General features: G+C 40.7%; 4 protein-coding genes across 4 annotated transcripts; 3 read left to right on the top strand and 1 right to left on the bottom strand.

Annotated features, from left to right (window-relative positions):
• Positions 1-8,318: 8,318 nt before the first annotated feature.
• On the top strand, positions 8,319-25,949 carry LOC139459796 (uncharacterized). Its single transcript, XM_071241466.1, has 6 exons — positions 8,319-8,405; positions 16,278-16,551; positions 17,718-17,859; positions 19,373-19,764; positions 20,967-21,108; positions 23,002-25,949. The coding sequence occupies exons 2-6, from the start codon at positions 16,292-16,294 to the stop codon at positions 23,038-23,040; spliced, it is 975 nt and encodes a 324-aa protein (XP_071097567.1). The 5' UTR covers positions 8,319-8,405; positions 16,278-16,291; the 3' UTR covers positions 23,041-25,949.
• An 8,939-nt stretch (positions 25,950-34,888) lies between these two features.
• Positions 34,889-51,170, top strand: LOC139459106 (uncharacterized). Its single transcript, XM_071240552.1, has 17 exons — positions 34,889-34,997; positions 38,067-38,401; positions 39,041-39,192; positions 39,821-40,073; positions 40,795-40,900; positions 41,748-41,844; positions 41,978-42,073; positions 42,539-42,589; positions 44,051-44,135; positions 44,921-44,980; positions 45,225-45,401; positions 47,599-47,737; positions 48,613-48,724; positions 49,456-49,528; positions 49,727-49,873; positions 50,019-50,158; positions 50,431-51,170. The coding sequence occupies exons 1-17, from the start codon at positions 34,889-34,891 to the stop codon at positions 50,660-50,662; spliced, it is 2,364 nt and encodes a 787-aa protein (XP_071096653.1). The 3' UTR covers positions 50,663-51,170.
• A 6,107-nt stretch (positions 51,171-57,277) lies between these two features.
• LOC139459791 (uncharacterized) lies at positions 57,278-62,317 on the bottom strand. Its single transcript, XM_071241464.1, has 3 exons — positions 62,232-62,317; positions 59,933-60,043; positions 57,278-58,674 (listed from the first exon to the last, which is right to left on the bottom strand). The coding sequence occupies exons 1-3, from the start codon at positions 62,311-62,313 to the stop codon at positions 57,446-57,448; spliced, it is 1,422 nt and encodes a 473-aa protein (XP_071097565.1). The 5' UTR covers positions 62,314-62,317; the 3' UTR covers positions 57,278-57,445.
• A 15,703-nt stretch (positions 62,318-78,020) lies between these two features.
• LOC139459105 (uncharacterized) lies at positions 78,021-100,465 on the top strand. Its single transcript, XM_071240551.1, has 17 exons — positions 78,021-78,099; positions 79,209-79,543; positions 84,681-84,832; positions 85,527-85,779; positions 86,925-87,030; positions 88,401-88,497; positions 88,914-89,009; positions 89,526-89,576; positions 91,650-91,734; positions 92,281-92,340; positions 92,977-93,153; positions 96,665-96,803; positions 96,968-97,079; positions 98,335-98,407; positions 98,959-99,105; positions 99,401-99,540; positions 100,234-100,465. Exons 1-17 carry the CDS (start codon positions 78,021-78,023, stop codon positions 100,463-100,465), a joined length of 2,334 nt encoding a protein of 777 aa, XP_071096652.1.
• Positions 100,466-102,430: the final 1,965 nt, after the last annotated feature.

Genomic DNA, 102,430 nt, shown 5'->3' with positions numbered 1-102,430 from the left:
CTCAACAGCTTCCTGTGTTTGGTTGTATCCTGGGTACCCGTGAGAATATTGTTTGTATGCCCTTTGACAGGATATCTTTCCCGTTATGTTCTGGGTTCCCAGAAGATGTTTATGGTTTACCCCAAGACAGGATATCTTTCTGGTTGTATACTGGGTACCCGGAAGAATGTTTATGTTATACCCCCAGACAGGGTATCTTTCTGGTTATATTCTGGGTACCCGGAAGAATGTTTATGTTATACCCCCAGACAGGGTATCTCTCTGGTTATATTCTGGGTACCCGGAAGAATGTTTATGTTATACCCCCAGACAGGGTATCTTTCTGGTTATATTCTGGGTACCCGGAAGAATGTTTATGGTATACCCCCAGACAGGGTATCTTTCTGGTTATATTCTGGGTACCTGGAAGAATGTTTATGTTATACCCCCAGACAGGATATCTTTCTGGTTGTATATTGGGTACCCGGAAGAATGTTTATGTTATACCCCCAGACAGGATATCTTTCTGGTTGTATATTGGGTACCCGGAAGAATGTGTATGTTATACCCCCAGACAGGATATCTTTCTGGTTGTATATTGGGTACCCGGAAGAATGTTTATGGTATACCCCAAGACAGGGTATCTTTCCCGTTATGTTCTGGGTTCCCGGAAGAATGTTTATGGTATACCCCAAGACAGGATATCTTTCTGGTTATATTCTGGGTACCCGGAAGAATGTTTATGTTATACCCCCAGACAGGGTATCTTTCTGGTTGTATATTGGGTACCCGGAAGAATGTTTATGTTATACCCCAAGACAGGGTATCTTTCTGGTTATATTCTGGGTACCCGGAAGAATGTTTATGTTATACCCCCAGACAGGGTATCTTTCTGGTTGTATATTGGGTACCCGGAAGAATGTTTTTAATATACCTTCAGCCAACATATCTACCCTATTTTAGTCTACTTGGTTATGTTCTGGGTACCTGGAAGAATGTTTTTCTTATACCCTTAGACAAGATACTTTACCCTGTTCACATCTATATGGTTATATTCAAGGTAACTTGAGAATTTTGATCTTATACCTTTGGACGGGGTACTTCCTTCCACTCTGTCGTGAACAACCCGGTTGTATTATGGGTACCTCGAGGGATATCTGTTAATTTATTGTTAACACATGCTGCCATGGTTAGGTTCTTTTACTGTCGTTACCATAGCGGGTTGTATAATGGGTACCCGGCGGGATGTGGTTATAATATATTCGATCGAGTCAATCTTGTTAACTATTGCCGAAATTCTATTACAATAGCAATCAGTTTTAATGGCCACTGCATCTCCTTTGATAATTTTTGATGATCTAGTCCATGTTTTTTATTACTTTATGTATTTGCATTTTATTATTGCCTTTTATCTTTGTGTGTACCCACTGGGTACTACCCAGTATATCCTTATCGACCAAAAGCCAGTCAGCATAATACATGGTGCCTCCCATTGTTAATATGGCAATATGAAGTTTTTCTGATGCTTTTTTAACAGGAAACTCACAAGTGTTGCAGTAGGTTCTCAAAAGTCCCTCTCTTTCATCTTCAGACTAATGTTTGCCAAAGCACAGGCAGAGAACTCTATTATTAATAGTGTCATGTATATTGGGAATTTTATATTTTGGGTTTGTAGTGCATAATTTATGAGGGGAATATTTTTTGTCTGTTGTGATTTCAGTCAAGCCCAAATGAAACAGAAGCAAAAATAGCTAGAAGTGGTGAATTATGTAAAAGATTTGCCATTTTTGATACGTGAGAACTGACAGAAACCAAGTCTCTAACCCTGATACAATGGATGAAATCTCCACAAACATAGACTGCCCTATCTATATTACAGCTGAAGTTGGCCTGATGCTTTTAACAGAAGGGGTTTGATATTTTCTGACGGGTTTATTATGTAAGAAAATGACACTTTTGTACTGATAGGAGGTTTCACAGGGGATGGGCAGTTATTTAAATGCTGAGTAATTTAATGGAAGAGATTATTTAGAATTCAGTGATCATGAATGTCATTTTACTCTTGTAAAAAACAAAATGGACAATCATTTTGGGTAGAGTTGATCACCCAAAAAGGTCATATTTTTTTACTACATTCATGCATTACAACCCTTATCACAAATAGTCAGTCCTATTGGGAAGATGACAAAGTTTTCTGTTCTTTAATTCATAACATATGACAATTAGCAAATTTCAAGTTTCAAATTGAGGTATGTAAATTATGGTTTCCCATCATTTAATTGATCGTTTCTTTAATCTTATAAATTCAAAGATAATTGTCGTTTTTTACATTTTTGGATTTATTAGAATTAAAGTTTTTGAAAATCCTTACACTGCAGCATAATAAGTACAATGAGTGGTGAAGTTGTAACAGTGGCTGCTGCTAGCGTGGTCGACTGCTCCCATCTGTATTTCCTACTTTGGTTAGTCAGTATATAAACAGTTTAAAGTGTTGACGGTTTCACTTAGACGAAGTATTTATGATTGTTTCAATGAATTTGTTGTTTTGTCAAAACACTTCTGTGAAATAAATCTGAGATTGAAAACATATCTGGTCACGTTTTTTATTTAGATGAGAGGAAATGTTTGGTCCTAGTATATACATTGTTAGTTCTATTTCCCATCTTCCACAATCTACAATAACTACAGATCTGGGCTGGAATATTGTGCTCAAGTTTCCCAACTCATTAAAGCCCCAAACAAGATTCTGTTTCTCTTGTGTAATGACCTGTGTAATGACAGGTCAAGATGTCATACCGACACAATCTGATGTCACACCATCGACACAATCTAATGTCACACCATCGACACAATCTGATGTCACACCATTGACACAATCTGATGTCATATACCATCGACACAATCTGATGTCATATACCATCGACACAATATGATGTCATACCACTGTACACAATCTACAATGTCATACCACTGTACACAATCTATGATGTCATACCATTGACACAATCTACGATGTCCCACCACTCACAAAATCTACGATGTCATACCACTGTACACAATGTACGATGTTCAACCACTGTACACAATCTACATTGTCATACCACTGTACACAATCTATGATGTCATACCACTCACAAAATCTACGATGTCATACCACTGTACACAATGTACGATGTTCAACCACTGTACACAATCTACAATGTCATACCACTGTACACAATCTACAATGTCATACCACTGTACACAATCTATGATGTCATACCATTGACACAATCTACGATGTCCCACCACTCACAAAATCTACGATGTCATACCACTGTACACAATCTATGATGTCATACCACTCACAAAATCTACGATGTCATACCACTGTACACAATGTACGATGTTCAACCACTGTACACAATCTACAATGTCATACCACTGTACACAATCTACAATGTCATACCACTGTACACAATCTATGATGTCATACCATTGACACAATCTACGATGTCCCACCACTCACAAAATCTACGATGTCATACCACTGTACACAATCTATGATGTCATACCACTCACACAATCTACAATGTCATACCACTGTACACAATGTATGATGTCCCACCACTGTACACAATCTACAATGTCATACCACTGTACACAATCTATGATGTCATACCACTCACACAATCTACAATGTCATACCACTGTACACAATGTATGATGTCCCACCACTGTACACAATCTACAATGTCATACCACTGTACACAATCTATGATGTCAAACCACTGTACTCAATCTACAATGTCATACCACTGACACAATCTACGATGTCCCACCACTCACAAAATCTACAATGTCATACCACTGTACACAATCTACGATGTCATACCACTGTACACAATCTACGATGTTCAACCTCTCACACAATCTATGATGTCATACCACTCACACAAGCTACAATGTCATACCACTCACACAATGTATGATGTCCCACCACTGTACACAATCTACAATGTCATATCACTGTACACAATCTATGATGTCATACCACTCACACAATCTATGATGTCCCATCACTGTACACAATCTACGATGTCATTCCACTCACACAATCTATGATGTCAAATGATTCGCACAATCTACGATGTCATACCACTGACACAATCTATGATGTCAAACCACTGGCACAATCTATGATGTCATACCACTCACAAATCTACGATGTCATACCACTCACACAATCTACGATGTAATACCACTCACACAATCTACAATGTCAAACCACTCACACAATCTACGATGTCATACCACTAACACACTCTACGATGTCATACCACTGTACACAATATACGATGTCATACCACTCACACAATCTTCGATGTCATACCACTGTACACAATATACGATGTCATACCACTCACACAATATACGATGTCATACCACTGTACACAATATACGATGTTCAACCTCTCACACAATCTATGATGTCATACCACTCACACAATATACGATATCATACCACTCACACAATATACAATGTCATACCCCTCACACAATATACGATGTCATACCACTCACAATATACGATGTCATACCACTCACACAGTCTACGATGTCATACCACTCACACAATCTATTATGTCATACCACTGTACACAATCTATGATGTCATACCACTGTACACAATCTATGATGTCATACCACTCATAAAATCTATGATTTCAAACTACTCACACCATATACAATGTCAAACCACGACACAATCTACCATGACATACCTATCTCATAATCTACAATGTAAGCCATTGACACAATCTAAGAAGACACAACACTGACACAATCAACGATGTCAGACCACGATGCAATCTTTGATGTCAAAACACGACACAATCTACGATGTCACACCACTGACACAATCTACGATGTCACACCGCTGACATAATCAACAATGACATACCAGTCTCATAATCTACAATGTCATTCCAATATGGGGGCACGGGTGGCCCAGTCGTCTAAGGCACCGCGATTCGCTGTGCAGAGTTGCGTCCCTTGGGCACGCCAGAAACCTATGATCGAATCCCGGTTCTCCCCGATTATGTTTCTAGGTTTGTCAGCAACATACCCGTGCTCGTGGGTTTCACCGAAGTGGTAAACGTCTGAGACCTACATCACTTCGGGATTTCCTCCCACATAAAGCTGACACGCCGTGATATAACTGGAATACTGTTAAAAGCGGCGTTAAACCCAACTCACTCACTCACTCATTCCAATAACACAATCTACGATGTCTCATATACTCTCATGATCTACAATGTCTTGCCACTTGACAAACTGTATGATGTTGCACCAATGACACATCTACACCAGTGCCACAGACACAGTATATACCATGCTAGACCACTGATACAATGCCAGATGTCTTACCACTGGCACAGTACAAGATCTAATGCCTCTCACACAACATAAGATGTTTCAGTTTGTTTATTGTTACCACGCCACACGGCAATATGTCCGCTAAATGACGGCTGTCTGTAAATAATCGAATTAGACAAACCAATGGTTGATATTATGATCAACGTCCCACGCCGTCGATGTACCATGACATGGTTGTTGGTAATGGTTTGTTTGTTTGTTTGTTTGTTGTTTAACGCCGCACTCATCAATATTCCAGCTATATGACGGCGGTCTGTAAATAATCCAGTCTGGACCAGACAATCCAGTGATTGACATCATGAGCATCGATCCACACAATTGGCATGACATGTTTCAACCAAGTCATCGAGCCTGACCACCCGATCCCTTTAATCGCCTCTTACGTCAAGTAAGGGCGCCTTTTTCTAACCTATTCTTACGGATCTTCACGGTGACATGGACTCATTCACGACATGGAATCAACAACGTCACCCAGCCTGACCCCCTGCATGGTCCATGTCGCCTTGTACAACCAGTAGAGGCTGTATATGGGAAGGGGCCCTTTTAAGGTCGTACCGCGACGAGCGTCGTACTTTAGTGTTTAAGTATGGCACTTATGATCGTCTCAGCGCTAAGATCGCTTTGTATACACTGAAGTACACAGTCTAAGATGACAAACACCTGATACTATTATGTTATTAAATGGCTGTTTTCATATTGGCCTTGTTACATTTAATGACATGTTTTATTAATCAACTATCTTTATTTAAACAATCTTTCAAAATATGGAGTAAACACAACAAACAATCTCATAAAATCAACACTGTTTACTCCATCAACATGTTCACAGGTTAAAAGCTTTCTAACATTAACTATAAACAGTTTTAACAATATGCAAAATCACAACAATTAAATCTTCTGATGCAGGCCGATTTGGGCGTATTATAGTTAGTTGATTAATAAACTATCGTACAAAATGTCGTACAACGATAGAGTTGAATATTTCATACCACTTTGGAATTTGATCAACCTTTACCATTTCCCAAAAGTGATATGGCGTTGCTTTTGTCCTTTTCTTACTTCGTTTATGACCGGAAAGTTCTCAAATGTAGAGATTATCATTTGAGAACAGTAGGTCGTTATAGGAAGGCAAGAATAATTGATATAAACAGAACACGACCTCGTGACTTTATTGTTTCTTTACGTCACTTAAAAAATTACTTCGTGTTTCAATGTTTTGGTCACTGACTAAAACAGGGGCCAACATGTCACGTTTGCTGGCTCATGGTGTCAATCACTGGATTGTCTGGTCCAGACTCGATTATTTACATGTCCAGATGACCAGGGTCAAAGTTCAACAACACTTAGGGGTCAAATCGTCTAGGGCGTCACAATTCGCTGGGCAGAGTTGCGTCTCTTGGGCACGCGACCCGTAAAGATCCGGGGTAGAATAGGACTTCAGCAACCCATGCTTGCCGTAAATGGCGACTAGGCTTGTTGTAAGAGGCGACTAATGGGATTGGGTGGTCAGGTTGATTTTCTATCTTTTCCAACTTAGGCAGGTTCTCAATTAAATCTTTATTTAAATAATATATATATATATATATATATATATATATATATATATATATATATATATATATATATATATATATATGTATATGTATATATATATATATATATATATATATAGAGAGAGAGAGAGAGAGAGAGAGAGAGATAGATAGATAGATAGATAGATAGATAGATAGATAGATAGATAGATAGATAGATAGCTTCAGACACTTGAATATAGTACGCAAGAAAAGTGTGGACAATACAATGCAAGTCATATGTAAAATAATGAAATGAAATGGTTGCTCCCTGTGACGTGTATGAAATCGGGGCGGTGGGGTAGCCCAGTGGTTAAGGCGTAAACTTGCTTGTCACGCCGAAGACCCGGGTTCGAGTCCCCACATGGGTACAATGTGTGAAGCCCATTTCTGGAATCCCAAGCTGTGATATTACGGGAATATTGCAAAAAAAGGGCGAACAACCAGACTCACTCACTGTATGAAATCAATGACCAAACTTGTCAGGAAGGTGTACCAAATGTGTGTTCTTGGATAGAGAGCGGATTTCTATATATCAAATTTAGTGCAAATTTATGCATTATTTTCATGAACTGCAGTACACCATCTATGCTTTAATGCCTTCCCACTGAATAGGTATGCTTTGATCATGGAAAGTAAACTTTCAATAAGGATTCATATTCGGAAACGAACGTCTTTTGTTGTTTTTGGCATGGGAACGTATAATTTTCTGGATTAAAAACAAACAAACCATACAATAACATAGTATTTTAGTTCATAAATAGGAATTATTTTTTTTCAAACATTGTGTTATTTGGTATAAATACGTTATATTGTATATTGCATTTATACATTTTATTGTATAATTGCATAAGGTCAGTTAATTATCATAAGGTAACGCTTTGTTTATTTTTGTTCTTTGTAAAAAATGTGAAAGTTATTTTAATAATAATAAAAAGTATTTTTTAACTGTGTCAACGGAAGACTCGTCTTTCAAGAGGGGTTACAAATCAGGTTGATATTTGAAGCATGCACGGTATGCGGGATGAACTACGGACATGACTGTGGTCAAAGGGAGACAACTCATGTTACAGTAGGCGTTCATAACAAACAAACCATATTCTTAATGATATTCATCGACCCCCTTACGTTGTAAGATAGATTATATTTACATATTTTATGGAGCAAACAAAATAATGTAAAACACGTTTATAAACAGACAAGAGAAATCAACAACAACGTTTCATTGACATGATAACGAACGGGCAACTGTCACATGTACTCTGGCACAGCGTTCACATTTGCGTGATAAATGATACGGTTACAAGATCAGACACAAGTCGCAGTACGGAGTTGTGATAACCCGGCAATCATTTACTTCCGGTTACATTGGGGCGTGGTGATTCACTCCAACGCAGTTCAACGTAGAAAGCAACCACGGACTCCAATCTGCCGAAGGTAAGTAAATTAACTTGAAGTCCCTGGCATATGACTTAAAACACGTCTAGTTTTCCTCACTGGTTGTCATAGAAGCGAAAGTGAAGTGTCTGGGGACGATTTTATTTTAAAATTACGACCGTTTTTTCTTGTTTGGCTTCTGACGATTTGATCTGAGTAGGGATGGCAGGTGTTCCGCTTGAGCTCATCAGTTTGTGTCATATACGGTCAATTATTGTGTCTAGACGCGAGGGGAACAATTCACTGACACGAGTGAACTCCCCACACAGCTCCATCTACATATTATCAGCTCGTTGCGGTTATTAGTCGCGGTCCTCACTGACGACAGTTCGTGAACAGGAACAAGAATATCTATTTCCACAGTCGACGTTGTTGTAAGTCAACGAAGTAGGCCTTGTTGAAATAGACAGTGTGCTGTGAGTATTGTGGATATTATCTTGCTCAAGTTGCTGACAATGAATTATCACGAAAACAGTGTATGATGCAGTATTGTTTTATATTCACCAATCTCAACAGTATTCGACACACTGTATACATGTTTATCTTACAGATATTCCACATTAAAACGTTTGTAACTATGTTGAAATGTCAGTTTGTCAGTATGCTATAAACAGTTTAACTCATTAACTATTACCTATACATATCACAAAATAACATTGAAACCTGTAAGATACATTCAAACATGTTGAACATTGAAACAACATTGTTACATATAAGTCCCAGGGATGGACTGTTCAAGCAGATATGGTATATATAAATGATATTTTCAGGATAGAGTGATAAGTATAAATAAAATGAGGCTGAACACTCATCATTCATGTTTACTCTGTGATACAAATGTTTAAGACATTATAGAAATCACAAAACACAACTGATGTGTTTACTGTGTTTACAGGGATATTTGCTTCTAATATTTGGATTGCTGTTGATCATGTTTCTCTTGGGGATTTTATTTAGACAATCAGGCTCTTGGTAATCTTTCATGCTTGCTCCAACATTTTTCACAGGAATATGTTAAATTTGTAATGCCTGAAATACATAAAGGATTTTGTTCATTTGCTGTCAGGGGAATGGCAATATATCCCAAATTTTGTGTCAAATCGTCAAAAATATTTAGTATAATGCTTCAAATCATGCACAGTATTTTGATGTCATTCAAACTCAAATTCTTGGAAGTCAGATGCTACCAGAGATGGCAGGCTTCAAGGATTATACTCAGACCCCATTTCAACATACGCAGTGTCTCAGAACACTCAAAACAGTTTTACGGGTCCGAGAAATCACAAACAGATAGACCGAGGTAATTTCCTTACATAGTCACATGGATGTAAATTTATAAACCTCATTCCAGAGCTCTTTGACTGATGATACAGGAATGTGTGTCTAATCTGTGAGATGTTATCAGCTGTTGTATACACTATATCCCTGTGTCTGTCACATATCCTCCCGACTGGGAGCCTTGGAAAACATGGAGGCAAGGCTCGGATTGGAGTACTAGACTGGTGTACGTTGCACATTAATACACACAAATGCATGGCTCGGAGGAAGAAATAAGATCCTGCATCAGTGAACTACATCAACATTCGTATTTCAGATGAATAAAAATAAGTTTGGGTTTGTCTGTTTGTTTGTTGTTTAACATGTTTAACGCCACACTCATCAATATTACAGCTATATCACGGCAATCTTAAATAATGGAGACTGGACCAGGCAATCCAGTGATTGACATCATGAATATCAATCCATGCAATTGGGATATGATGACATGCATCAACCAAGTCCCCCCTGTAATACCTCTAAAAATAAGAACTTTAAAAAATCCCAATTTTGAACAAAATAACATTTTTTCCCAGCATGCTTTGTTTGAAATCCCATTGTACATCATACTTTAAACATAATATGACATCCTGAACAAAATGAACTCCCAAACTTCACTCCATGTCTCAACTCAACTCCCATCTTTAACTGTCTGGGCCGAGATGTTAGCGTGGTATAGCAACTCTTCCTCCTCCAGCCGAGATTAACACAGTCTAACATCCAGCACCACGAATACCTTCAACAAAGAAAAAATATATTCTTGTTTTAACATGTTTAAGAGAGCAGCCATTTGATTTGACATTGAATACACACCATTTGCAAGGACAGTCACATTATTTTGCTTCCTACAACGCAAGGCATTTCTTTTTTGTAAAACAGGGTCTTGATTATTTGTTGAGAAACATCTGAAATGGTCAAAATATCAATGATTGCTACTTAATGTGGTGGAACTGAAGTCTATATTTGACATATGCTATGACATTTTTAAAAAATGTTAGTTTTTTGTAATATTTGGCAAAATGGCCTTAAAAATCAAATGGAGTTCTGGGTTTCTGAACTAATCAAACACAACAATATCTTTGTTAGGTTTCGAATCTCATTCGATGTGTTTAAATTTAATTTAAAATGGACAATGAGTCAGTCTGGTGTTGAGCGAAACATGTCAGTCCTGGAGTTTCCTTGAGTGGCTTTCATCAATATACTTCACTCATACGTCCGGGGTGACGAAACATTTGCTTCACATATTGACCAGCTTCAGATCAGCTCACATTACAGGACATTAATTGTTATTTATCCAAAATGCCTTGCAGATTATTTTTCTATGTAGGAGAATGTCTTATCAGAATTGGGGCGGTTGGGTAGCCTAGTGGTTAAAGCATTCGCTCGTCACGCCGAAGACCTGGTTCGATTCCTGACATGGGTACAATGTGTGAAGCCCATTTCTTGTGTCCCCCGCCGTGATATTGCAGGAATATTGCTAAAAGCGGCGTAAAACCATACTCACTCACTCACTCACTCTTATCAGAATTTGGCAAAATCTGAAATGTCCTATTCTTTGTCTCCAGCATGATGACTCCCACTTCCCAGTAGCTTCAGGGTGATGTGACCTAGCTTGAACTGCTGGGCTGCCCCATGCCTCCATCAAAGAGAAAATATAAACATTGTAGATCACAATGTAGCCTTGCTCCAAGGCTGTTCTGAATGATATGTCCATGGATGTGTAGTAATTCTATGCTTATAACAGGCAAGTCTAGATAAAAGGGCAGTACAACTGTCATTTATGGGGCCAACCTGTTCTTATTATTTATATAACCTAGGATCTATGATTTAAACTACTAATTATTGCCTTAGAGACTTGTGCAAGCCTAAGCCCACTATTAACATAGAACATAGCAGCCAATGTGGTAGCATCTGTGTCTTGTCATCAACCACTGCGGTAGGACAGCTTTCTCTTCCGTCACCAGCTGGATGTCTCACAAACTAGGACATGTCACAGCTATTCTGTCACAAATTGCAATCCTCTCCGTTATTACACATTTTACAATTCTGGTTCATGAATAACCTGCTTGCATTAAACATATTAAACAAGCACTTTTGTTAACTTGTACAAGAGGTCATAAACACACTGAAATCAAGGTCAAGGTCAGCATTGAGATTTTTGTAGCACATGTTATATCATTGGGAGTTTCTGTGGCATGGTTACTTCTGGTTCTACCTGCATGAACTTTGTTATTGTACTTATTGTCTTCCTGGGGCGGTCGGGTAGCCTAGTGGTTAAAGCGTTCGCTTGTCACGCCGAAGACTCGGGTTCGATTCCCGACATGGGTACAATGTGTGAGGCCCATTTCTGGTGTCCCCAGCCGTGATAATGCTGTAATATTGCTAAAAGCGGCGTAAAGCCATACTCACACACTCTTAAGGTTTCGAAGTCTGGAAGTGTCGTTTTTACACTGGAAGTACATGGTACATGTGGTATGTGAAGCAGAGGGAGTTTTGAGGAAATGACAGTGAAGGGGCTGTTTCTGTTTCAGTTTCTAATTGATTAAAAGGAAAGTAGTTCTGTGCACCTCTCAACAACATGCCAGCTATATTACCGGGTGATGATGGGTAGAATTGGTCTTCTGCAACCCACACTTGCTGTAAAAGGCGACTATGCTTGTTCGTAAGAGGTGACTAACCGGATCATGTGATCAGGCTCGCTGACTTGGTTGATGTATGTCATCGTATCCCAATTATGAGGATCGATGGTCATGATATTAATCACTGGATTGTCTGGTCCAGACTGGATTATTACAGACTGTCATCATATGGCTGGAATATTGCTGAGTGCGATGTTAAACAACAAACCAACCAACCATGACCATGATTACAGTGGTCTGTACATATTAAAGTCTGGGCAGGGTGAGTCAGCAGTTGAGAACACGAACAGGGTCTCAGATGGGTTCATGTTCCAGGACATTGTCATCCTAAAATGTCCTTAAAATGTTCGGTAGCGATTTAGAAGAATGTCCTATCAATATTTTAAATAAAATCATTAAAAATGCCTAAAATGACATCAGTATTTAGCTTAAGGAAAAGAATATATGGATGTCAACTTCTTCATTATGAGGAACACAACGTTTCGGAGTATATGCTTACTCATCAGCTTGTTTTGCATTAGTATTGATACAAGCTGTTGTGGTCAGTGCCAGGTCACAGTGTAACGATGAGAGAGTGAGTGAGTATGGTTTATGCCGCATTTAGAAATATTCCAGCAATACCACGGCATAGAAACCAGACATTGGGCCAATGTGGGTTATCGAACCTGTTTTTTTACATGACAAGCGAACGCTTTAGCCACTAGGCTACCTCACCGCCCACACACTAGAAATAACCACAACCTCATGTGAGCCTCTACTAGAAGTAAATGGTGGGGACAACTCCAACAAACAAGATCACTACGTCCACATCCTCTAAATAGGCTTCACAAAAATAAATAAATAAATAAATAAATAAATAAATAAATAAATAAATAAATATTTCATCATTGTATTCCTTTTATCTTAAGTTGAAATTTCATTCCCGCATTGAACAGAGGATTTCCGTAAATGTCTTAATGCTTCTTCTCCCATGCTCTGGAAGCGGTGACTTGATAACCTTAGCCCAGATTGGTATCTGCAGATAGGCTAGAAGAAATAGAACTCCATCTATCTTGGAAACAGGAAGCTCTTTAGCACACAACTCCTTTCCTAGCAGATGTGCTTGGCAACTCTTTCACTGTGTGGAATGTGTAACATGTTTAAGATTCTCTGTGATAAGCCTTCACATGATTTCAAACCCTGCCTGAAATGAAAGATAATGACCTATCAAGTTATGTAAAGTAAGGCCAAAAAAGTTTATGTTCTAGTTTTACGGACAATTCAATTTTCAATTTTGTCAATAAAAACAACATTCAGATGCTGTATTTGAATGATAAAATGAGCTTTTAAAAATTCTATATGGAGAAACTTGATCTCAAGTAACCATGTATAACATTATCTTAATATTTGTTTTGGAGCAGTGGGGTAGCCTAGTGGTTAAAGCGTTTGTTTGTCACACCGAAGGCCTGGGGTCGATTCCCCACATGGCTGCAATGTGTGAAGCCCATTTCTGGTGTCCCCCACCATGATATTGCTGGAATATTGCTAAGCGGTGTAAAACCATACTCACTCATTCACTAATATTTGTTTTTGCTTCTTTTCTCTTGACAAGAGTTATAATGGTCTAAAGTAAAAGAATATTGATAAAAAATAATCTGCATGTTTGATAGTAGAGCTGAGTATCACCTGGCATCTTGCGATACAATTCATATCATGATACGGACTGAGAATACTACTGGTATCACGGTACACCACATCAAATAGTAAGAAATGATGGAGGGATGGTTATTTAATCTAACAGTTAGTCAGCGTGTCCTCTGGTACCACGTCCTCATGTTCTGCCATGCTTACAGGTGGCGCTGTGCTACTTCTGCCATTATGGGAGGTAATGGACGTAAAGTTCCTGTTCTATTTATAGCATGTTGCGATCTCACAACCCGACTTTCAAATGTCGTGTACCTAAGTATTAATGATATTGTAGGTATCTATGAATCGTTACAGCCCTATTTGATAAGTTTCCAGCTGTTGTCATGGTTACTGAATAATTTTTTTTCTAAAAATATCTACCGATAAACATGTTAAATGACAAAGTATTTGTTCAATCAACGCAGTATGGTATTTTTTCTTCCTCTTGCGAAATGTAGGGTTGCTTTGTCGGTAAAACTAGAAGAAAAATTGTTGTCTGGCCTAATGAAAAATACCACATTGTGAAAAAACCTAATGAAGGAGTTTAAACTTGTCTTAATGTCAACAACATCGGCAAGATTAGTGGGTGGCAGATGTACACTTGACAGCCAGGCAAACAGCCCTGGGTATGTGATGAGCCTTACAAAGCAGTGCTGTGGTTGTTGTCAATCCTTGATCTGAATTAATCAGGCCACTCACTTCACAACCTTCCCCAGTACGTGAAATGTCCCACTGGTGTGTCATAAAACCAGCCTTGTTCCTTGGGCTTTGGTACAGATATAAAGTAAACATCATCACCTTTCTTCGGTGAGGTCGTCACTATAATAAATGGCTGAGATACTGCTGATGTGACGTTCACTCACTCACTCACTCACTCACTCACTCACTCTCACTCACTCTCGCCTCTCGCTCACTCACTCACTCACTCACTCACTCACTCACTCACTCACTCTCTCACTCACTCACTCACTCACTCACTCACTCACTCACTCACTCACTCTCTCTCTCTCTCTCTCTCTCACTCACTCACTCACTCACTCACTCACTCACTCACTCACAGTTCTGTGAGGAAGGAGACCTGAAATTAAATTAATGGATTAACTATTTGGAAAATGCAAACTAATCCTATTTCTATAGCATACCGGGTTGTACCCATGTATCAATGTAGTCCAGCAAATACAATTTTATGCTTTTTACCCACTTAAACTCTAGTTTCATGTAAATAAAAAAATGCCCAAATAGTATTGATTGAAATTTATTGAATTAATGAGATGGTAAGACAAAACACTCCTACTTGGCTTGTCAAGTTTGTAGAACCACCAGGAGGCAGGGACCTGGCTTGTTAGTAATTAGTTAGAGGGGAACACCAGAAATGGGCTTCTTACATTGTATGAATGTCTATCTTTGGTGTGGGGGCGGTCGGGTAGCCTAGTGGTTAAAGCGTTCGCTCGTCACGCAGAAGACCCGGGTTCGATTCCCGACATGGGTACAATGTGTGAAGCCCATTTCTGGTGTCCCCCCGCCGTGATATTGCTGGAATATTGCTAAAAGCGGCGTAAAACCATACTCACTCACTCACTATCTTTGGTGTTACGAGTGAATGCATTAAACCACTCAGCTACCCTGTCACCCCTGATTGGTTAACAAAACCCAGTAGACTATGTATGCCAAATGTGAACAATGACGTGTGATTAAATACTCAAGGGCTCAAACAATTGTCTTAAGCCCAGAATAATTATGTATACTACTCCACTTTTGATTGGGATATGACTGCCTCCGTGGTCAAGTGGAAGAGCGTCGGCCAGGAGATAGGAATGTCTGTTGTTCGATCCCAGGCCACGCTATACCAAAAGACGTTAAAAGATGGTACTTGTTGTTACCCTGTCTGGCGCTTGACATTAATGGGTTATAGCAAGGACTGGTGGGCTCTGAGTCAGTATACTGTGTCTGAGTGGGGTATTCATGTTAAACTGTGGTATGGTATCTCAGTGTGCTAGCCCTAAAAATCTACACCAGTCTGGACTGGTACAAGCAGCCACACACACATGCATGCACGTGGCTATATAAGTGCAATAATCTTGGATGTGACGTTAAACCCCATTTTACCTCACCTCATAGGGATATTTATATCTTTAAAAAAATATAAATATCATGTCACATAACTGATTATCCCTATGAAAGTTGAGCAATATATTATAGAATTCAAAGCTTACATTACCCGGTATTCATAAACAAATGTTCTTTATTTTAGACTAACCTCGTAAGATGAGCACAAAAGCTGAGTTTGCAGATGGCGCCACATTTGTGGAAGCCATGAAGTCAGTTCGGAGTGATGATACAGGCGACTTGTTCCTTGTGGTTGGACACATAGAGGGGGACCCAAACCGTCTGGAGCTTGTGACAGTGGGTCAGGAGACGTCACGGGTAGTGGACTTCCTCGAAGATGATCGGGTGATGTACGCCCTGGCGAGGTACAAGACCAAGTTTGATATGTCCACCACAGTCAAGTTCGTCTACTTCCGGTGGTGAGTATAGAACCCAACGTCATTATCATGATTATAACACACTCCATTGTTTCTTTTTTGGTTTTGTTTTGTTTTGTTTGTTGTTTAATACCACACACAGCACTATTCGAGCTATATGATGGCGGTCTGTAAATAATTGAAACTGGACCAGACAATCCAGTGAATGACATACTGGGCATTGTTCCAAGCAATTTGGAAACAATGACATGCATCAACGAAGTCAGCGAGTCTGACCACCCAATCCCGTAAGTCGCCTCTTACGACAAGCAAAGTTACTTTTTACGGCAAGCATGTGTTGCTGAAGACCTATTCTACCCTGGATCTTCACAGGTGCATATCTCGAGGACTGTTTCCCATCCGCTGTGTGGTTGCTCAAAGCTCACATATTACCCTAGTGAATAAATCAGCGTGCACTCAACAATCATTCTCAGCTCCCAGCTCCCGTGTGATGCGCTAGAATGTTAACAGCCACATTGCCATCTCATCCTACCCGGTACTCATCCACTGCCAGAACAGGGGTGAACAGAGGCACATTTCGAACCAAGTCACTTGCCCAAGGAGATTCCACATGTGTTACATGTGCTTAAGTGTAACCATCCTAACACATTCTAGCCTTTTGTGTGGCCACGTGAGATTCTTATTATAGTGTTACAACTGATGCATGGAATCTACAAAGGAATGACCCAGTTGTGATTCCAGGAAAGAATGGGTACACACTCCCCGCATGGATTCTGGGTTAGAATAGGTTCCCAGAAACCTTTGCTGGTCATTGGAGGCTATAGTGGATTGGGTGGTCAGACTCGGTGACTTTGTTGTTAGCATGTCCTCGAACCATAATGTCATGCTCACAATATTAATCACTGTATTGTCTGGTCAAGACTTGATTATTCCCATGAAGATCCGGGGTAGAATAGGTCTTCAGCAATCCATGCTTGTTGTAAAAAGCGACCATGCTTATCGTAAGAGGCGACTAACGGGATCAGGTGGTCAGGCTTGCTGACTTGGTTGATGCATTTCATATCCAATTGCATGGATCGATGCTCATGATGTCAATCACTGGATTTTCTAGTCCAGACTTGATTATCTAAATATTTCTGAAAGCTGTGTGAAACAAAATACACTCACTCAGTTGGTACGATAGTTACAACAAACTATATACATTGTAGGATAGGCGAGCAGGTGCCTGTGACGAAGAAGGGTCGGTTTGGTGTGGTGCATGGCAGCGTGGTGGAGTGGTTCAACCCATACCACTTGATGGTGGAGACCAGCAGCCGAGAGGACACCGAGGACAGCAAGATCCTGCAGCAGGTACACCTCAGTCTGTGGACACTAGGTCACAGGGCACATTCACCAACCTCAGTCTGTGTACACTAGGTCACAGGGCACATTCAACCACCTCAGTCTGTGGACACTAGGTCTTGGGGCATATTCATCCACTTCAGTCTGCAGACACTAGATTTTGGGGCACATTCAACCACATCAGTCTGCAGACACTAGATACTGGGGCACATTGAACCACCTCAGTCTGCAGACACTAGGTCTTGGGGGACATTCACCAACCTCAGTCTGTAGACACTAGGTCTTGGGGGACATTGAACCACCTCAGTCTGCAGACACTAGGTCTTGGGGCACATTCAACCACCTCAGTCTGCAGACACTAGGTCTTGGGGCACATTCAACCACCTCAGTCTGCAGACACTAGGTCTTGGGGCACATTGAACCACCTCAGTCTGCAGACACTAGGTCTTGGGGGACATTCAACCACCTCAGTCTGCAGACACTAGGTCTTGGGGCACATTGAACCACCTCAGTCTGTAGACACTAGGTCTTGGGGGACATTCACCAACCTCAGCCTGCAGACACTAGGTCTTGGGGGACATTCAACCACCTCAGTCTGCAGACACTAGGTCTTGGGGCACATTGAACCACCTCAGTCTGCAGACACTAGGTCTTGGGGCACATTGAACCACCTCAGTCTGCAGACACTAGGTCTTTGGGCACATTGAACCACCTCAGTCTGTAGACACTAGGTCTTGGGGCACATTGAATCACCTCAGTCTGCAGACACTAGGTCTTGGGGCACATTGAACCACCTCAGTCTGTGGACACTAGGTCTTGGGGCACATTGAACCACCTCAGTCTGCAGACACTAGGTCTGGAGTACATTGAACCACCTCAGTCTGTGGACACTAGGTCTTGGGGCCCATTGAACCACCTGTCTGCAGACACTAGGTCTGGAGTACATTGAACAACCTCAGTCTGCAGACACTAGGTCTAGGGGCACATTGAAGCACCTAAGTCTTCAAACACTAGGTCTTGGGGCATATTCAACCACCTCAGTCTGCAGACACTAGGTCATGGGTCACATTCAAGCACCTCCGTTTGTGTACACTAGGTCTTGGGTCACATTCAACCACCTCAGTCTGCAGACATTAGGTTTCGGGGCACATTTCACCTCCTTGATCTGCGGACCACTAGGTCTTGGGTCACATTCAACCAGCTCAGTCTGTGGTCACTAGGTCATCAGGCACAATCAATCACTACAGTCTGCGTACACTAGGCCTTTGGGGACATTGAAGCACCTCAGTCTGCAGACACTAGGTCTTGGGGCACATTCAACCGCCTCAGTCTGTGTACACTGTAAGATGTTAAAGTGCCAGTGGCAGACAAATTGACAATGTAAAACTAAGTATTGATTTTCTCTCTATTGGTCCTATTATTATTGAAAATATACCTTTATAGAAAATATTTTAATATTGATTATGGTAACCTAAGTTTGGAAATGTTTATTTCAAAATTGTGTATTTTCTTTATATCCTAGCTTGAAGAGACATCAGGAACCAAGTCCAAGGTCATTGAGAGCACGGAGGGCAGACAGGAGCGAGGCTTCACTGCCTCCCAGCTCCCAAAGCGAGGCCCCACCAACAAGTTCGGGGTGAAGGATGTACCAAAGGAAGGGTATGCTGTGCAGGTGTCAGACTCTGTGTTTGAGGACATTGCCGAGGTTCGCAACGATGAGCTGCCAACGAGGTGGATAGTGGTTCAGTACAGAGACTCTAACCCCAAGGGACCGATAGACAGCTGTGAGAAGGGGGATGGGGGTGTTGATGAACTCAAGGCGTGTCTAGAGCCAGATAAAGCCATGTACTCACTATTCAGGGTTTCCGATGTCGTGGATGATATTGTCACAGTCAAGTTTGTGTTTATCACATGGTAAGTTTGAAAATGAAAAAAAAATAGTTATAGCAACATCAAATATTTTTCATGGTATTTATGTGTAGATACGAATGTTCATAAACATACTTTGATATTTACAGACTGCCATGACATAGCTGGTACTCTGATGACTGGTGAATTAATCTACGGCATGGTATCTCAGTGAGCTAGCACTATAAATCGGCATCAGTCTGGACTAGTACAAGCAGCCACACAAACACACACACGTACATGTGCATGCACGTCGCTATATAAGTGCAATAATTTTGGACGCGACGTTAAACCCCATTTCACCTCACCATACATGTCACATAACGCATAAGTTCACAACAGTAAGATAATAATACATTTTCAAACTTATCCTATCTCACACTATTGATTTCTTCCTCCTTATTTCGATCCTGGTGTGGAAATGTCCTAGAACAAAGTTTCTCTTTGGATACGATGTTTGCATTGAGAGCATCTGTTTGACAACTAGCACTGTCCATGACAATCGCAGCAGTTTGAGTGAGGGTCTGCTGTCGAAAATGTATGCTTACTTTTTCTTCAAAATGGATGTTTCTCCATATTAAACTGTCTGAAATGTTGCAGTTGTGCAAGGAAGATTGCCCCTCCTCCAAAACAAAATATAATTCTCATAAACTTAAAACACGTCCCCACACCGTGGCAGTGAGAAAGAGAAGATGTATGTCAGGTGATCAGCTCGCTTCGAGTGGTATTGCAAGGTGCATGTTCCATTGTTCAGGTGGTGACCATGGTGATGTTTGGATGTGTTCAGGTGAAATGTTTTTTGAAGCTGGAAACTTTGTTCTAGGATGTTTCCACACCAGGATTGAAAGAAGAAGAAAAAAATGCATTGTGGGAGATATTCACTGCAGTAGAGTTCATGTGTACTTGATGCCTGCATTTGATCAGTTAATATTGATCTGTGAAAACATACAACTACGCAATCTGCAACGGCTACATAGGTTAATTATGCACATTGTCATTATACAAAATTTTCATGCATATTTCTGAGCAAGCAGCTTAAATTAATGGGGTTAAAGTGATTTATTGTGCACATTTTAGGCAATTAGATAGCTTATCTGGAGCTTTGTGTGATATATCTCTTTCTCAAACAATGTTCACTCACTCTCTCACTGTCATTAGTTAAGCATCTATAGATGTGGGTGTCAAATTGATGACCTGTCTGACTTCAGGGTGGGCACCAAGGTCAAGCCAATGGCAAAAGCGAAGATTTCCACCCATAAGGGCAGCATGGAGAAGGTGTTCGGACAGGCACATGTCACCTTGTTTGCCACCGACTTGTCCGACATCACAGAGAAGGTGATCATGGATAAGGTGAGTTGTGTCAGCCTGGCAGGCAGGGGTAGAAATAATGCAGGAAAACTAGCCCTCAAATGGCTATTACCTTATATCATGTAATAGGTAGAGTTGCGTCCCTTGGCACGCCAGAAACCTATGATTGTGGGTCCGAATCCCGGTCCGCCGATTATGTTTCTAGGTTTGTCAGCACCATACCCGTGCTTGTGGGTTTCACCAAGTGGTAAACGTCTGAGACCTGCATCACTTCGGGCTTTCCTCCCACATTAAGCCGACACGCCGTGATATAACTGGAATACTGTTAAAAGCGGTGTTCAACCCAACTCACTCACTCACTCATGTAATAAGTGCCCTCCGATTAACACCCAACATGTTATGGTAACTATATTATTAGTTTCTATAATGAAGTTAACAGAGGTTTGCTTTCTGTTTGTGTCGCAAAGTGGGGGGGCATCGGTGGCCCTGTGGTCTAATTATACCCTGTTCACTTGCACCTCTTGAATCTCACGGCCAAAGTCTTCGGTTGTCCTGCCAAACACATGGCATGTTGTTTGTGTCACTACCATTTCTGTGTGTCCAGGTCATCCTATTGCTGGATTACTGCTAAAGTCAATATAAGACCATACTCACTCACTCATCTGGCTTACCTGTGAATGAGTGAGTTACTTTTAACGCTGCTTGGAACAGTATTCCTGTTATATCACAGCATGTCAGCTTGATGTGGGTTGCTTGTCGTAAAAGGCGACTAACGGGATCGGGTGGTCAGACTCGCTGACTTGGTTGTTGCATGTCATCGATCCCAATTTGCATGGGTCGATGCTCATGATATTAATCACTAGATTGTCTGGTCCAGATTTGATTATTTACAGACTGCGAATATCGAATGAGAAAAACGTTTCAAAATATTTTTATCTACATTTTATTTGGATGCATGAGAATTTCTCAACCTTGCGTGTGAGCGTGACATAGGTGATAAATGCATGAGACTCACGTGAGATGCGTGAAAGTTGGGAGGTATGCATCTAAGGGATACAAAACCACACAGCAAATTGTGGCGTCTATATACCCTGTTTACATGCATAACATTTACTCACGGACCGCCTCAGTGGTCTAGTGGTAGAGCGTCCGCCACGAGAGCGGAATGTCCTGGGTTCGATCCCCGGCTGCGTCATACCCAAAGACGTTAAAAGATGGTACTTGTTGTTACCCTGTCTGGTGCTTGGCATTAAGGGGCTAAAACAAGGACTGGTCGGCTCGGAGTCACTATACTGTGTCTGAGTGGGGCATTCATGTTAAACTGCGGCATGGTATCTCAGTTGGCTAGCACTATAAATCGGCATCAGTCCAGATTAGTACAAGCAGGCATGCATGTGTGTACACACACCTACACGTGCATGCACGTTGCTATATAAGTGCAATAATCTTGGATGCGACGTTAAACCCAATTTCACCTCACCTCACCTCTGAAGCAAGTTCAGTATTACCAAATGTCATTCCTTTGTTGAGGTGACTTCCACTTCATTGACAACAGGACAAATAAACAAGAACAGGCTTTAATGTTTATTTTTACATTTTTGCATTGAATGAAATATCAAAATACCCCTGAACTTAAGAAAATATAGACTTTGAACAAAATTACTTTCTCTAAGTCTGCTGCACTAGTTTGGAATCCAAGATGAATCTCTGAGATTTAAAACATGTGATTGTTTATTTCCATATAGGCCAAAGGCCAAAATACAAAATGATGACAAAAATACATTATGGATGTTTGTAGCATCCACAGATTGTTACCCCACCCCTGTCCCCAACCCACCCAGACCCATGACCATCGGTGATTAAGTAAATAACATGCACCTGATAAACAAGGATGTTATAGATGATGTCATCGATTACGTATTTATTTGTTTGCAGGTGACGTCGGCGTCGGGAACTCGATCCCATGTGAAGTAGAAGACCCATCAGTATCACCACATCATTGCTGCCTCTGGGTTGGAACAGGTCTTCAGCAACCCTTGCTTGCCCTAAAAGGCGACTATGCTTGTCGTAAGAGGCGACTAAAGAGGTTCCACAGTACACGGATGGAAATTCAGCTGATGGAAGTCAAACTGAATGTTATTGATATTCACACTCACATTTACAGAACCAATTTTGTTTTCATTTGATTTTCTACAAAACTTGATATTATGGTTTATTATTATTGAGCCTGTAATATTACATTGAGCAGAATCATTCTTCCACTAATGTCACATTCATTACAGTTCGATGAGGACATGAAACATTTTATGAATAACATCTTCTAAGCAGTTTTGTGTCATAATCGTATTTATGTTCTTCCAGGGGTGGTTGGGTAGCCTAGTGGTTAAAGCATTTGCTCATCATGCCGAAGACCTGGGTTCGATTCTCGACATAGGTACAATGTGTGAAGCCCTTTTCTGATGTCCCCCGCCATGATATTGCTGGAATATTGCTAAAAGCGGCCTAAAACCACACTCACTCCTCATGTTCTTCCAAGGGACTGGTCATTTATTGGGAGTGAAGGGGAGAGAGAAGTTTTCTTAGAACTCTACCATATGATGCCGCCCCCTCATTTTATGTAACATTATCTCATGCTCACCCCATATAGTGCTGATACATTTTAACAACCCCCGTCTTTTGCAGTGTCATTTTTCATGACTCTCCTCACCACCACCCTAATCTCACCAAGGGGGGCACGGGTGGCCCAGTCATCTTAGGCGCTGCGATTCTCTGTGCAGAGTTGCGTCCCTTGGGCACGCCAGAAACCTATGATTGTGAGTTCGAATCCAGGTTCACCCTGATTATGTTTCTAGGTTTGTCAGCACCATACCCATGCCCATGGGTTTCACCGAAGTGGTAAGTGTCTGAGACCTGCATCACTTCGGGCTTTCCTCCAACATTAAGCTGACACGCCGTGATACAACTGTAATACTGTTAAAAGCGGCGTTAAACCCAACTCACTAATCTCACCAGCACCCTCCTTATATAAAATGACCAGCCCCCAAATTCTAAATGCCTATCAAAGACTTGATCACAGTTTGAATTCTATTTTTCTGAAAGATTTTATCTTACAAACTTCATATACGCAGCGAGACATGAACTCGAGGCCTGTTGGAAGGGAGGGCTAGATATAGATGGCTCGTTGGCCCATCCCCTTCATTTTAACATGTGTCATGTGTTACTGTGAAGAAAACTTGATGAATGATGTACAGTATTTGTTGATGGACATTAAGATTTAATCTTTATCTATGTCTCAGAAAAATGTTATTTTTGATGAAGACAGCTTATGATTTATTGTGAAGAAAATTTGAAAAATAACGTACATTCTATATTTAGGAACATTGAAATGTATGTTGTTTTGTGTGTTAGAAAAATTATATTTCTTCTGATGAGTATTTCTAGTTCTAGTTTCAAAACTTGAAACTCTATACATTTATTGCAGCTACTTATGTCTTGCTTCATTGTCTTACCTTTGAAAAAGAATCTCTGCTTGTTCCTCATTGTTACCATATTATAAGCACTTATGGATAATGTGCACCCATTTCCCGTCTCCCATCCCCCAATATTCAATTATTTAGGGCCGTGTATTTCGTTAACCGGTTTACATAAAAAGTAAATCTTTTTTTTCAATATCTGATTTTATTGTGTCTTGGATGAGTCGGCACTTGATGACCAAAGTATCCATACGAAAATCCATAAACATGCTGCCCTAACCCATCCCTTCTTTCTTCCTATCAGTACATGCAACTGTTAAAGATCACCCAATTTTTTCACACGACTAAAGTTGATCTCTGTCATGGTCATGGTCAAAACAGATTAACTACAGTCATGTGAAAATAATTGGGTGATCTATACTAGGGCTGGGACGAGTCCAAATTTACTAACCAGGTACCCGCCACGCTATTACCCGACCCTACCCAGGTACCCACTACAGGACTCAAGAGTTTGGTACCTTTGGAAATAGTTTGAGCATAGCCCTAGTAAAATGTATTTAAATATATGTATAAAACGATCTGGTCATTCATACACTGACGTTGACTGAAGTGTTATTTTTATTCAAACCTATAAAGGTCAGAAGCAATGGTGCTTAGTCAGAAAGAAATGCAAACATTTGTGACTTGTACTGTAACCATAGAGTTCTAGATATTTTTAATCATTAAACAATATATCACATGACTAACCACGGGTCTTGGTAGTCCTGTGGGTTCCTGGGTCCTACTCAGTATCCATTGACCCGAGTACCCGAGATACCCGTCCCAGCCCTAATCTTTAACTTCTTTTGAGTGGTATATATAGGATAAGTTTGGAACTTTGACTTTTGATAACCCTTGTTGGAGACAATGCTTTAATGACTCCCGGTATGTCATGTGATTGCACTGTGTATATTGAGATGCAGCGCACCATGTTTTACACTGTGTTATTACCGGTAAATATCTCCGTATGAACACTTCTAGGATAGATCTGCTCGGTTTCACGATTTCTGTGTAATTTGGACTTTTATTTAATTTTACATTTTTGTTGTGATGTTTTCTTATAATTTGCTTCTCTTGGATCAAGATTGTTTGAATATTAATCAGAATTTGTCATTTTTGATATAATGTATGTTGTATACGTTTCTGCTTGCATACACTGCCTTCTCTGTTACGCGATGAACGCATGATCAAATTGGCTGTTGCAAACACAACACTCAAGTGTACAAACGGCTCTATTGGAACAAATTTCAGAAAACCAGTGTTTGGTTGTAAGTTTATTATAGCAGAATAATGACAATATATTGACAAAATACACACAATTTATTGTCAACACTTCTTTGATTTACTATTATGAAGATGTTTCAGTATAGATCCTTATATTGTTGTTATTTCGTCATTCATCAATTTCGAAGAAACGCCTGTCAAACAATTGACAATATTTGCTAAATAATTTCCTCTATGGTGAAAGTGTCTCTCCATGAGAGAAAAACAATGTCACGGTACATATATATACATTATCGAACTATACATTTATGTTTCCAAGGAATATTTTGACGTCTTTTATATACATATAATTCATTCGAAATGTTTTTCTGAAAAGACAAAAATACTGCTCGTTCCTCACATTTGTCACAAAATAATGCAGTTGTAAATACTTTGTTGTGGCCTAACTGATGCATTGGCCATGGTCCATGAAGTTTGTTTCATTTCATCGTATTAAGCATATTTGATTATTTTCTGGAAAGTGATTGGAAAATTTGTTCCATTCCAAAGCTTTTCTAATTTACCATACTATTGTTCCATTGTCTCGAGGATTATAAGCAAACAGTTCAGCTTGTTTGTGAGACTTGTAAAACATATCCAATCCTAATTCTACATCCTATTCTTTCATAATAGTAAGAGGGCACAGGTGGCCCAGTTAGGTGACACAAGTCACTGTGCAGACTTGTGTCCCTTGGCCACACCAGAAACCTATTATTGTGAGTTTGAATCTCAGTTTCTAGGTTTGTCAGCACCATATCTGTGCTCATAGGTTTCACCAGATTGGGGGGGGCGTTGGGGTAGCCTAGTGGTTAAACGTTTGCTCGTCACACCGAAGATCGTGTTCGATTTCCCACATGGGTACAATGTGTGGAGCCCATTTCAGGTGTCCCCTGCGGTGATATTGCTGGAATATTGCTAAAAGTGGCGTAAACCCATACTCACTCACTCACTCACTTACCAGAGTTGTAAATGTCCGAGACATGCATCATTTCTAGGCTTTCTTCTCATTGCCCATGCAGTGATAATACTGGAATACTGTTCAAAGTGGCTTTAAATCTAGCTCAATAACTCACAAGTTTTTATGAATCTAGGAAACTTTTTTGAATGAAAAATATGCAGTTGTATTCAATCAAATATGAAGTCGTTTGTTGTTTAAACAGTCAGCCTTTGATATCACGTTTAGTCTGTTGTATGATGTGTCAATGTATTTTTGTCAATGTTGATTTATATTTTGTCCTTTTGTACAAAATCTTGTTGATGGTGGACCAGTATATACAAACTATATTTTTCTTATTTCATAATCTTATGAATATCATGCTTTTGCATAATTTGCTATGACGTTATAAGCAGTTGCTTATTGAAAACTATATCTAAATGTATCCATTCTGCCTGTATTTTGGTTTCGTTTGTATATACTAGTCAAAATAAGTTAAAGCTCACTTGATTCTCTCATGTTACTATAGTTAGTCTGTCATGACATTAACTATACTAATATGAAGGAATTGTGTGTCCTTGAACTTTATGTACACACGCATGTGCTATACAAGAGAGTGCATCTTCCCGAGGCAAGAGTGTCCTATAACCTTTTTATCAAAGTCTTGTTTCCACCCTTGCCACATCAAGCTAACTTTCCCGTGCTAAATATGATTGGACTATTGCACATATCGGTAGTCCAGTCAGAGAACGTTTCTCAAAATCAACATCTATGACAGGTACACCTTCGTATGAAAGTGATTTACCGCTGCCTGTCTTTGTTGACACGAATATGTCTTGTTCAACTTTTAACCCCCAACAATTGCCTATGTTTTTGTGTCAGGGATGAAATCGCGAAAGATTTCGTTATCTGATAGATGAGGTCGTCACCGATGGTAGTCACCATTTTTGTGAAGCTATACAAGATAAGAACAGTGATCTGATTGGATATCGCGTTTTCATTACAAGTGGCTCAACTCATGATCTATGCAAGGTGACGCCAGGGTCGAGTCAAGAAAAGTGGGTTGATGCGGCAATTATAGACACTAGGCTTTGATATAGGCTGGTGGAAATGCTTGCCTCCAGAAGATGCAGAGGAAGCAGCCCCAGTAGTTTAGTCATGTAAAATAAGTCTGAATCAAAATAACACATTGGTTCTGATCAAACTTGGGGCGGTCGGGTAGCCTAGTGGTTAAAGCGTTCGCTCGTCATGCCGAAGACCCAGGTTCAATTCCCGCCATGGGTACAATGTGTGAAGCCCATTTCTGGCGTCCCCCGCCATGATATTGCTGGAATATTGCTAAAAGCGGCATAAAACTATACTCACTCACTCGATCAAACTTAATTTGTAGAGTAGTAGAGTTATCAGTGTTTTGTTTATATATACTATAAGGAACCACATTTTTCATATGATTATATAGTTAATCCATCACAGACTAACTATTTACATTAATAAATTGGTATTCGTTAACTACTTTTGCGTGGTATATTTCTCCTTGTGTTGTCACTGATTGTGAGCAATACTGAAAACAGTATGCACCTGAAATAGTCGCTCTGTAATCAAACCACATGTTTTTAATGGCAAATAGAGGATGCAGAGTTGGGATTTACATGGGTAACCATGGTAACATGTACTTTGTTAATATTTTACCCCCTCTCACAAAATGGAAAGCATTATATATTTTTTTTGTGTTCAGAGGTAGGATCAAAACATTCATTTTATTGCTAAAAGATCCTTAATCTGCCCTCCTTTGTTAATGACAATGGTTATGATAGTTTTAAACTAAAACATGAGACAAAAACATATTTGACCTACTTTGTTCAAAATTGTACTGAGTGTTTATTGATATATCCTAGCATGCTATTTCAGCTATGTGCTTGATGTTATCAACTGATCACTGCCTGCCACAATGAATGCATATATGTATACTCGTTTATGTGTGGAATGAAATATCTACAGCACTACTACAGCCATTTAACCGATGCAAGCATGTTCACCAGCCTGTTTCAAGCCTAGATATGTGCTATTTTTTAGTCCAATCTTATCTAACACAGGAAAGTGGCTTGGTGTGTCAAGGGTGGAAACAAGACTTAAATAAATAGACTAGTGGACACTTGGCGCCGGAAGATGTATTACAGCAATAATGACTATTTTCATCACGTTCTGCATATAAATTGATAAATATTTCCTTCGAATGTCACTTACGGAAATGAATGAATTGGTAACTGGTGAAATATTTCCAAGTATTTTCCTTTTTCAAGTAGTGGAAGTAAATTGAAGACTCAAATGTCAAGTGCTTGTGTTGGGGACTTGTCTCAAGAGGTTAGAGAGAGTTATGTCCCCTTATGAATTATTAGGATTGTCCCCAGGAGACATTGCACGTCATTAATTATCCAAGTTAATTGTTCCCTTTTAAATGAATCCGCAGTTATTCTACCATGGAAAAGTAATTGAAATAATGTGAAGTTTCTTTGTTAGTCTGTGAAATAGTTTTGTGGAAACACATGTGTTGATATCAAGATATACGGAATATAGTATTGATATGTATCTGTTGTTATGTGATATTTTCAGAAGGTGCAGAATGACATCACTGTGAACTTTTTATATTGGATTTTATATGCTATTCTGGTAAAACAATAAAGATTGGTAAAGATTGATGTAAGTTTGTTGATTCTTATGTCTTTTCTCAAACTAGTTCCATTTACCAGGGGTGGTCGGGTAGCCTTGTGGTTAGAGCGTTCGCTCGTCCATCCATAGACCCAGATTCGATTCCCGACATGGGTACAAGGTGTGAAGCCCAGTTCTGGTGTCCCCCACCGTGATATTGCGGGAATATTGCTAAAAGTGACCTAAAACCATACTCGCTCACTCACTCACTCACTTTAACATATTGTTACAGTTTAGCCCGCTACAGCCAGGATGCAGAGTTGTGTCCCTTAGTTGTGATAGGATTTGCTGATGGTGGGTTCCAAGGCAGGATTCATCCTGCTGATTCTTGGTTGGTCTGCACCATATCTAGTCACATGCTTCACCAAAGTGGTAAAGGTCTACGATCCCTGCCGTTCTTCAAACAGTCAGTTGAAAGGCTGTGGTGTATACTTACACACAAACAGAAACGCATAGGTGATATCAATATGCATATTTGTAAGACATCAGTGCTTAAACGACAAGTGAGGCTTGACTATGGTGTCATTTGGTAAAACAATTATTTTGTAGTAAATAACATAACAGCATTGACTGAATACATGAACCAAACGTAACAATACAGAACACTGATGCCACTTGAGAACCACAGGATGCATAAATAGGCCAATGAAAGTGTGGATGCTGGCTTACAAAAGATGCTGCTCGTGTCATGCCACTACTATTTGAAGCACAACTGAACAACATCCTCAGAACGATCGGAAGCAGGAGAATCGCAGTCGGCTATGGCTGGATAATTCAATGCGTCCCAGAGCACCATCTCTAGAATTTGGGACCGGTAACAAAAATAGTACATCAAGTGACCTTCCTCTAGACGCGTCGTATCAAAAGAGTGAGTGAGTATGGTTTTACGCCGCTTTTAGCAATATTCCAGCAATATCACGGCGGGGGACACCAGAAATGGGCTTCACACATTGTATCGAAAGACGTTGCCGGTTGCCGGTCCGTGTAATGTATCGTGCTGACCTCGTGTTACGGCCGCTTCATGCGCGTAGGTCAGGTGCATCTGCATCCTGTACATCAATGTCAGGACTGCAAAGGATATTTGACCAGACAGTGCAGAATTCGAACCGCCTTCCTGGGGACGGTCTCGGAGCATGACGGCTTAGAGGTTGATTTGACGACCGCCACGGTTAAAGTTTGAAAATCAAGTGTAAAGCAACGCTATTGTGATGACATCCTACAACCCTTGAAGATCGGGTTTGAATAGGTCTTAAGCAACCGACTAACGGGATCGGCTGGTCAGGCTCGCTGACTTGGTTGATGCATGTCATCGTATCCCAATTGTGTGGATCGATGCTCAGGATGTCAGTCACTTGATAGTCTGGTCTAGATGATTTACAGACCGCCCTCATACACCTGAAATATTTCTGGGTGCTGCGTTAAATAACAAAAACAACAAAAACAACAACAACAATAAAAACAACAACAACAAAAACAACGCTTTTCAGCACCGCAAGGCTAGACCGCATACGGCACCTGTTACACCGTCATCCTGCAACAGGTTGCACTACAGAGTTGAAATATTACCGATCTCAGTATTTAACAAATTTATTCATTTGCTATTACCTTTGTTTTCTCTCGGACGCACTGCATGCCTGCAGGTGTCATTTGGTTGTTTCCTGAAAATTCGGGTGGTGGTGCCCAACCTTTGCTACTTGCGGTGCGCGTGCATCTTACCTCCGATGCGCACGTAAAATCTTTCTATATAAGACGGACTTCAGCCCCGGACTTCAGTGAAGTCTCAGCACTGTTTCACTATAATTACCGGTAGTTGCGTTGTTCTTGCTCTGGTCATTTTTGTCATAAGTGAAAAACCAGAGTCTGTTATGATTACTTTCGTGTCCTGTCAATGTCCTACCTTGTCACAGCTTACTTGACATAGCGATCGAACCCATGGGCACCCCGACCGAGTAAGGTGGGGCCAGCAATTCGTCCATCTCCCAGACCCTTGAGAATAAAATTGAAAAAGGAGTCCAACTCAAGTCTAGAATGATTTGGCAAGTCTAGATTGCCTCAGCTCCAGGAAAATTAAGTGTTGTTCTGGGCTCCATTTGAATTTTATTTTGTTTATTTTGTTGATATATATGTTTAAAGAGAGAAGTTTATTTCTGGGACTAAATGTCCGTCTACCCAGCAACCTATGCGACTAAATGGTTCGGTCGTCAGGCTAGGTGACTTTGTTGATTTACATCACATCCAAATTGCGTGGATCAATGCTCATGATGTCAAGCACTGGATTGTCTGGTCCAGGGTCCAGTGTTTACAAATCGACACCATATAGCTGGAATATTGCAGAGTGTGGCGTTTAACAACAAACAAACAAACAGACAAACAAACCTCAATGAGAAAAGGTAAAAGAGTGTCTGGTTAGTGAAAAAGTGCAAATCTCTAAAACTAATTGGCTCCACATGACCTACAAGAGTGCACATTAACATTCTCCACTTCATGTTGCGTTCGGCCATATGTTTCACTTATAGATGGGGGTAAGGCAACATTAAAAAAGATGCCAGAAGTAAGTATCAACGCATTAATAACTCCTTACTTACAGCAGACGGAACATTCCGAGGAAATTGAAATTTTTTACGAAGTGAGCACTTCCTGGTTATTAATTTGCGTTAATAGACAGCCGCTAAGAGGCGTGTCCCGCGTGAACTACCGGAAATCACAAATGCCGCGATACGATGAATGCCGCGGTACCACAGGGTCCGAGTATACGGCTTTTCCATTGGACGGGAGGCCGGTCACATGGCCACGAAACTGAAGTTTATTGAAAATTGACGTCAATAGTTGATGGATGTATGAAAATACAAATAGGCGTGCACACTGTGAATCAGCGGTAGAGTGAGTGAGTATTGTTTTACGCCGCTTTTAGGAATATTCCAATGTACAATGATTAAAATGTACTAAACACAGAAACGTGTCAAATATTTTCACAAAGGGAACATCATAACACCTTGGGTGTTCTACAGCTGTAAACATAAACATTGGCCCTTACTCTGTGAAGTTTCATACTCAAAAGAACTCTAATGAAACTTAAAGTCAATTCGCAATTAAAAATTGCCCCCCGGTTGGTGAAGGAAGAACTTTCAAATAAATCCGCAAAATCATGGTCCAAAGTTGATTCGATACCGCTAAAGGTTCTTAATGACGTCAGTGAGCAAATGGGAATTTCCTATTAATTGTTTGTTTGTTGTTTAACGCCAAACTCAGTAATGTTCCAGCTATATGACGGCGGTGAACAAAGCCAGGGAGTTACTTATAATGTCTATGGATTCTCTATTAACAATGGTCTTAACAGATTAATCTTACCTGATAACTGACATACATACAATGCACCCGTGTAACACGTGGCCGTATCACTATCGTGGCACGGATGCGGCATGGATATAAACCGTGCAATAACTCCCGATACCCTATCAAGGGGTGGAGCCTCCGGTACCCTGGGATCTCCTCACTTTGCCACCACCTATTGTTCCCAGTATGACAATCAGTCACGCATGCTAATTGGTTAAACAATAGAAGGCACCAGGGGTCATCTCAAAATTTTGATATATGATATGCACAAAAATTTCATCATTTTATGAGGCTGACGTCCACCTGCTCGGAGTTGGCTGATGATCATTTCAGTATTGGATTGTTCTTTCTGGATGATATTGATGAACTTGAACAAGTTGGGGCGGGAATGTCCAGTTTTATTCATTTTGGCATGCCAGCCCTCAACGTGGTTAGTTGTTCTGGCACCGTCGTTTATCCTTAATCAGTAATTAATCAACGAATAAGAATATTCGCTCACCAATATTGCCAGTGAACACTTTTGACATTAATTGAGGGGGTGAACTCAGTTCAGTATTTGGTGACTTTGATATGGCCCCTATGCTTGTATAAACATTGCTACTGTTAATCCCTGGTGGCCCGGTGGCAAAGTGAGGATAACCCTCAGAGGTTAGTGTTACCTCAAAACACGTGCAGGTTAAATGCATGTGCATAGCACCGTGAAGACCCGTGAAGATCCGGGTTGGAACAGGTCTTCAGCAACCCATGCTTGTCGTAAGAGGCGACTATGTTGTCGTGTGAGGCGATTAACGGGATCGGGTGGTCAGGCTCGCTGACTTGGTTGATGCATGCCATCGTATCCCATTTGCGTGGATCGATGCTCATGATGTCAATCACTGGATTTTCTGGTCCAGACTCGATTATTTACAGACCGCGACATACAGGTGGAATATTGCGGTGTGCGGCGTTAAACAAACAAACAAACAAAGATCATAACATTACATAAACCATACATCAAGTTAAAATGTCAATGTCAATAAGTTTTTACTGTATACGTGAACATTTAATACTCCTATCCACATTCTATCTTCCCCGGCCGCGTCTTACCCAAAGAGGTTTAGGAGATAAAACAAGGACTGGTCGTCTCGGAGTCAGTATACTGTCTTTGAGTAGGGTATCCATGTTAAACTGCAGCATGGTTTCTGGGCGGGCACGCACGCACGCTCGCTCGCTTCTCTCTCCCCCCCCCCCCCCCCCCCCCCCCACACACACACACACGTCGCTAAATGAGTGCAATAATCTTGAACGCGGCGTTACACCCCATTTCACCTCACCACCTCTTTCATCTCCCCCGATTATGTTTCTAGGTTTGGTGAACCATACGATAAGAGTTCACCAAAGTTGTCAATGTTTAACACCTGCATCACTTCAGGCTTTCCTCCCACAGCAAGCTGAAACTTCGTGATTTAACTAAAATACTGTTGAAAGCGGTGTTAATCCTAAATCACTCACGCATTCAAAAGACAGTATCAAATAATCCCTGCATGTGATCCATTTAGGAAATAAAGCTGTGTTTTAAAATTTGAGGTAGTTTACTGTAGATTAGATACCTCTTATTTTATTCGGGACCGAGCGAACTGGCGAGAGGTTTCAAATGTTAAAATAAGAGGGATCAGTATTTTGACCAATCAGAATCAAGCATTCTTCAGAGTCTTGGTAGAATAGTAATTGCTTCCCTCTAACACTTAACTTTCGCGGGGCGGTCAGGTAGCCTAGTGGTTAAATCGTTCGCTCGTCACGCCGAAGACTCGGGTTCGATTCCCGACATGGGTACAATGTGTGATGCCCATTTCTGGTGTCCCCCGCCGTGATATTGCTGGAACATTGCTAAAAGCGGCGTAAAACCATACTCACTCACTTAACTTTAGCCCTATTATAGTTAAATCCCTAAAAAGGTTCCCGGTCAGGAATGGTCCCTAGTACCGCATGCTTGTAGTAAAAGCGGTCTAATATGCTGATTGTATAAGTTGTCCTGACATTATCATCACGTTATTCACCCCAGGTCGGTACAGAGATAGTGCACGACCTTGTGTGTATGACATCCAACGGTTATTGGGCACCTCGAACGTTGATGAAGCAACAGCGTCTGAAGATGTTTACCAAGGACCGGGTGTGTGGGATCCTGTGGTTGTGCCTCTGTTTCAGTAAGTGCTTGCTTGTTCTGGGTTTATTAAACAATGGTTGATAATACAGTAAACTACGGTTATAGCAAACACGCTTATAACGAACTGACGGATATAACGAACTTACTTTTTTGGTCCGGACTATTTGCTGTAGTTATGCTGTATAAATGCTTATAACGAACTACGGTTATAACGAACTAAAATTAGTAGTCCCTTTGAGTTCGTTATAAGCGTACTTTATTGTAACATTACCTACAGCTTTTGTTCCCACAAGGTAAAGAACACCACGACGTAGGGAACAAGTGTCTGATTGGTCATGTTGGTTTTATGAGTGATATCCCGTCCCGTACGCACATATCTTTCTTAATAGATATAAAACTGAGTTTGATGTGGACTGAATAATATTTTTGTAAATATGACGATTTAATGGATGTCCCATCATTAGTATACGTGCGATTTATTTCGCAAGAGGATGTCGCGAATTAGTGTGAAAAAAATCAAACAAGTTTCTAGGTAAACGGTATGATGTTTTATAATATACTATTTGGCGATATAAAATTATTTTGGAATATTGGTAAGTTCTTGATTGCTATATAACAAGGGGTATGATAATAACAACATTACAACATCCTTCAGTCGTATTTACTGTTACCATTCGAAGTTCTAACATATCTGGCGCAGAAGGATTGAGACCCCCTCTGTGGTCTAGTGGTAGAGCGTCCGCCCGTTCGATCCCCGGCCGCGTCGTACCAAATGGACGTTAAAAGATGGTACTTGTTGTAACCCTGTCTGGCGCTCGGCATTAAGGGGCTAAAACAAGGGCTGGTCAGCTCGGAGTCAGTATACTGTGTCTGAGTGGGGTATTCATGTTATACTGCGGCATGGTGTCTCAGTGGGCTAGCATCGGTATCAGTCCGGACTAGTACAAACAGCCACATACACACGCACGCACGCACGCACGCACGCACGCACACACTTCGCTATATAAGTGCAATAATCTTGGACGCGACGTTATACCAAGTTTGTAAATCAATCCGAGGAAGTTTTCTCCAAGCGGTAATAACACAACTCGTAATGTAGGCAGTATCATAGTATCAGTAGTTTACTATATATATAGTGGGGTCCTATAATTAGACCACGGAGCAAGATATGGAAATAAGCGAGAGATTATCCCTATGTATATGATAAAGAGGTCACTGTAAGTCATATCATGCCCCATAAAGCAACGACTCACATGACATATCATGACCTCTCCGTATTGGCAGTTTTATAGTCATCGGTTGTTCTGTGCCACTCTTCATATCATGCCCACATCAACCAGCGACTACCATATCAGACAACACCAGGGTCGAGGACTTCAGCCCTGCCCACACGGAAGCACTTGCAACACATGTAGTGTCTCCTTAGTCAAGTGGTGATTGATAACCTTCTAGCGCCTCTCATGCTGCTTGGGTTGTATACTCCCCAGGGAGCTGAGAATAAGTATCGGGTGCACATTAATCCAGTGGCAGGGGAAGTTATAAGTTTTATCATATTCTCAGCGCTTTGGAGGAGATAGAATGTGCGCCATAAAAATCCGTGATATGATAATTATATGATACAGAAACGTTTAGACTGATATTAGGGGCGGTGGGGTAGCCCAGTGGTTAAAGCGTCCGCTCCTCACGCCGAAGGCCCGGGTTCGATTCCCCACATGTACATAGTATGAAGCCCTCTGGTGTACCATGCCGTTATATTTCTGGGCTATTGCTGAAAGCGGTGTAAAACAATACTCGCCCACATTGATATTACCTAAACAGAGAATAGATGTTTACATGCCATAGATTTGGGGTGTGGGGTGTGGAGTGTGGGGGTGTAGGTGTGGGTGTGGGTGTGGGTGTGGGTGTGGGTGTAGGTGTAGGTGTAGGTGTGGTTGTGGTTGTGGGTGTGGGTGTGGGTGTGGGTGTTGGTGTGGGTGTGGGTGTGGTGGTGGTGTGGGTGTGGGTGTGGGTGTGGTGGTGGTGGTGGTGGTGGTTGTGGCGGGTGTGGGGGTGTGGGGGTGTGGGGGTGTGGAATGAGATGCCTAGTTCACAACCAATGTGTCCGGGATATAAGGGTCTCGTTTGCAGGTGTATTTTATCAACAAAATATAATTAAACTCCGTAAACCCGTCAAGGTCTGGTTTGGAATTGATCTTAAGCAACTCATGCCTGTCATAAGAGGCGACTAACGGGATCTGGTGGTCAGGCTCGCTGACTTGGTTGATGCATGTCATTGTATCCCAATTGCGTAGATCAATGCTCATGATGTCAATCACTGGATAGTCTGTTCGGGTAAGCTTCTTCATATTATATTTATTCTTCAAACATGATCATGCGACATTTTAAAGAGATCCTTATTGTACTGAACGATTGAGGGATCGAACAGAAGTCGAGCTCATACTGGTATGACGTCACTTTTCACAAGGATGCAAGGATTTTACCTCATATATGTGTCTCCTTTTTTAGAAAAGAACAAGTATATCTTAAGCCCCGTGAAGATCCGGGGTAGAATAGGTCTTCAGCAACCCATGCTTGCTGTAAAAAGCGACTATGCTTGTGTGAGGCGACTAACAGGATCGGGTGGTCAGGCTCGCTGACCTTGTTTGTTGGATGTCATCGTATCCCAATTGCGTAGATCGATGCTCATGATGTCAATCACTGATTTTCTGGCCCAGACTCGATTATGTACAGACCGCCGGAACATAGCTGGGTACGGCGTAAACAACAAACGAAACGAAAATATAGAACTTAAATAAGTGTCAGAAAGACAAGTCTGTCCAAAACAAAGGTTACTGTTGAATAGCCAGAAACCTATGATTGTGGGTTCGAATCCCGGCTCGCCCCGATTATGTTTCTAGGTTTGTCAGCACCATACCCGTGCTCGTGGGTTTCACTGAAGTGGTAAACGTCTGACACCTGCATCACTTCGGGCTTTCTCCCACATTAAACTAACACGCCGTGATATAACTGGAATACTGTTAAAAGCGGCGTTAAACCCAACTCACTCACTCACTCTTAATCTGTTGAACAGGATACATAACATGTAAACATGAACTGATTTTCATTTCAGCAGTCACACAATGCACAGAAGCAAAGCAGGACTTTGCCGTGAACGTCAACAGCGACGGCACCTACAACGTCGTTGTCCAGGGAGACGTGTGGCTGAAGAGCGCTCCCATCTTCTTCAGATCTGACGGTGAAGTTTTCACCACAGCTGATGGGTCTCTGAAGCTGGTCAAGAACACTCTGTCCAGTGGTGTGGACTTTATTGGGCAGTGGCAGTCCAACAGCTTCCTGTACCAGGCAGGGTCCAGTCAGATCGAGGCCAGCTTTGTACAGTACACACCGGATAAAAGCATCTTCACCTACAACAATCCCGCCATGCCGTTCATGCTGTTCAAACAGGTAAGAACATATAGCTTAAGAGATTAAGTGTTTGTTTGTTTGTTCTTTAACGCCGCACTCAGCAATATTTCATCTATATGAAGGCGGTCTGTAAATAATCGAGTCTGGACCATACAATCCAGTGATTGACAGCATGAGCATCGATCCACGCAATTGGGATCGATGACATGTATCAACCAAGTCAGCGAGCCTGACCACCCGATCCCGTTAGTCGCCTTTTACGACAAGAATAGTCGCCTTTTACAGCAAGCATGGGTTGCTGAAGACCTATTCTTCCCCGGAATCTTCACGGGTCTGATAAAATAGGTCTTCAGCAACCCTTGCTTGCCGTAAAAGGCGACTGTTGCAGCAATATTGGCTCTGCCTTGGCGCATAGTAATTATTATTAACATTAATTAAACAAAACACTAGAACTTGTAGAAAATATGAATACAATAGCGTTAATTAACAGATGTCTTGCAGTTAATTCAATATATATTTCAAGTGTAAGTGTTATCTTATAAATAATAAGAAGAAGAAGTAAAGATTTCCTTTGACTTTTATTGTTTGTTAGACTTTTAATTTAAATCCGTTCATTTGACAACCCGTTACAAATATGATTATACACCTTCATGTTTTGATCAACAACTACAACAACAGCGTTACATCAACGGAGCAAACAACACCGCCACCAACGGCAACTACACCATATCTGGTTTTCCCGGTTTCACAGTACAAGAGGCAACCCTTCCTCTGGGATATCTCAGTTACAGCGGCCAGATGTTTGGGCACCGGGAAATGCGGCTTGGACAGTAAGAGTCTTAAAATAGCCTTGTTGTGCAAGTGCTGAGTGAGTGAGTTAAAATTTTAAGTCACAGTGTAAGTGCTGAAGCGACAAGAAAGGCTTCGTACCACAATGTTCCAAATATTTCTGCAGGTCAGGTTTATTCTAACTTTCCAAACGTTGTTAACAAGCACCGGAAGTAGATTAACAAACCCCCGAAACACCATTATTATTTTCTTCGAATATTTCAATACTTTAGTATTACGTTTAAATTACGTTCCTGGCATAGAATACTTAGTATACCTATAATACTTATATTCGCAAATCTGAAAACATTTAATAATTATCAACATTGTAAAAATATATGTTTCCGTTATACGCTCTTTCTACGCGAACTCTCACAGCTGTGAGACAGACATGACGTCATTCTGGAATGCTATGCCGCCACCATACAATGGATGACGCCACATTCTTCCATTATAAATCGAAAGTTTTTTTGAGAACTAATGATCAAGCTTGATACCTAATTAATGTGGTATCCGTCTCGCCATAGCTTTCAAAAATAAGATTCAGAAAACACAATATATTCATACGCGGTGTAAAGTTTCCTCAAAATAAGATTACACCACACATGTCTATTCATTTTAATATTTCAGATGGGGGGCGTCATCATTTAAGATCGTCGATGGACTCAAAGGCGGTCCCCTGGCACTGTTTGATCGAGTGAAGACAGCAAATACGCTTATTATCTCTTCTGCCAGTCGGTTTATGTCGTCATCGATATGGCGTCAGAACGCAAGCACCGGCGGCGACAACGTCTACTGGGGGACGATGGGGGGAGTGGAGAATGTCCCTGTAGATGTAGAAAACAGTTTTATTCTTTTCTGTGGCAACCAAGGCATTAACAAGGTACACGTACTTCAGAATGTACTTCAGATTGTATGCTTGTCTTCCTGTTGATATCTGGGATGGGTCGGGGGGCGGTCGGGCAGCCTAGTGGTTAAAGCGTTCGCTCGTCACGCCGAAGACCCGGGTTCGTTTCCCGACATGGGTACAATGTGTGAAGCCCATTTTTGGTGTCCCCTGCCTTGATATTGCTGGAATATTGCTAAAAACGGCGTAAAACCATACTCACTCACTCACTAGGATGGGTCGTAACCAGGGTGTCCGATCATGGGCATGAAGACAAACACGCTTTTGTCAATGCATTCAAAGTGCCCGAATATAAGTGTCTAAACAATCAGAAACAACCAATATTTTCATACTGTGAAATATTAAGGGGATTCCACAATTATTTGGAAGTAATCCGTTGGTAACGTTTCTAGAATACTGTCTCGTGAAATAAACGTCAGGTTCGTTGTCATGTGACCGGCATCCCGTCGAATGGAAAATCTATATTCCTAGAATTTTCTAAATTATAAAGCCATACATTTTAGAATATGCGACAGTAGATATTTTTTAGTTGATCTATCAAACTAACGTCCGCATTATCATTCTGTTGATCTATTCGTGCATGATGAAACTGCGACATTGATGTACAGTAGCATATTTTGACCTATGCAGAATATTCGTGAACTCTTAAGGAGTGTTTCGGTTCGTATCATGCAAAGTATGATAATTCTATTTTCAGGCTTTCGTAAGCTGGGGTCAAATTTTACAAAAATGGCACGGCCGTACGGACCAGTATGTCAAATCTGACTTTACTATCAACTATTTGGGGTACTGGACCGACGATGGTGAGAATATAGATTACATAGAATATAGACTTAAAGATTATACTTTGAATTTTCATCTTAAATTATTATTCACACAGATGCTACAAGCTAACGATACGATTTTTAAGTGAGGATTCCGCTTGTCGTGGGTAAGAACCCGATGATCCATTGGTCGATTATGAACGTTGGTCCGCCACCATTACAACTGTTCTCATGTGTTTTTTATAGACTTAAAACTAAGTAACTTTGTCCCCCCCCCCCCCCCCTCACACACAGACACAAGTGGACACAAACACGCGTGTGTGTGTGTGTACTAGTTCGCTCTAATGCCTGTGTCATAGCGCTAGCCCTTTGATATCCAAAGTCGTGCTGATATTGCTCATTCTATCAGCCACTTGTTTGTCTCATCAAGAATTTAGATTTCATAAGTTTAAATGTAAAAGGTGAGCTTCAGTAGCTATTGATAACTACAGTTGGTAATGCAGCAGATTACAGCATAAGCCATGTGCCAATTATGTGACGTCCACTAACTCATATCTATTCGAAATGAACCTGACATACAAATACAAAATTGTAAATCCCAAATCCACGCTTTTGTTTTAATCAATAATTTTGTGTATGGACAGACAAACTCTCATCAAATTAGGCAGATCAGGACTTGTTGTAACAATCAGATGATTTGTTCTTTTAAATTTGTTGGGGCCTGGGGAATTTGTCATCTTCTGATGACTTTTGTTTATATTTAAATAATACACAGTTAGAGTTGCATGGAACAACATTTACGCATTCCATTTTTGATATTTGTTTTTCATGCACAAGAAATCCATGTCAAATAGATTAACAAGAGAAGCACGTGTTGTTTGTACAGGTGCGTACTACTTCAACATACCGGAGAAGGGGAAGAACTACCAGGATACGGTGCTGGACATCACAAACTACATTAAACAGCTGGGGGTACCCGTCAGGTTTGTACTCTCTTTCATGATGGTCATTAACATTTTGACAACTCCCATGCAGGATACTAAATAAAGTTCCGCAGCACTCTTTCTACATATACTGAGTAGTACTGAGTCAGTAACCCTGATGTTGTGTTGCTAGGTACATTCAGTACGACTGGTGGTGGTACTATCGTGACATCAACGGTGGCGTTGTCTCCTGGACACCTAAACCAGGCGTGTTTCCTGATGGACTGCAGTGAGATATTTATATGTTTTAGATAATGCAGATTTCAGATAATTTCATATACAAGCATGTCATAATACATAAAACATATTAAGAAATTCGTGTATGCTCTTATAGTTCTGATCTGTATTTATTACCAACCTATTTAGTGCCCGTGTTAGCATATACATAATGGGTGATGTTAAAACTATGTTACTAGTCTTATATCCCTTCCTTATGTGACACAAGGTGCTCATAATACATAATGGTTGATGTTAGAACGTTGTATAACTATGTTACTAATCTTATACCCCTTCCTCATGTGACACAAGGTGCTCATAATAAATAATGGTTAATGTTAGAACGTTGTATAACTATGTTACTATTCTTATACCCCTTCCTTATGTGACACAAGGTGCTCAATATACATAATGGTTGATGTTCGAACGTTGTATAACTATGTTACTAATCTTATACCCCTGCCTCACGTGACACAAGGTGGCTGTATAACAAGACGGAGCTTCCTGTCATTGCCCACAGCATGTTCTGGTAAGCTGGGATTATGTAATGAGATCAAGATTTTAATATACATGATATATATACATCGTCCATATGCAATGCTATTTGCCGCCTGGGATCTTGGTCCGTTTGTTGTGACTAATGTTTTAATGTCCATTTAAACTGCCGGGCCGAAGAAAGTACACACCCATGTTTGGTGGTGGATGAAAATGAAACTAACAAGAAATGGTTATTCGATGGTGATGTATTTATTACGGGTATCATAGTTATGTTTTGGACCTAGCGTTTGCAGTGTTTCGCGAATGTTTTTTTTTCCGTTTGTTATTTTATGGTCCCATCCAGTTTTCAAGTGTATACTTACTTTTGCCCGGATCTCGTTTGACAAGATTACCACCGGAATCACATTCGTCTTTTTTTGGCTCCTCGGTCGCGATCGTGGAGTTTATATTTTGAAAGGTGGTATATACCTGTACACATTTTTCATAATGAACTCTTTGATTAGGATTTAGAAGTTAGAAGAACACGACGACGTGAAGCTTTGATGGAAAACGTCTTTATTGTTTGTTACGATGTTTCAGGGCAGTTTCTTGCCCTGTCATCAGGTGACATGATCGGTTATATTGCATCATTATTCACTTCCTGATATGAGACAGTTAAAGAAATTCCAATAGCCACACCAGGACAAGGGTGGTCCAGTGTTCTACGCTGCGGCAAATCATTGTACATATTTGCTTCCCTTAGTCATGACAGGATCCGCAAACTGCATGTTCAAATCCCAGAATTAGTCTTATCCCTCAATACATTCTGAACACAGGACGAATATTTTTACACCTTTTAAACAAATGGAAATACCGGGTACAGTAGAAATTGCATGCAATGACCGGATTTGCGTACTTTTCTGGTCCCTTAAAATTTCTTGCAGTGTGGCTTGACGTCCCGTACAAGACGAGCATACATAATTTAGTATGTAGTATTACATAGAGAGTATTAGGCGATCAGCTTTTTAATAAGGGATCGATAGATTATCACTCGATAGGTAGTATCTTCCCTCTACCTTGACTTTGACCTCGATCTGGCGGCCTCGTGTTCGGTCTGGATAATAGACAGATAATGGGGTCTCAGGAAGATAACAACCAAGATATGAAACTTAGGGAAACATAATATCGGCACATGTTCTCAAGGATCTCAAGGACATCGAGTGATCAATGTTTAACGCTAAAATCAGCAATAATCCAGCTTTTTCATAGTGGATTTAAATAATAAGTTTGGGTTTGGCAAACCGCTGTTTGATAGGACGAGCAGCGATCCATGCAGTCGGGACACAGTGACCCACCATCAGGAAGGTCACACCTTCTAGTCCCCTTACAAACTGGTGACCATTGGTCTCTGGATTCCCAATGGGGTTTTATGCATGTTGTAAAATAACTATGTAATGTATGTTCGTGTTTATGCATGTTAACATGTCACTGAATGATTCCTTGGGTTCCCTAGGTCCAGCAACACGACATATGCAAAGGCTAATGGAGGGCAGTACGACTTCCTGATCGAGGGTCCAAAGTCATTGCCCTTGGAAGAGGTACTGGCTTTACTGGTGTCAATAATAATGGGTGTTTGTTGTTTAACGCCGCACTCAGCAATATATCAGCTATATGACGGCGGCCTGTAAATAATCGAATCTGCACCAGACCAACCAGTGATTGATATTATGAGAAACAACCAACGCCATAATGAAGGATGCCACGCTATAAACCAAGTCATCAAGCGTGACCTAACCAAATCCCTTAAGTCGCCTTTTACTGGGGATCAATTATATTCTAAACCGGAATTGAAGTATCGAAGTCGAGATATCTTTACAGTGAAAAACGTTATATTTCTATAGTTTTTTTTAACGCTTTGGACTATAAAATGAGTTCGAGATACCGGAAATTCGACACATCTAGTTCGACATGTCCGTGTTAAAACAGTGTCAAATATAGTAAGAGTTTGACCGGACCGGACCGTGAATTCGAAGCAAACGGGGACTTCGACACATCCGAGTTCGAGACAACGATTTCCGAGTATTGTTTAAGAAGACTTTTATGGTTCGGACAGACTATTTATCGGATATAAGTCACACTTTGTTGTCTCGAACTTTGGATATCTCGATTGTCGGCGTTCATTTCTCATTAGATCTGTAAATCTCAGCCTTATTGCTATTAATACCATTGAAATTTATGTATGGTATATTAATTAATTGCAGTACATATAGCTGAAGAGATAAGATATTCATTGCTCACTCAGACAATCAGAGCACACTGATATAGGTTACTATTTATTCCCAACGTCGTAATAAGAGGCGCCAATGTATCCATTACCTTTCAGAGATTCTGGAATGATTTGCTTGCCGATGCAAGGAAATGGGGTTTGATGGTCTACGAACAGGTAAGACCTCTCATTTCCAACAAACTAAGCAATACCTAACTATTTTATGAGGAACCTATCCACCAAGCTGCAAATCTCAAATGATTGAATAAGAAACTGAAGTGTATGAACCCTCAAAATTTCTAAAAAATGTCACTGTACATAAAAGGGCGAGGAGCGACCAAACACAGCTTACCTTAAAAACGAGTATTGAACTAAACCCATGTCAAACACGATGTAAAATATATGTTTAATTGTTTTCTAGGATTTCCTCAATATTGAATTTGAACGAGTTCATAAACTGTGGAGTGATATCGACCTGGCCCGACAATGGCTGCATCAGATGGGGAATGGCGCCGCAAAGAACGGCCTGACGGTGCAGTACTGTATGGCGCTGCCACGTAATGTTATGCAGTCGCTAGAGATACCAGTCGTCACTCAGGTACAGTTAGAGAACATGATTTTACGCCGCTCTTTAGCAATATTGTTAGGGAGGAGCGAATACGGGTCTTCGATGGGACGAGTGAGGGCTTTAACCATTACACTTTGAATACACTCACGTCGTAACTTCGAAATTACCTCCCTTGGGTAAAGGTCCCCCGTACCAATTAAGGTTCTTAAAATCATTTCACTGTTATACAATTAAAACAATCCCTGGACAATGCAAGTACGATAATAACATAGGCCAAAGTAAAGTCTAATTTAAATAGTCTGTTCACAGGAATTTAGAATCATTTAAATGAAAGCGTTCGCCACTTAAAACAAAAAAATCTGTTGAATTAATAACAATATGTTTCTCACTCTTGTGAACATTAAAACAGGATTTTATAAAGAACACGTTCTTGGATACGTGGCAAAGTAAGTGAACAATTAACTTGCCTTTGCATGCGTTTATGACGGGTGCCACCGATGGGGCAGGATACGCTCAACTTTTAGCGAAGATACTGGTATCATCACTATTTGGAAGTGATCGATAAACACATGCCTATGATATAACTGGAATTGTACAACGGACTCTTTCTTATGATTACATTACTGCGCTTTTACAGATATCACAACAATATCATTGCGGGGCTACGCTTTAAATGAATCGAAACTGGGCCTTCGTCGATCACATTAACTATTAGGCTACCCACCGCCCTCCTGAAAAGGCACAAGTCATGTAACTAAGTACACTCGTTCTACTGATTGTTCGTGCAGCTAGCTCAGCGATTTTGGGGGTCCATAAAATGTGGAAAAATCTGTTTCATATCCGGTTGTAGATGCGCATGCGCGGCGTCCTTAAATACGTTGTAAATAAACATGATAAACATTTTACTGGTCGGCACCAATAGTAACCCGCTAAATGACTTGCATTACATATGTCTGAAGTTTCACTGAGTAAAACGCCTTTTTACAGCCAGCAGACTGTGCAAACGAATCGAGTTATTTCCCTTTACCCAGTGATCGGTTCATTTCATCTCACAATACTTATGCGAGATGAGCAAGTTACCTAAGGTGTGTTACGATTGATTTCTCAGCTGGGTACATGAGCGGGCTACATGAGCGTGCTACATGGAAATAATAATCCGCTCCTAACCCAGTCAGAAGCGAGTAGTATTAATGTAAGATGAGATAAAGTATTTGATCAAGATGACGTGAACCAATCCGATTTTATCATTCTGACATGGAGGAATGATCCATGAGTTAACACCATTCGCCTTATCACCGGTCCTTGTCGTCGTATACCACTGCCTCTGGCCAGCGACATGTGACGATACGGTCACATCTTACACAGGTCATTCAACACATTAGACGTTTATCGTCCATTTATCATCGCATATTTTAATGGAACTCTTTCATTGTGCAAATATCTTAAAAGGTGAAAAACTATTTCTGATGTGTACTAATCTTTTATGATGGTTGTCAGGTTCTCCGTGTAGACATTTTCTTTTTAACTTTGATGTGTTAAGATTTTAGGCCACACCCTCAATGTCTCAGGTTCAGAAGGCGCCTCTATAGTTATGGAAAACAATTAGGAAATCTGATTGGTCTCCATTAGCACGCGATGCTGTAACGTCAGTAAGGGACGGTGGGGTAGCCTAGTGGTTAACGCGTTGACTCTTCACGCCTAAGGCCGACACTGGGTACAATGGGACTGGGTTGTAGGATGTCATCACAATAGCGTTGCTTTACACTTGATTTTGAAACTTTAACCGTGGTGGTCGTCAAGTCAACCTCTAGGCCGTCATGCTCCGAGACCTGCCCCAGAAAGGCGGTTCGAATTCTGCACTGCATATCCTTTGCAGTCCTGACATTGATGTACAGGATGCAGATGCACCTGACCTATCCGCATGAAGCGGCCGTAACACCAGGTCAGCACGATACATTACACGGCCGGCAACCGGCAACATCTTTTGATACAATGTGTGAAGCCCATTTCTGGTGTCCCCGCCGTGATAATGCATGAATATTGCTAAAAGCGGCGTAAAACTATACTCACTCGGATGTCAGTATAAGCACGCTTGCTTATAAATACGTCCGGTCACATGATATGCAAATTAGCCTGTAACATTGTTGTAACTTCAAATCATAGCTGCGCCGGAGTATAAGTTTAAACAAAAGGTTTGGTTCACCCATAAAACACTGCATCGTTCCAGGCCCGTGCCAGTGACGACTACATCCCAGGTACCGTCAACTGGAAGGTGGGGATCACGTCACTGTTTGCCTGGGCCCTCGGGGTTGCACCCTTCAAGGACAACTTTTGGACAACCAGCGTTCAACCCGGAAATCCATATCGTATGTAGAGAACTTGCCAATCAACAATGGTTCTTTGAAAGGGTTCACCTTCAATTCGCTATGTTTGTTTGTGGTTAAACGCCGGAATCAGCACTATCCCGGCTATACGATGGCGGCCTGTAAATAATCGAGTCAGGACCAGACAATCCAGTGACTGATGTTATGAGTAACGATTCCCAATCCATACTTTCTTCTCCATAACATTGGTCTCTCGACCAATATTTAAAAACAACTCATGTTTTCACCAACCGACATCAATATAATATTGATCATGAATTCATGAATTTGACAGAAAAGCTGTTTCTTTGCATTCAAATTACCAGGCTGTTCAGTTACACGCTAAAGGCAATGCAATGGACAATTACTGATTGTCATGCATGTACGAAGACAAAGTGTTTATGATTGTTTGTTGTTTATAGCCACACTCGGCAATATTCCAGCTATATGACGGCGCTCTGTAAATAATCGAGTCTGGACAAGACAAACCAGTGATTGAAGTTATGAGCAACGATCCACGCCGTCTTACTACGATTACATGCAATTAACCAAGTCATCGAGTCTGTCAACGCCGAGACTAACATACAATTATCAAGAAGATTAAATATCTATAATTCCATAAGGGATCCCTCGAGTATTAAGGAACCCTTAAGTATCGGGAAACGTACAGGCTGATCGAGTTGAGAGGGGATAAGAGTAGAATGGGGGAGAATGTTATATTAAATATATGCTGCGGAGTCAGTAAGAGAGAGTGGACCGCTCTATTCAAGATGTCTCCTCGTACGACAATGATAGTTTGCATGGGTTCTAACTCGGAATCCCTATGCAATTTGTTATCGGGTTTTGAAAATTACAAATCATAAATGACGGCTTTTCAGACGGTGCCACGGAGCCGTATACGACCCTGAACGCTGTGGTGGCAACTTTAAGTACAGGCCCTGTTGGAGTCAGTGACATGCTCGGGTGTATGAACAAGACGCTCATCATGAAGTAGGTTGACAATCATCCTGATGTAGGCTGACAATCATCCTGAAGTGGGTTGACAATCATCTGGAAGTAGGTTGACAATCATCAGGAAGTAGGTTGACAATCATCCTGAAGTTGGTTGACAATCACCCTGAAGTATGTTGACAATCACCAGAAAGTAGGTTGACAGTCGCTATGAATCAGGTTGCCATCAATAAAGAAGGTTGGCTATCAGTTTGAAATTGGCTGACAATCATCAGGAAGAAGGCTGACAATCATTAGGAAGAAGGTTGACAATCCTGATAAAATATGCTTACACTCGTCACGTCGATCAGCTATTTAAACAATATTCATCATCATGCAGTCACACGCCTAATCATGACCTCATGTAGATTCGATACTGCTGGTGGATAAATAAGAATGCAGGATTCTATGAGGGCATGGTAGATCTTTACTTTTGTGAAGTAACAAGTTGAAACTACCTTTCACGCTGTATCTCACATAATTACCTTCTCCTATGTCTTGTAATACCAGTAAGACCTTACCGGCACGGTTACGATGAATACACCAAATAAATGGAACATTTGGTTTTTCTTGTTAAGTATACGTTTATCACATGTGATGATCTGACACAGTTTGCGATACTTGCAACGCCTAGTAAACATCAACTTAATTATGAGATGTCAAATGAACCAAATATATATGATCTAAGTCATCCCGATATGCATTGCTACTTTTTAAACTTCCTTCTACAGATGTGTTAATGCTGACGGCCTCATCTTAAAACCATCACGACCAGCGACGGCCATCGATAACATGATACGCAAGGTACCTCCTTATACTATATACACTGAAACCCCTTTAGACCGGAAACCTCACTTTGCCGGCCGTTTCTATTAGAGCGTCTACATGTACAAAGGGCAATGCAACTGGGCGCAGTAACTACCAGTGGTGATGCCGGTAAGAATATAAGACCTAAGCAACCAAGACAACACATTGTCTCATGCCAAAAGTTCGTTTTCCCAGATGGCCTGGTCCGACTTTGAGGGTCCAGACGGGGAGGTGTGGTCCACGTATTCAGATTTGGGGGGCAAGAACAAGTACGGCATCATCCTTGCCGCTGATCTACAGGGAAGCTACACCATGACGCCATGCATGGCTGGATTCGAAGGGGTAAGACTAACCCAGAAACATTCTAAACATTTATGTTTTAATTCTGAAGATAGATGCAAGACATGAATTAACCTTGCAAGGACCGCCAGTCTTCCAGAGTCGTAGTGACCGATTAAGATGAACCTTGTCACTGTTGTATTTCCAGTTTCCCTACTCGATGGTATTCCCGGCCAATGATCCCAACAAGATCCAGCCTCTGACTGATCCCCAGCCCCTGACTATGAGTGGCTGCACCGCTAAGGACTTCTGTCTCTTCTATGTATCCCCGGTACTGAAGATTAATGGGTACGTGTGTTACTACATTTTAGCCCAAGTACGGACCCATCGTTTAATATTCTGGGGGTTTGGGTTTGGGGATTGTGGTTTGGGGGTGGATATATGTTTGAGACAGAATAATTTTACAGTCAGGGATACATATAAGGGGTTCGGTTCCAAATTCAAGTTAACGCGTCTAAACCTTCAGTTAACAGAGCTCTGTATTGCAGAGACAGCTTGTTTAAGGCCGTTACGATGTTCACGATATTACATTGTATTCCCTTTGATTTCTCTCCCTACAGCAAACAAGTGCTCATCCAGGGTGAGTTGGACAAATGGGTGCCGATGTCGCCGCAGAGAGTGACGGACATCAACGTTGCAGACGACATCACCATCAGTCTCACCGGAGCTGCCCGCGAAACTGTCCAGTTCTGGTTCAACGTGGACGGTGTCTCCTCACCTTTGACCTGTACTCTCGGGCCAGGCGGTCAAGCAATCCTTAGCTTCACAGCTGGTGCATGTCGTGCTGTATAATGAACATAAGATGGAAGCTGGAATAAATGTGATGTTTGTTTTTGTACTGTGTACCGAAACAAGCATTTGTTTTTTGTCATTTTAAGCTTCAGTGAGCAATAACACGAAATGGACCAAGTCCACCCGATTCATTTGGAACATGGAGCATTAAGACAATTTAAAAGAATATAAGTTATTTTTTAGGGCGTATGCTTTGAATAGTTCCCAGGGTCACTCACCCACCAACCCCCAACCCCAAAACTCCACCAAAATGGATTGCTGATCCCAGATTACCTCAACTGAAACCTGGATCTGCCCTTGTTTTCACTTTGTAGTGTTTTGCATTTGGGCAACTTTGGATGTTGCTGTAGTCTTTATTTACATTAATAAATCTCACTAAATTAATGTATTTTTCTGAGACTATGATTTTTGAAGCTCAAACTATCAGGTAAGCAAATTTCATGTCACTTAAGAAAGAGTTTTCACTGAGAATAACTTTGAAGTAGTCTAATCAATAGTAATGTGTGTATAACATCGTTGTCACTCATTATTAAAATTCACTGCAACTGTCATGCTTTGGTATTATCTTTTCTTATCAAATGTTGTCCTACATTGGTCAGATCTCTTTGTCATAGAACTGAGGCCAGGTTGTAGGTGCCTTGCATTAGACATATTGTTACTGCTCAACTTGAAATTAAACTGAATTAAATCAGTGTGGCTCCAGGGTAAGAAAATAGATCCCAGGCAAGAGAGGCGACTAAGGGGATGGGGCGGTCAGGCTCGCTGACTTGATTGATCCATGTCATCGTATTCCAGTTGCATGGATCAGTGCTCGTGATGTCAATCAATGTCTGGTCCTCAGTCAATTATTTACAGACTTCTGTTACGTAGATGTACCCAGGTTGTAGGTGCCATGCATTGGACATATGGTTGCTACTCAACTTGAAATTAAGAAAACTGAGTGTGGCTTCAGTGTAGGAAAATAGATCCCAGGCAAGAGAGGTGACGAAGGGGAACGGGCGGTCTTGATTGATGCATGTCATCGTATTCCAGTCGCATGGATCGGTGCTCGTGATGTCAACCACTGGTTGTCTGGTCCAGACTACTTTGTTTAAGGACTGCTGTTATATGGATGTACTATTGTGGAGTGTGGCGTTAAACTACAAATAAACAAACACTCTCGGCTTTACTCCCACATTAATCTGAAAAATGATCAATGTGGTGATAAACACAACTCACTCAATGTGGAGAGTTTAGTGAGCCTTCACCTGGACATTTCTTACTGGACGGGGTCAAGTGAGTGAGTTGTGTTTTTCACCGCTATGAAGTGTTTTTCAATTAAAGAAGAGTATGTGTGTTAATATGGGAGACATATCCAACGTGATGCAGGTCTTAAGAGGTTTGACCACCATTGTGAAAACTAGGAGCATGAGTGCAGTGGGGACAACCGAATAACCATAATCGGGGACATCTGGGATTCGAACCCACATTCACAAGATCCTGGCACACATAAGCGTTGCAAACACTCTGCCACAATTATGCTCTACACCATTCTCTACAGTGAGGGTAGCATATCAAGAAACCAGTGTTGATGTTATTCGAAATCCCTGAGGCACAGCCAACACACCTGGATAGGGACCGTTTCCTCATCCTCCAAGTCCACATGAAACCCGTCCTTACGCTGAGGGAGACCCTATAGAGGTGTCCTCTTCTCATGGGAGAAGTGACTTCTTGCAGTGGCATGTATGAGCGTTCGCTTGCAAGATGGTACAGACTCCACACTTCATTGTGTAGGCGTCATGGTCCTTGCCGCACTTTTCTGTCTGAGTAGGGTATACATGTTAATCTGCGTTATGGTATCTCACACACACATGTACGCACGTACGTACGCACACACCACGACGCGACGGGACGTTGAACCCCATTTCACCACACCTCCCCTTGTCTGGTCAGGCCTTCTGACTTGGCTGATTGTTGCTCTCAAGTACCCCGTTGTCGTGGATAGTTGCTTATATTTTCAGTCACTAGTTTGCATAATCTAGACTTAGACGCCATGACGAATGGGTTTGGTGCTGATGAACAAAGAAAGATAATCGTGGCAAATTCGGATTCGAACCCACTTTTCTGGCACACCAGGGGCACACATATGCAGAGCGAATTCCGGGCCTCAAATGACTGGGCCATCAGTGCCCCTTAACCCGATTTTACGTTTTGTCATGTTCTTTATAACCGAAGTTGATATTTCCCATTAGGCGACAACTACGAATACATCTGAAGATCCGGGTTGGAATGGATCTGCAGAAACCCATGTGTGTCGTAAGAGGCGACTAACGGGATCGGACTGTCAGTCATGCTGACTTGGTTGATGCATGTCATCTAACCAAATTGCGTAGATCCTTGTTCATGGTGTCACTCACTGGATTATCTGATGCACACTCCAGTGCGGAGTTCAACAACAAACAAACAGAAACAGCCATACACAAAGACATGCTTCATTGTTATACACTTTGAGTGAAACAACAAATAATCAACATGAATGGGGAAACGGTCACATTCCGTGTCACGTCCACAGCAAGTGTACATCACTGTCCAGAGGTTTAGGCCAAATCACAACTTTCGATCTTCAAGCTCATGTGTCCTGGATAATCTAAAATATAAACAACCTGTCAAATATGCAACATTTATATCTACTAGAAAATGGAATATTGATCAACCGATAATCGAATGTAAAAACTCAAATTTGAATCGTTCTACGATAGACGTGAATTTTGCAATCAGCACGGGTTTGGTGTTGATAAACTTAGGAACATAATCAGACGGAACGGGGATTCGAGACCCATGGTTAAAGGTTTGTGGCACACAGTGGAACACATCTGTATAGCGACTTCCAACGGCTCAGACGACTGGGCCACCTGTGTCCCTCTTACCCGATTATATGTAATGGCTCACTTCGTTATAACCGTAGTTAATTCATTCCATTTGACGACAGCAGTGAATACATATGTAGGCTCTAGAAACAAACATACCCCAAGTGTAGATCCGGGTTAGAATGGGTCTTCAGCAAGCCATGCGTGTCGTAAAAGGCGACTAACGGGATCGGGTGGTTAGGCTCGCTGACTGTGTTGATGAATTCTATCGTATCCCAATTGCGAAGACGGATGCTTGTGGTGGCAATCACTGGATTGTCTGGTCCAGACTCCCGTGCCGCGTTAGACAACAAGAAAGCTTTAAATAAACAAACATAACATAGAAATGCATCATTAGTGTACGCTTTGATTAAAACAACGAACAATCAGCATGAAAGGGGAAAGAATCGCATTCCTTGAGCTACGGTTTCACATTGTCAGATCAATAGCAAATGTACATCAGTGTCCAGAGGTTAAGCCATTTCACAGATTTCGATCTTCAAGCGCATGTGTCTTGGAGAAACTACAATATCGACACAATGTTAACCATATAGCAATTACTCCAAGAGAAGTGGACTTTGATGAACAGATAACTGATTTTAATACTCATCGTATTACAGTGCACGTGAAGTAGCTGCTGAACATGGCCCAAAATAAACAAACAATTTACTGCCATGTCACTTCAGACACGTGCCTAACAGACCGGACCCCTATCAGACCGGACACCCATCAGTCCGGACCCCCGTCAGTCCGGACCCCGTCAATCTGAAACCCCAACTTCTTGACGCTTTCTGATACGGTGCCCTTTTTGTATACACCTGAGGAAATACGTAAGGATGTGAAAGGAATCATGGCAAGAGTTATTTGACTACCCATTCACTCTTCTGCTTCTCTGAACCATACTATATGATACAACCATCTTGAATTCATCTGGAGAAGCATGCATTGTCTATATTCAACCTACAAGCAGGTATCAGCATCAAAATGAGATCAATGTCACGTGCAGATATATTCTAGGGTGGTGTTTAACGTTTTCCCTGGTGTATAACAGTAGATGCCAACTTGTCCACAATTCATTTCAAACTAGTAGTGTGTTTATTAATATCACCAGTCCTTACAATCTTTCACTAGTCTCGGACCAGCAAACAAGTGGCCGTGTCGACCCAACATAACTCCCAACCAATGGTTCGTTGACATGATTATTCCATCGTCTGGTATTAAAAGGTTCCATTGTACCACACTGTAAGTGTATACTTTTACGTAACCTTTCACATTATTATGAATGATTTGATATCTGATTGCAGACACAGTATTGAATATACGAGTCAGATTATCAAAATAATGTAAACGGTCGGATTGAAATCTACAAACTATGCTTATAAAGGGTATACTATAAGTGAACTGAATCATATTACCTTTGCAGCAACACCTGTACATTCTAAAGGACAACATGGTTGTGGAGAGAAGAAAACAAGTTGAATAGTATTAATGTTCAAAGTCAATATTATCAATATGAGTGATTATTGGAAACAGTTCAACAACAAAAATCTTTTACTTAATTAAACTATTCACCTGCTAATATAAGGGAAATAAAACACGGTTTTGTATGGCAAACTTGATACCCGTTTGAAATATTTCTTTAATGTGCATGGTTAACATTTATGAATGATGACAAAAGTGAGAGTACAAATAATAAATAAAGCAGAGAGATTAAGTGCGACAAATGTTGGAGTTAGTGTATACAACAAACGGAAGTTGACAATTGATTATTGAACGCACACATCCTCTTTCATCACTTCACAAACATTCAGTCATGATGCCCTCTCAATGTTATTGACATGTGAACATTCAAAATGAGATGAAGACATTCTATGTGTCAAGAACACTCACAATGACTGCAGTCTGGTGGTATAGTAATTGTACATGAATTGTCTTACCTACACCTAAGTTACTAAAGTAGTTAAAGACAAATATTATAATGACAACGTGCATGTCTCAGATCCCTTTTCTGTTAGTAGATTGTTTCGCTACTGCATTTCAAGCTGCACATGTAATCACATAAATATATTTTTGGAGAATAAAGAATAGTACAGATGTATATATCTGGCACATTAATTTAAACAAAACATCGCAAATGATGTATTTCATATATTTGTGTAAACAAACAGGCTTTGACAAGAAAACTGTAGTTTTATAGTATTAAATCTGTGGGGATAAAACTTATGACTAAAAATAAACAATATATGCAAAATCAAATATGGGGATACTTTATACAGGTTGGGGGGGGGGGGGGGGGAAATACTCACACGCAAAAGAAACGCAAGTCGAGTATGCAGTATACATGTTATTTATTTTCAACAGTAAAGACAAGAAGTACTAATGGGCAAGACTTACACAGTTTCGGGTCAATACCCAAAATGTCAGTCAATACCTGGTATGACCACCATTAGCATTGATCACTGCCACACATCTCCTGTACATTGAGTGGATCAGACGATTTTTAAAGGCCCTAGGGATCCTCCTGCACACATCCAGAGCAGCTGTGCAAAGTTCATCGGCAGTTGTAGGGACTGGACGCACATTGTGCAGATGTCTTTGAATCTCATCCCACAAGTGTTCGATGGGGTTCAGATCAGGGCTGTGGGCTGGCCACGGTAGAACAAAGATGTTGTCTGGTTGCAGAAAGGCCATGGTAGCTCTGGCAACATGGGGATGAGCGTTGTTGATGTTGTGAAAAAAATGGAACAACGTGGGGTCTGATCACTTGGTCGATATATCGCTGAGCATTGACGCCGTGTCCCCGACCTTGACCAACATTCAGAAAGCACATGGGTCCAAGTCTCGCATTTAGTCCAACCCATGGATCCCTTTCCATAACGTTTCTGTCAGCGAAACGCTCACCTCGACACCGCCAAATTCTGACTGCTCCGTCTGCATGGGAGACACAAAAGCGACTTTCATCAGAGAAGATGACACGCCTCCACTCACGATGACGCCAGTTGCGATACCCTGTGCCCACTGAAGTCGTGCTTGTCGATGCCGTGGTTGGAGAACAGGACGACGTGCAGGTCGGCGACATCTGGGGTTGTTGGAACGGAGACGTCGGATAACAGTGTCCCGGCTAATGTGTCGATTATGTGTTCTTATGGTCTGTCGAGCACTTTCACTTGCAGTTAGGAACGGATGTCGCTGGTGTTGACGGGTAATCTGCCGATCTTGTCGAGGTGTGGTGACCCTAGGACGACCGCTCCGAGGAAGGTCATCTGTGGTCTGTGTAGCATTGCATCGATGCAGGACACGGTAAATTGTGGTTATGTTAACGTTGAAATGACGGGCAACATCTTGGACAGACTCTCCAGCTTCCAAACGTCAGATAGCCTGGTTTCTCTGAATTTGAGTTAGGCGTGGCATTGTTGACCAAGGAGTGGTAGGTCCAAGAATAGGCCACAGTTTTATACCCACTACAGTTCGTGACAGTTCCTGCATTTTCGATTTCGCGGGAAATGGATGCATGATACCCACATATTCATTGAAATGGTGCTTTTTGGCGATTCGTTTTTACTCGGGGCTTCCAAAATGCAACCAAAAATATTGATAACACCATCAGGCTTCACAACATGATAAAACTCGTATCAATTTATGGTTCCGTGTTTTTTACCTATTTGCTTAAAACCACTTGCGTTTCTTTTGCGTGTGAGTATACATAAATGTACACCGATTTAATCGAGCCTGTACCAATAAACGTTTTCCGGGGGAGCGGCGGTGGGAGGTGGTGGGTGTTATTTTGCGACACCGGGACAGAAGTTGCTAATGTGTCGTTTCTGAACACCAGCTGCGGTTCCACTTATGGCTTGAGTATTCTAAATTTAGATGCGACATACTGTTTCCGGTTCCAAATTCAATACAGGGATAAATCTACAAATAACACAGTTCTACACTGTAAACACGGTATGTGTATACTGATATTAAATTCTTCAAACTTACCTGCATCAGCACCTGTAGTTGGTAGATCAGAAGTGAAACGGTAGCCTCCACTTACAATGTTGTGGGAAAACCCATATCCAGCGAATCTGCTGGCAGAGCGGACGATGTATCTGTTGTATGAACATTTTCTTCCCGCTTTGTAATCACTGCCGGGGATGTCCACCCAGTCAAATATAACAGGGGCTATATCAGAACTAAATACTTCAATATCCGTTACGTGTTGTTTAGTCAGTATGTTTATACAGTATGTATAAGGAATGAATGCACTGTTCACAAAATACGTAACTGGAACTACAACAACAATGCCATGATTATAATAATATGAGTCGTTTCTACACAGGGTTGCCATGACAGGCCTTGTGGCAGTAAGATATAGACTCTCATTATAGGCGAGGTATTGGCGATATACACGGCTGTCGCCCAGAGAGAATGTAGATCCATTGTTCAACATAATTTCAGTGTCGCTCTGGTCACTAATAACTTGTAGCTGGTATGTCGCGTCCTTATAAACAGAGCGGTCACCTGTATACATAACATACTCCGTCCCATGATGTCGTACAGGTAATAGTTGCACCAGAGAATGGGCATAACCTTGCATTGTCCCACTTAACACAGCTACAGTGTTTGTTGCGTTGATTACAGTTCCAGTGAGGTCATAGTCACTCTTCATCGTGAAGGTCTGATACTCATCTAGAGTCACGTGAATCGTGTCTCCGTCGTTGTAGGTCATGTTGTCATAGGTGACGTTCCCCTCCAGCATCAGCGTGATGTCCACGTCTATCTTGTGGTTGTGGCTAGCTATCACTAACATCACGTGGTCCATGTCTCCCAGACAGGTGGATACTACATACCTTGACCCTAGGGCAGAGATCGGGAGGGGTGAAAAGACGTCATTTCCAATGTGTCTGTGAACGCCCATGTTCTTACCAAAGACATGGATTACATAAGCCTTGTTTTCCACACCCACCGTCACCCACGATGACATATCTATGTAAGCATGAGTGTTCCCGTATGGCGTTACAGTCCTTGAGACGTTATATCCCAGCTGTGGATAATCAACCAGAAAGGATCCCCCTGTTTCCCCAGCTGCCACTTCAACTTTATTAGTATACGGCTGAAAAGATGCCAGTAGGTAGGTCACACCTGGAAGAAGCATACACAGTTTGTTAGTAGGGTTTTAGATGGATAACAACTGTACACCCTAGCTTCTGACATCGTCAATCACAGCGTTTTGTTCATCACTTCCTCGGTAAGTCACAGTGACAGTGTAACTTGGGACATTCTGAACATTCCCACGCTGAATGTCGTTGTCACTCGTTTGGATTGACTATGTGTTTTACAGCGATACAGTTGGTCCTTATATGCCTGTCAGTATAAATAAGTGGTCACACCTGCCGAATGGAAGTTTATGAAACAGTTAATATAAAAACATAATTATGTGCAAGTGTGCTGCTATGGATATGAATACGTCCCAGTGTTATTAGCGGTGTCCTCATAATGAGAGGGTCGCCATACATTTGAAGGAGAGTTTCCTTCTTTATGTTCCTTTACCCCGACCTTCCATGTATCTCTGTACATATGACGTTGATGTCAGATTAATGTACCACCGACATCTGTGGAAAATGTAGCTCAAGAATATTGTATGTTTCTCAAGATCGTCACGAGTTCTGAGTCATATGATATGATGCAAAGCTTTAGAAGGATATTAAAAAATATTGCTATGAGTCAGTTAAAGCACATCACTTAACATATTCGATTCCGGTATAGTATTTAAAAACGAGCATGTCATAATGGAAACAAAACCAAGTATGTCAAGTGATTTAATTTTAATTTTATTTTATTTGGAATGTACTGACTCCGAGCTGACCATTCTCTTTTTTTATCCCCATAATGCCGCGCTGCAGGCAGGGGAACAACAAGTAACATCCTTCTAGTGCCGCCATAAGGTTTGATGCGACCAGGGGATCGAACCAACGAACATTTGCTCTCCGGGCAAATGCTCTAACCACTACATCATGGAGACGGTCGCACCCCAGAGCACACTAGATAAGACACCAAACCGATATCAACCGAGAAAGTTGACAACATAACCAAAACCATAAACAGCAAAACGGTAATCCATAAGCTGTGATCAAAGACAATGTATACAATTTAACAAAACTCAAATGATAGATATATTAAGATATTATTAACCATTTTATATGTTATGAGTCTTTTAATATTATATTTTAGGATTACAACTTCGAAATAAATGTTTGTTATTCCTTATATTGTGTATACTTGCATCACATCGGGCTTCACTCCCACATCAAGCTAACATGCCATGATGTAACTAAAATACTGCTCAAAGAGGCTTTAAACAAATCTCGCATACTCAAAGAAGCTGTGTCTATACTTATACCCTCGGGGTATTCTTGTCCGCCAGTCCGGGTGTTGTTAGATACAGGTGTGGGTAGTGTCGTTACACCTGCGGTTGTTGAGGCCGGGGTTTGTGTCGTCGGAGTTGACGAGCCTGAACAGAACTAGATGTTAGATAGTCTTTTCAGAGTTGCTAGTCTGAGGTTTCTAATCACATAAAATTCTTCTTAAAATGAAAACAGCTGATATCAATGTCGTATAGTCGCGTCTTAATTACACCACTCAACACTACTCTACATTAGCTTGCCAACATTCGGAACATCTAAGTCATGTCTGATTCACTCATGATATATATATATATATATATATATATATATATATATATATATATATATGACGTTTTCGTATTATTCTTTTGGTATCAAGACTCGTTTGTGATTTCAAGCTCTTGTACAGATTCTACCTGAAAGCGCTATCTTGGAATGCTTAGTACTTTTAATGTAGTATGTTGTTTCAGCTGGCAAAGTCACGTGGTTTCAGAGGAACTCTTCTACCTGATATGTCCCAAATACACAGATAACTACCTAGGACTCACAAGGGTAGGGATCTGTTTTGAGATGTCCCTCTCCGCAGTCATACGGAATGTAGAATGACAGACAAGACATAACTAGGCCATGGGGTTACTGTGACACAGGGAAACTCAGGCGTACAGCAGAGGATAAAGCAAAATGTACAATCAAATGTTCCCATTGTCCTCTCCATGTCCCACGAACTAACCTTGAAGTCAAAACTACCCGGGGGAGGTGTTGAATCAACTACTTAGAATAACAGATGTGCTGGAAAGGAATTTGATAGTGGAGCTGGCCTCGTGGGTAAATGTCTAGTTGAAACGAAGGAGAATCAAGAGGACATGTTGATGAGATAGTTCACTGCATCACGTCCTATGGAGTTTCATTTTCTCAAGTCTCTGGGTACAGGAAAAGAAAAAAAAGCTTTTGAATAACCCACCTCCAAAGCTTAGAGACTAATTAAATCCTGACACATAGAGCATCAACATCAATCTTTGGCAAACCTTTCAGAAATCTATTCCAAAATATGTACTCCAGGTACCTTAGCAATGGAGGTATCTGAATTGACTCAAAGTTGGGTTCAGTTATTCATTTAAATTGGCTGTAAAATGACTTTGAAACAAATGATGCGACCAACGCTATTTATTCTGTTTGGTTTACCACGTCACTGGTCTTGTTGCTCGCTATGTCTCTGCTCGTTAATCAGTTGTCAGGCCCTTGAAGAAACTAATAATGAAATAATAATAATAATAATAATAATAATACACATTCAATAATCAAATAAATTTGATGCAAATAATGAGTCACTGAAAGTATGGAAACAAATGGTGAACCACAGCGATCGAAATTGGGATCTAGACAAACCAAAGGGAAGCCTGAGTTTTGGCATGAAAAGATAAATGGAGTGGGACAGAAAAAGTGATAACCAAAGAGATTACATCTCAACCAACCCGAGATGTCCACTTGGGTGAACTGTCTGTTTCGGCTCCCTGAATTCTTACAAACTCATAATGTGACAACGAAGTCCACTCCAAGGCCCAAACTTCTGGAGATGGCAAGAAAACATAACTGATTTTTGTAGGTCTCTCTGTGTGTTTAGGACATGCTGTTGGATTGTCTGGTCCAGACCCGATTATTTACAGACCACCGTCACATAGCGGGAATATTGCTGAGTGCGTTATACAACAAACAAACAAACAAACAAACAATCAAACAAACAAACAATCAAACAAATAAAACACCCGTGTGTTCAAGTTTAGCATAATGTAATATAATATTAATATCTTCATGTAAATAAGTTAACCTCAGTACAAAACTCTATTTAGTTTGTTAGCTGATTTGTCGTCTTGTAAGGTGCTTGTATGATTATTTTATGTACATCATCTCTCGTTGTATTTGTCTTTAACAAACAGGTTAAATACCTGAAATGATTTCTCATTTTACTTAATATTCTGATTATACATCAATACGTGACGAGGACATCAAAGTATTACATAATAAACTATCCCTTCATAGTAATAATACATAATACAAAATAATAATAATAATAATAATAATAATAATAATAACAAAATAAAAAACTATGTTGTTTTAGTTCTCTAAACAATCTACAGTGTATATATCTAAACGTGGGTTCGTTCGTTGAGTGTCCAGTACAAGGATTGTCCTGTAATTAAACACTAATTAACCCCTGCTTAATTACTGCTAATGATACTGCAGGAGCTCATGTTTAAGCCAACCAGAATGTTTTTAGTACAACAATTCAAAACGTACCGTCAACGATTCCAAGGGACACCAGGAGTAGCGCCACCTCCATGAAACGCCCCATTGTCACAGAGCTTAGTCTGTTCCGCATTGAGCTGTGACTACGCTCTGTCTGGCAGGGAGGCTGCATATAACCTGTTATGTATGCACCACGCGAACGCAAGCCACTGTAACAGCAAATGAAATTGTGTGAATCACGGATGACTTTTTCAATAATATATGTAGCGTGACCTTGTACATTGTCAGCATGTACAGGCAAAGGATGTATTTACTGCCATTATAACAAAACATGGTATGAGTGTTTCCTGTTCAAAATACTTATGTGTACTGAAATTGATCTAAATAGCTTATTGATAACTGAAAATCAAACATGAGATAATACTGTTATTGTCTATCAACATGTGCTAATCCAAACATTCGAGTTCTAACTTGTGTATAACTTGTATATAACGTGTGTGTAAGTTGTGTATAACTTATGTTTGACATGTGCAGCTTCGTATTAGAAGTGGGGCGGTGGGGTAGCGTAGTGATTAAAGTGGTCGCTCGCAACGCCGAAGACCCGGGTTCGATTCCTCACATGGGTACCATGTGTTAAGCCCATTTCCGACTTCCCGCGGATGTTGCTGGAATACTGCTAAAAGTGGCGTAAAACCATACTCAGCCACTCGTATTAGAAGTGACGTCATCATCTCCATATATATATCAGTATCTTCGCACATGACTTCCTTCTCTCATGGGTTACTTGACTGAACGGCTATTATAGAGTCATGCAATTTGAACTAGATTCAAAAAGAAGTTTTGTAGGGAAGAGGCCGCTTCATTCGCAGGATTTAAACAAACTCCTTTTTCATTAAGGTCCCACTGGGACGTCATGCGAAGTTGTCTAGAAATCAGTCATGCTTATTTCGGAATAAGAGGGGTTTGTATCAAAAGAAGAGAGTAGATCATTCAGATTTTACTAAATTTGTTGTGCTATTACTGACCAACATGAACTAATACACTGATGTACATTCAGTATATTTTAAATTTCAATAGCTATATACAAATACACACTCAAACTGACAGGTTGTATTTATTTAGCTAGTCCATCATGGGTGAGTGATTTTAAATGTCGATAATGTCTTTCTGTATGCTCACAGTGTTCTTTCTGTTGAGTGTTTTATAGGCATACGATAAGATCAAGGGGTTATTCACACATGACTAACACTTTCAAGTGTAATTTAAAAGACATCACTTTCAAGTATAAATGGCATTTCAATCATTAAAACGCTACGTTTTGAAGCGAGCAGATTTCTTTTGCAGTCAATTCATGTCCCACGCCCGGCGATGACACCAGCATTCTTCGTGTCGATAAATGAGAGAATTTCGTAGTTCTTTTGAGTTTTAACCCTTTACAATGTAGCTTGTTTACAACTTTATACATGCTGAAACTCTTCAAAAGGTATTTTCTTTCAATCTGCTGAATGTTTGTTTGGGACACCAACCAATTCAAACACATTAGTCGCATATCTCACATGACAACAGACCTTGATGTATGTATGTGTGCTGTTACTTGCGTAAGATCGAAATGTCCGCATGTTTTTTTTCCTTTACGGCTGTATTTCAATAGGATCACAAACCTTCTGAATATACCGAATGCTGGCTGGCTGGCTGGCTGGCTGTGAGATACTGGTGATATTGCTGGTATTCGTGGGCTTGTGGTATGATACTGCTGAAACTGCTGGTGTTTATGGCCTGATTGTATGGTACTGGTGTTTACTGATTGTGTTCATGGCCTTACTGTATGGTACTGATGATACTGTTTGAAATCATATCGTGGCTGTATGATACTGGTGATATTGCGTGCGTTCATGACCTGGCTGTGTGATACTGGTGATACTGCTTGTATTCATGGACTGGCTGTATGATACTGGTGTGCTTGTGTTCATGGAACTCTGATATTGTTTTAATTCATGTCCTGGCTCTATGTTCTATGCTCTAGGGCAATCCCCTCAACAAGCTCATGGTCGTTATCGAGCCTGGTGTCGACCCCGATGACGAGACTTGCAACATATCAGATGTGTTTACCATAAGATGATCGAACTTGTAATTGCTACTATGGGTTAGACTGGGTGCTGATGCTTGCTGAAATCTGCATTTCTTTCCGTGAACAGCTAATGATTCACTGGCAGATCCTTCCCCTTTCCGGATGCCTTACATTAAGGCTTACCATGTGTTTTTGTCTGTTCATAACTTGTGTATAGTGTCCACTCTCCCTTCTTTCAAAATTCTGGATCAGCCGCTGATTGATGTAAAACTTGTGATATATTTACAAACTTATATTTTACTGTCTGCAATACTCATTATCTTCACATTTACATCTTTGCTAACAGTCTTCAAGCCTGTAATTTTATATGAGGTCCAGGATTATGTTCATTTCCATGTTTGCTGATTGTGACTCCTCCAGGAGGGTTTCCGTGACATCAGTTCCGAGAAGAGTTGCCCCACTCTCCCAACAAGCTGCTGCAGTGCTGCTTGGACTCCGCCACCATTGCTGAGGTGTACCCCTACCTGGCAAGGTCACACGACGCAAAGGTCAGCTGGTTGTGCAGTCAGTGCAGCCACAAAAAGGATGCAATAAAATGATACCTCTTTTTCTAATTTTTCATATTAATTGTTGCCAGCTACTTCTCTTCCTTAACTAGCTGCTAGAGAGGTCTGCAGTGAAGGCCAAGACTCTCGCTGCCATAGGTGAGGAGTACCCCGACCTGGCAAGGTCACACGATGCAGAGGTCAGTTGTTAGTGCAGTCAGTGCAGCAACAGAAAGGATGCAATAAAATGATACATTGTTTCTAATTTGTCCTATTAATTGTATCAATTATTAAATGGCTAACAATAACAATGCCAATGAGAGTTGCAAGATATTTCACTAAAACCCATTGTTTATATGTCAGAAAATGAGTAAGTGCCAAATAATATCACCTTGTTTGCACATCTTTGGTTTCATGGCTTCCTGTTTGCAAAATGTGGACTGTTATCAATTATTCTTTAAACTATTTCAACATTTCACTTAGCCGTGTCAGCTGTATTAGCAATTTCATCACATAAAAGAAGTCATCAAATTCTGCACATTTTATAGCATGGAATAATCACTCTTTGAACAAAATATCTCCAAATGACATTTTAGAAGTTGTAGTATCAGAGTCGACATAGTTGACTGATGGATTTGAACTTGTTTATTCTTTAACTGCATCATTTCGGTGCAGATGCTAGTATCAAGCAACTTCATCAATTTTCTCAACTAACTGGGAAATAATAAGATTCTTTCAGGAACTGTTGTGTTTGTGATATTCCCATCATGAAGTCTTTGGTCAGCCTGTGGACGACTATGGCTAAGGCTTAATTGTTCCATGACAGATAGACGAACCAATGTAGGAATTATTTCATGGGATTCTAATCTCCCAGATGAATTAATGTTGCTGAATATTATTATGTTATTGTGTTAAAATTTGGATTTTGAGATTGGGATTAATATTTTCCAACGTTTAGAGGTATTTTAACATGTATTCAATCAAAAATGTAACATTTAGCATGGGAGCCTCTTCCTCTGTATTGGTTATCCGTGAAATAAAAGTCACCTCCACACAGCCATAACATAAGTACATTAACATTATTCTAGAGCAGATTTGGAATTATTACTGACATTTGCTGCCAACGTTGGGCTGAATATCAGCTTCAGAGCAAATCTCGATGTCCCTAGTATCCTTATCAAAAGATAAGTGATTAATATGTTCCATAGAATAGTTCTGCCATCTCGGTTTCAGATCTGTTTGAGGCTCAAATCTGCACCAAGAAAATCATATTCTAACTTTGTTACTCTGCTGGTACAATGAACTTATGTTACAGTTAATCAAAAAGTATGGTTCGAAATCTACGATTTGGCTGCTATATGTTAATTTCATATATTTCAAATAGATATCAAATACTGTACTGAATAATAGAAAATAATAGAGAGTCCCAATTTAAATACTAGCGTTAATATTCCAGTCGTTTAAGTATCAATAAAACATATTACGCCATTTTAGTAATGGAAGTCGTTGATGCCCATTAAACATTATGTTCAACGTGTATAACGTTTTCTGTATCAAGTGACTTGGTGGTCAACGTGTTCTATTATCTGCATTTATATTTTTGTTATGTTATTCGTCTCATTGTTTGTATTTGCACGGGGAACATTTCATGTTTCAATATAATGAGTAGCATAGCATCGGCAGCTTAATGAATGTATTTAAAGATAACCAGTCTGTGACCGTGTATGTCTAGAACACAATACATGGAAAGTAACTCTGTTTCTGTAGCTAAATACGCACAGACTCGCCAATGTCTTTTAACAATTCATCATATAAGTGCAACCACACTATCGTGAAGCGTCGGTAGATTTCGTATACCATGTTGTACAATAGTCTATAAAGATGCAGGCAATTCAGTGGCAGTCTCGTATGCAAGAGTTACAATACACTATCCAGCATTTTTTTAATAAATTGTTTCTCATGTTATAAGTTCTTTACTTATAATTGGTAAACGTCAGAAGTTTTTGATTAGTGTTAAAATGTTTAATCATCATTATCTTGAAGTAAGTATCGGCAGTTACCTCGTTATAGTAAAGGCTACGGTTCGACGCACGCTCGGCCGAAAAATTCTAGGCATAAACCGTCCCTTAAAACGGACTGTTTCAGTATTAACATAAATTTCAGTGTGCATACTGCAGCGGATGTACGCAAAATGAGCCGACCAGTTTTATGTTTATGCTCCAGTAAACAGAAAACAAACTGAAATCAACTGTTACATATACATGTAACAACAATAATAACTTCAAGGACAGCTAATTTAATCATTAACACACAAAACATTGTAGGCACTGTATGTCATATTGTTCAGCACAATAATGCAACGCAAGCCCCTGCCATGCGGAAAACACGTGTATGGCCTCTTTTTTTCGCTTTTTGGAAACATGAATGCAAACAGAAAATCCTTGTTTGCAAAAAGTCCCATAAAGCAATGTCACAGCACATTGACTCAGGCTTATAAATAACTGATGATGACATCAACCAGTATTCTCGATGTCATAAAAGAGATTATGTGAGGAGTTTTTGTGAGGTTATTGGTTTTAACAGATATATATATATATATATATATATTGACATTGACATTTCCGACTGTTCCAGGCAAACAGAAGTACACGCTGCCCATCTACAAGGCCCTGATGAGGGGGTCGGACGCATCTAAGACATTTACCTCCACCGTCTACGAGGAAACCAAAGATCAGCTGCATGTGCAAGTCTCCACCTACATGGCTAAAGAAATAGGGCTGAAGAAATAACGTCACACCTGCTGCTGGTGTCACACAGAGACGGAAGGATGCAGGACACAGTCAACTTTCTTTATTCAATGACATTGTTTTGAGAGATAGTAGTACTCTATGCACCGATATGTCACTTTGAAAGAATTTAGAAGTTGAAATTGATAAGACAACTCAGTGTTCCCTGATGCTACAGCTTCTGAATGCCCTTGAAGCCATTGATTGCAGGAGGAGGAGAATGATGAACTGTCAGTGTGACTGGTTGATCCTCTGATGTCATGGGGGGGGTGGGGTGGGGTGGGGGTGGGGGGGTGGGGGGGGGGGTCGGATGTGATAGTGCACTTATTCAGATGTCAGATTTATACTTTTGTACACATTAAACCTTGTAATATCACTTTCTTTATTAATCGCTCGAAGTATGTGGTGATACTATCTGTCTACCATGATTTTATGATATTCTACCATGATTTTAGGGTATATTTGAGTGGTCAGCGAGAGGAGTCATGTCACCGTATCTCTGATTTGCTGAGTAATAATTTTCATGTTTTCATTTTGTTATATTGACAAACACTTTATTCTTTCCCAGCTTTTCAACCGTCTTCCATGTTGAAGTAAGAAACTCTGTTATAAGGATCTAGGCAGTACGTTGCTCAGTGCTTTCTATTGATCACACCTGCTATCTTTGTCAGTTACCGCTGGTGGTCAGTTCAATCCCAGTTTGTGATATACGACACCTGACATGCTGTGATATGACGGACACACAAAGCTGTGTTAACAAGGCACTTGCAATGTGTTGGGTACACGATGCAACTGAAGATGAATCATTGTAAAGATACAATCAGTCTTTATACATATCCAGGTACTTTTACAGAACACAGACCAGTCAATGTCAGTATCTGATGAAGGACACAAGGAAGTAAAACCAGTTCATTCACGGAGTTACAAGTCCTGGATACGGAGTTATGGCCCTTGGTATGTAGTGATAGATTTAGATGCACAGAGAACCTGCGTAACTCAAGGCTCCGTTAAGCCGGAAACCCATCTGTTAATTGCCGGATTCACAAGTCCATGATACGGAGTTATGGCCCTTGGTATGTGGTGACAGTTTTAGATGTACAGAGAAACTTCGTAAGTCCAGCTCCCCCGTTAAGCCAGAAACCCATCAGTTAGTTCCTGGTTTTATCTTTTGAGAATGTTGGTGGGTATACCACACCTTCGTCTTCATAAACACCACAAACTGTGCTATATCTGTTCAAATACACCATATTTTGAAATGTGTCAACAAGATAAAACTTTCTTGTTTAATACCAAGTAAACTGGGACTTGTATTTCTCTGTCTCAGTGGTGTCTTTGTGTTGATGAACTGGTGCACCAAGATTTCACACTTTGAAGACAAGATGTTCTGAGATACAGTAAACTATGTTTATAATGAACACGCTTATAACGAACTGGTGGAACTGGTTTTTTGGTCCAAGCCATTTGCTGTATATATGGTGTATATATGTTTATAACGAACTACGGTTACAACGAACTCCAATTAGTGGTCCCTTTGAGTTCGTTATAACTGTAGTTTACCGTAGGTTTTTGTTTTGAAGCCATATTTGATTGAAATGATTCAATGAGCAAGTGATACTGATATTGTGGACAAACATTTGACATTTTTTGAAGTTTAAGTCATTTTGGCGGCCATCTTGGATTTTCTTCGCCACCAGTGGGCGCTGCATATTAGATTTGAGTTATATACAACATTGACTCAATTAATGTTATACTAATGACTAAAATTGACAAAATAATGATGATATATTGTATATAATTTAAGAGATTTTAACCATTTTGGCGGCCATCTTGGATTTTCTACCACCAGGTGGCGCTGCTGAGGTGGATCCATATCCAGAAATGTTCGGAATGTTTCAATGTATAAGTGTGCCAAGTTTGGTGCTTTTAACCCAAAGTGCACAATTATGACTAAAATCCAGCCTTAACCGCCCCACTAAAGTGGATGTTAGTTTGTTATTTTGATATGTGCACGACATACTGAGGGTGCATAGACAAATTTATGCCTTGAATGGATTCAAGTTTGTTACTTGTATATCTGTGTGCCTTTGATTATGCAGTAAAATTATACAAATATATAATTGTATTGAGATTGAAGCATATCTAGCAATTGTCCTTCAAGGTATCAAAAAACAATTTAGTTATGAATTTATTTTCAAAGCACTGCATCACATCCAATGTCATGAGCAATGGAGAGAAATGAAATATATTTTTCTGAGACTATAATTTTTGAACAAGCTCTAACTATCAGGTAAGCAAACTTCATGTCACTTGAGAAAGAGTTTTCACTGAGAATAACTTTGAAGTAGTCTAATCAATAGTAATATGTGTATAACATTGTTGTCACTCATAATTAAAAGTCACTGCAACTGTCATGCTTTGGTATGATCTTTTCTTATCAAATGTTGTCCTACGTTGGTCAGGTCTCTTTGTCATAGAACTGAGGCCAGGTTGTAGGTGCCTTGCATAAGTTACTGCTCAACTTGAAATTAAGAAACTGAATTAAATCAGTGTGGCTCCAGGGTAAAAGATCCCAGGCAAGAGAGGCGACTAAGGGGATCGGGCGGTCAGGCTCGCTGACTTGATTGATGCATGTCATCGTATTCCAGTTGCATGGATCGGTGCTCGTGATGTCAGTCACTGGCTGTCTGGTCCAGATTCGATTATTTACAGACTGCTGTTATATAGGTGTACTATTGTGGTGTGTGCCATTAAACTAGGAATAAACAAACACTCTCGGCTTTACTCCCACATTAATGTGAAAAATGATCAATGCGGAGATAAACACAACTCACTCACTGTGGAGAGTTTAGTGAGCCTTCACCTGGACATTTCTTACTGGATGGGGTCAAGTGAGTGAATTGTGTTTTTCACCGCTATGAAGTGTTTTTCAATTAAACAACGGTGTGTGCGTTAATATGGGAGAAAAGTCCAACGTGATGCAGGTCTTAAGAGGTTTGACCACCATTGTGAAAACTAGGAGCATGAGTGCAATGGGGACAACCCAATAACCATAATCGGGGACATCTGGGATTCGAACCCACATTCACAGGATCCTGGCACACATAAGCGTTGCAAACACTCTGCAACAATTATGCTCTACACCATTCTCTATAGTGAGGGTAGCATATCAAGAAACTAGTGTTGATGTTATTCGAAATCCCTGAGGCACAGCCAACACACCTAGATAGGGACCGTTTCCTCATCCTCCATGTCCACATGAAACCCGTCCTTACGCTGAGTGAGACCCTATAGAGGTGTCCTTGTCTCATTGGAGGAGTGACTTTGCAGTGGCATGTATGAGCGTTCGCTTGCAAGATGGTACAGACTCCACACTTCATTGTGTAGACGTCATGGTCCTTGCCGCACTTTTCTGTCTGAGTAGGGTATACATGTTAATCTGCGTTATGGTATCTTACACACACATGCACGTACGTACGCACGTACGTACGCACACACCACGACGCGACGCGACGTTTAACCCCATTTCACCACACCTCCCCTTGTCTGGTCAGGCCTTCTGACTTGGCTGATTGTTGCTCTCAAGCACCCCGTTGACGAGTATAGTTGCTTATATTTTCAGTCACTAGTTTGCATAATCTAGACTAAAAAGCCATGACGAATGGCACTGGTTTGGTGCTGACGAACATAGAAAGATAATCATGGCAAATTCGGATTCGAACCCACGTTTCTGGCACACCAGGGACACACATATGCAGAGCGAATTCCGGGCCTCAGATGAAGGGGCCATCAGTGACCCCTAACCCGATTATATGTTTTGTTATGTTCTCTAAACCGAAGTTGATTTTTCCCATTAGGCGACAGCAACGAATACATCTGTAGCCTCTAAAAACAAACACACTCCCGTGAAGATCCAGGTTGGAATTGATCTGCAGAAACCCACTTGTGTCCTAAGAGGCGACTCTTGTGTCGTCATCGGACTGTCAGTCATGCTGACTTGGTTGATGCATGTCATCTAACCAAATTGCGAAGATCAATGTTCATGGTGTCACTCACTGGATTATCTGATGCACACTCCAGTGCGGAGTTCAACAACAAACAAACAGAAACAGCCATACACAAAGACATGTTTCATTGTTATACACTTTGAGTGAAACAACAAATAATCAAAATGAATGGGGAAACGGTCACATTCCGTGTCACGTCCACAGCAAATGTACATCAGTGTCCAGAGGTTTAGGCCAAATCACAACTTTCGTTCTTCAAGCTCTTGTGTCTTGGAGAATCTGAAATATAAACAACCTGTCAAATATGCAACATTTATGACTACTAGAAAATGGGATATTGATCAACCGATAATTGAATGTAAAAACTCAATTTTGAATCGTTCTACGATAGACGTGAAGTTTGCTATCAGCACGGGTTTGGTGCTGACAAACTTAGGTACATAATCAGACAGAAAGGGGATTTGAAACCCATGGTTAAAGGGTTGTGGCACACAGTGGAACACATCTGTATAGCGACTTCCAACGGCTCAGACGACTGGGCCACCTGTGTCCCTCTTACCCGATTATATGTAATGAGTCACTTCGCTATAACCGTAGTTAATTCATTCCATTTTGACGACAGCAGTTAATACATCTGTAGGCCCTAGAAACAAACATACCCCAAGTGTAGATCCGGGATAGAATCGGTATTCAGCGAGCCATGCTTGTCGTAAAAGGCAACGGTAGTTAGGCTCGCTGACTGTGTTGATGAATACCATCGCATCCCAATTGCGTAGACAGATGTTCATGGTGGCAATCACTGGATTGTCTGGTCGCATGCGGCGTTAAACAACAAACAAGCAAGCAATTAAACAAACATAACATAGAAATGCATCATTATTGTACGCTTTGATCAAAACTACAAACAATAAGCATGGAAGGGAAAAGAATCACATTCCTTGAGATACGGTTTCACATCGTCAAGTCCACACCATCTGTACATCAGTGCCCAGAGGTTAAGCCATTTCACAAATTTCGATCTTCAAGCTCATATGTCTCGGAGAAACTAAAATATCTACACAATGTTAAACATATAGCAATTACTCCGAAAGAAGGGGACTTTGATCAACAGATAACTGAATTTAATGTATAAAATCTGTGAATCCTTATACAGTGCACGTGAAATGGCTGCTGAACATAGCCCATAGTGTCTGAACAAACAATTTACTGCCATGTCACTTCAGACATGTACCCGACAGACCTGACCCTATCAGACCGGACACCCATCAGTCCGGACACCCGTCAGTCCGGACCCCGTCAATCTGTAAATCCCGTCTTCTGGACACTTTCTGATACGCTGTCCTGAGGTAACGCTGAGGAAATGTTAAGCATGTGCAATGTCCCATGGCAAGAGTTATTTTACAACCCATTCATTCTTCTGTTTCTTTACGATTCGATACGATACAACAATCTTGCAAACATCTGGAGAAGCGTGCATTGTCCTTGTTCAACCTATAATAAGATATCAGCATCAAAATGAGATAAATGTCACGTGTAGATATATTCTAAACATGGCGAACAATTAAACTGAAAAAGAGTGGTGTTTAACTTTTTCCCAGGTGTATAACAGTAGGTATCACGAGCTAAATCCAACCTGTCCACAATTCTTCTTAAACTAGTTGTTTGTATAACATCACCAGTCCTTACAATCTATCACCAGTCTCGGGCCAGCAGACAAGTGGACGTGTCGACCCGACATAACTCCCAACCAAAGATTCGTTAACACGAATATTTCATCGTCTGGTATTTAAGGGTTCCACTGTACAATAATGTTCACATTATTATATGTGATTTGATATCTGATTGCAGACACAGTATTGAATATACGAGTCAGATTATTATAATAATGTAAACGGTCGGAATGATACATACAAACTATGCTTATAGTTGCGTATTAATTCAACACGTCTCTACATTCGATAGCTCGGAAAATTTATGTCATGTCTGATTCACGCATGTGGAATATACATAATCACTAAAATTACATACGTATTATATATATATGTGACTTTTGGGGTACTATTCTTTCGGTACCAAGGCTCGTTTGTGCATTCCATCTCTTTTACAGATTCTATTTGAAATGCTCCATTTTGGAATGCTTCATACTTTCAATGGAACATGTAGTTGCAGCTGGCAAAGTCACATTGTTTTAGAGCTACTTGTCTACCAGAAATGTCCCAAATTCACAGAGAACTACCTGGGACTCACATAGTGGTAGGGGTATGTAATAAGGTTTCCTTCTCTGCAGTCATACAGAATATAGAATGACAGACACGACGTGACTAGGCCCTGGGGTTACTTTGACACAGGGGAACTCAGGCGTACAGTAGAGGATATAACAACATGTGCAGACAAATGTTCCCATTGTCTTCCCCATGCCCCGCGTATTAACCTTGAAATCCAAAACTACCCTGGGGAGGAGTTGCATAAACAACTTAGAATAACAGATGTGCTTGAAAGGAATTTGATAGAGGAGGCATGCCTCATGGGTAAATGTCTTGTTGAAAAGAAAGAGAATGCAAGACATGTTGACGAGATAGTTCGCTGCATTCATTGCATCACGTCCTATGGAGTTTCATTTTCTGTTTGGGAAAAGAGATAGAGCGAGAAACTAAATTGGACAAGTCTCTGGGTACAGGAAAAGAGAAAAAAGCTTTTGAATTATCTACCTCCAAAGTTTAGAGGCTAATTAAATCCTGACACATAGAGCATCATCATCAATCTTTGACAAACCTTTCAGAAATCTATTCCCAAATATGTACTCAAGTACCTCAGCAATGGAGGTATCTGAATTGACTCAAAGTTGGGTTCAGTTATGCATTTCAATTGGCTGTAAAATGAATTTGTAACAAAATATCCGAACAACGTTATTTATTCGGTTTGGTTTACCACGTCACTGGTCTTGTTGCTCGCTATGACCTTGTCCGTTACTTCAGTTGTCAGGCCCTTGAAAAAAAACTAATAATGAAATAAAAAAAATACATCATCAAACATCAAATAAATTTGATACAAATGTTTAGTCACTGGTCCAGACCCCATTATTTACAGACAACACTCACATAGCTGGAATATTGCTGTGTGCGGTGTTAAACAACAAACAAACAAAACATCCATGTGTTCAAGTTTAGCATAATGTAATATAATATTAATACGCTCGTATCTTCATGTAAATAAGTTGACCTCAGTACAAAACTCTATTTAGTTTGTTAGCTGATTTGTCGACTTGTAAGGTGCTTGTATGATTATTTTATGTAAATCATCTCTCGTTGTATTTGTTTTTTACAAACAGGTTATATACCTGAAATGGTTAAGTATATGTTCCTCTTTCTCGTACTGATTTTACTGAAGGAGCACATGACCATGCAATAGGTACTCCATATACACCATCTGGTCTTTTAATTGGATACAGCGTACATAAATGTGCTGTATTGACTTGACCAAGTTCTTTTGGCAATGGATATTTCTGTCTTAAAACATTTTGTTTCGTGGTAGATAATTCCGCATATTAAATTTTCCTGGTCAGAAATGCGAGAGGCACAAAACAAAAGGTTCTCTTAATCCCACTGTTAACACCGTCAGTGAGTGAGTGAATCTCCTATTAACAAAGTGAGTAAACGGGGATTGCCTGAATTCCCCTTTTAATAACGTCAATTCCCTGTGAAGAAAATGAATGAATGTGAGCGAACAATGGCAGTTTACCGCTTCCCTGATAATTAACATTTAAACCATGGTTCCTCTGCCTTTGACCGTGCATTAACTGACTGAAATGTCAATTAAACACCATATAAAATGGTGTAAATGTTATGTCATTAAAAATAACACAATATTTGGTCAATCTTTTAATCAATGTTTTATGGTAAAAATTTATTAACAAAACCCATACCTGGTAACAGGAGACAGAAAGAAACGCCCTAACAGCGTCAGTTAACATTGTCAATATCAGGTGTGACTACCACTTGCGTTGATACAGACGAGGCAGCGGGGGCGCATTGATGGCACCGGATGACTGAAAACAGCTAGGAGGGATGTTGTTCCAAATGTCAACCAAAGATTAACCCAACTGAGTTATCGCTACCGGCTGATTCTGGTCCTGCCGTAGGCGTCCCCCCCGCAGTACAGTTTGTTACAACATGTGCAACATGTGTGCGGTGCATTATCCCACTGCAACGTGGCGTTACGTCCCTGAATTTACACAAAGGGAAGAACAAGATCTCGAACGATGTCGTCTCTGTAGCGTACGCCAGGCAAATTGCCATTACACTTCCATCCCTAAACTGACGACGTTGAGTAACCCAAACGACGCTAATACGTTCCCCTGGACGCTTGGAGACCCTTGCACGACCATCAGAGCTGTCCAGATAAAACCTGGACTCATCTGTGAACAGTGTACGGTCCGTGTCTTGTCTTCTGAACCTCATAACCTGTCTACACCAAGCTTGGCGTGCCTGACGGTGACGTGGAAGCAAACTTGGGCGTATCGCTGGACGTGCTCCCTCCACCGGTGTCCATGCGGTTCTGCCAGTAATTGTCCGAGCTGATAATGTGGCAGTTTGTTATTTGTTCCGTAGATGCACCAACCGAATATATATGTCTTGTTGACATGACGTCACACATGTACGACCGTGGCAAGTGATGAGTGTTGTCCTGCTGTAGATTACGTCTCCAAAAGATGATGTGTTTCGGTGAACATTTAATCAGCAGCATATCCACGGCACGAGTCTTGCACGGTCTTGCGTAAGCGTAATTTACACTTTAACAAACGTGTTTTTATGAGCACACGAAACCTAAACAATCATTGTGTGTTGTTCACATAAAACACAACAACACGTGTTTGAGTATCATGCTCCCAACAAACACGTACATTTCATGAGAATGATGCAAAATCAGAAGTCACCGTCGTCAGGTTTAGTAAGCAGCCCTCCTATATTCCAGGACCCGCTTGCACAAAACGATCTTAGCGCTAAGACTATTGTAAGTCTATGTTAAAGTATGGGAGTTAAGATCATCTTAGCACTATGATTGCTTTGTGCAAGTGGGTCCAGGAGAGAAATGATAGTTTGCCTGAAACTGAATCGATAAATTGGCCCAGGCAACACCCCTATTTCCGTGTGAGTTGATGACTTGTAACCGTACGTTATAAGTGATCAATTTTTCAAAGATGAAAGATAGATACTCGGATCCACTTGTTATTTCAACTCAACAGACAATGTTATATATATGCAATAGATCCAACCCATGTGAACCATCGCTTAGCTTTCACGCCCTATTAAAGATTAGTCAAGCATAATTTTCTTGACTGTGTAGATTATTACCGTTCAACGTCTTTAAATGATCTTTTCAATAATAGTAATGCTCATTAAATTCTCGTTTTTAAAAAGAATGGTACTATTTGATAAAGTTTAATTCTTGAATTGTGTTTTAATGTAGTGTGTTGCAATCACCAGCTGAGATTATAGACGGCGGTGTCACTCAAAGGGTGAAAGTTGTGTAAAATTATTCTCCCCATGACAGTGACACGTAAGTACATCTACATTGAAGCGTATAAGATCGGATAGTGTTTTAATACCTCATGATCCCAAGTCAGGTAGTCTAGATTTGGTTGCTAGTGGTCTATAGCCTGGTTATATTTTGTTTGTTTGTTGTTTAACGCTGCACTCGGCAATATTCCAGCTATATGACGGCGATCTGTAAATAATCGTGACATGACCGAACAAACAAGTGATTGATATCACGAGCAGCGATCCACGTAATTCGGATGCGATGACGTGATCAAGCCTGACCACCCGTTAGTCGCCTCTACGACAAGCATGGGTTGATGAAGACATCTTTACTGTTGCCTGGTTTTAATATAAACTGATCTTCTGAAATTCTGAAAAGTTATTTCTTTTAATATTGAGCTGGTTTATCTCACACCTAGACTGTGATACTTACCTTACTATTTTACAGTCTTTTGTCGACAGGTGTTTAATAACAATTAATTTGTTCTCATCGCGATATGGTCGCAATAGTGCCGATGCGTTTTAAAATTTTACTTCACTCACTCACTGATATAGATTCCGGGCCAGAATAACCTCAAAACGGTCCTTTTCGTCCCCGATGGTGTGCTCATGCCATCGACCACTTGTTTGTGCGGACTAGGGTTGACTGTTTATAGGTGGAATATTGCTAACAGATATTCTAGATACTCTGGATTTTCACGAGTTGTTGGCGAATTTCGTAGATACGGCTTGGAATATTTGATATACTAACTGATAAATAATGATCACACATGCCCACAACCTTGACACGAAAGTCCATCGGATATTCGGGCAGTATGATCAAGTTATTCACCTCAGGTCGGCACAGAGATAGTGCACGACCTTGTGTGTATAACATCCAACGGCCATTGGGCATCGCGGATGTTGGTGAATCAACAGCGAAAGACTATGTTTACTAAGGACCGGGTGTATGGAATCCTGTGTTTGTGCCTCAGTGTCAGTAAGTGCTTGCTTGTTCAGGGCCCCGCTCCACAAAGCGATCTTAGTGCTACGACTGTCGTGAGGCTGTGTTAGGGTATGGGAGTTAGATCGTCACAGCGCTAAGATAGCTTTGATGAACGGGACCTATAATGATTGTTTACTAATGATTTCCTCACAAGACAATTTGTGGAATTTAAATCATGACTTGTAGTAATACGTATATGCAATCTTGGTCCCTCGATGCAACTTTCACAGATTGTGTGACCACATCGGTCCTGACATTTAGAGTGATCTCCCTTGGTTGCTCTCTAGTCTAAATTTAAGGAACGTCCCTGCGAAAGTGTGACCATGGGCCCGTTCTTTCATATTTTAAATTATCTCTTAATACAGTGTGTGTCTGAATAAAGACACACTATTCTTGCCATCCTGATATGGCATGAATCGGTCGATTCTCAGCTCCCTCATTTGGTTTCACTGGGCATTCAATAAGAATGATTCAGTAGAATGGGTCATTTGTTGATTGGTTTGTTGTTAAATGTACTCAGCAGTATTCCAGCTACATGACTGCGGTCTGTAAATAGCCGAGTCTGGACCAAACAATTCAGTGATTGACAGCATGAGCATCGATCAGCACAATAGGGATACGATGACATGCATCAACCAAGTCAGTGAGCCTGACCACCCGATCCCATAAGTCGCCTCTCACGACAACCATGGGTAGTTGCAGATCAATTCTAACCCGGATCTTCACGGGCCAGGATAGGTCGAGGCGGGGATATTCTATCACGGACATCAAGTCAAAGAACAAGTACAAATGCATCGCACAAACGTAACATATTTGATTTATGAATAATTACATCTAAAATATTATTTTTGTATCAAATACTGTTTAATCCCTACACCTGGATAATACCCTAATTCTTTATATACCTGGGTATGTCCGCAGGTGAACTAGGGGAGAAATAAGGGACAGTTTTCAAAATACCGAGAGAAAAATATTTAGTCTCTATATTACCAAAAACATATTTCTAAATTGTTATCTTTAAAAAAAGAAAAAAGATTTCACAAGAATTGCTACTTTAAGACAAGGATGCATAACATGTATGAGCGAACTGATTTTCATTTCAGCAGTCACACAATGCACAGAGGCAACGCAGGACTTTGCCGTGAACGTCAACAGCGACGGCACCTACAACGTCGTTGTCCAGGGAGACGTGTGGCTGAAGAGCGCTCCCATCTTCTTCAGATCTGACGGCAAAGTCTTCACCACTGCTGATGGGTCACTGAAGCTGGTCAAGAACTCCCAGTCCAGTGGTGTGGACTTTATTGGGCAGTGGCAGTCCAACAGCTTCCTGTACCAGGCAGGGTCCAGTCAGATCGAGGCCAGCTTTGTACAATACACACCGGATACAAGCATCTTCACCTACAACAATCCCGCCATGCCGTTCATGCTCTTCAAACAGGTAATAACATATAGCTTAAGAGACTAAAACGTACTCCCTATGCTTAGGACGTTGAAAACATATCTAAACTGACACAGGAATCACGGTACTGACACGGTACAGTACATCATAGCCGTCGGTGACAGGACACTCAGTATCTTGTATTCGATCCATTGGTATTCATGCAAGAAAGTACCGGTCTTCCTATGGAAAGCGTAACCCGCCGGGTGACATCTATGATTGGTCTGTCTTGTACAGCCAGAGGTTTCGGAAATATGGCATTTCGAAGCCCCCATCTGCGTCACACCGACGGTTCGCTCTCGCTACGCTGCTGTGAATCTTGAAACTTAAGTGTTGTGTATTTTTGAATTATGAACGCTGACACTTTGAGACGACTGACTTTTGAACTATTCATGGATTACATGCACATGTAATAGCCGAAAATTCCGATTTCACAAAATCCACATGAAACGCAGGAAACCATATTTGTGGTGTTCTGACAACACAAACTCGACGGTTATGTTTGTTTCGTCACTATTACATAGATATTGTTTATGTACATATAGGAGCAAGAAGATATGGTTGTCAACTTCTTTATAATGAGGAAACAACGTTTCTGAGTATATGCTTACTCCTTCATCAAGTGAATGAATGCTAGGATGCAGAGTGCATACATGTGTACATGTAAAAAAGAATCTGTATATCTTCATGGGGTAACTATGGTGGCCGAGAGGGGACATCGCTTTCTCGCTTTATCGCTTTCTCGCTCTATCGCTTTATCGCTTTATCGCTTTCTCGCTCTATCGCTCTATCGCTTTCTCGCCCTATTGCTTCTTCTAATGACTAACCATAGTCATATGAAGGAATCGGGTGTTCTTTAACTTCTTTTGAATAGTATGTGCTGTAAATCTTGAAATTAATGTTAATTATAAATGAAAAAAAAATAGCGTAGACATAATTACCGTATTCGACGTAATAAGTGCCCAGGGCGCTCTCAAGAATAATATTTTGGCGGAAAAAAAAGTTGAGTTGAAAGATAAATTTCGTGGTTTATGCTGACAGCCTGAAATGTTGATATACGACAGATATATTTTTCCCGAATTTAATTGCCCATAATTAAGTGTGCATATAACGCACGAGTGCGTATTATACGCGAATAAATAAGTCTGGTGTAGATTAATCAATCGCAAGGGGTGCTAATTGTTCACTAGCCAATATTTTAGCAAAAATAGCGTTGATTAGAGCGGGGCGCAATATTACTTTCGAATAAGGTAATTATACTTTGCATTTATGTCTCAGAAATGACTGTTGATAAGACGGCCTCACTGAACACTTTGAATAGCGGAAATACCAACTTGAATATAAAACCAATCAAATATCTATTTCCACATTACGGTTACTGAGAACAATATGTCATCCAAAAACTAGAAATTACATAAAGGACATCCGGTAGTATTAACCATTGCTTGGGTGAGGAATTCCACTTTGATGACATCTACTCCGCAAACAGAATAAACGTTGATATAAGCGTTGTTTTTAGGAAAACACTATTGCTTTTTAGGAAGAACGTACTACTCAGCGCTATTGAGCGGTGTTATTTGCTATTTGTTTTGATAACTTGGCCTGGGGGCGGGGGATCCAATAGCTAAATAGGGTCATAAATCAATCAAATTCTTTTTTACGCAGAAATACGTCGATTGTTATAAAAGCACATATGTCTGTACTGTCAAATTATATTTCAGTAGATAGTGAGAAAATTTCAACATTCCGTCCATATGTATAATTTGAAATGCGGCTGGAAAAATCTCAGCTCTCTTTTATGATTAAAACCCACAAGAGGGAATATTGCTAAACCGCGAGAAAGCGATAGAGCGATAAAGCGATAAAGCGATAGAGCGAGAAAGCGATAGAGCGAGAAAGCGATAGAGCGATAAAGCGATAAAGCGAGAAAGCGATAGAGCGAGAAAGCGATAGAGCGAGAAAGCGATAGAGCGAGAAAGCGATAAAGCGCTAGAGCGAGAAAGCGATAGAGCGAGAAAGCGATAGAGCGAGAAAGCGATATTTCCCATAATGCCGTACATTAAAACGGTTTTTGCTGATATTTAGTGATCCTGTAATTCTCACCGCTATTTTGCCTCTTATGATTATATTTTTTAAACATCTTGCAGTAGATAAATATGTTACAAAATACACACGTAATTTTTTCTCGTTTAGCTTGCATATTTTCTTGTAGTGTAATAAATAAGCAAGATTCAAAGAATACAGATAGTCACTGTTCATATTTTCATTTTGTTCCGCCCCCCATTCCTCCATCAAACTTAAAACTGATAAAAAGGAGATCATATATGTCAGTTTTATTAGCCAGTTTGTATTGTTGCTTCCAAAGAATTATTTTGTTCGGTGATTAGATTTGGAATTGAAGCCGAATATGTGCTCGTCCTATTTCGGGATCACAATTATGTTCATTAAGTTGCATGTACATTATGCATACATGTACACAGTTATGTTTCCCTTACAAAATACAGATGAATTAGATATATGTCTCTACCATAAGTCACATATACGACTTTCGAGAGCGTCATTAACCCGTAACCCCATTCCTTGGACAATAGAAATGAAATGCGTTGTAAATAATTTTTTTAAAAAACTCGTTTCTTATAATGACTTTCGATCAAACTGTCTTCGGGAATTAAATTTAATGCTAAAGTGCTTGTAAAATAAAGTTTAACTTTCCCGCAAGGAGAGACTAGATATCCAATTATAGTATAGGCTCAGGCAGGAATATACATATCCATGTAGCAATTCTGTATCCATTTAAACTGTATGGTTAACAATTGTGCGTTCTGATATGAGTTATGTTGTTATGTACTACCTTTTTACACAGAAAATGAGTCGGAAACACACACACACACACACACACACACACACACACACACACACACACACACACACACACACACACACACACACACATACATAATTTTGACAAAACTATACTTAAGATATACATAACATATCACAATGATAGCTGATTTAATATATGTTATAGATAATCATAGTAATGCATTTCATATTGTTATCAACCTTAACTATGTGGCCACACTAATTATGTCTCTCCATATGTGTAATTTACACAAGTACACATATCAACTGTGGTAACGCCACAGCGATGGGGGCAGTGGGATAGCCTAGTGGTTACAGCGTTCGATCGTCACGCCGAAGACCCAGTTCGATTCCCCACATGGGCACAATGTGTGAAGCCCATTTCTGGTGTTACCCGTGATATAACTGGATCACAGCGGTGTTTATCAAATTACTATATGCAAGTACATATATTTGTAGATTTGCACAAGACAAGAAATCAATTCAAGTTAAACATACATCAAATGTCAAAAAGAACATTTACGGACAACATTATGACACACTCTAAATCATATACTACCGAAAACAAGTTATAGAACACCCACAATTATAAGATTGTATTTTTGCAAAACAATCAGCCATGACTAATTAACTATAGTCTTCTTAACTTCTTTTGAAAAGTATATATTTAGATTTTAACCTGATTTATTTAGAGCGTATTGCCATGATCTGCCACGCGCTTTCGGCGTGATGGTCACATACAACTGAATAGGGCCATAAATAAATCAATTACATTTTACGCAAAAATCGGTGGATTGTTTTAAAATCACCTACGTCTGTACAGTTAAATTATGTTTTAAGTAAATAGTGAGAAAAGTTCAATATTACCTCCCAGTTGCAGCAGATATCACATGCGGCCCCTGTAGTGGTCAAGAGGGGATACTGCTTAACCGCGAGAAAGCGATAGAGCGAGAAAGCGATAAAGCGATAAAGCGATAGAGCGATAAAGCGAGAAAGCGATAGAGCGAGAAAGCGATGTCCCCTCTCAGCCACCATAGGTAACTCAAATTATGTTCAGGTCACTTGGCCTTTGATGCAGATAAACCTGTCTCTAAAAAGCACCAAGTTGATAAGATAACAAAGGTGGAAAATTAACAAGGGAAGCCAACAGTTAATTAGCGCTGATAGGTGATAGCAGTGGACAATTACAGCCAGAAGTTACAATTAGCACTGGAACCCAAGGAGTTAGATTAGCACTCATTGGTAATACACAATGAACAAAGAGAAGGCAGGGGGTTAATTAGAACTGATTGGTAACTAGCAACAAGACATATGGTAATTAGCAATGGACAGATGGAAGCCAACTCGGTAATGCGACAGATGAATCTGTAAGTCCCAAGCACACGGCAGATATCTGGTATCTCCTAATTTCAATGACCTCTTGTAGTTTCCTTTGACGCCAGTTGTTGGTATTCCGCCATGTGTCCTGTTCTGTCCGGTTTAATTAGGCTTCACTCTATCCAGGTACAGAATAACCCTGCATATGACCAGTTATCGGGACGTTATTAGGCTACAGATTACAACGTTTTCTCATCACGCTTAAGGTTGGTTGGTTGGTTTGTTGTTTAACGCCGCACTCAGCAATATTCCAGCTATATGACGGCGGTCTGTAAATAATCGAGTCTGGACCAGACAATCCAGTGATTGACATCATGAGCATTGATCCGCGCAATTGGGATCGATGACATGTATCAACCAAGTCAGCGAGCCTGACCACCCGATCCCGTTAGTCGCCTTTTACGACAAACATAGTCGCCTTTTACGGCAAGCATGGTCGCCTTTTACGGCAAGCATGGTCGCCTTTTACGGCAAGCATGGTCGCCTTTTACGACAAGCATGGTCGCCTTTTACGACAAGCATAGTCGCCTTTTACGGTAAGCATAGTCGCCTTTTACGGCAAGCATAGTCGCCTTTTACGGCAATCATGGTCGCCTTTTACGACAAGCATGGTCGCCTTTTTCGGCAAGCATGGTCGCCTTTTACGGCAAGCATGTCACGCTTAAGGCTCCGGGTTCAGTGCTTGTCGTAAGAGTGAAATGGATCGGGTGGCCAGGCTCTGTGACTTTGTGTGTCGTTGCGCATGCTTTCAGTCACCCGATTGCCTGATACAGATTTCTATATGTACAGGCCGATATAGCTGGATTATTGCTGATTGCGGCGTTAAACAACATTCATACACTAACCGTTTGTCCCCATGTCTGTGTTAGTTAAACATAGTCTTCATTAACCACAACAGCGTTACATCAATGGAGCAAACAACACCGCCACCAACGGCAACTACACCATATCTGGTTTTCCCGGATTCGAAATACAAGCGTCAACCCTTCCTTTGGGCTACCTTTGTTATAGTGGATTGATGTTTGGACATGATGAACTACGGATTGGACAGTAAGTATCGGATATTTTTGTGTAAGTGCTGAAAAGATATAGCAAGAAAGTCCTCATGTGAGTGAGTGAGTGAGTATGGTTTTACGCCGGTTTTAGCAATATTCCAGCAATATCACGACGGGGGACACCAGAAATGGGCTTCACACATTGTACCCATGTCGGGAATCGAACCCGGGTCTTCGGCGTGACGAGCGAACGCTTTAACCACTAGGCTACCCGACCGCTCCAAGTACTCATGTGAGCATGTTCCAAATATTTATGCAGGTCACTTTTATTTTTAAGCACCATACATAGTTAACCTTGAAAATGGAACAATGCCCATTCATTAGAGAAGACATTTCATTATCTCATTGGTGTAAAGTCTAAAACTTCACACATTTCTATATAATTTGACGATTATCTCTGGTGTCCCCCAAAAGTACCTAAAAACTCTTTTCAACACATATTTTGAATATTCTGGTAATCGCAACTCAATTTTGTATTCTATAAATATACATATCATATTTCAAAATGCCTACCAACAATAATTGAGACATGTTATCTTCTAAAAATATTAGCTTCCTCTTTGATGCGACCGTCAAATCAGCTGTTCCAATTGTGATTTGAAACCTTTGATTTGCCAATCAGAATCGAGTATTTTCTAAATTCATGGTACACTATCTCTTATTTCCATTTTTCCACATTTAACTTTTAGATGGGGGCTGTCATCATTTAATATCGTCGACGGAGTTAGAGGCGGCCCTCTGGCACTATTTGATCGAGTGAAGACAGCAAATACGCTGATTGTCTCCCCTGCAAGTCAGTTTATGTCGTCATCAATATGGCGCCAGGACGCAAGCACCGGCGGTGACAACGTCTACTGGGGGACGATGGGGGGAGTGGAGAATGTCCCTGTAGATGTAGAAAACAGTTTTATTCTCTTCTGTGGCAACCAAGGCATAAACAAGGTACACCTACTTCAGAATGTGACTTTCGCTTGTGTGAGTTCATTGGAGTATGAACGTACGTTAACCAATAAACTCACAAAGTGAAAATGTAAAACGTCAGCTTCAAAGAATAGCCAGTCTCGATCATTTGACGAAACAGAATATAACCCTATATAGCTTCTGTGCTCAGCAACATTATTTGGTGTTTGTGTGTCGAGCGTGTTTTGGGATGGTAAATACCTTCTATTATTATCCCATAACACACAAGACTGGTAACGTCCTTATTATTTTATGACATTCTCAAATTCTATCGTCGAAGAAACTCTCCTCGGTCACAATCGGTACCTTAATGTTGCAAGTTTGCCTTGAATGTGCTCATGAATACATTACGTCACAAGGCCAGTAACCTCGCCTGATCGGACGTGGTATCTTAGTTCAACGATGACTTTCATGTTGTCATGTTTAATATGCCACTCCACTTTTGATAGGGATATTTGTATCTTTCCATGATAGACAAATCTGATTTCCATATGTCAAGTGTAAGTTTGAATAGAATGACATATATGATAATCCCTGTCAAAAGTTGAGTAGTATATATCGACTTTTTCGTATTTGCACTGACACCCTCACTGTCAGATTGGGCAGAAGTCGATAGTTTGGATGTGTATTTCTTCATTTTGTTCACTATGATGGGCCGTAGCCATGATATTCGATCAAGTCCACGCAGTCCAACACATGACACTGTTTTAATGGATGCAAAACCTGAGTTCTAGATTAATTATTTTGATAAGAAACAACGCTTATTAAATTGATTATTCGTGCCAGGTAATTCCCAGGGCTTTATCATGTGTAAGTTGTCCGTCGTTTTTTTAGTGTCAATTAAAAGAATACAGGTTCGTGTAAAACATGAACGTCAAAGTGTAACCTTCTTGCGCTGTCACGTGAGCGACCTCTCGTCCAATGCAAAAGCAGTATATCGTGAAAACATCGCATTAATTATTTTTTCTAAATTAAGTAGATAAATTTCCATGTTTATAATCTGATAAAACCGACATTCCCTCATAATATTATGAATATATTAATGGATTTGCAAAATATTATTGTACTTTTAAGGAGGTGGTTTTTTTTCATTTTATATCGTTTGAAGTATGATAATTTACTTGCAGGCTTTCGTAAGCTGGGGTCAAATTTTACAAAAATGGCACGGCCGCACGGACCAGTATGTCAAATCTGACTTCATAATCAACTACTTGGGGTACTGGACCGACGATGGTGAGAATAAATTTACTTTGAATTTTCACCTTAAATTATTTACATACACACATGTCTCAGGTCAACTCACAAATAGTAGATTACTGAAATTGAGGCCTAATGTGGAATGGGACGAACACATTATGGCGTTGCAAATGATTCGACATATTCCAAGCACCATCACTCAAAAACTCATTATGTGTTACCTGGGTTACCTCATAGCTAGCGTCACACCTTTACGGATTAAAAGGTAAAATCATGTTACGAGGGTTGACTGATAAGTTCTGAGCCTCACACAGATGGAATGGCGTAATAGTGAAATGTTTTGTTGTGGACATTACGTGATGTCACAAAGGTATATCAACAGAAACGTGAATCTGAGAAGCAACTAGTTTCGCTGTGACAAGTCAGTAACCTGGCTGTGACCTTTGGAAAATGGCTAAAGGAACGTGCAGTCATCAAGTACACACAGGAAAAGGGCTCAACAGTGAAAGCCACCCGTGAAGATATGATTACACTAGGGAAGGATCAGCTTTTCTATGTCAGCATAAAGAGGTGGGCAGCAGAGTTTTAGTGTGTCAGGGAGAGCCATGGATACGATCCCTGTCCTGGAAGGCCTGTCACGTCAGCAACACCAGAAAAGATCCAGAGAATCAACGATGTGGAATCGACCGACCTGCAACCGACCTATATTTTCCCGGAGAGAGTGGAATTCATAATCACAGAAACTTTCGCAATGAAGAAAGTATCAGCTCGTTGTGATCCAGCTTCTGACATCTGATAGAAATAGCACCAGGCACAACAAGTCTCGTGATAATCTAACTCTGTTTGAAGCTGACCCAGAAAGGTTCTTGCACCGTTTTGAGACTATGGACGAAACCTGAGTTTAAACAACAATAAAAACAGTGGAAGCATTTGACGTCACAACTGGGACGGAATGTCTTTCAGCTCTAAGCGTTATGACCTCCGTCTTCTGGGATGCCGAGGGTGTCATCACGGTGAATCATCTTCCAGGCACTCCAGCATCGTTGGCAGAAGTGTGTAAAACTCGCAGGGGATTATGCTTAAAAGAATTAGCAACCAACTCCATCAACGGTGCCCATCATGGCTAGGCTCAGAACTTTTCATTCACCCATCGTAGCCATTTTATGCTGTTTGGGCATAAAACATACCCCAGAACAAACACTTTGAAGGGTAAGAAAGTAAATGTGGGTAGCTGTCAAATATTTAAACATCCTTGATAGCTTTTATGACATTATTACAAAGTTAACAAAAACTACAAATGACATTTGTAGTGTGCCTAACAGTGAACTTGTCCGACATCCTCCTTTGTTTTTAAGCACAGACAATTCATCTCCTATATATTACTACGAGAAGTTTTGTTTGTGAAGGTGCATACTACTACAACATGCCGGAGAAGGGGAAGAACTACCAGGATACGGTGCTGGATGTCACGAGTTCAATTAAACAGCTTGGGATACCCGTCAGGTTTGTACTCTCATTTGTGATATTCATAAACATGTTGGACCCGTGAAGATCAGGGTTAGAATAGGTCTCCAGCAACCCATGCTTATCGTAAGAAGCGACTAACGGGATCGGGTGGTCAGTCAGGCTCTCACAATCATAAACATTTATTCCTCGCACGATGCATGATCATCAGTAATTGTCCATTGCATTTTCAGTCTGCAAGTAACTGAATGGCCGGGTAATCTGAATGCAAACTTAAGACACAAACCTAAGGCCTGGCAAATTCATGAATTCATGATCAATATAATATTGGTGTCGGTCAGCGAAATAAATGTTGTTTTTAAATACTGGCCGAGAAACTAATGATATGAAAGAAAGTATTGAAACGTCATGAAAAAGTACATGTTGTGTTGCTAAGCATGTTGTTGTGTTGCTAGGTACATTCAGTATGACGAGTGGTGGTACTACATTGACAGTAACCATGGTGTTGTCACGTGGTCAGCTCAACCAAGCGTTTTTCCCAATGGAATGCAGTAAGATGTTTGATTTTTCATATAGTTCTGTTGTTCAAAATACATAAAATAACGTGATACGTATATCATCAAATTTATCATTGTTCATTATCAACCCATTGATTGACCTTGTCAGCATATACATAATGGCTGATGCTAGAACTTTGTATAACTATGTTACTAATGTAATACCCCTTCCTCATGTGACACAAGGTGCTCATAATACATATTACATAACGTGATACGTAGATTATATTATTTATTAATTATAAACTCATTTAGGGCCTTTGTTAGCATATACATAATGGTTGATGTTAGAACGTTGTATAACTATGTTACTAATCTTATACCCCTTCCGTATGTGACACAAGGTGCTCATAATACATAATGGTTGATGTTAGAACGTTGTATAACTATGTTACTAATCTTATACCCCTTCCTTATGTGACACAAGGTGCTCATAATGCATAATGGTTGATGTTAGAACGTTGTATAACTATGTTACTAATCTTATACCCCTTCCTCACGTGACACAAGGTGGCTGTATAACAAGACGGAGCTTCCTGTCATTGCCCACAGCATGTTCTGGTAAGCTGGGATTATGTTTGACAGAACAGCATCGTGTATATAGTACTGTTACACCACAGGGTTGAGTTGAGTTTAAAGCCGTTTTGAACAGCATTGCAACTTTATCACGGTTATTGTGCTGACAAGAAACTTCACCGGCGATCCAGGATTCGAACCCACGATCATAGGTTTCAAGGGACGCAACTCAGCGAATTGTTGCGCCTTAGATGACAGGGTCACCCATGCCCTCTGATGCATAGAGAGACTGACAGAACAGCATCGTGTACACAGTACTGTTATACAGCGGGGATGTTTGGCCCGATTGCCTTGACACAGCCAAACCTTCACGTTCCTTGTTAGATGTTGACTGATACGCTTTCCTTCATAATACTTTTAATGGTAAATTTTGTAAACTGTTGAACTATTTACGGACTGTCCGCATGATAACAACCGTCAAGATAATGTTTCGCGCCTTAGTCACTACCATTGAAGGTTTGTTTTGAACAGTACAGATTTATAACCTCACAGCTATTCCAGTTCCAATATCTACACTAGGAGCAAGGGTAAACCAGCAAAGGTCGTGCAGATTTGCTTCCCTTTGCCTTGCCAGGATCCGTGTTCAAATCCTAGATTCATATCAATTTCTGTCCCTTAATACAATCTGGATCTGTATAGATACGCACTTTTCTGACAACCCCAGTATGACAGGAATGAGCCAAGAGTGAGTGAGTTTTGGCTTTACGCCGCTTTTAGCAATATTCCAGCAATATCACGGCGGGGGACACCAGAAATGGGCTTCATACAATGTACCCATGTCGGGAATCGAACCGGGGTCTTCGGCGTGACGAGCGAACGCTTTAACCACTAGGCTACTCGACCGCCCCCGCTGGTGTAAGATATCTTGTATGTGGCGAGCCAGTATCATGCCGTGGATTGACGTCACGACGTTTTCTTTCCAAACGATATTATCAGTCACTCGGTGGCATCCAATGTACCTATTATAATCTAATCTTCTGATCTTTGGAAGTCATTCATAACCGTAAGGCATAAGTTTTGGAGGCGGGATGATGTAGTGATATATATAAATAGTAATATGCGTGAGTGAGTGAGTGAGTGAGTGAGTTGGGTTTAACGCCGTTTTGAACAGTATTCCAGTTGCATTGTAACGTGTCAGTTTAATGTGGGAGGAAAGCGAAAAATGATGCAGGTCATCGGTGCGAACCGGGATCCGAACCCACGATCATAGGCTACGGGCGTGCCCAAAGGGACGCAACTCTGAACAGCAAATTGAAGAGCCTTAGATGACTGGGCCACCTGTATCCCCATTTAAAGACAACTAGGCTATCCACTTCGAAGTAAGGAATACATAGATTATCACTCGCCAATTTCCAAATAATGGAAGGGATAATTACACGACCTTTACCGTGATCTTGCGGCCTCGGCCTCGATCTGGATCTCGAACAGATTATGAGGACTCTGTAAGATAAGCACGATTAGAAAGTCAGTTAAAGATAATATCGACACATATTCTATGAACACAAGGATGCATGTTGTTTTACGCCGTTATGAGCAAAACATACGTCACGGTGTCATGTCAATAATCGAGTGTGGACTTTGGAACCAATGCTTAATAACGTGAACCACGATCCACTCAGTCGGAGCACAATGCCACACTATTTGCCGTATCACACATTGTAGTCACGTGATCCTCGGCTCTTACGACAAGCGTCGGGTACCGGTGGCCAATTCTTCTTCGAAATCCCAACGGGGTTAAATACATGTTTTTGTGTTCATACATGTAAACATGTTCTTGAATGAAGACATGGTGTAGTAGATAGAGCATCTGCCCGGAGCTCGGAAGGTTGGTGGTTCGATACCTGGCCGGATCATTCCAAAGGCGTTAAAAGATGGTACTTGTTGTTACCCTGCCTGGCGCTCGACATTAAAGGGGATAAAACAATGTTGGCAGCACTCGATCTGCTGCCACATACTCACGTGCATGCACGTCGCTATATAAGTCCAATAAATTTGAACGCGACCTTAAACCCCATTTCACCTTACATTTTACAAAATGATTTCTTGGATTTCCCCTAGGTCCAGCAACACGACATATGCAAAGGCTAATGGAGGGGAGTACGACTTCCTGATCGATGGTCCAAAGTCATTGCCCTTGGAAGAGGTACTGGCTCTACTGGTGTCAATAATAATGAGCGTGTATATGTTGTTTAACGCCGCAAGTATTGGGGTAAAAGTAACCCTCATTACTTCTAAGGCTAGGAATTCAGAACGCGTCCATGTGGGTAAGGTCTATATGTGTTTTTGTAGCTTTACAAGACAGTGCTACAAAAACAGAACTGAAATTAGAAAAAAATGACTTTGACAATTATTTTCTGGGCCAATTCTGTTTTACAATTATGTGAAATGAAAAAAAACCCACACGAGATGTTATCACCGCTGTTCGTAAGAAGTGGTGAATATACGTATTAACACCTTTATTCCAACAAAAAACCAACACAATTAATTATTTTTCGGTATATTGCCGTGTTAAAACCGGTTTGTTTTTCATTCATAAGTAGCAGTAGCAATCTGGTAGTTGAATTTAAAAAAACCAAGAAATTCGACCACGTACATGTCCATAGAGTTTTTTTGCCAAATATTGTGTAAACATAAAACGCATTACCATGTATTCTAACTACAGACATTACTGTATTGCATTACATTTCAGAGATTTTGGACTGATTTGCTGGCGGATTCAAGGAAATGGGGTTTATTAGTCTATGAACAGGTAGGACCTCTCATTTACACCTATACTCTTCACGGCAAATTAAGCAAAAGAAATAATGTGACGAGAACTTAATGCAAGTGACCAACTCGTGTTATTCCGGGACAAGCCGAATAAAGACTCGTGCCTCTCTCGTGGCCATTTTTGCGACCGGGTTCCGTCTTAGCGCAAACGGGCATACCTAAAACAATTGTCAACTTGTTACATGATGGGTCACATATATAAATATTTCAGATGCAAATTAAAGCACATCGGAACATGCGGAATTGTACAGTATGATTGAACACATTTAACTGTGTCTTGGGCATATTTTTAGATGCAAGACATATGTAAAATCAAAAATTATTTCTGAGGGACTCTTTGACGTAGAACTTGAAATCGTACGCGCATTTTGATTGGCTTGTCGTGTTTTCGCACATAACATTCATCGATAGGGGGACGAGTCTTCTTGCAGGTTACGGAAAGGGGCGAGTGGTGACGAATGGCAAGTTGCATCTCTCATATGATGGAACAAGTTCACATGTACCAAAAACAGTTTGCTTTGAAAACATCGGGCAAAAAATGTAATGTGTTTGTTTGTCAGGTGTATGAAACTAAACCCATTACTACAACACCATGTGGAAAATATGTGTTTTCTAGGATTTCCTCAATGTTGAATTTGAACAAGTTCATAAACTGTGGAGCGATATCGACCTGGCCCGACAATGGCTGCATCAGATGGGGAACGGCGCCGCAAAGAACGGCCTGACGGTGCAGTACTGTATGGCGCTGCCGCGTCACATGATGCAGTCGCTGGAGATACCAGTCGTCACACAGGTACAGTCAGAGAACATGGTTTTACACCACATTAGCAATATTGCCACCTGTTTCACGGCGGGAGAAACACAAAAATTGGCTTCACACATTGTACCCATGTGGAGAACCGAATCCGGGTTTTTACCTCTAAACCGACATTTACAGCAAAAAATCGCTGCGTTACATTGCTGGGAAAATTATGCATCGATAAACCAAAATTAAGTTTGAGCCCTGTCTGTTGACGAGAATTTTGTTGTCATCTGAATTAATAACACTCGCCCACCAGCTCTCTACTTTGAACAAAATAATAAAACAAACAAATAAACAATTTGAGTTGGCCTAACATGAACTAAATGGGAATCGGGTGTTGTAATTGTCATATTTTAAATCATCCTAAACATCGATGCATGTTTATATGCAATATTCGGTTCCGGTTCAATTCCGAAGTAGGGGCGGTCGGGTAGCCTGGCTCGTCACGCCGAAGACCCGGGTTCGATTCTCGACATGGGTACAATGTGTGAAGCCCATTTCTGGTGTCCCCCGCCGTGATATTGCTGGAATATTGCTAAAAGCGGCGTAAAACCATACTCACTCACTCAATTCCGAAGTGCACTTTTTATGTAACCCGTCATGACGACCAGTAGTGGCGTTCGTGATTTAACTTATTTTTCGTTTAAGGCCACATCATCCTTCTTTCTCCTTTATATCATTGTTTTCCACCCGTGAAGATCCGGGGTAGAATAGGTCTTCAGCAACCCATGCTTGCCGTAAAAAGGCGACTTTGTTTGTCGTAAGAGGCGACTAACGGGATCGGGTGGTCAGGCTCACTGATTTGGTTGATGCATGTCATCGTATCCCAATTGCGTGGATCAGTGCTCATGATATCAAGCACTGGATTGTCTGGTCCAGACTGGATTATTTACGGACCGCCGTCATATAGCTGGAATATTGCTGAGTGCGGCATTAAACAACAAACAAACAAACAAATATATCTTGTTTTCAATTAGTGCATTTGTGAGTTGAATCAAATCAAATCAAATACAAAATCGATTTTTTTCCCCTGAAAAGTGGTATGAAACAAGAATTTTGTTTAACTGTGGCTTAAGCAACAAAACAATGTCCCGATTATTATAAGGGATTTGAAGTATTTAAGTTACTTTTACACGTTGCTGAGTTAAGTTATACATGTAACGATCCATCGACAATGTCTCAGAACATTTGTTTATCGCCTAGAGAGTATCGTTCTTGAAATCACTTTGAAACGTTTGGCCAAATTTGAGTTTGAGTTTGAAATTTGCAAACAAGGGAATTGATGCTAAAATATAAGTAACATTCTTAGACAAAAATAAGTTTCCAAAAATGACCGACTATATTTCAGGAACCACCAACAATTTCTTTGTCCTATACGAACACAATTTCATCAAGGTAGCTCAGTTATAGGAACGTATTGCAGAACGTGGACAAGGCAGTTCATAATGTAAATTCCACTTCTTGCAGGGGCGGTCGGGTAGCCTAGTGGTTAAAGCGTTCGCTCGTCACGCCGAAAACCCGGGTTCGATTCCCGACACGGGTATAATATGTGAAGCCCATTTCTAGTGTCCCCCGCCGTGATATTGCTGGAATATTTCTAAAAGCGGCGTAAAACCATATTCACTCATTCACTCACTCCACTACTTGTGGCTGCTAGGACTCATCATACTGCTGTCAACCAGGTGACTTCTCTATTGTTGAAAATACCCTTCGTCAGTTATTCAAAAATGGACCAAAACAACGTGAGCAACCTTCTACCCATTGGGATCACCATGTTAAGGTCATTATGGATGCTGTCGAAGAATATGCCCCAAAATAGGGCCAAAAGAGAAGAGGAACCTGTTGAAAGTCTTTCAAAGTGTGGGTTAAGCCAGTGTGTGATGTTGTCATTTGTAGAATGAGGAAAGGAAAACGGAATTGGAATAAAACCGTTCTGTTCCAGCCAGCTATCATCCAAAGTCTGGCTGCCCTACTTGAAAAGTTTGTAGTTGTTCCCACTGAAAGGTCTCCAATAACATAACCATTATATGTAACATAACCTATACATTAATTGTTTGATCATAGAACTTGGTATAAGTGACATATCAAATAATGCCACACATAAGGCCAGTATCTCAACTGAAGAAGAAACGATGCATCAGAACTATCAACTTTTGACTCTGAAACCTGAAGACGTCCATTCCATTTTTCTACTGGATTCCTAAGCTCCATGAACATCTGTACAAGGAGAGATATATTACTTGGTCCAGCAAATGTTCCACCAAATCCCTGTCTCAAAGACTAAAACAATAATCCCTACTACAATCAAGGAAGGACTTTCTTTATATTCATCAAAGAAAGTATTTGAGACTAAGTAGAACTAATACCATGTGGATTCTCAAAAAACTCAAAGGATTTCCTTGACTTTTTGCAGTCTCAGAAAGAAAAGTTCCATTCTGTCGAAACATTTAACTTTTCAACTTTTTACACCGCTATCTCACATGACAAACTTAAGGAAAAACGTCATTCCTCGATCCATGGGGCTTTTGTTACAAACGCGGTGACCACAGGTACAGTTACGTATCTATATTAAGAGGTTCAAGACAATGACTAAACAATGAAAGAATGCCATCTGAGAAAACAATACGTGAAATGCTGGATTTCCTCATTGATAACATCTACGTAAAATTTGGTGGCAAGAACGACGCATCCCAATGGGCACAAAATGTGCTCCCCTTCTGATCTGATTCTTTATGCATATGTATCGGAACTTTTGCTCAGATTGTCAAAGTCAAAACAAGATATTTTTGCCAGTACGTTTAACTTAAGCCTCAGGCATATCGATGATCTGATATAATTCAATAACAATCAAATAGCCAAATGTCTCCCACTGAATTACCCACCTGAACTAGAAATAACGGAGACCGGTGAGACCGCCTCATCAGTTTCATATTTAGATCTGTGAATAAAGATTCAGAGTGACAAAACTCTCCACAAGACTGTATGACAAGAGGTATGACTTCAACTTTCCAATAGTCAACTTTCCCTTCATGTCGGACAATATTCCAGCAGCTGCAGCCTTTGAGAGTTTACATTTCCCAACTTTTGAGGTACAATCGAGCATGCTCTTTCTACCAAGATTTCAAAGAGCGTCATAAGACTCTTGCTCAAAAGTTGCTTAATCAAGATTGCAACATTCAAGGCCTCAGTAAAGCTTTCAGTACGTTTTATGGTAGACATGTGGAGGACATTTCCAAATTTGACGCATTTGCGTCAAAAATGATATCCGATGCAATTCCCTATTTTGACTTTTGACCGTATGTTCCCGTACATTTGCAGGTGAACAATTGACTTGTCTTTGCATCTGTTTGTGACAGGTGGCACTGGTGGGGCAGGATACGTTCACCTTATTTCATAGTGATTCATAAACACATGCTCATGATATAGTCGGAATCGTACTGTTAACTTCTATTGGATATGGAAAGGGTTTTGTCACTTTATTTTTCGGTAACCTGTGTTCCAGGCCCGCGTTAGTGGCGACTACATACCGGGCAACTCCAACTGGAAGCTGGGGATCTCGTCAATATTTGCCTGGGCCCTCGGTATTGCACCTTTCAAGGACAACTTTTGGACAACCAGCGTTCAACCCGGAAGTAGATACGGTATGTAGAGGAACTGGGCGATAATTTCTACTTCGCTATGGAACTGTTATTGGATGGTGTCATGGTTTTGGAATTTTCATAGTGGATGTCTTATGTCAAAGATGTATGTATTCTGTGCTTGATTATTAAAGATTTGCTTATTGTATTTGGTTGACGTATCTTAGGTCATGCAACGGAGCCGTTTCCGTCCCTGATCGCTGTGGTGGCAACCTTGAGTACGGGTCCTGTAGGAATCAGTGACATGATTGGGGGCACGAACAAGACGCTCGTCATGAAGTAGGTTGACAATCATCACGAAGTAGGTTGACAATCATCACGAAGTAGGTTGACAATCATCCCCAAATACGTTGACAATCACTACGAAGTAGGTTGCCAATCACCACGAAGTAGGTTGACAATCATCACGAAGTAGGTTGACAATCATCCCCAAATAGGTTGACAATCATCACGAAGTAGGTTGACAATCACCACGAAGTAGGTTGACAATCATCACGAAGTAGGTTGACAATCACCACGGAGTAGGTTCACAATCACCACGAAGTAGGTTGACAATCATCACGAAGTAGGTTGACAATCATCACGAAGTAGGTTGACAATCATCACGAAGTAGGTCGACAATCATCACGAAGTAGGTCGACAATCATCACGAAGTAGGTCGACAATCACCACGAAGTAGGTTGACAATCATCACGAAGTAGGTTGACAATCATCACGAAGTAGGTTGACAATCATCACGAAGTAGGTTGACAAGCTCGTGAAGTAGCTTCACAATCATTAGGGGATCTGTTAACAATAAGCTTTAATCATGTTGACATTCATCACGAAATGTGTTGATAATGCACGTTTTGTACGTTGACAATCACCATGGAGTATCTTGACAATCATTATGCAGTGTATTGACAATAAGCTTTAAGTATGTTGACAATTAGCATTATGTATATTGACAATCACCATGGGATTTCTTGACAATCATTATGCAGCATGTTGATAATAAGCTTTAAGTATGTTGACAATCACCATGAAGTAGTTTGGCAAATTTCATTAAGGTTGGCAGTATTTATGCTGTATGTTGATAATCACGAAGACGTACATTGACAAAGAACATTAAATATGTTGACAATCATCCTGGGGTATGTAGATAATAAACGTTAAGTTAAGAAAATGCGCTGAATCATTTTGACAATGAGCATTAAGTATTATGACAGTACATATGACACATTTCGATAATGTTGACAATTATCGTGAGGTTATTTTACAATTAGCCTTAAGTATGTTGACAATCCTCGTTAACTATTTGACAATGAGCATTAAGTAATGTTCACAACATTCATAAATTATGTTGACAATCATCGTGAAGGATGTAGATATTTGTCTTTAGTATGTTGATTATATTCATGAATTATGATGATGGTAATCATGATGGTATTTTCGGCTCCTATGAAAACAAAATTTGTAATGACATGTTTTTGTCAAGATGAACCAAATTATCTCTCCTGATATGCATTGCATTTTTAAAAAAATCCTTCTGCAGATGTGTTAATGCTGACGGCCTCATCTTAAAACCATCACGACCAGCGACGGCCATCGATAACATGATACGCAAGGTACCTCCTTATACTACATACACTGAAACCCCTTTAGACCGGAAATCTCACTCCGGATCCAACACAATAAATACAGGTGCTCGGAGATTCCGGTTCACATGCAAACAACATTGGACGTTACCACCGAGCAGCTCATCCTGCTCGCGGTCACCCATGCAGTCAGAATACCAGACTGCTAGATACACTTAGTTTCACATGTATTAAATTAGAAAATGCTATAAACGTTGTTGAAGTAAAGTACGCTGATGACGTAGGGACAAAAACACAATGTGCGTAATGCGTTGTCGCTGCATATGAAAATTACATTTTCATGATAACAATAAGGTCTTTGAAATTGGGAGTCTTATATTGTGAGCCCAGACTCGACAAGGCTAGGAGATGTGGGATAAAATCTGCGCTAAAAGTAGAATGTGCGTGCAAAAAAACCTAACCAGCTCCAAAAGTCTAAACTAGAATGTAAAAAAAATCTTTTAACTAAGATGTATTTTAACTTGTGGAAATGGTAAGAAATACACTTCATATTATCTCATGCGCAAAGCTTGTTTTCCCAGTGGGCCTGGTCAGACTTTGGGGGTCCAGACGGGGAGGTGTGGTCCACGTATTCAGATTTTGGGGGCAAAAACAAGTACGGCATCATCCTTGCCGCTGAGCTACAGGGAAGCTACACCATGACGCCTTGCATGGCTGGATTCCAAGGGGTAAGGCTTCAAAGAAACATTATCAGATTTTTTGTTTTTGTTCTGAGAATGGAAGAAAAGTATCTCAGACGGACACTGTTTTTCTCAGGTTTCAGCTCAGTGGAGACTCCGGTGAGTTTCTCTTGATTATCTTCAGAACCAACTGAAATAGAGGTTGGGTAGTCATCATCTGTGACTTGATAGTTTACCTGGTGAAAATGTCTTGATACAGCTTGAACTACAGCTATTTTTGATTATGCAGTATGTCAACAGTTGTGCCCCTTTATATTGAACCTTGTCACTGCTGTATTTCCAGTTTCCCTACTCGATGGTATTCCCGGCCAATGATCCCAGTAAGATCCAGCCTCTGACTGATCCCCAGCCTCTGACTATGAGTGGCTGCACCGCTAAGGACTTCTGTCTCTTCTATGTATCCCCGGTACTGAAGATTAATGGGTACGTGTGTTACTACATTTTAGTTCTCATGGTGATATGGGATTAGAATAGATCCCCAACAGCTTAGGCTTGTAATAGGCGGCAGAATCGGTCGGTGATCAGGTCGCTATCTTGTGTGGCATACTACGTCGACAGCGTTGATCATAACATCAGTCACTGGATTGTCTGGTCTAGACTCTATTACCTTCAGGCCGCCGTCATATAGCTGGAATAATGATGTATGTGACGTTAAACAACAAACAAATAAAATAACAAAGTGTAGTTTCGTGAAACAGCTGAGTAACAAATCTTTAAACAACATTGATCACACAAACATTTCCGTTAGCAAAGCAGGACTATTCCTCAATAGTTAAATTAAAATCATGAAGGGATGTTGCTGCCATTATACAACAGTTCTCACATAAACAGCTCTGTTAAAACACTGAAGGGATACGTATTGCTGACATTAAACAACATATTACAGACGTTAGACTAAAGGAATCACTCAAACAGCTCTTTGATATCCTAACAGGAATATTGTTGACGTCCTACAACAGTAGTCACTCAAACAGCTCCTTGATATCCTGTCAGGAATGTTACATGGGTCACTCAAACAGCTCCGTGAAATATTCCTGACGTTAAAAAATGGTTGTCTCTCAAACAGTTCCGAATATACTGAGGTATTTCTGTTGTTCTGACTTTCTCTCCCTACAGCAAACAAGTGCTGATCCAGGGTGAGCTGGACAAATGGGTGCCGATGTCGCCGCAGAGAGTGACGGACATCAACGTTGCAGACGACATCACCATCAGTCTCACAGGAGCTGCCTACGAAACTGTCAAGTTCTGGTTCAACGTAGACGGTGTATCCTCACCTTGGACCTGTACTCTCGGGCCAGGCGGTGAAGCAATCCTTAGCTTCACAGCTGGTGCATGTCTTGCTGTATAATGAACATAAGATAGAAGCTGGAATACGTGTGCTTCTCTTGTATACAAAACTGGTCAAACATACTTCCTCCCGATGTTTGTTTTTGTACTATGTACTGCTTGTTTGTCATTTTAGGCTCCAGGGAGCCATATTCAAACTATGTCAAGGCGGTCTGTACATAATCGCGACTTGGCCAGACAAACGTGTGGTTGATGTCATGAGCAACTTTCACGTCAACGATGATGACACGAAATGGAGCTAGTCCACCCGATTCATTTAGAACATAAGGCCCATTTCTGGTGTCTCCCGCCGTGATATTGCTGGAATATTGCTAAAAGCGGCGTAAATTCAAACTCACTCACTCACTCACTAGAACATAAGGAATTTAAGACAAGAAACATGAAGGGGTATTTGTTTGAGGACGTATGTTTTGAATAGTTCCCAGTGTCTCTCACCAACGAAAACTCACCCCCAAACTCCTCCAAAATTGATAGTTGATCCCAGATTACCTCTACTGAAACCTGGATCTGCCTTTTTTTCACTTTGTAGTGTTTTGTGAAATTTGCATGTTGCTGTAGTCTTTGTTTAAATTAATAAATAAATATCACTATGTTTCTCTCGCTCGTACTGATTGTCACAGGACAAGGAGCTCGTGAACAGTGTGCACGCAGTATTGGTACCCCATATACACCACATGGTCTTTTAATTGGACAACGCGCAAATAACTGTGTTGTATTGACAGGACCAAGTTCGTTTGGCAGTTGATATTCCACAGTTATATGACATTCTGCTTCACGGGAGACAAGCCCGCGTACTAAATTTGCACATTAAATTTGCCTGGTCAGCTATGTAAGAGGCACAAAATGAAAGATTCTCTTAATTCCCACCGTTAACACCACCAGAGATTGGGTGAATTCTCTATTAACAACAACGGTGAGTGAGAGAGTTACAGAGTGAATCATATATCAACCTCAGTGAGTAGTGAGTGAATTCCCTATTAACAACGTCAGTGAGTGAGTGAGTGATTCTCTTTAACAAAGTGAATGCATGGGAATTGCCTACTCACTGAAATCCCCTTTAATTAGCGTCAATGAGCGAGTGAAGCGGAATTCCCTATTAACAAAGTGAATGCATGGGAATTGCCTACTGACTGAAATCCCCTTTAATGAACGTCAGTGAGCGAGTGAAGTGGAATTCCCTATTAACAAAGCGAATGCATGGGAATTGCCTACTGACTGAAATCCCCTTTAATGAACGCCCAATGAGCGAGTGAAGCGGAATTCCCTATTTACAAAGTGAATGCATGGGAATTGCCTACTGACTGAAATCCCCTTTAATGAACGCCCAATGAGCGAGTGAAGCGGAATTCCCTCTCAACAAAGTGAATGCATGGGAATTGCCTACTGACTGAAATCCCCTTTAATGAACGCCAATGAGCGAGTGAAGCGGAATTCCCTATTAACAAAGTGAATGCATGGGAATTGCCTACTGACTGAAATCCCCTTTAATGAACGTCAGTGAGCGAGTGAAGTGGAATTCCCTATTAACAAAGCGAATGCATGGGAATTGCCTACTGACTGAAATCCCCTTTAATGAACGCCAATGAGCGAGTGAAGCGGAATTCCCTATTTACAAAGTGAATGCATGGGAACTGCCTACTGACTGAAATCCCCTTTAATTAACGTCACTGAGCGAGTGAAGCGGAATTCCCTATTAAGAAAGTGACTAAGTGCATGCTGTCAACAATGACAGGTTCGCTCCTCCCTGGAATTGATAACTGGCATATAAACAATGCATCCCTGTGACCTGCGTGTATTGTATCAGTTCATGCTTGCCGTAAAAGGTGACTATGCTTGCCGTAAAAGGCGACTATGCTTGTCGTAAAAGGCGACTAACGGGATCGGGTGGTCAGGCTCGCTGACTTGGTTGATACACGTCATCGATCCCAATTGCGTGGATCGATGCTCATGATCTCAATCACTGGAT

The sequence above is a fragment of the Haliotis cracherodii genome, unplaced genomic scaffold (genome assembly GCF_022045235.1).
Source record: "Haliotis cracherodii isolate W230 unplaced genomic scaffold, xgHalCrac1.p SCAF_13, whole genome shotgun sequence".
NCBI classification, from domain to species: Eukaryota; Metazoa; Mollusca; class Gastropoda; order Lepetellida; family Haliotidae; genus Haliotis; species Haliotis cracherodii.
The sequence above is the reverse complement of the archived record's forward strand: the minus strand, read 5'-3'. Positions and strand labels throughout refer to the sequence as shown.

Bases quoted from the DNA above. Each gene is read 5' to 3' on its own strand.
- LOC139459791 (XM_071241464.1), bottom strand. From the start codon at position 62,313: ATGCGGAACAGACTAAGCTCTGTGACAATGGGGCGTTTCATGGAGGTG. The intron at 60,044-62,231 runs GTACGTTTTGAA...AGTTCTGTTCAG, and splicing joins GTCCCTTGGAATCGTTGACG to GCTCGTCAACTCCGACGACA. The intron at 58,675-59,932 runs GTATAAGTATAG...TGCTTCTTCCAG, and splicing joins CGGACAAGAATACCCCGAGG to GTGTGACCTACCTACTGGCA.
- LOC139459106 (XM_071240552.1), top strand. From the start codon at position 34,889: ATGACATCCAACGGTTATTGGGCACCTCGAACGTTGATGAAGCAACAG. The intron at 47,738-48,612 runs GTATGTAGAGAA...ACGGCTTTTCAG, and splicing joins TCAACCCGGAAATCCATATC to ACGGTGCCACGGAGCCGTAT. The intron at 50,159-50,430 runs GTACGTGTGTTA...CTCTCCCTACAG, and splicing joins CCGGTACTGAAGATTAATGG to CAAACAAGTGCTCATCCAGG.
- LOC139459796 (XM_071241466.1), top strand. From the start codon at position 16,292: ATGAGCACAAAAGCTGAGTTTGCAGATGGCGCCACATTTGTGGAAGCC. The intron at 17,860-19,372 runs GTACACCTCAGT...TTTATATCCTAG, and splicing joins ACAGCAAGATCCTGCAGCAG to CTTGAAGAGACATCAGGAAC. The intron at 19,765-20,966 runs GTAAGTTTGAAA...GTCTGACTTCAG, and splicing joins AAGTTTGTGTTTATCACATG to GGTGGGCACCAAGGTCAAGC.
- LOC139459105 (XM_071240551.1), top strand. From the start codon at position 78,021: ATGTTGGTGAATCAACAGCGAAAGACTATGTTTACTAAGGACCGGGTG. The intron at 79,544-84,680 runs GTAATAACATAT...TAACCACAACAG, and splicing joins CGTTCATGCTCTTCAAACAG to CGTTACATCAATGGAGCAAA. The intron at 89,577-91,649 runs GTAAGCTGGGAT...GATTTCCCCTAG, and splicing joins ATTGCCCACAGCATGTTCTG to GTCCAGCAACACGACATATG.